This window comes from Lampetra planeri, unplaced genomic scaffold (genome assembly GCF_965212315.1).
Source record: "Lampetra planeri unplaced genomic scaffold, kcLamPlan1.2.h2 scaffold_249, whole genome shotgun sequence".
Classification (NCBI taxonomy): domain Eukaryota; kingdom Metazoa; phylum Chordata; class Hyperoartia; order Petromyzontiformes; family Petromyzontidae; genus Lampetra; species Lampetra planeri.
In genome coordinates, this window is record NW_027615078.1 from 1 (window position 1) to 103,818 (window position 103,818).

The window sequence follows — 103,818 nt, forward strand, 5'->3', positions numbered from 1 at the left end:
ACCCGGGCCGGCAACAACCCGGGCCGGCAACAACCCGGGCCGGCAACAACCCGGGCCGGCAACAACCCGGGCCGGCAACAACCCGGGCCGGCAACAACCCGGGCCGGCAACAACCCGGGCCGGCAACAACCCGGGCCGGCAACAACCCGGGCCGGCAACAACCCGGGCCGGCAACAACCCGGGCCGGCAACAACCCGGGCCGGCAACAACCCGGGCCGGCAACAACCCGGGCCGGCAACAACCCGGGCCGGCAACAACCCGGGCCGGCAACAACCCGGGCCGGCAACAACCCGGGCCGGCAACAACCCGGGCCGGCAACAACCCGGGCCGGCAACAACCCGGGCCGGCAACAACCCGGGCCGGCAACAACCCGGGCCGGCAACAACCCGGGCCGGCAACAACCCGGGCCGGCAACAACCCGGGCCGGCAACAACCCGGGCCGGCAACAACCCGGGCCGGCAACAACCCGGGCCGGCAACAACCCGGGCCGGCAACAACCCGGGCCGGCAACAACCCGGGCCGGCAACAACCCGGGCCGGCAACAACCCGGGCCGGCAACAACCCGGGCCGGCAACAACCCGGGCCGGCAACAACCCGGGCCGGCAACAACCCGGGCCGGCAACAACCCGGGCCGGCAACAACCCGGGCCGGCAACAACCCGGGCCGGCAACAACCCGGGCCGGCAACAACCCGGGCCGGCAACAACCCGGGCCGGCAACAACCCGGGCCGGCAACAACCCGGGCCGGCAACAACCCGGGCCGGCAACAACCCGGGCCGGCAACAACCCGGGCCGGCAACAACCCGGGCCGGCAACAACCCGGGCCGGCAACAACCCGGGCCGGCAACAACCCGGGCCGGCAACAACCCGGGCCGGCAACAACCCGGGCCGGCAACAACCCGGGCCGGCAACAACCCGGGCCGGCAACAACCCGGGCCGGCAACAACCCGGGCCGGCAACAACCCGGGCCGGCAACAACCCGGGCCGGCAACAACCCGGGCCGGCAACAACACCCGGGCCGGCAACAACCCGGGCCGGCAACAACCCGGGCCGGCAACAACCCGGGCCGGCAACAACCCGGGCCGGCAACAACCCGGGCCGGCAACAACCCGGGCCGGCAACAACCCGGGCCGGCAACAACCCGGGCCGGCAACAACCCGGGCCGGCAACAACCCGGGCCGGCAACAACCCGGGCCGGCAACAACCCGGGCCGGCAACAACCCGGGCCGGCAACAACCCGGGCCGGCAACAACCCGGGCCGGCAACAACCCGGGCCGGCAACAACCCGGGCCGGCAACAACCCGGGCCGGCAACAACCCGGGCCGGCAACAACCCGGGCCGGCAACAACCCGGGCCGGCAACAACCCGGGCCGGCAACAACCCGGGCCGGCAACAACCCGGGCCGGCAACAACCCGGGCCGGCAACAACCCGGGCCGGCAACAACCCGGGCCGGCAACAACCCGGGCCGGCAACAACCCGGGCCGGCAACAACCCGGGCCGGCAACAACCCGGGCCGGCAACAACCCGGGCCGGCAACAACCCGGGCCGGCAACAACCCGGGCCGGCAACAACCCGGGCCGGCAACAACCCGGGCCGGCAACAACCCGGGCCGGCAACAACCCGGGCCGGCAACAACCCGGGCCGGCAACAACCCGGGCCGGCAACAACCCGGGCCGGCAACAACCCGGGCCGGCAACAACCCGGGCCGGCAACAACCCGGGCCGGCAACAACCCGGGCCGGCAACAACCCGGGCCGGCAACAACCCGGGCCGGCAACAACCCGGGCCGGCAACAACCCGGGCCGGCAACAACCCGGGCCGGCAACAACCCGGGCCGGCAACAACCCGGGCCGGCAACAACCCGGGCCGGCAACAACCCGGGCCGGCAACAACCCGGGCCGGCAACAACCCGGGCCGGCAACAACCCGGGCCGGCAACAACCCGGGCCGGCAACAACCCGGGCCGGCAACAACCCGGGCCGGCAACAACCCGGGCCGGCAACAACCCGGGCCGGCAACAACCCGGGCCGGCAACAACCCGGGCCGGCAACAACCCGGGCCGGCAACAACCCGGGCCGGCAACAACCCGGGCCGGCAACAACCCGGGCCGGCAACAACCCGGGCCGGCAACAACCCGGGCCGGCAACAACCCGGGCCGGCAACAACCCGGGCCGGCAACAACCCGGGCCGGCAACAACCCGGGCCGGCAACAACCCGGGCCGGCAACAACCCGGGCCGGCAACAACCCGGGCCGGCAACAACCCGGGCCGGCAACAACCCGGGCCGGCAACAACCCGGGCCGGCAACAACCCGGGCCGGCAACAACCCGGGCCGGCAACAACCCGGGCCGGCAACAACCCGGGCCGGCAACAACCCGGGCCGGCAACAACCCGGGCCGGCAACAACCCGGGCCGGCAACAACCCGGGCCGGCAACAACCCGGGCCGGCAACAACCCGGGCCGGCAACAACCCGGGCCGGCAACAACCCGGGCCGGCAACAACCCGGGCCGGCAACAACCCGGGCCGGCAACAACCCGGGCCGGCAACAACCCGGGCCGGCAACAACCCGGGCCGGCAACAACCCGGGCCGGCAACAACCCGGGCCGGCAACAACCCGGGCCGGCAACAACCCGGGCCGGCAACAACCCGGGCCGGCAACAACCCGGGCCGGCAACAACCCGGGCCGGCAACAACCCGGGCCGGCAACAACCCGGGCCGGCAACAACCCGGGCCGGCAACAACCCGGGCCGGCAACAACCCGGGCCGGCAACAACCCGGGCCGGCAACAACCCGGGCCGGCAACAACCCGGGCCGGCAACAACCCGGGCCGGCAACAACCCGGGCCGGCAACAACCCGGGCCGGCAACAACCCGGGCCGGCAACAACCCGGGCCGGCAACAACCCGGGCCGGCAACAACCCGGGCCGGCAACAACCCGGGCCGGCAACAACCCGGGCCGGCAACAACCCGGGCCGGCAACAACCCGGGCCGGCAACAACCCGGGCCGGCAACAACCCGGGCCGGCAACAACCCGGGCCGGCAACAACCCGGGCCGGCAACAACCCGGGCCGGCAACAACCCGGGCCGGCAACAACCCGGGCCGGCAACAACCCGGGCCGGCAACAACCCGGGCCGGCAACAACCCGGGCCGGCAACAACCCGGGCCGGCAACAACCCGGGCCGACAACAACCCGGGCCGACAACAACCCGGGCCGGCAACAACCCGGGCCGGCAACAACCCGGGCCGACAACAACCCGGTCCCCCACCCACGTGACCAGCCCCTCCCCTCCCCCGCCCACGTGACCAGCCCCTCCCCCGCCCACGTGACCAGGCCCTCCCCCGCCCACGTGACCAGCCCCTCCCCTCCCCCGCCCACGTGACCAGCCCCCTCCCCCTCCCCGCCCACGTGACCAGCCCCTCCACCCACCGCCCACGTGACCAGCCCCTCCCCTCCCCCGCCCACGTGACCAGCCCCTCCCCTCCCCTGCCCACGTGACCAGCCCCTCCCCTCCCCTGCCCACGTGACCAGCCCCTCCCCTCCCTCGCCCACGTGACCAGCCCTCCCCCCCCCGCCCACGTGATCAGCCCCTCCCCCCGCCCACGTGACCAGCCCCTCCCCTCCCCCGCCCACGTGACCAGCCCCCCCCCCGCCCACGTGACCAGCCCCTCCCCTCCCCCGCTCACGTGACCAGCCCCCCCCGCCCGCCCACGTGACCAGCCCCTCCCCTCCCCCGCCCACGTGACCAGCCCCTCCCCTCCCCCGCCCACGTGACCAGCTCCTCCCCCCCCACCCACGTGACCAGCCCCTCCCCTCCCCCGCCCATGTGACCAGCCCCTCCCCTCCCCCGCCCACGTGACCAGGTCCTCCCCCCCCCGCCCACGTGACCCTCCCCCGCCCACGTGACCAGCCCCTCCCCTCCCCCGCCCACGTGACCAGCCCCTCCCCCGCCCACGTGACCAGCCCCTCCACCCCCGCCCACGTGACCAGCCCCTCCACCCCCGCCCACGTGACCAGCCCCTCCCCTCCCCCGCCCACGTGACCAGCCCCTCCCCTCCCCCGCCCACGTGACCAGCCCCTCCCCCGCCCACGTGACCAGGCCCTCCCCTCCCCCGCCCACGTGACCAGCCCCTCCCCTCCCCCGCCCACGTGACCAGCCCCTCCCCTCCCCCGCCCACGTGACCAGCCCCTCCACCCACCGCCCACGTGACCAGCCCCTCCCCTCCCCCGCCCACGTGACCAGCCCCTCCCCTCCCCTGCCCACGTGACCAGCCCCTCCCCTCCCCCGCCCACGTGACCAGCCCCTCCCCTCCCCCGCCCACGTGACCAGCCCCTCCCCTCCCCCGCCCACGTGACCAGCCCCTCCCCTCCCCCGCCCACGTGATCAGCCCCTCCCCCCGCCCACGTGACCAGCCCCTCCCCTCCCCCGCCCACGTGACCAGCCCCCCCCCCGCCCACGTGACCAGCCCCTCCCCCCCCCGCCCACGTGACCAGCCCCCCCCCCCACCCACCCACGTGACCAGCCCCTCCCCCCACCCACCCACGTGACCAGCCCCGCCCCTCCCCCGCCCACGTGACCAGCCCCTCTCCTCCCCCGCCCACGTGACCAGCCCCTCCCCTCCCCCGCCCACGTGACCAGCCCTCCCCCCCCCGCCCACGTGATCAGCCCCTCCCCCGCCCACGTGACCAGCTCCTCCCCCCCGCCCACGTGACCAGCCCCTCCCCTCCCCCGCCCACGTGACCAGCCCCTTCCCTCCCCCGCCCACGTGACCAGCCCCTCTCCTCCCCCGCCCACGTGACCAGCCCCTCCCCCCCCACCCACGTGACCAGCCCCTCCCCCCGCCCACGTGACCAGCCCCTCCCCTCCCCCGCCCACGTGACCAGCCCCCCCCCCGCCCACGTGACCAGCCCCTCCCCCCCCGCCCACGTGACCAGCCACTCCCCCCCCCCCGCCCACGTGACCAGCCCCTCCCCTCCCCCGCCCACGTGACCAGCCCCTCCCCTCCCCCGCCCACGTGACCAGCCCCTCCCCCCCCCCGCCCACGTGACCAGCCCCTCCCCTCCCCCGCCCACGTGACCAGCCCCTCCCCTCCCCCGCCCACGTGACCAGCCCCTCCCCTCCCCCGCCCACGTGACCAGCCCCTCCCCTCCCCCGCCCACGTGACCAGCCCCCCCCCCCGCCCACGTGACCAGCCCCTCCCCTCCCCAGCCCACGTGACCAGCCCCTCCCCCGCCCACGTGACCAGCCCCTCCCCCGCCCACGTGACCAGCCCCTCCCCCCCCCGCCCACGTGACCAGCCCCTCCCCTCCCCCGCCCACGTGACCAGCCCCTCCCCCCCCACCCACGTGACCAGCCCCTCCCCCCCCACCCACGTGACCAGCCCCTCCCCCCCCCGCCCACGTGACCAGCCCCTCCCCTCCCCCGCCCACGTGACCAGCCCCTCCCCCCTCCCACGTGACCAGCCCCTCCCCTCCCCCGCCCACGTGACCAGCCCCTCCCGCCCACCCACGTGACCAGCCCCTCCCCCCGCCCACATGACCAGCCAATCCCTCCCCCGCCCACTTGACCAGCCCCTCCCCCCCACCCACGTGACCAGCCCCTCCCCCCGCCCACGTGACCAGCCACTCCCCCCCCCGCCCATGTGACCAGCCCCTCCCCCGCCCACGTGACCAGCCCATGCCCACGTCACCAGCCCCTCCCCTCCCCCGCCCACGTGACCAGCCCCCCCCCCCACCCACCCACGTGACCAGCCCCTCCCCCCACCCACGTAACCAGCCACTCCCCCCCCGCCCACGTGACCAGCCCCCCCCCCCGCCCACGTGACCAGCCCATGCCCACGTCACCAGCCCCTCCCCTCCCCCGCCCACGTGACCAGCCTCTTCCCGCCCACGTGACCAGCCCCTCCCCTCCCCAGCCCACGTGACCAGCCCCTCCCCCCGCCCACGTGACCAGCCCCTCCCCTCCCCCGCCCACGTGACCAGCCCCCCCCCCGCCCACGTGACCAGCCCCTCCCCTCCCCCGCCCACGTGACCAGCCCCCCCCGCCCGCCCACGTGACCAGCCCCCCCGCCCGCCCACGTGACCAGCCCCTCCCCCCCCCGCCCACGTGACCAGCCCCCCCCCCACCCACCCACGTGACCAGCCCCTCCCCCCACCCACCCACGTGACCAGCCCCGCCCCTCCCCCAGCCCACGTGACCAGCCCCGCCCCTCCCCTCCCCCAGCCCACGTGACCAGCCCCGCCCCTCCCCCACCCACGTGACCAGCCCCGCCCCTCCCCCAGCCCACGTGACCAGCCCCTCCCCACCCACGTGACCAGCCCCGCCCCTCCCCCTCCCCCAGCCCACGTGACCAGCCCCGCCCCTCCCCCAGCCCACGTGACCAGCCCCGCCCCTCCCCCAGCCCACGTGACCAGCCCCACCCCTCCCCCAGCCCACGTGACCAGCCCCTCCCCCCCACGCTGCTGCGGGTTGGCTGCAATGAAGCCGTGAAGACACCGAACAGTTCCACTGCTACAATTAGCGCGCTGAGGCGCTGCAGTTGCACTATGTGGCCACACGGTGGCGCTGCAGCAACCATGTTAAATTTCGATTTAAAGCTTTCGTGACTGCAGCAGGGATTCATCTTCTTTCTTCTTTCGGTAAAGTCGTCGCGTAGAAGGGAAGTAATAAAATAATATAAATAAAACATAATAAACGTCGTGAGAATTATTTTATTATGTTTTATTTGTATTATTTTATTACTTCCCTTCTACGTGACTTTACCGAAAGAACCAAGAAGAAGCAACCATGTTGGTCAAGTTATTTCAGCGAATTTTCATTTTGCTTTTTGGTTCTTTCGGTAAAGTAACGTAGAAAGGAAATAAATTAAATAATAGAATAGGACGTTTCGATTGCAACACAAGCAATCGTCATCAGGTAGAAAACAAACAGTAAATCTTCTTGGTTCTTTCGGTAAAGTCACGTAGAAGGGAAATAATAAAATAATAAAAATTAAACATAATAAAATACAATTCTCACGACGTTTCCCTGTCCCCAGACGACCTGCTTGTCAGTTTTGATGTGGTTTCCTTATTCACCAAAGTTCCTGTACCTGACACCATCGCAATCATTGAAGACTTGGTTCATCAAAGCCTGAATGCTGGGGTACCCCCCCTGGTGAGACACTGCTTAACCAATACATACTTCACCTGGAATGGAACTTTCTACAAGAAAACTGAGGGCACCCCAATGGGCTCCCCCCTATCTCCGGTTGTAGCCAACGTCTTCATGGAGAAATTTGAGACTGACGCCATCCAGACTGCGACTCTACGCCCGACCTTGTGGAAGAGGTACGTAGATGCCACTTTTGTCATCTGGCCACATGGCCGGCCTGCTCTAGACCAATTCCTCAACCACATAAATTCCATACACCCAGCCATCACACAGTGTACACACACACAGTGTACACACACAATGTACACAGTGTACACACGCAGTGTACACACACACAGTGTACACACACACAGTGTACACATACACACACACAGTGTACATACACACACACAGTGTACATACAGACACACAGTGTACATACACACACACAGTGTACATACACACACACAGTGTACATACACACACACAGTGTACATACACACACAATGTACACGTGTGTACACACTGTCCATGTGTGTGTACACACACAATAATGTCCACATTGTTGAGCTGAGCACACACACCCAAGGGGTCTCTGTTCAAGGGAGGGAGCAATGGAAAATTAATCTTAATCAACTTAAACTCTAATCCGCTACGTGACGTCACCACTCAGCATGACCTCATCGGCGTGAAACGCCAGGGGGAGGTGTACCTTGCTAGTGACGTCATGTCACCAAAGATTTCACCCCAACCGGTCTCAAGGGAGCGTGACGTCACCTCTGCCTGGGTCACTTCCGTTATCTATTCAAGCACTATCCTTATTTGGGCAAAGCCACACCCACTGACTGGGGGCTCATTAACATAATTTATTCGTGAAAGACGTCACGAGTTCGTTGTGACCGGTTCGGCACCAACGGCCCATCCCTCCACGATTGGGCCAGGCTCATTAACATAATTTATGTAAGTTACAGAGCCGCTCATTGTGGGAAGGGAGTGTCTTGTACCCCACAAGTGACGTCATGTCACCTGCTGCTGCCGCGTGACGTCACGAGGTAACGGAAAGTTGACGCTCCGCGCGGGAACTGAAATCTGAGGTGAGAAATTCTCATCGCGGTTGTGGTTGTTGTTGTGGTGATTGTTGTTGTTGTGGTTGTTGTTGTTTACCGAGGTAGAGCCTCTCTCTCTCGTAGGGATGTCAATTGAGTAGCAGCGAGCATGGAAGCGATGTCCACTTTGGAACTTTACAACGCGGGGCCTTGCCTCCTGCCCTCGCCTGGTCGCGTTCGCTTCAATTCTCTCGCTTAGTTGAGCAATTTCGATTTAAAGCTTTCGTGACTGCAGTGATTCATATTCTTGGTTCTTTCGGTGAAGTCACGTAGAATAGAAATAAAAAAAGAAAACAATAAAACTATACAATTTAATTATGTTTTATATCACGTAGAATGGAAATAATGAAATAATATTCCCTTTTATTTTTTAGTATTTCCATTCTAAGTGACTTTACCGAAAGAACCAAGAAGATAGTTGAGCAACCTGTGGAAGAACGCGATCAGCCAGGCGACGCGTTAGTTCTAGGTGAAGTCACCGTGTAGGTAAGAAATGAATACAAATTCATAAAAGTAAAAATAGAATAAAATATAAACAAATCACGACGTTTCGGAGGCAACACAAGTCTCCGTCATCAGGTGGCACCGTCACAGCCACATTTGCTGTATCAAGTGAGGCGTTTTTATTAATTTAATCTATAATGTAGACTAGCCTGGTTATTAAGCTGGGTGAGTGTACTGGCAGTCTATAATGTAGACTGTAGCCTGGTTATTAAGCTGGGTGAGTGTACTGGCAGTCTAATGTAGACTGTAGCCTGGTTATTAAGCTGGGTGAGTGCACTGGCAGTCTATAATGTAGACTAGCCTGGTTATTAAGCTGGGTGAGTGTACTGGCAGTCTATAATGTAGACTAGCCTGGTTATTAAGTTGGGTGAGTGTACTGGCAGTCTATAATGTAGACTGTAGACTGGTTATTAAGCTGGGTGAGTGTACTGGCAGTCTATAATGTAGACTGTAGCCTGGTTATTAAGCTGGGTGAGTGTACTGGCAGTCTATAATGTAGACTGTAGCCTGGTTATTAAGCTGGGTGAGTGTACTGGCAGTCTATAATGTAGACTGTAGCCAGGTTATTAAGCTGGGTGAGTGTACTGGCAGTCTATAATGTAGACTGTAGCCTGGTTATTAAGCTGGGTGAGTGTACTGGCAGTCTATAATGTAGACTATAATTTTCTGCATCAAGTGAGGCGTGATTTATTATAATTTTATTATTTTATTTCTATTTTTACTTTTATTAATTTTAATTTCATTTTTTACCTACGTGGTGACTTTACCGAAAAAACCTAAGAGTACGTTAGTTGGTGTGTTGACCGACTCTGTGTTGCATTACATGAAGTGTCTCTCTCTCTCTGTGCAGTCACCAAACCTCGAAGTCTCTCATTGACACAAGGCCGTCATTATAACATGTTATAATAAGTATAATATTATGTTAAAATATATAATAATTATAATGTTATAATAAGTATAATATGTTATAATAATTATAATAATATATATGTATTATAATGTTGTAATAAGTATAATATGTCATAATTATAATGTTATAATGTGTTATAATAAGTATAATAATCAAATATGCCCCCCAATATGTTTCTGTAAAAATATTTGTAAATAAAAATTGCGATGCTCTGTTAATAAAGACAACAATTTGCTAAACCTTGGCCACGAAATCTGGACTTGTCTTTATATACCAATGCATAGATTCCTGTTTATAGGATTGCGTTGTACTTTATGAATCCCTAATCTCTGCCATTACATACTATGAAACAAGAAAGGTTAAAAAGAAACAGCAATGTATTACAATACCCTATTAGACATTATTGTATCAAATAAAACAAAGTCCATCCCATGTGCTAGTGAACTTTTAAAAATATTTTAGGGAGGAAATGGCAGGAAAATAGTTTTCAAATTTAGATATTTTTCTGGGGGGGGGACCCCAGACCCGTGGAATATTTGGTCTCCCCCAATGTTGACTTCATGGCTACGGCCTTGCATTGACGTGCTAATTTCTCTACCCCCCCCCTCTCTCTATTTAAGGCCTCAACACAGAGGCGTTGTTTCTCTGTGTGCCTATGTGTGTCTCTCTCTGTGTCATCTCTCTCTGTGTGTCTATATCTGTGTCTCTCTCTGTGTGTCTTTGTGTCATCTCTCTCTCTGCTTATGTGTCTGTCTATATGTCTCCGTGTCTCTCTCTCAAATTGAGCAATCTTTGGAAGAACGTTATCAACCAGGTAGGGTGTTGACTGTTATGTTAGCTGACTCTAAGTTTAATAGGTTTTTTTTCCATTTTTTTTACCAGGCCACACCCGCTTGAGCTGATATACCGCTCTTGTTTTCAGAAGCGACTTGCCCACAACAACAATAACAACAAGGTGAGGCTCGTCAACAGCGTGGCGGTGTTCACTCTAGACGCGTGGCAGTGTTCACTCTAGACGCGTGGCGGTGTTCACTCTAGATGCGTGGCGGAGTTCACTCTAGACACGTGGTGGTGTTCACTCTAGACACGTGATGGTGTTCACTCTAGACGTGTGGCGGAGTTCACTCTAGACACGTGGCGGAGTTCACTCTAGACACGTGGCGGAGTTCACTCTAGACACGTGGCGGAGTTCACTCTGGACGTGTGGCGGTGTTCACTCAAGACACGTGGCGGTGTTCACTCAAGACACGTGGCGATGTTCACTCTAGACACGTGACGGTGTTCACTCTAGACACGTGGCGGTGTTCACTCTAGACAAGTGACGGTGTTCACTCTAGACGTGGCGGTGTTCGCTCTAGACGCGTGGCAGTGTTCACTCTAGACACGTGGCGGTGTTCACTCTGAACGTGTGGCGGTGTTCACTCTGGACGTGTGGCCATGTTCGCTTTGGACTCGTGCTGGTGTTCACTCTAGACGCGTGGCGGAGTTCACTCTAGACGCGTGGCGGAGTTCACTCTAGACGCGTGGCGGAGTTCACTCTAGACATGTGGCGGTGTTCACTCTAGACGCGTGGCGGTGTTCACTCTAGACGCGTGGCGGTGTTCACTCTCTACATGTGGAGGGGAAACCCGGGGATCGGGAAGGAAATCCACGCGACAACGGGGAGAGAGAGAGACACGTAAACTACAAATATACAGCAGGCGTCAGGGTCGGGATCGAACCCACGACTTCCTGTATGCCAGGACAGGTTGTTAACATCTCACCACAGAGAGACACGCAGCCTCGGCTGTGTTGGTTGATCCTCAATGAATTACTTGGTGGAGTGAGGAAGCATTAATACTGAGCAGGTGAAGGTGGCCAGGCGTGGGTCTTGACACACCACCACCTGTGAACCATGCCAGTGTGTGACAGTGGTGGAGCCAGTGGGGGTGGGGTGGCACGTGCCCCCCCCCCCCAACGATCCGATAGAAATCCGTAATTTCGATAGGATCATTGGGGTTTATTAGTAACTAGCTTCACTACCCGGCTTTGCCCGGGACTTGGATTCTTGTCTTGGATTAATTTAATATTCCCTCATAATTCAATGAAAAACCCTGAAAAAATTGATGCTTGCAAGAAAGAAGCCGAAACACTTCAATTTACCTAAATACGTCAGGTCGATTTTTGCCACTCGGGAAGGGAATGACGCGGCGCTCGCTTAGACATTCCAGACAGCATAAGCTGTGAAAATTTCATGACGCCAGAGCTCAGCGTTGGAGAGTTTTTGCTGCTTCACACAAACAAACAGGTGTAAGTTCTGCTTTATATTTAAGATGGCAGTTGTACCCATTATTTACACAGATTTGTATTGAAACTCCGAGAAGCCATTGACTTAATCGGCCAGGAGCGAAGTGCCACCTAAAATCTCCCGGCACGCTGTGAACAGCTGTAGAAGTACGGTGCGCGAAGAGCCATGTGGTAGGGGGGTAAGCATTGCAGAGCGCTTAGCTCAGGTGTGATGCGGGTTGATGCCACATACGTCATGGTCATTCCCCCCCCCCCCCCCCCACAAAATACAAAAGTCTATTTTTCTTTCCTGAAGGCATCAACACGTTCAGCGAGCGCGATGACGATCACACGCGTCGAATGAAAAGCAAGGGACAAGTCCTTTCTTACCAACAACTCCTTTCTCACTAACAACTCCTTACTTACTAACAACTCCTGTAATTTTTCATTGCTGGAGGGGTTTCCCCCCCCTATCTGAAAATCCTGGCTCCACCTCTGAGTGTGTGACAGTGTCAAGTTTGTATTTGCAGTAAAGTCTATTAACTCTATTGAGCACAGAGGTTATATCAAAACGGTAGTTTATTTTAGTTTTCCTCTGGAACTCTTTGTAAGAATGGAGTCAGGAAGTGATCACAGCACACACGTGCAGCAGCTGAAGTCGGAACTGCTCATCCCAGCAATCAAGGACATCTGTGCCTGGCTTCACATCTCTAAGTTGCGATTGAACATTAATTTATGCATTTGTGCATGACACAAATAGTATTATTTTCAACACCCTTTGCTATGTCAGCTGAATTTAGCTTTCATAAACATTTATTTAGAAGCCAGACAGCTGAAATTGTGTGCTGAGTTTTGGGTTAACGTTCATTTTGAAGATACGAGGGCTTCCAGGCATGTTTATGACCATTTGCCCTCTCATTGTGTGCCATAACAGACCGTGTGATGAATTTGGGACACTTTTTTTTACTATATCATAAATATATGAATAAGTGTAGACGTGTAAGTCACGTGTGACTGTGTATATATGCATTCCTCTGTGCCTCGATACTGACGTGTAAATGGTGTAGATATTCTTTGTTTCTGTCTGCAGCTGTCGCTGCCTCTGCAGAAGTGGTCTGATGGAGCAAAGGCACTCGGCGCGGCTCGGTGCAAAAAGGCATCAATGCGACCGGTGTGCATACAGCACGGATTGTCCTGCACAGTTGACACGGCACCAGAGAACTCACACAGGAGAGAAACCCTTCAAGTGCAGTGTGTGTGGGAAGGCGTTTGCACAGTCATCTGCTCTTGTAAAACACCAGAGAACACACACAGGAGAGAAACCCTTTAAATGCAGTGTGTGTGGGAAGGCGTTTGCACAGTCATCTGCTCTTGTAAAACACCAGAGAACACACACAGGAGAGAAACCCTTTAAGTGCAGTGTGTGTGGGAAGGCGTTTGCACAGTCATATGCTCTTGTAACACACAAGAGAACACACACGGGAGAGAAACCCTTCAAGTGCGGTGTGTGTGGGAAGGCGTTTACACTTTCACCAAATCTTCAAAGACACCAGAGATCACGCAAGCATCAGAGGATCCACCAGGAGTGGAGTTTAAAATCAGCTTGTGAAAGTCAAAGTGCTGCAATGAGCCCATCCCTCATCAAACAAGAACCGGAAGAAAATCCCAGCTTGGACACTTTCAAAGAAATCAAGGTGAAATATGAAGAGGTGAAGGTGAAATGTGAAGAAGTGGTGGTGAAGAGCGAAGAAGTGAAGGTAAAATGTGAAGATGATTCAATTCCAAAATCGGACTTTGACATCAATGGAGACAACGTGAAGCAGGAGGAGAATTCTGACTGTGAGGCAGAGCGAGGCAACTCCCAGCAGTTTGTGGAAGTGGAGGTGTGGGTGGACTTCCTCCGAGACAATTCAAAGTCAAATGGAGACCCGGGAGATGCGTAAGCCTTAGACCAGTGGTTCTTAACCTGGGTTCGATCGAGCCCCAGGGGTTCGGTGAGTCAGTCTCAGGGGTTCGGCGGAGGTTAAGACACAAACCTGACTCATGATCGTGCACCAGTAAAACATGTACCTATGTTTTGAATTTGAAAAAATAATTTTATTTTTCCAATTAAGAAGGGTTCTGTGAATGCGCATATGAAACTGGTGGGGTTCAGTACCTCCAACAAGGTTAAGAACCACTGCCTTAGACGATGCCGCTCCAATAGATGCACCTTTGTCACAGGCCTCTAATGACAAGAATGTGAAGTTGAACACTCAGTTCCTAGGTTCAACCTGCAGGGTAAGAGCGGCCAGTCTTTATGGACCTGTGTGTTGGGTAGATCTCTAACCAGGAGCGAATGCCAATAAGCTCCCAAGCATTCACTGTTATCAATTGCATTTATATTGTGCTTGCTTAATTGCCTCGGCAATTCGGAGTTTTCATCGTATCTCGTCTCAAACACTCCAAGAGCATCCCCAAGTAGTAGCTGCCCCTGTGTAGCACAAGTTGGTGGCCCTGCACCGGCCTGCATGTGGACAAGAGCCTGTCAGTAGGGGGCGATGGTTGATGTGGCATCTCAGTTGTGGAGTTTGTAGGTAATGTTTAGAATTTGCTAAATTTTTACCCAGATGCCAGCATGCAATGGCCGACTCGTTTTGAATGGTGCATTAGTATGTTGTACATACACTGTTAAGCAGACGGTGCGGTTTTTTTTTAAATTAGCTTCTAGTTAATAGGATGTAACCTGATGCAGTATATTTCAGTGCAGTAATTCAATGTTGTTAATATGCCTGTCACGAATTTAGAATGAATACTTGTCTGATGGTGTGCGTACATGTAACCTTTTGTCTACAAGGGTCAAACATTGAATGAGTCATGTTAGGTGTTGTATCTATGCCCTGTTTTCCGTTATTAATATTAAGAATAATTTTTTTAAAAAAATGTTTTATTATATCTATATATATATTTTTTTTTAATTAAATAATGAAAACAACCCACTACAAGCACACCAGGAATCTGTGAAACGGCCAATAAACTGGTAAGAAGTCGGTCACAAGAGAGGTCAGAGACATCCAGATGGACAAAGATCGATGACCTGAACTCCCAAAACATCTTGAGATGCACGGATGGGGTGCAGAGCAGAGTTAAGGATAATAACGGTTGCCACTCGCATTTTCTTAACGTTTTCCTAACCGAAAAGTAGAAACTTAACAAAGAGAATTAACCAACAAACCATAAGTTTTTTTTTAGTAATTATCTTATATTACTCGTATTCACCGCATACATATTATTTAGAATTATATGTTTCCTATCTACATGACCTTCCGAAAAACTAAAGAGTACGAATTCCAGAAAGCTTAAGTGGAAACATAGTTACATTTAACCTCAGGACATTAAAATATAACTCAGAATAAAACACCAATCTCTGGAGAACTAAACTTGGCGAAACCCCAAAATAATAATGTGACGAGGATCATTACGAATATTCATTAAACATAGACGAATGATTACCACGATACTAAGACCGAAGGAACTCATAAAAAAAAATATCAAGAATAAATGTAACACACAGGACCACATAAGGATCGCATACATCTCCTCGACCACCTTTGTCTTCCAGCGGGGTCTGCCCTCAGAATGACCCACGCAGGGCAAGCAAGGAGGGAGCAAAAAGGTCACAAGGGGGGGGGTTTGTGCTGACATTGTTTTCTCTCGTAAGAGACGCGGAGAGAGGAGAGGGTGCTCACGTTTTGAGTTAAACACGGCCGTCTTTGTCTCCCCGCAGCACGGACAGCAAGATTTGCACACGCGAGCAAATAACATTCCCCACCCCTCCTTCCAGAATGGTTACACAGCTGTGTCTTTACTAATAAACACGCACACGACACATGAAACACATGGACGCAGATGTGTTCAACCCACAGAAAAATATATGACGGCCTTCAAACAACTCGGGAAGACTGGATTTTTTCAATATAAGCCGGGGAAAAATCCATTCAACTCAGATCGTCAAGGGCTTCGGCCCCCACCACATCTCGTCAGAGGCCCTGGGCCCCACCTCATCTCAACGCCGACAACGAAGAAGTTTTCGTCATCCAGAATGACGAGGTTCGCGGGGTAGTGACGTGCAGCTACAAGCCGAGGTCTGCACCACCTGAGAAGAATCGCTACCCTGAGTCGCTGAGCTGCGAGTGAAGCCAACAAAGACGCCAACGTCCACCCTGCCACGAACGAAGCATCGCTCCTCGTCAGAGTGACAACCAGCGAACAACCCGCAGGAAAGGCGGAGATCGCCAAGCGAGCAAAGCAGAGAGCGCGAAGCAGTGGAGAAAACCTAGTCAAACGGCTGTGAGGAGGACAGCGCTGTTGAATGCGCCGTGTGTCTAATACACACCCAGATCAACCAGCATCAACCAAAACCGACTCGTCATCCCGCAGTGGTGAAAGAGAGTCAAAGTCTTCCGAGCGCCACCGAGCGACACCGAGCGACCGAGCATCTTCAAGGACAGCATCGTGCCAACTCGTCGTCCAGCAGTGGAGAGAGAGCGAGGGAGCAGCAGGAGCAGAGCGGCGGCCACGCCCAACCCAGAGAAAACTTCTGGCCGCTGTTCGTATCATCCCACACCACACAAGCTAACGACACAACTCCCGGCTCTAAGAATTAATTAATATTAAAAGGGGACAACGCACACACAGCACGCACACGAATAAGACTTTAAAAAAAAATTGTCATTGCGTTTCAAAAAGGGTTGCCATTTCGAGGTGGTGCGTTCAATATCAACGGATCGTGCAAAGCAGTTGCTGTCGTCGAGTTACATGAATAAGAAATGTTTTAGTCATTCATTTTCGTTAATTGCATAACCACGCCAATGAAGAAGTATTTTTAGTCATTCATTTTCGTTACTGCATAATCTTGTCCATGAATTTATTGACGTATACTTGCTTTCGGATAAGAGAGTGTCATGTGCTTGTTTAGAATAAAATTGCTTAACACCAACTGTTCGAGTGCTTCTTTCCAAGTCCATGCAAAACTATCTTATTCTTGATAACTGTATCCTGCGATGAGATATGAAAATGGAGAACTAAAATATAACACACACTAGGATAATCGGTAAACGTTTAATCGATGATAATCGTGTTATCCTGATTGATATAACACTGGATAAACGAAGCTGAGCTTAATTATCACAACTGCTCACATTAACATAATCGCAAGCATCCGCATAAATTACTACGATTATCTCCGCGATTATCATAATTTATGCATATCATTACACGCATTATCATAATTTATGCACGTTAATACACATTAACATAATGCGATTTGCGCATTTTTCGGAAAATTATAAATTTTTATTATTTTCATCAAAATTTCATAATCCAACACATACAACATAGGACACAGTGTGTGTTTTGCAAGTCACCTGTACAGATCACTCAGGTGAGACTCATTGTTCTTGTGATACAGGTCAAAGGGTATTTTTGTGTTTTCAGGAAGCATCTCCCTCTGGAGCAACTCATTGTCTTTGAAATAGGGAGCACACTCGGATCATTCATCAATTACAAGGCAAACCACTCAAAAGTTACACGTAGAGGAGATACATTCTCTAAAACTTGAATTATAATTTGGTATTACGTGTTGACACAAATTTCGTCTAAATAGGGCTAGAAATGCTCCTTACTGATTAACGTCTGGATGTTTGAAGCTATCGGTTGAAGCAAGCCCGGCTGCTCTTGAGACGCTGTGCACCAATAAGGGTCCACAGGTGGCTTGCACTGAATCATTGACGCGCTCCCAGAAGTCTGCTAGTTATAGTTTGTGTAAAACATTCCTGTTTCGTGGAGAGATCGATAAATGAAAGATGTCGTGTCTGCTGATCTGCTTCATAGCAAGGAGGTAATTTTAAGAGCACATTTGGAATGCATTTTTGGTACAGATATGTATTCGGTTACAAGGCAGAGCACATCTAGTAGATACATTCTCCACAACAACACTCATTCGAATTTTGCTTGACGTCTTATATGTTGGCGAACTAAGGCAAGAAATGGTCCTTGCCGATTAACGTCTGGATGTTGACAACCATGGGATTGAAGCAAGCCGGACCGCCTGCGATGCCCCTCACAACCATTTACGGCCTTGGGCCAGGAAAGTCACGAAGAAAATTGTCCACGAACGACGCATCCACGCAAGCACCCGATGCTCCGTTTTGAAGTTTCAAAATGAAACAACTTTGAATTGTATTATGTTTTGCATTAGATCATTGTATTTCTTCTTTAAAAGCTTATATAATTTTACATCTGGAAGACTTAATTGAAAACTACATTTCGTGTGAATTTTCTCTCGTTAAGTAGATTGCCTTGCCGCGGATTCTGTTTGATGCGGACTTTCACCTGGTTGGGAGAAGACCGCCGTCTGCAGATCGATTCCAACGCGATCGAACGTCTGTCCCTGCGCCTCCGTCGTTCATGCAGGGGGCGCGTAAGTTTGCAGCGCCCCCTGCATGAAAGCAATGGAAAGTGCAGCGTTCGTCACAGATAAATGAAGTCGTGTGCTTATATATTTACGTATAAATTGTACACCAAAACCGGTCCACAGTTGACTTGCACTGAATGCTGCAGTAGTGTTTATATTTTGTGTAAAACATTCCTTTGTTTCGCGGAGAGACTGATAAATGAAAGACGTCTTGTCTGCTGATCTTGTTCATGTCCGTGTACATCGGTATCCCACATTGCTTACACTACACACCACACACAATGAAATAAATAGAAACTAGAACGACTTCTGGGGATGGGCAAAGATCGAGGAATCTCTTTCAATGGAGCGAGTTCAGTGAGTTCGATTCAACAGCTTTGTCCGTCTGTCTCACTGTTCGCCTCTGTGTGTCTCTCTGCCTGTCTGTCTATGTCGTCTCTGCGTATCTTTCTCTGTCTCTGTGTTCCTCTTGTCTGTCTGTCCGCCTGTCTTGTCTGTCTGTGTCTGTCTATCAGCGTCTGTCCCACCGCAGTCAACGACTGTCAGTAGCAGCAGGCGCCCGTTCAACTCCCACGGCTACACGCCACTCAAACTTGCTCCCAACACACAAAGACAAAGATCCCCCGTATAGCCTTAACAGACTGTAGGGGCAAGTGCTGCTAGTGAGCACCTAACACAAAGACCCCCGTGTAGCCTGCACAGAATGATGGGGCAAGTGCTGTTAGCGAGCACCTATTAAGGGTGGGACGGCACACGAGGGGGTGGGTGGCCAGCACCACGCCCGGCCGCCTTTGTCTCCCCAGTGGCGATGTTGACACCACACCGGGTACTCGTTTGAGGCTGAGTCGACGTAGGGGAGGCTCAGCACCGGCTCAGAAAGTCGTCACTGGCGGTGTTGGCCACGAGCGGGAATGGAACTCGGCTGGTCGGTGCGGAGCGCAGCGCTCACCACGTCACTGCCAACAACAACAAACTTGAACTCTGACCCCGCCCTCTGACGTCACCGCTCAGCGTGACGTCATCGGCGTCAAATGCCAGGGGGAGGTGTGCATCGCTAGTGACGTCATGTCCCCTATCCCGACCACCGCGCTCTTGAGCGTGACGTCACCTCCGCTAGGCCGCTGCCGATATCTGTTCCAGTGCCAATCCTTATTTGGGCAAAGCTACGCCCGGTGACTGACGTCTCATTAACATAATTTATTCGTGAAAGGCGTCGCGAGTTTATTGCGACGGGTTCAGCACCCGCGCCCCACCCCTCCGCCATATGGGCTGGGCTCATTAACATAATTTATTCAAGTTTAAACCGGCTCATTGTGAGAGGGGAGTGTCTTGTACCCCGGAAGTGACGTCACGTTAGGAGAGTTCTCGCGAGAGTTGGGGGGGCAGGAGCGATTTCTCGCGAGAGTTGAGGGTGAGTGGTGAGTGGTGAATGGTGAGCGTGAGTGGTGAGAGTGAGTGGTGAGGGTGTGTGGTGAGTGGTGAGAGTTGGGGGTGAGTGGTGAGGGTGAGTGGTGAAGGTGAGTGGTCAGGGTGAGTGGTGAGGGAAAGGGGTGAGTGGTGAGGGAGAGTGGTGAGGGTGATTAGTGAGTAGTGAGGGTGAGTGGTGAGGAGTGAGGAAGAGTGGTGAGGGTGAGTGGTGAGGGTGAGTGGTGAGTGGTGAGTGGTGAGGGTGAGTGGTGAGGGTGAGTGGTGAGGGTGAGTGGTCAGGGTGAGTGGTGAGGGAAAGTGGTGAGGGTGATTAGTGAGTAGTGAGGGTGAGTGGTGAGCGTGAGTGGTGAGGAGTGAGGAAGAGTGCTGAGGGTGAGTGGTGAATGTGAGTGGTCAGGGAGAGTGGTGGTGAGGGTGAGGATGATAGGTATGGGTGAGTGGTGAGGGGTGAGTGGTGGGAGAGAGTGGTGAGAAAGAGTGGTGGTGGTGGTGGTGAGGATGGTTGGTGAGGGTGAGCGTGAGTGATGAGGGAAAGGGGTGAGTGGTGAGGGAGAGTGGTGAGGGTGAGTGGTGAGAGAGAGTGGTGAGAAAGAGTGGTGGTGGTGGTGGTGAGGGTGAGCGTGAGTGGTGAGGGAAAGGGGTGAGGGAGAGTGGTGAGGGAGAGTAGTGGTGGTGAGGGTGAGTGGTGAGGGTGAGTAGTGAGTGGTGAGGGTGAGTGGTGAGGGTGATTAGTGAGTAGTGAGGGTGAGTGGTGAGGAGTGAGGAAGAGTGGTGAGGTGTGAGTGGTGAGTGTGAGTGGTGAGTGTGAGTGGTGAGGGAGAGTGGTGGTGAGGGTGAGGATGGTTGGTGAGGGTGAGTGGTGAGGGTGAGTGGTGAGTAGTGAGGGTGAGTGGTGAGGAGTGAGGAAGAGTGGTGAGGGTGAGTGGTGAGTGTGAGTGGTGAGGGAGAGTGGTGGTGAGGGTGAGTGGTGAGGGTGAGTGGTGAGGAGTGAGGAAGAGTGGCGAGGGTGAGGGGTGAGGAAGAGTGGTGAGTGGTGAGTGTGAGTAGTGAGGGTGAGTGGTGAGGGTGAGTGTGAGTAGTGAGGGTGAGTGGTGAGTGGTGAGGGTGAGTGGTGAGTGGTGAGGGTGAGTGGTGAGGGTGAGTGGTGAGGGTGAGTGGTGAGGAAGAGTGGTGAGTGGTGAGGGTGAGTGGTGAGTGGTGAGGGTGAGTGGTGAGGGTGAGTGGTGAGGGTGAGTGGTGATTAGTGAGTAGTGAGGGTGAGTGGTGAGGAGTGAGGAAGAGTGGTGAGGGTGAGTGGTGAGGGTGAGTAGTGAGGGTGAGTGGTGATTAGTGAGGGTGAGTGGTGAGGAGTGAGGAAGAGTGGTGAGGGTGAGTGGTGAGGAAGAGTGGTGAGGAAGAGTGGTGAGGAAGAGTGGTGAGTGGTGAGGGTGAGTGGTGAGGGTGAGTGGTGAGGGTGAGTGGTGAGTGGTGAGGGTGAGTGGTGAGGGTGAGTGGTGAGGGTGAGTGGTGAGTGGTGAGGGTGAAGGTGAGTGGTGAGGGTGAGTGGTGAGGAAGAGTGGTGAGGGTGAGTGGTGAGGAGTGAGGAAGAGTGGTGAGGGGTGAGTGGTGAGGAAGAGTAGTGAGTGGTGAGGGTGAGTGGTGAGGGTGAGTGGTGAGGAAGAGTGGTGAGTGGTGAGGGTGAGTGGTGAGGGTGAGTGGTGAGGAAGAGTGGTGAGGAAGAGGGGTGAGTGGTGAGGAAGAGTGGTGAGGGTGAGTGGTGAGGGTGAGTGGTGAGTGGTGAGGAAGAGTGGTGAGTGGTGAGGAAGAGTGGTGAGGGTGAGTGGTGATTAGTGAGTAGTGAGGGTGAGTGGTGAGGAGTGAGGAAGAGTGGTGAGGGTGAGTGGTGAGGAAGAGTGGTGAGTGGTGAGGGTGAGTGGTGAGGGTGAGTGGTGAGGGTGAGTGGTGAGGGTGAGTGGTGAGTGGTGAGGAAGAGTGGTGAGTGGTGAGGAAGAGTGGTGAGGGTGAGTGGTGAGGGTGAGTGGTGAGGAAGAGTGGTGAGGAAGAGTGGTGAGTGGTGAGGGTGAGTGGTGAGGAAGAGTGGTGGTGGTGAGTGGTGAGGGTGAGTGGTGAGGGTCAGTGGTGAGTGGTGAGGGTGAGTGGTGAGTGGTGAGGGTGAGTGGTGAGGGTGAGTGGTGAGGGTGAGTCGTGAGGGTGAGTGGTGAGTGGTGAGGGTGAGTGGTGAGGGTGAGTGGTGAGGGTGAGTGGTGAGGAAGAGTGGTGAGGGTGAGGGGTGAGTGGTGAGTGGTGAGGGTGAGTGGTGAGGGTGAGTGGTGAGGGTGAGTGGTGAGTGGTGAGGAAGAGTGGTGAGGGTGAGGGGTGAGGGTGAGTGGTGAGGGTGAGTGGTGAGGGTGAGTGGTGAGGGTGAGTGGTGAGGAAGAGTGGTGAGGAAGAGTGGTGAGTGGTGAGGGTGAGTGGTGAGTGGTGAGGGTGAGTGGTGAGTGGTGAGTGGTGAGAGTGAGTGGTGAGGGTGAGTGGTGAGGGTCAGTGGTGAGTGGTGAGGGTGAGTGGTGAGGAAGAGTGGTGAGGGTGAGTGGTGAGGAAGAGTGGTGAGGAAGAGTGGTGAGGGTGAGGGTGAGTGGTGAGGGTGAGTGGTGAGTGGTGAGGAAGAGTGGTGAGGAAGAGTGGTGAGGGTGAGTGGTGAGGAAGAGTGGTGAGGGTGAGTGGTGAGAGTGAGTGGTGAGGGTGAGTGGTGAGGGTCAGTGGTGAGTGGTGAGGGTGAGTGGTGAGGGTGAGTGGTGAGGAAGAGTGGTGAGGTTGAGTGGTGATGAGTGAGGAAGAGTGGTGAGGGGTGAGTGGTGAGGAATAGTGAGTGGTGAGGGTGAGTGGTGATTAGTGAGTAGTGAGGGTGAGTGGTGATTAGTGAGTAGTGAGGGTGAGTGGTGATTAGTGAGTAGTGAGGGTGAGTGGTGAGGAGTGAGGAAGAGTGGTGAGGGTGAGTGGTGAGGAAGAGTGGTGAGGGTGAGTGGTGAGGGTGAGGAGTGAGAAAGAGTGGTGAGGGTGAGGGTGAGTGGTGAGGGTGAGAATTAAGGGGTTCCAGCGAAAACCCGCAGCAATGAACCCCCCACCCCCCAGGGGTTAAACAGAGCTGCGGGTTGTCGAAATCTCGCCCTTCTGGAGCAGTTCCTCGTCGCTGGGCTCCCAGGTTGGACCAGAATGGATTTCCTGCGTAAATGGCCTCACGTTCTATCCATGTCCTATTAATAAGGTCCATTGCCCGAAACGTCGTATATTACACCTTCATTGGAAGTCTGTGAAAAACAGATTCATATTGCATAGCTCATCGGATTCCTCTAGTCGATCTCAAGATTCGGACCCAAAAAAAACCTAGATTATGCACACTTTGTACCACGTGGGTAATGATGCACACACACTGTTGCGTTATTTAGTATTGAAGTGCCGTTTATTGGTCTCATGCAGTCGCTCACAAAGATGCATATTTCGATGTAAAGCTGCTTTCGTGACTGCAGGGATTCATCTTCTTGGTTCTTTCGGTAAAGTCACCACGTAGAAGGGAAATAATAAAAATAAAACAATAAAATCATTCTCACGACGTTTCGGCCACAACGCAAGCAGGCTGAAACGTCGTGAGAATTATTTTATTATGTTTTATTTTTATTATTTTATTACTTCCCTTTTACGTGACTTTACCGAAAGAACCAAGAAGAAAAAAGATGAATATCTCCGTAGATAGAACTCAAATCCATAGTAAATATTCATAACCCAGTAGAGTAACTGGTCCGTATTAATATCATAGCATTCAAATACGACCGAATAATACTTTAACAAAATACAATTAAAAATGTTGTCGTGTATTGCACTGTGAACGGGGCGTTCCTCCATGAAGTAGCGCGTCTTGTTTACATGCAGTCGCTGCAATATTTGAATATCTCCGTAAACGAAACGCGAATTAACATTTACACTTCACATTGCGGTAGAGTAAGCTTCCGATATTATTTCCAAATCCTTAAACCGCGAGCGAAAAAGACTTTGAGCAAAATACAAATTAATAATATTTACTCATTTTTGACCACATCGGAATGCTGCCGCGCCTTTATCGCATACAGTCGCGCTAAGCGTTCACCATCTCCGAAGATGAAACTAAAATTAACCTTTAAACTCCACAGCCCCGTAGAGTAAGCACCCGACGTTAATTCTAACTCATTAAACCTCGAGCGAAAAACACTTTGAACAAAATGAAGTAAATAAAATATACGACTTTAGCACGCGAGCCTTTGCTGCTATACGCTACCAACTGGTTAAAATATCGCCCGCGGACAAAACAACAAAAACTCAAATTAACTTTGAAACCCCGCGGCCTTCGTAGAACGAGCAGCCGACGTCAATTCCAACGCCGAACGGCGCGAGATAAAAAAAATTAACCGAAAATAAAAATAAAATTATCGATGCGTTTTTCACGGAACCGAGTTTTGCGCCTTGTCCCGCGTGTAGTCGCCGGCGTCGCTGCGCTCTCGGCTTAGGGGCGGCTTAGCTAAGCCGGTGGGTGGGGGGGTCTAGGGGGAGGGGGTGGGGGGGGGGTCTAGGGGGGAGGGGGTGGGGGGGTCTAGGGGGAGGGGTTTAAGGGGAGGGGGGCACGAGACGATAGCTGCTGAGGCTGATGCTGCTGCTGCTGAGGCTGATGATGCTGCTGCTGATGCTGCTGATGATGATGTGAGGGGGTTTATCTCTCCACGCGGCGCCGAGCTCGGCAGTAAACCCGGCCACCGCCACCACCACGAGGGACGTCGCCTGTCCGCCAAGACGCCAGTCGGAGCCCCCCCCCAGAGTCTCATCGCCCCCCACAACAACACCAACAGGCAGCACTGCCTAGAGGCCTTGCGAGTTAACAGTAGGGGGGAGAGCCCCCCACTCACAACATCGTCGTCGTGACGGTGAGGAGTAAGGTGGTGGTGCTGGTGGTGCTGGTTTTGTTTGTGTGGCGGCGTTCTAATGCGGCTCTGGGAGTTTTAATCCGATTTGAAAGTCGCGGCCTACCGAGCGCCTCGCCTAAGCCCCCCCCTCCCCCCAGCAAGCCTAGGCCGCTGACTCCTCTTAACCCGCTCGCAACAACAGCGCTGACACTGCAGGTTTGTTATAGACTCCTCACTACTAACCACTCACTGCTGTTGTTATTGGTGAGCGGCGATGGTGCTTCTACAAGCCGAGTCAGTCGGCTGTTAACAACGTAATTCGCGTGGTTCTAGTGTTCGTACTTCGTACTCAATCGTCGCGTGTAAACGCAGCTACGTCGTTAATATCGCTGAATATAGTTATCGATTTGACGAGAGGTGGTGGTGGTATGTGTGGTGGTGTGGGTGGTGGTGTGTGGTGTGGTATGTGTGGTGTGCGTGTGGTCGTTGGGTGTGTGGTGGTGTGTGTGGTGGTGTGAGTGTGTGGTGGTGGTGTGTGTGGTGGTGGTGTGTGTGGTGGTGGTGTATGTGGGTGGTGGTGTGTGGTGGTGTGTGTGGTGTGGTGGTGTGTGTGTGGTGTGTGTGGGTGGTGGTGTGTGTGGTGTGGTGGTGTGTGTGTGTGGGTGGTGGTGTGTGGTGGTGTGTGTGGTGTGGTGGTGTGTGGTGGTGTGTGTGGTGGTGTGTGTGGTGTGGTGGTGTGTGTGTGGTGGTGGTGTATGTGGGTGGTGGTGTGTGGTGGTGGTGTGTTGTGTGTGGTGGTGGTGTGTGTGGTGGTGGGTGGTGGTGGGTGTTGTGTGGTGGGTGGTGGGTTGGTGGGTGGTGGTGTGGTGGCGTGTGGTGGTGGTGGTGTGTGTGGAGTGGTGGTGGTGGTGTGTGTGGTGTGGTGGTGTGTGTGGTGGTGGGTGGTGGTGTGTGGTGGTGTGTGTGGTGTGGTGGTGTGTGTGGTGGTGGGTGGTGTGTGTGGTGGTGGTGTGTTGTGTGTGGTGGTGGTGTGTGTGGTGGTGGGTGGTGGGTGGTGTTGTGTGGTGGGTGGTGGTGTGGTGGTGGTGGTGGTGTGTGTGGAGTGGTGGTGGTGTGTGTGGTGGTGGTGTGTGTGGTGGTGGGTGGTGGTGTGGTGGTGTGTGTGGTGTGGTGGTGTGTGTGTGGTGGTGTGTGTGGTGGTGGGTGGTGTGTGTGGTGGTGGTGTGTTGTGTGTGGTGGTGTGTTGTGTGTGGTGGTGGTGTGTGTGGTGGTGGGTGGTGGTGGGTGGTGTTGTGTGGTGGGTGGTGGTGTGTGTGGAGTGGTGGTGGTGTGTGTGGTGGTGTGGTGGTGGTGTGTGTGGTGGTGTGTGTGTGTTGTGTGTGGTGGTGGTGTGTGTGGTGGTGTGTGTGGTGGTGTGTGTGTGTGTGTGGTGGTGTGTGTGGTGGTGTGTGTGTGTAGTGGTGGTTGGTGTTGTGTGGTGGTGTGTGGTGGTGGTGTGTGTGGTGGTGGTATGTGTGGTGTGTGTGTGGTGTGTGTGCGTGTGGTCGTGGGGTGTGTGGTGGTGTGTGTGTGGTGTGAGTGTGTGGTGGTGGTGTGTGTGGTGTGGTGGTGTGAGTGTGTGGTGGTGGTGTGTGTGGTGTGGTGGTGGTGTGTGTGGTGTGGTGGTGTGTGTGGTGGTGTTGTGTGGTGTGTGTGGTGTTGTGTGTGGTGGTGGGTGGTGTGTGGTGTGGGTGGCTTCAGTTTCTACTTTTCGCTGTATTTTTTAGACTTTCACTGCCGGATGAGGTGCAGGTGGTGGCGACTGGGCCACTGACCATACTTCACCATTCTGGTTCACGCGTCAAGACCTCATCGCTGGTCTATCTACTGCTGGATGACAGCGGTGGTGGTGACTGGCTGGGCTCTGTTCAACTTTGACCATACTTCACCATTCTGGTTCACACGTGAGGACCTCTTCACCCTTGATCGATCCACTGCTGGATGAAGCCGCCTACAATGATGATGTGCTGCCAATGCGCACAGGGCCATTTGTGGTGACGTGACGGGGTCGCCATTCCTCCTGCGGGGATCCTCAACACTCCTTGACGATTCAGTGGCTCCATCCGATTCTGTCGGTGGCGGTGCTCACAATTGGGATGTTGGCAAAGGCAAACGATTAAATTCTTTGTTTTTACCGTCATCGCCGATGACGATCGTCATCCGATCGTAGCTGTCCGTGACAATCGGCAAGGCAGCATCACGACCTTCATAACGACTCATCGACAAGCGCTCCATCATCATCATCACTGTCGTCGTCGTCGTAGCTATAACCACAATCACAGGGCAACAGTCGCCACCGTCACCACGGTCGCCACCGTCACCACGGTCGCATACAAACAACCACAGTCACCAGTCGCCACTATCAGTCACCACCACCAGCCATCACCATTGACACCAACCACCACCAACCACCACCACCAGCCATCACCATTGACACCAACCACCACCACCAATCACCACCACCAGCCATCACCATTGACACCAACCACCACCAGTCACCACCACCACCAATCACCACCACCAGCCATCACCATTGACACCAACCACCACCAGTCACCACCACCAATCACCACCACCACCAGCCATCACCATTGACACCAACCACCACCACCACCAACCACCACCAGCCATCACCATTGACACCAACCACCACCACCACCAACCACCACCAGTCACCACCATTGCCACCAACCACCACCAACCACCACTACCACCACCAGTCGGCACGAGTCAGCAGCAGCAGCAGCGGCACATGGCGACCATGCTGAGACGAATCCGCACGGAGAACTACTCTGAGGAGGAGAAGCGCGTCTTCCTGCGACTCCTCGCCGGGGAGTCGGGTCTCCTGGACGAGACTTCAAGGGGAGGAGGAGGAGGTGGTGGTGGTGGTGGTGGTGGAGGAGTGGGGGATGGAGGGGGGTGGCGGGCCTGCCCACCCCACCGGGGTGGTGCTGGGGGGGGGTGGTGGGGGGGGGCTCTCCCCAGCGCCCCCCCGCGCCTCTCCGCTGTCGGACCGAGCGGCCGCGTGGCACCGCCTGTCGCGCCGCTACAACGCCATCCTGGCGGGCAGGGCGGCCAGCCGAGACCCCTGGCAGCTGCGGGCACTCTGGAAGAGACTCAAGCTCAAGGCCAGGAAGGTGAGGAAGGGCTTAGAGACGAGGGGCTTAGAGGCGAGGGGAGGGGCTTAGAGCCGAGGGGAGGGGCTTAGAGACGAGGGGAGGGGCTTAGAGACGAGGGGAGGGGCTTAGAGACGAGGGGAGGTGCTTAGAGGGGAGGGGTTTAGAGGCGAGGGGAGGGGCTGCGAGGGGAGGGGCTTAGAGGGGAGGGGCTGCGAGGGGAGGGGCTTAGAGACGAGGGGAGGGGCTTAGAGAGGAGGGGCTTAGAGGGGAGGGGCTTAGAGGGGAGGGGCTGCGAGGGGAGGGGCTTAGAGGCGAGGGGAGGGGCTTAGAGGCGAGGGGAGGGGCTTAGAGGGGAGGGGCTTAGAGGGGAGGGGCTTAGAGGGGAGGGGCTTAGAGGTGAGGGGAGGGGCTTAGAGGCGAGGGGAGGGGCTTAGAGACGAGGGGAGGGGCTTAGAGGCGAGGGGAGGGGCTTAGAGGGGAGGGGCTTAGAGACGAGGGGAGGGGCTTAGAGGCGAGGGGAGGGGCTTAGAGACGAGGGGAGGGGCTGCAAGGGGAGGGGCTTAGAGACGAGGGGAGGTGCTAAAAGAGATGTATGTTGAACTATTAAAATGGAGGTTTCTGGGTTAGATCGCGTAAATATGAATGTGTCTTTAAAGCCGCCACCACCCGACGGCCAATTGTTAAGGGGCTTGTCACGTAACACGAAACATGCCAATTCGTTACTCGTACAGCACTAACTAGTGTTGGAGAGTAAACTACACTATACACCACTATACACTACACCACTATACACTACACCACTATATACTGTTTAACACGTAGGCTTTCGCAACCAATATCATCCATAATTAAGGTTTTTTGGGGTTAGATCGCATACATATTTTAATGCATTTCTAAATCATCTCAACTCGCAAAACCCATCCATCCAGTTCACCATGGAAGTGGAAGCTGACAGAACTCAACCATTTCTGGATATTCTGCTCAGACGGGGTCAAAACGGTCAAATAACACATGCAGTGTTTACCGAAAGAAAACGCACACTGACGCCTATCTGAATGGAGAGTCACACCATCACCCCGCACAGAAATCTGCTCTTATCAAGACGCTCATTCACCGAGCTAAGAAAGTGTCAGATGGTGACAGTCTGAGAAGTGGAATGAAGCATGTTGAAGAAGCGTTGCGAATGAACGGTTACAATGATACACAAATCAACAGGGCATTGAATGCCACAAGCAAATCAAATAACACTGCGTTGAAACTGCACAAGTTATGAAAACGATCAAAATGCCGTACATTGCGGGAGTAACTGATAAATTAGCCAGATGTTTGGAAAAACAGAACATCCGAGTTAGATTTGGCACGGTACATAAAATACAGAAATTCATCATCTGGTACTAAAGATGTGTTACCGAAGCTATCAACAGGATTAACTGCACGTGTGGCAAATGTTGTGTTGGGCGAATGATCAGCACGGGACTAAAAGAACATCAGAGAAATATTAAATTCTCCAAAATACAACTGTCAGCAGTAGCATAACACATGTGCCAACTCAATTAATTTTAATAATGTTAACAAATTGGAGAATCTATAGAAATTGAAATAAAATAATTCCCGTTCGGATAGCTACCGCCTTAGTGCTGCGCGGAAGCAAATGATCAAATAATACATTGTTTAAAGGGACCACTATACACTACATCACTATACACTACACTACTATATGCTACACTATACACTACACCACTATACACGACACCACTATACATTGCACCACTATACACTATACACTACACCACTACACTATACACGACACCACTATACATTGCACCACTATACACTATACACTACACCACTACACTATACATGACACCACTATACATTCTTTGGTTCTTTTCGGTTAAGTCACGTGACTTAACCGAAAAGAACCAAAGAATAATTCCTGCAGTCACGAAAGCTCCTAAATTAAGATTCAACCACTATACACTATACCACTATACACTATACCACTATACACTACACTATACACTACACTATACACTACGCCACTAACCACTACACTACTATACATCACACCACTACACACCACACTATACACTACACACTACACCACTATACACTACACTATACACTACACCACTATACACTACACTATACACTACTATACACTACACCACTATACACTACACCACTACACACTACACTACACCACTACACTATACACTACACTATACACTACACTACTATACACTACACACTACACCACTATACACTACACTACACCACTATACACTACACTACTATACACTACACCACTATACACTACACTATACACCACTATACACTGCACCGCTATACCCACTCCCCACTCTCTGACCCACACCCACAGGACCTGGTGCTCTTCCACAAACACGGCTCGACGGGCGACACCTCCACCTCCTCGTCCCTCTCGTCCCCCGCGGACGCCACACACCTCGGCGGCGGCGTCGGCGGGGCGACCAACCCCCTCCCCCCCACCTCCTCGTCGTCGTCGGCGTCGCCGCCCTCGGCGTTCGAGCCGGACCCCACGTCGCTGCGCGTCTGGGAGATGGCGCCCCAGTGCTTCTCCGACCTCGCCGTCCTGGGGGGCGGAGCCTCTGGAGGGGCCGTGGCCCAGTGCATTGTGGGCGGTGGCCTGGCTGGGGGAGCCGGGTGGTACCAACAGGAGGTGGGGTCGGTGCTGCTCCGGCCCAAAGCGGAACCAGAGGACGACCTGGGGTACGAACGGTGAGTGGGCGAGTGGGCGAGTGGGCGAGTGGGCGAGTGGGCGAGTGGGGGAGTGGGGGAGTGGGCGAGAGGTGAGCAGAGTTCAAGTTCAATTTATTAGGTGTAGCCCTGTGAGCCATTCGGCTCTTGAATCGGGTGCAACTGCAACAAACAAAAAAACAAAAACATGAACAAGAAAACATCTTCAAGTGAATATGTGACTGAGTGCAAACAGAAAATCCAAGAAAAGACAGCAAAATGTTGCAGAAAAAGCACCGTACACCAACGCTGTGTGCAAAAATCCCAGTGGGATGCAAGTCAAACAACAACAACAACCACAAGACAACTTAGATTAAGGCCATCAGTCTAACTCTGTACTACAACAACACAAACATGGCTAAACCAACACACTTTTCGAAATCACCAAAATAAAGCCATGAAAGCAATGAAACAGTGATCATAGGAACTGTGACGGAATTTTCACAATAAATGGCATAAACAACATGTACTACCAAAACCCTGTGTGTCGGGGCGCCACGGTGGGGAGATCTCACCATCGCCTGGTCCGCAGGAGGTCGTGGATTCGATTCCGACCCTAACGATGCCTGTTGTCTATTTGGCGAAATGTTAGCACCATCGCCTGGTACGCAGGAGGTCGTGGATTGAAACCTGACCCTAACGGAGTCTGTTGTATAGATGGTGAAATGTTAGCACCATCGCCTGGTACGCAGGAGGTCGTGGATTGAAACCTGACCCTAACGGAGTCTGTTGTATAGATGGTGAAATGTTAGCACCATCGCCTGGTACGCAGGAGGTCGTGGATTGAAACCTGACCCTAACGGAGTCTGTTGTATAGATGGTGAAATGTTAGCACCATCGCCTGGTACGCAGGAGGTCGTGGATTGAAACCTGACCCTAACGGAGTCTGTTGTCTATTTGGCGAAATGTTAACTACCTCGCCTGGTATGCAGGAGGTCGTCGGTTCGATTCCGACCCTTAGAATGTCCGTTGTATATTTGGTAGCAAGCGTTGTGTACAGAGATTTATGTACACAGCTGGAATCGAACTCGGATCGCCGGGTTAGTAGCGCAGCGTGCGAACCGCTACACTTCCGCTCCCCACACTCGCACACACACATAACAAAGATAAAGATCCCCTGTATAGCCTTAACAGACTGTTGGGGCAAGTGCTGTTATCGAGCAGCGCCTATGAAGGCTACCGGCACTGTGGCACACGAGGGGGTGGGTGGCCAGCACCACACCCGGCCGCCTTTGTCTCCCCAGCAGCGATGTGTTTACACACCGCACCAGGTATCATTTGAGGCCGAGTCGACCTAGGGGAGGCCCAGGACCGGTTCAGATAATCGTCACTGATGTTGGCCGTGAGCGGGAATCGAATTCGGGTCGCCGGGTTCGTAGTGCAGCGTAGCGCTAACCACTGCACCACCGCTCCCCACAACAACAACCGCCATTCGCCACTAAGTGGCGGTGACGTCACCACGACGCTTGTGCCAGGCCATGTGCACCCTGAGGCCACGTGAAGTGTCGAACGCCCGCTGGCAGGAGGTCACGGGGCAGACCCAGGTGCCACGGGTCGACTGACCGAGATGACCGAGATGACTGGCTGATGCACCACCTGTGCCCCCTACTGTGCCAACTTGCTGTGATTTAGCCACCCGGCGCTCCGCTCGTTGTTGTGAGCGTCGCTCCTCCGCCCTCCGTTGTTGTTGGAGGGCGACTGCCTCCAACTGCCCAGTAGCGTCCATCACGAGCCTCCTCCACTGAGGCCGATCTTGACACCGCTGGTACCAGTCATCGGCAAGTCCACTCAGTACCACGTCCTCCTGTACCACATCACTCCATCTCTTCTCTAGCCCGTGCCGCGCCCGTTTAGCCCCCTCGATCCGGCCGAACAAAAGCTGTTTAGGCATGCGGTGGCTGGGCATGCGGGCTACATGACCCAGCCAACGCAGCCTTGCCTGCCGGAGGAGCTCACTGATGGGACTTTGCCCAGATCTTTCAAGGACTTGTGAGCTCCTCACACAATCCAGCCTGGTTAAACCCAGGATGGATCGTAGGCAGGCCAGCCTAAATGTTTCCAACCGGCGAAGATGCTCCACTAGTGGGGTCCACGTTTAGCAAGCGTAGAGAAGGGAGGGAATGACCGTGGCCGAGAAGACCTGAAGCTTCGTGCGGAGCGACAGACCAGGTAGCTTCCACACAGCGTTACGCAACCGATGAAAAGATATTGCCGCTCGACTGATTCGGAGTGAGACCTCTGCTGATAAACTGGAGCCGGTCATAAGCACACTGCCCAGGTATGGGAAACTCTCCACTCTCTCCACAACTGCCCCATCACCGATTGGGAGTTGTGGGGGTGGAGTGTCCGATGGTACAAAATACCCAGGCAGGTGCTTAGTTTTGGTGGGGCTGATGGTAAGGCCCCACCTCTTAGTGGCACGCTCCAGTCTCAGCAGCAGCGTCTCCAACTCCTCTTCTGAATGAGCAGCTATTACCAAATCATCGGCATACATAACGTGGTTGACCAATAGGGAGCCATCCCTTGATCGCACCCGGGCGTCGATCAGCCTCCCATTATATCTGTACCAAATGGAAATTCCCCCGGTACAGCTATTGAAGGCTTCACGAACTACGCAGTCGAAATAGATGTTAAATAATGTGGGAGCCAGAGGACATCCCTGTCGCACCCCAAGGTGTACAGGGAAAGGCTCCGACTCCCGGCCACGTAGTTTTACCCGGGCCCGCTCACCATCATGAAGGTCCTTAATGATCGTGAGCAGAGGGTCAGGGACTCCGAAAGCACGAAGAACAACCCAGAGCCCAGTCCTACTGATGGTATCATAGGCCTTGACCAGGTCAATAAAGCAGAGATGTAGGTCTTTTTGGAATTCCCTACACCTCTGCTGTAGCAGACGGACAGAAAATATGGCATCTGTGCAGGACCGCCCTTTCCTGAAACCGCATTGGGGCTCCGCAAGCCTCTCCTCAGCGTGCCTAGCAAGGCGATGTTGAATAATCCTTGCCAGGACCTTACCCGGCACACTGAGGAGTGAGATGCCCCTGTAGTTGTTACAGTCGGTACGGTCCCCCTTCTTAAAGAGGGGGACCACCAGGGCATCCTTCCAGTCCTGCGGAACCCGTCCAATGGTCCAGACTGTTGTTATGATGTCATCTACACACACACGTGTACACACACACACACATCTACATATACACACACACGTGTACACACACACACACCTCTACATATACACACACACGTGTACACACACACACCTCTACATATACACACGTGTACACACATCTACATACACACACACACGTGTACACATGCGTACCAGTTTGACCTCTGGCACGCTTTGAACTTTGACATTCTGGTTGTTGGCTGTGACCCCCCCCCCCCCCACTCTGCGTGGTGCAGGGCCATGTCCGGGGTGCTTGGCTCGGCCGAGGCGTCCTTGCTCCTCTCCGAGCTGCCCGTCATCAGCTCCGTGATGTCGGTGGGCGCAGGGAGAGCCGGCGAGTCGAACGTTGTTGGAGAAGCGTCCACTGGGGAGTCCGTGGATCTAAAAGGATCGCACGGGGGAGGTACGCACATGGTCAGGGAGGGGGCGAGAGGGGTGTGGGAGAGGGTGGGTAACCTGTGAGTGAGTGTGTGGGGTGAGTGTGTGGTGAATGTGAGTGTCTGTGTGGTGTGTGTGAGAGTGTGTGGTGTGTGTGCGTGTGGTGAGTGTGGTGTCTGTGTGTACGTGTGTACGTGTGAGTGTGTGTGGTGTCTGTGTGTACGTGTGTGGTGTCTGTGTGTGCGTGTGGGAGTGTGGTGTCTGTGTGTGCGTGTGGGAGTGTGGTGTCTGTGTGTGCGTGTGGTGAGTGTGGTGTCTGTGTGTACGTGTGAGTGTGTGTGGTGTCTGTGTGTGCGTGTGGGAGTGTGGTGTCTGTGTGTGCGTGTGGGAGTGTGGTGTCTGTGTGTGCGTGTGGTGAGTGTGGTGTCTGTGTGTACGTGTGAGTGTGTGTGGTGAGTGTGGTGTCGGTGTGTGCGTGTGGTGAGTGTGGTGTCTGTGTGGCATGTGTGAGTGTGTCTAGTCCGTGACCACCCCCTCGATGGTGCTGGACGGTAACGCTGCGGTGGATGTAAGAAATGCCATAAAGGAAAGGCCAATTTAATCAGCTGATCCCAGAGGTCGCAACCGGGTACCCGATACCCGTACCCTACCCGATACCCGGCTACCCGTACCCGGCCGGGTACGGGTACCCGTTAGCGACCCTGGTGCGGCCGGGTACGGGTAGGCCGTGAGTCACTGGTGAGTCACCGTTTCTCACTCATTTCCCAACGTCTTGTCTCTTCTCACAATTCAAGTTCCTAGAATCAACCCACCCGCGCCTGCAACATGGCTTCATCCCAGAGGTCGCAATCGGGTACCCGATACCCGTACCCTACCCGTACCCGGCCGGGTATGGTTACCCGTTTGCGAACCTGGTGCGGCCGGGTACGGGTACGGGTAAGGAATCAAAGCCCGTTTGCGACCTCTGGCGACAGAGCAGGTAGCGTCCACACAGCGTTACGCAGCCAATGAAAAGATATTGCCGCTCGACTGATTCAGAGACCTCTGCTGTCAAACCGGAGCTGGTCATAACCACACTGCCCACACCAACACAGACACTCACTGACACACACACACACACAGACACTCACACACGCTGACACACACATACACAGACACTCACACACACAGACACTCACACACGCTGACACACACGCTGACACACACAAACACACAGACACTCACACACGCTGACACACACACACACTGACACACACACAAAGACACTCACACTCACACACGCTGACACACACATGCTGACACACTCTGACACACACACAGACACACACACACGCTGACACACACACACGCTGACACACACACAGACACTCACACACGCTGATCTCCTCATGGTGCTTGTAGCCACCGCAACGGCCAACATGGGCTCTGGATGAGTGCGAGGGGCTGGTAACCCCTCTACCTTCAATTTAATGACCGTGTAATCACGCACAAAATAAATGGCTAAGCTTGTGGCGAGTGGCCACGTGGAATATCCGCACGTTCGCTGTGGAGGAGAGGCTGTCGCCTGACGAAGCAAGTTGTAGTGACACTCTTTTTATATTTACGTGATATAACCCACAACACCCGTATCAGGGATGAGATCGGGTCGCGAAAGTCTCTGTGTCGTAGTGAAAGTACCGACAGCGGGAGGGCACAAATCGTGGCGGGGTGGCGGTTTCTGTAATTCTATTTTTTCACCGTTTAATAATTGTTTAATAATTGTTTAATAATTGTTTAATAATTGTTTAATAATTGTTTAATAATTGTTTAATAATTGTTTAATAATTGTCTCCGCTCTGCAGCCGGGCTCTCAGCGGACGGCCTCTCCTCCCCTCTCCACCTCCTCCTCGACAACGACGACGACGACGACCACGACGACGACGAGACGACCTCCCGCGGCGTCGCCATGGAGACGTCGCCGTCGTCGGACCCCCCACGCATCGGCAAGCGCGAGCAGGAGGAGGAGGAGGTGGAGGGGCAGCAGCAGCAGGAGGAGGAGGTGGAGGAGGGCCGGCGAGAGAGATTCTCTCCCTACGAAGGGGACGGCAAAGTGGCGTCGGAGGGAGGGAGACCCGAAACGTCGGACACCGCCGCCAACGTCTCTCGTGGCAGGCCGGAGGCTTTGTGCTCGCCTAGCGGCAACAACGGCAACAACAACGGCAACAACGCCGGCAACAACGCCGGCGGTCGTGGTGACGGAGACGACGCCGGTGGCGACGTGATGGTGGTGGACTCGTCTCCGAGCGCGTCCGCCGCCTCCACCCTCCTCTCCCTGGCCGTGGCTCACCCCCACCCCCCCCTGCCCCCCCTCGCCACCACCACCACCACCACCACCACCGCTGCCACCGCCGCCACCCCCGCAAGGACCTCCGGGCAGAATGGCACGGGCGGCGTCGTCAGGGGCGTCAGGAACCCGACCCTGTCGCAGTCCGTGCCGCCTCTGACGCCAAGCAGCGCTCTGCCGCAGCGGCGGGGGGTGTCCGGATTCCGAGATGGGCACCTGCGGAACGTCGCTCCCTTCAACCACCACCAGCAGCAGCAGCAGCATCAGCACCAGCAGCAGCAGCAGCATCAGCACCGGCATCAGCATCAGCAGCAGCAGCCGCGCAACGATAAGATAATCGCGGCGATCATGTCGCGGGTCCGCGCCCAGAGACACCGCGACCACCCGGGCCTGGCGTTCTCTCGCGACGCCCGCCGGTTTGCGGCAAACTTTTCCGCTTCTCCCTCCTCCTCCTCCTCCTCGTCTGCCGCCGGTGGTGCCGGCGTCACCGCAGCCAGCGCCCAGCTGTCGGTGGCGCCGCTGGCTTCGGTGGGAACGGCGTCGGCGGGAGGGGGACCGTCCGGGGCTCCGGCGCCGGACGGAGACACGCCGGCGTTCTCCGCCGCTCCGCAGAGACACGCGGCGGCAGCGGCGGCGACGCTGGAGTTTGCGCGCCGGGAGCACGTGGCCAGGATGGAGAACCTGCGTCTGGAGCGCGAGATCCTGGAGATGAAGCGCGACGTGTGGAGGCTGCGGCGGCAGAGCCTGCAGGCGGGAGTCGAGGTCTACCCGCTCGAGGGGGACGACTGCGACGGGCTGTGACGCGGGTGGGAGGCGTGGCGGGGATGGTGGTGATGATGGTGATGGTGGTGATGGTGGTGATGGTGGTGACGACGGTCCGAGTCAGTCGGTCCGAGGCAGTCGGTCCGACTCGGTTCACACGAGACAGTCGGAGGCGGTCGGTCCGAGGCAGTCGGAGTCGGTCCGCCCAGAAGCTCAAACGGACGCAGTCGGGTCGGCGGTTCGCTTTCGTCGGTGGGCACGGTGGCGGTGGGTCATGGTGGCGGTGGGGCACGGTGGGGCACGGTGGGGCACGGTGAGTCCTGATTAGTCCCCACTACCCTCCCTACTACCTCCCCCCATTGTCAGGAAGGGCACCTCGACAAAGACCCTGGACGCCCGCCTGACACCCACCTTCTGAAGCGACACTCCGCCAGCGTTTGTGAGCCGCAGGAACTTTTCGCCGCCTCCTCCCGGCTCGTGTTTGAACGCCGGATTTTCAGGGGCCCGCGGCGTCCGCCGGCGTGCGCTTTTTATTCATTTCGTTTACGAGGAACGAAGCCCTGAGGCAAAAAAACAAAACCGGTGGCTCCTTAAACTACTCAACTCGATTTTATTGTGACCAAGTGGCCGTCACGGATGACAGCAGCTCAACCAAGTGGCTGACGCCATCAACACGGGGACACTGATAGCAGCAGCCAAATACTCTACACGTGTGTTTCTACAGACTCCTAGAAACCCATAGATATCCAGAGGCCCACACCCATAGAGACACACACCCATAGAGACACACACACACCAATAGAGCACACATACACCCACAGAGACCCACAGACACCCACAGAGACACACACACCCACAGACACACACACACCCACAGAGACCCACATACACCCACAGAGACCCACATACACCCATAGAGACACACCCACAGAGACACACACCCACAGAGACACACATACACCCACAGAAACACACATACACCCATAGAGACACACACACCCATAGAGACACACACCCACAGAGACACACACCCACAGAGACACACACCCACAGAGACACACACCCACAGAGACACACACCCACAGAGACACACACCCACAGAGACACACACCCATAGAGACTCACATACACCCACAGAGAGCCATAGAAATCCACCGTACTTATCGAGACCCACACTAAAACTAAACTATGTTTGTACTCTTTGGTTCTTTTGGTAAAGTCACGTAGGTAGAAATAAAATAAAACAAATCACGACGTTTCGATCGCAACACAAGCAATCTTCATCAGGTGGAACAACCACAGCAAGAAACAATGCTGCAGTAGGCGAGAATAGCTTCAACTCGAGATGGAAATCTGTTGATTGTTGCCAAGTGCAAGGCCCCACTGATCTGCTGCGAGCTGGGCCATCACTAATGACAGCGGCTTATCCAATTGGCTGATAACATCATCATCACCGCGTGGACATTGATAGCAGCAGGCACACGCTCTTGAGCGCGTGGTGACGAACGCAGGAACCCTTTGTACCAATGGGAAAGCAATGGGGGGTGGGGGGGGTTAGCGTACCTGGTACGAGTAAAGAACATCTGTGGGGTCGGGGCGGAACTGTTAAACGTTGAATAACAATTACGACAAGAAGTGATTCTTTGTAAATAATGCTTTTTTTTTGTATTAACCGTTGATGATTTCACGACGATGAAGGAGGAGGATGCAGGTGTTTGATTAAGAATGTCGCACGGTTAATGTGGGAAACTAACGTTAAGTGCGGTCCTCCTGTAACGGCGTTGCCCGTATTTGCGTTCCTGAAGCAACGCCGCGTTGCGGAACAATCGCGGTGATAACCAATGATACCACGTCGCATCGGGGTGTGAAGCGCAGTCCGCGACAACGCGTGGGATGCGCACGCAGGCCGAACAAAGACTCTGGTGCGTGGGTACCACCTTGAATGATCCAGCAGCATCCCGATGCCTTGTGCGGTGATGACGGTGATGACGACAATGATGATGATGACGATGATGATGACGATGATGATGATGACGATGATGATGATGATGACGACGATGATGATGACGATGATGATGACGATGATGACGACGATGATGACGACGATGACGACGATGATGACGACGATGATGACGACGATGATGACGATGATGATGATGACGACGATGATGATGATGCTACGCCGAGGCGGCCGTACAACCGCTAATTTCTACTCTTGCGACGTAGTTCCTTCCGCTCGATCGCGTTATGTATCCAGTTCTCATCCCTATCATCCATCATCGCGTTATGAATCCAATTCGCGTTGTGATAACGACACGAAGCGTTAAAGCGGGAAGGGACTGTATTTGGTCGGTAGGTGTCGGTGGGATGTGCTTGGATGTCGTCGGGTTACCATTACCGTTGTTTATATACTCGCGTAGGCAATTGTATAGTTTTCTAAATGCACTTGGGCATATCACTGTCGGGCGTTCAGACGCGTACCATGTGCTCCGTTGAGATACGCTTGGACGTATATGGAGCGTCCGGTTCCAACGATTTATGATGTTATTTATACTCGCCTGTCTATAGAGCTGCAATCACTTGTCCGTAGATTTCAGCAGGGTGCTTCGTGTACGTGCGTGCGTGTGTGCGTGCGTGCGTGTGTGCGTGCGTGTGTGCGTGTGTGTGTGCGTGTGTACGTGCGTGTGTGTGTACGTGCGTGCGTGTGTACGTGCGTGTGTGTGCGTACGTGTGTGCGTGTGTGCGTGTACGTGTGTACGCGTGTGTGTGTACGTGTGTGTGTGCGTGTGAACCGCTTTGAGCACCCCAGGTAGCCAACGGTGCTAATCGGGAGGTGCGGGGGGGGGGACGATGTAGCGTCGGGAAGTTTAGATCAACTCGAGTTCGTCTCAAGAGCATCGATGACCACCCACAGCAGTCGAGATTCGCCAGTTCTAGGTGAATCCGTCTGATAGAAATCCAATTGTTGTCGTCCGAGATTCATCTCGGATATCACTGAGCGGTCCAGATGCAGCGATAATCGCGTTCGTTTTACATTCTTCACTGTCGGCGGGTTGCGTCCAGGATGCGCCATTCCGTTGTGCAAGTTCACTTATTTTCGATGTAAAGCTTTCGTGACTGCAGCGATTCATCTTCTTGGTTCTTTCGGTAAAGTCGTCACGTAGAATGGAAATAATCAACTAATAAAAATAAAACATAATAAAATACAATTCTCACGACGTTTCGGCCACAACACAAGCAGCCGTCCTCAGGTGAAGAACAGGTCTGTTGGAAAGACAGCGTCTGAATGAAACACCACCAGGCTTGGAGCGTATATTTAAGCTGGGTTGGAGGGGGAAGAGCGCCTTGACAAAAGCATTTGCATATCAAGAAGAATTTAGCATATTTATGGGAAATGCAGATATGCGATTAGTACTACTTGTGAAAAGCGTAGGAGGTGGGCGGGGGGTTTAAAGTCATGACTTTAAATCCCCCTGTCCACCTACGCATTTGCGTTGTGGCCGAAACGTCGTGAGAATAATTTTATAATGTTTAATTTTTATTATTTTATTATTTCCCTTCTACGTGACTTTACCGAAAGAACCAAGAAGATGAAGCGGACCCTTAAGGGCTGCTACGTGACCTCGTTGATTGTGAACTACCTTGAACTTTGACTTAAAACGTTCGTCACCGCAGGAATTCACATTCTCGGTTCTCTCGGTAAATATTATTAGGTTTTTTCGGTAAAGTCACGTAGGTAAAAAATTTAAATGAAAGTAAAATAAAAAATAAAATACAAATCACGACGTTATTTTTATTTTACTTTTATAAATTTTAATTTTCTACCTACGTGACTTTACCGAAAAAACCTAAGAAGATGAATCCTTGCAGTCACGAAAGCTTCAAATCTAGAATCTTTCGGTAACGTCGCGTTGATACAAAATAAAATAACATAATTAAATTAAATAATGAGTTGCTTTCATTTTCAATTTCTTTGTATTTTTCTTTTGTTAAATTTCATTTTATTTTCTATCTACGTGGTGACTTTACCGAAGAAACCAAGAAGATAATTCCCTGCAGTCATGAAAGCTTTAAATCGAAATTTGTATTTTTAAATTTTTATTAAATTTCATTTCATTTTCCGTTTACGTGACTTTACCGAAAGAACCAAGAAGATGTTAACTACCTTGCCTGGTGTACAGGAGGTCGTGGGTTCGATCCCGACCGATGCCCGTTTGTATATTTGGAGTCCGCGTGTCTCGCTCCCCGGTGAGCGTGTGGATTTCCCCTCCACGTTTCGAATCGGCGTTCAGAGGGTATGTGGCCGCCGCTGCTGCTGCTCTGGATGTCCACGTGTTGATGGTGGTGATCTCAGCCACTCGGTTGAGCTGCTGTCACTTGTGACTGGCAGGTCGCTTCTGATGAAAGTTCTCCGTAGCAGCTTCGTTGGCGGGGGGGGGGGGTGCTCTCGTATCTGGTAAGAATAATAAAATAGTTTCATTTTTCGATGTAAAGCTGCTTTCGTGACTGCAGGGATTCATCTTCTTGGTTCTTTCGCTAAAGTCGTCACGTAGAATGGAAATAATAAAATAAAACAATATAATTCTCACGACGTTTCGGCCACAACGCAAGCAGCCGTCCTCAGGTGGAGAACAGGTCTGTCGAGAAGACAGCGTCTGAATGAAAATAGTTTCAGTTTGTCACGGATTCACGCTCCATTGCGCCTCTCGAAGGACTGAGTTTGTAAACGGATTTCCCCCCCAAAAAACGTCCTATCGGGTCTCCGACGTCCCCACTGGTGGAGACGCGCCGATTCTCCTCCATCGTCTGCCGGAGTTCGCTCGGGGGTGGAAGGGCGCCGAGATGCGTGGCCGGTCACCTGTGAATGGACCCAGCGCCTCGCCCACGTGGGCGCGTTGTTGTGTTTTTAGTTTGTAGAGCGCCGTCATCCTGAGAGTCGAGTAATGTCCACCTCGCCGTGCGGTTACTCTGTGACACCAGCAGGTCACCAACGGTGGGGTACATTGTGGCTATGCGCATCCTCTGTTAGGACGTACCGGCCAGCGCAGAGGAAGAGTAGGCCAAATACCGCCCCCTACAGAGGGGCTCCGTATGGGGCAGCGCCTTTTATTAACCATCCTGTCTACAGGACGTCTAGATGCAGTGAGACAGTGTCTACACGACTTGTAGATCTACAGGACGTCTAGATGCAGTGAGACTGTCTACACGACTTGTAGATCTACAGGGCGTCTAGATGCAGTGAGCCAGTGTCTACACGACTTGTAGATCTACAGGGCGTCTAGATGCAGTGAGACAGTGTCTACACGACTTGTAGATCTACAGGGCTCTAGATGCAGTGAGACAGTGTCTACACGACTTGTAGATCTACAGGGCGTCTAGATGCAGTGAGACAGTGTCTACACGACTTGCAGATCTACAGGGCGTCTAGATGCAGTGAGCCAGTGTCTACACGACTTGTAGATCTACAGGGCGTCTAGATGCAGTGAGACAATGTCTACACGACTTGTAGATCTACAGGGCGTCTAGATGTAGTGAGACAGTGTCTACACGACTTGCAGATCTACAGGGCGTCTAGATGCAGTGAGACAGTGTCTACACGACTTGCAGATCTACAGGGCGTCTAGATGCAGTGAGCCAGTGTCTACACGACTTGTAGATCTACAGGGCGTCTAGATGCAGTGAGACAGTGTCTACACGACTTGTAGATCTACAGGGCTCTAGATGCAGTGAGACAGTGTCTACACGACTTGTAGATCTACAGGGCGTCTAGATGTAGTGAGACAGTGTCTACACGACTTGCAGATCTACAGGGCGTCTAGATGCAGTGAGACAGTGTCTACACGACTTGTAGATCTACAGGGCGTCTAGATGCAGTGAGACAGTGTCTACACGACTTGTAGATCTACAGGACGTCTAGATGCAGTGAGACAGTGTCTACACGACTTGTAGATCTACAGGACGTCTAGATGCAGTGAGACAGTGTCTACACGACTTGTAGATCTACAGGACGTCTAGATGCAGTGAGACAGTGTCTACACGACTTGTAGATCTACAGGACGTCTAGATGCAGTGAGACAGTGTCTACACGACTTGTACATCTACAGGACTCTAGATGCAGTGAGACAGTGTCTACACGATTTGTAGATCTACAGGGCGTCTACATGCAGTGAGACAGTGTCTACACGACTTGCAGATCTACAGGGCGTCTAGATGCAGTGAGACAGTGTCTACCCGACTTGTAGATCTACAGGACTCTAGATGCAGTGAGACAGTGTCTACACGACTTGTACATCTACAGGACGTCTAGATGCAGTGAGACAGTGTCTACACGACTTGTAGATCTACAGGACGTCTAGATGCAGTGAGACAGTGTCTACACGACTTGTAGATCTACAGGGCGTCTAGATGCAGTGAGACAGTGTCTACACGACTTGTAGATCTACAGGACGTCTAGATGCAGTGAGACAGTGTCTACGCGACTTGTACATCTACAGGACGTCTAGATGCAGTGAGGCAGTGTCTACACGACTTGTAGATCGACAGGGCGTCTAGATGCAGTGAGACAGTGTCTACACGATTTGTAGATCTACAGGGCGTCTAGATGCAGTGAGACAGTGTCTACACGACTTGTAGATCTACAGGGCGTCTAGATGCAGTGAGCCAGTGTCTACACGACTTGTAGATCTACAGGGCGTCTAGATGCAGTGAGCCAGTGTCTACACGACTTGTAGATCTACAGGGCGTCTAGATGCAGTGAGACAGTGTATACACGACTTGTACATCTACAGGACGTCTAGATGCAGTGAGACAGTGTCTACGCGACTTGTACATCTACAGGACGTCTAGATGCAGTGAGGCAGTGTCTACACGACTTGTAGATCGACAGGGCGTCTAGATGCAGTGAGACAGTGTCTACACGATTTGTAGATCTACAGGGCGTCTAGATGCAGTGAGACAGTGTCTACACGACTTGTAGATCTACAGGGCGTCTAGATGCAGTGAGCCAGTGTCTACACGACTTGTAGATCTACAGGGCGTCTAGATGCAGTGAGACAGTGTATACACGACTTGTACATCTACAGGGCGTCTAGATGCAGTGAGACAGTGTCTACACGACTTGTAGATATACAGGGCGTCTAGATGCAGTGAGACAGTGTCTACACGACTTGTAGATCTACAGGGCGTCTAGATGCAGTGAGACAGTGTCTACACGACTTGTAGATCTACAGGACGTCTAGATGCAGTGAGACAGTGTCTACACGACTTGTAGATCTACAGGACGTCTAGATGTAGTGAGACAGTGTCTACACGACTTGCAGATCTACAGGGCGTCTAGATGCAGTGAGACAGTGTCTACACGACTTGTAGATCTACAGGGCGTCTAGATGCAGTGAGACAGTGTCTACACGACTTGTAGATCTACAGGACGTCTAGATGCAGTGAGACAGTGTCTACACGACTTGTAGATCTACAGGACGTCTAGATGCAGTGAGACAGTGTCTACACGACGTGTAGATCTACAGGACGTCTAGATGCAGTGAGACAGTGTCTACACGACTTGTAGATCTACAGGACGTCTAGATGTAGTGAGACAGTGTCTACACGACTTGTAGATCTACAGGACGTCTAGATGCAGTGAGACAGTGTCTACACGACTTGTAGATCTACAGGACGTCTAGATGCAGTGAGACAGTGTCTACACGACTTGTAGATCTACAGGACGTCTAGATGCAGTGAGACAGTGTCTACACGACTTGTAGATCTACAAGACTCTAGATGCAGTGAGACAGTGTCTACACGACTTGTAGATCTACAGGGCGTCTAGATGCATTCTGGGTACCACCTGCGACCCTTTGCGACGAATTTTGTCGACAATAAAATGAAGAGAATTCTACAAAATGTCGTCCTTAACGTCGCCCGCTGACCCCAGGAGGTCGTCCGTGGGTTCGACCCCCGATATCAGCGGAGTGAGTGAGTCCTCGTCAAGTTCAAGTTCATTTATTAGGTGTAGCCCTGTGAGCCATTCGGCTCTTGAATCGAGTGCAACCGCAACAAACAAAAACATGAACAAAAAACATCTTAAAGCGGAGTGAGCGAGTCCTCGTCGTCAGTGGAGTGAGTGAGTCCTCGTCATGGCTCGCTCTCCGCCGTGGTGGTCTCGTGGATCAGTGCCCGGCTCCTGCGGGTTTGGCCTCCACGTTTCGTAAACGAAGCGGGTTCAGATCGCTCGAGGTCGGATCAAACGTTGGGCCGGGAGGGGGGGGGGGTCGTTGAGCCTCCACAACGATCAGTCTGTAGTCATGAAGCTCCAACACCACCACCATCACCACCACCACAATAACCACCACAATAAACCACCACCACCTCCATCAACACCATCGCCACCACCACAATAACCACCTCCATCACCAACACCACCACCCTCACCACCATCACCACCATAACCACCTCCATCACCACCACTTCCTTCACCACCATCACCACCACTTCCACCACCACTACTTACACCACCATCACCACCACTTCCTACACCACCATCACCACCACTTCCTACACCACCACCACCACCACTTCCTACACCACCACCACCACTTCCACCATCACCATCACCACCACTTCCTACACCACCATCACCACCATCACCACCATCACCACCACCACCATCACCACCAACACCACCAACACCTCCACCACCATCACCACCACTTCCATCACCACCATCACCACCACTTCCTCCACCACCATCACCACCACTTCCATCACCACCATCACCACCACTTCCTACACCACCATCACCACCACTTCCTACACCACCATCACCACCATCACCACCATCACCACCACTTCCTACACCACCACCATCACCACCATCACCACCACCACCATCACCACCATCACCACCATCACCACCAACACCACCAACACCTCCACCACCACTTCCACCACCACCATCACCACCACCATCACCACCACTTCCTACACCACCATCACCACCATCACCACCATCACCACCAACACCACCATCACCACCACTTCCTCCACCACCACCACCACCACCACTTCCATCACCACCATCACCACCATCACCACCAACACCTCCACCACCATCACCACCACTTCCTCCACCACCATCACCACCACTTCCTACACCACCATCACCACCACCATCACCACCACCATAACCACTATCACCACCACTTCCTACACCACCATCACCACCACCATCACCACCACCATCACCACCATCACCACCACTTCCTCCACCACCACCACCACTTCCTACACCACCATCACCACCACTTCCTACACCACCATCACCACCACTTCCTACACCACCATCACCACCACTTCCTCCACTACCATCACCACCACTTACTACACCACCATCACCACCACTTCCTACACCACCATCACCACCACTTCCTCCACCACCATCACCACCACTTCCTACACCACCATCACCACCACTTCCTACACCACCACCACCACTTCCTACACCACCATCACCACCACTTCCTACACCACCATCACCACCACTTCCTCCACCACCATCACCACCACTTCCTACACCACCATCACCACCACTTCCTACACCACCATCACCACTTCCTACACCACCATCACCACCACTTCCTACACCACCATCACCACCACTTCCTACACCACCACCACCACTTCCTCCACCACCATCACCACCACTTCCTACACCACCACCACCACTTCCTCCACCACCATCACCACCACTTCCTCCACCACCACCACCACCACTTCCTACACCACCACCACCACTTCCTCCACCACCATCACCACCACTTCCTACACCACCACCACCACCACTTCCTACACCACCATCACCACCACTTTCTACACCACCATCACCACCACTTCCTACACCACCATCACCACCACTTTTTACACCACCATCACCACTTCCTACACCACCATCACCACCACCATCACCACCTCCATCACCACCACTTACTCCACCACCATCACCAAATGCTGATCACCCCTGGCTGCCACTAACCGCACTTGCCCCTGCAGCCTGTTAGAGGCTATACGGGGGAGCTTTGTCCGTGTAAAGGTGTTGCTACTGACAGCACTTGCCCCTGCAGCCTGCTAGAGGCTACCTGGGGGAGCTTTGTGTATAGGTGCTGCTGACAGCACTTGCCCCTACAGTCTGCTAGAGGCTACCTGGGGGAGCTTCGTGTAATGGTGCTACTGACAGCACTTGCCCCTGCAGCCTGCTAGAGGCTACCTGGGGGAGCTTTGTCTGTGTATAGGTGCTGCTGACAGCACTTGCCCCTGCAGCCTGCTAGAGGCTACCTGGGGGAGCTTTGTGTAAAGGTGCTACCGACAGCACTTGCCCCTACAGTCTGCTAGAGGCTACCTGGGGGAGTTTTGTATAAAGGTGCTGCTGACAGCACTTGCCCCTGCAGCCTGCTAGAGGCTACCTGGGGGAGCTTTGTCTGCGTATAGGTGCTGCTGACAGCACTTGCCCCTACAGTCTGCTAGAGGCTACCTGGGGGAGCTTTGTATAAAGGTGCTGCTGACAGCACTTGCCCCTGCAGCCAGCTAGAGGCTTCCTGGGAGAGCTTTGTCTGTGTAAAGGTGCTGCTGACAGCACTTGCCCCTACTGCCTGATAGAGGCTACCTGGGGGAGCTTCGTGTATAGGTGCTGCTGACAGCACTTGCCCCTGCAGCCTGCTAGAGGCTACCTGGGGGAGCTTTGCCTTTGGGGGAAAGTTGTCCCGCTCCCAAAGACTGTCCGGGCACGGCGTGGAAGAGTAGGCCAAGTGCCGCTCCCGAGAACACGCTCCAGCCCCCCTCTCGGCTCGCCGAACCGGTAACCGATTCGTGAATGGTAACCGGTTCGCGGTCCTTCGGTTCTCTTTTTTTTTAAAGCGCGGGAAGATTTCCCGCCGGTGGCAGTCGCCTTGGCAACCTTCAGCGATCTTCCGGAAGACTCTACCGAGTCTTCCGGAAGATCTCTACCGCATCTTCCGGAAGATCTCTACCGCATCTTCCGGAAGACTCTACCGGATCTTCCGGAAGATCCCTACCGCATCTTCCGTGAACCAATAAAACGATCGCGGTGGGATCTTCCGGAAGACCGGCAGACGCAGATCCGTCTGGAAGGAACGCTCTTCCGGAAGAGGTAGTTGCGTTTTTTTTGTTCCAACTTCCTCTTCCGGCAGAGCGTATCTTCCGGAAGATGGTAACAAAACGGCTTCCACGTCTTCCGGAAGATCGGTAGAATCTTCCAAAGCCTAAAAAAAACACACAAAAAATATTTTGACTTAAAACTTTAGTGACTTTACCGAAAGAACCAAAGAGTATGCAAGAATTCAGACTCTTTTTGTTTATTATTATTTTATTATTATTTTTTAGCTTTCGTGACTGCAGGGATTCATCTTCTTGGTTCTTTCGATAAAGTCACATAGAAGGGAAATAAAAAAATAAAACAATTAAAATAATCACGTTTTATATTTTTATTATTTTATTATTTTCTAGCTACGTGACTTTACCGAAGGGTGCTCCAGATGTCTTGTGACCCCACATTTGGAATTAACTAAAACTTGATATTTTAATTTTACATTGTTGTATTTGAGATATTTCGGATTTAACATTTGACACATTCTATGTTGACATCTGAATAATTCGAAAAACTATCAAAGATAGCAGTTTTCCCTCATAGGAAGAGTTCATATTCTTGGTTATTTCGGTAAAGTCACGTAGAAGGGAATTAATAAAATAATAAAAATATAAAACGTGATAATTTGTATTGTTTTATATTTTTATTATTTTATTATCTCCCTTCTACGTGACTTTACCGAAAGAACCAAGAAGATGAATCCCTGCAGTCACGAAAGCTTTAAATCAAAATTTAAGAAGAGTTAAGTTCATTCATTAAAAGTCCTCAAACAGCGATGACCCCCCCCCATCTTCCGGAAGATCGTTCAGGCGTCTCCCAGAGTTCTACCGAACAACACAAAAAAACGCGGCGCGATCTTCTGGAAGACCGCCAAGGCGTAGATCCTTCTGGAAGATAGATCTACCGGAAGATATGGCTGCGTTTTTTTCCTACAACGCCCCCGCCCATCTTCCTCTTCCGGCAGACTCCCCTCTCTCTCCTCCTCCAAGACGCAGCAACAGCAGCAATGGCGCTCCACGTTCCTAAGGCTCCCGGCTTCGCGCAGATGCTGAAGGATGGAGCCAGGGTGAGTCTTCGTGGAGCTCCCTCGCCGCCTCCGCGTTGGACTTAGACGGGCTCCCTGTTAGCGAGGGGAGCAGGGGGGGGGGGTGAGGACGAGATTTTCATTGTGAAGTACAAACACCCTCAAGCACCACCACGCGGTCTGGGTTTTTCACTCGCGCGCGTGTGATTCTTACCCATAAAAGCAACTTTAATGATGGGGAGTTGTGCTTAACTTCGTTGGGAATCGAACTAAACACACGCGGTTGCGATTGAAGGGATCTCTGTTGGTTGGTGATGCTTTTAAAAGCTGACGCGTCACGGAGCCGTGATCCGTTAACCACGCGAAGCCTTCACCGACCAGGCCGCAAGTCGGTTTCCGAATTGGAGATTAAACAAAGATTTAGCGCATAAAGGTTGAGGTTTAGTGGTCGTGTAGCGGTAGTACCGCTCGCCTCGACGGCGCGGTTGCCGTAATTGTTGAATGATTCAATTCATTCTGGAGAAATCCGCGGATTTGAATGGAATCTGTCACTGACGCTGCACCCACAGACTCAGCACTGCCACCCACAGACTCAACACTGTCACCCACAGACTCAACACTGTCACCCACAGACTCAACACTGCCACCCACAGACTCAGCACTGCCACCCATAGACTCAACACTGTCACCCACAGACTCAACACTGTCACCCACAGACTCAACACTGTCACCCACAGACTCAACACTGCCACCCACAGACTCAGCACTGTCACCCATAGACTCAGCACTGCCACCCATAGACTCAGCACTGCCACCCATAGACTCAGCACTGCCACCCATAGACTCAGCACTGTCACCCATAGACTCAGCACTGCCATAGACTCAGCACTGCCATAGACTCAGCACTGTCACCCATAGACTCAGCACTGCCACCCATAGACTCAGCACTGCCACCCATAGACTCAGCACTGTCACCCATAGACTCAGCACTGTCACCCATAGACTCAGCACTGCCATAGACTCAGCACTGCCACCCATAGACTCAGCACTGTCACCCATAGACTCAGCACTGCCACACATAGACTCAGCACTGTCACCCATAGACTCAGCACTGCCATCCATAGACTCAGCACTGCCACCCATAGACTCAGCACTGTCACCTATAGACTCAGCACTGTCACCCATAGACTCAGCACTGTCACCCATAGACTCAGCACTGCCACACATAGACTCAGCACTGTCACCCATAGACTCAGCACTGCCATCCATAGACTCAGCACTGCCACCCATAGACTCAGCACTGTCACCTATAGACTCAGCACTGTCACCCATAGACTCAGCACTGTCACCCATAGACTCATTACTGCCACCCATAGACTCAGCACTGTCACTCATAGACTCAGCACTGCCATAGACTCAGCACTGCCATAGACTCAGCACTGCCATAGACTCAGCACTGCCATAGACTCAGCACTGTCACCCACAGACTCAGCACTGCTACCCATAGACTCAGCACTGCCATAGACTCAGCACTGCCACCCATAGACTCAGCATTGTCACCCATAGACTCAGCACTCCCACCCATAGACTCAGCACTGCCACCCATAGACTCAGCACTGCCACCCATAGACTCAGCACTGCCATAGACTCAACACTGCCACCCATAGACTCAGCACTGTCACCCATAGACTCAGCACTGTCACCCATAGACTCAGCACTGCCACCCATAGTCTCAGCACTGCCACCCATAGACTCATCACTGCCACCCATAGACTCAGCACTGCCACCCATAGACTCAGCACTGCCACCCATAGACTCAGCACTGCCACCCATAGACTCAGCACTGCCACCCATAGACTCAGCACTGCCACCCATAGACTCATCACTGCCACCCATAGACTCATCACTGCCACCCATAGACTCAGCACTGTCACCCAAAGACTCAGCACTGTCAACCATAGACTCAGCACTGTCACCCATAGACTCAGCACTGCCACCCACAGACTCAGCACTGCCATAGACTCAGCACTGTCACTCATAGACTCAACACTGTCACCCACAGACTCAGCACTGTCACCCACAGACTCAGCACTGTCACCCATAGACTCAGCACTGTCACCCATAGACTCAGCATTGTCACCCAAAGACTCAGCACTGCCATAGACTCAGCACTGTCACCCATAGACTCAGCACTGCCATAGACTCAGCACTGTCACCCATAGACTCAGCACTGTCACCCAAAGACTCAGCACTGTCACCCATAGACTCAGCACTGTCACCCATAGACTCAGCACTGTCACCCATAGACCCAGCACTGTCACCCATAGACTCAGCACTGCCACCCACAGACTCAGCACTGTCACCCATAGACTCAACACTCACCCATAGACTCAGCACTGCTACCCATAGACTCAGCACTGTCACCCATAGACCCAGCACTGTCACCCATAGACTCAACACTCACCCATAGACTCAGCACTGCTACCCATAGACTCAGCACTGTCACCCATAGACCCAGCACTGTCACCCATAGACTCAGCACTTCCACCCATAGACTCAACACTGCTACCCATAGACTCAGCACTGCCACCCATAGACTCAGCACTGCTATAGACTCAGCACTGTTACCCACAGACTCAGCACTGTCACCCAAAGACTCAGCACTGCCATAGACTCAGCACTGCCATAGACTCAGCACTGTCACCCATAGACTCAGCACTGCCACCCATAGACTCAGCACTGCCATAGACTCAGCACTGCCATAGACTCAGCACTGTCACCCATAGACTCAGCACTGTCACCCAAAGACTCAGCACTGCCATAGATTCAGCACTGTCACCCATAGACTCAGCACTGCCATAGACTCAGCACTGTCACCCATAGACTCAGCACTGCCACCCATAGACTCAGCACTGCCATAGACTCAGCACTGCCATAGACTCAGCACTGTCACCCATAGACTCAGCACTGTCACCCATAGACTCAGCACTGTCACTCAAAGACTCAGCACTGCCATAGACTCAGCACTGTCACCCATAGACTCAGCACTGTCACCCATAGACTCAGCACTGCCACCCACAGACTCAGCACTGCCATAGACTCAGCACTGTCACTCATAGACTCAGCACAGACCATAGACTCAGCACTGTCACCCATAGACTCAGCACTGCTATAGACTCAGCACTGTCACTCATAGACTCAGCACAGACCATAGACTCAGCACTGCCACCCATAGACTCAGCACTGCCATAGACTCAGCACTGCCATAGACTCAGCACTGTCACCCATAGACTCAGCACTGTCACCCATAGACTCAGCACTGTCACCCAAAGACTCAGCACTGCCATAGACTCAGCACTGTCACCCATAGACTCAGCACTGCCGCCCACAGACTCAGCACTGCCATAGACTCAGCACTGTCACTCATAGACTCAGCACAGACCATAGACTCAGCACTGTCACCCATAGACTCAGCACTGTCACCCATAGACTCAGCACTGTCACCCATAGACTCAGCACTGTCACCCAAAGACTCAGCACTGCCATAGACTCAGCACTGTCACCCATAGACTCAGCACTGCCATAGACTCAGCACTGTCACCCATAGACTCAGCACTGTCACCCATAGACTCAACACTGCCACCCATAGACTCAGCACTGCCATAGACTCAACCTTTGCCAAGTTCGATTCCAGCTCACGGCCAAGCCCAGAGACGATTATCTAAACCTGTCCTGGGCCCCCCCTAGGTGGACTCAGCCTTAAATGAGTACCTGGTGTAGCGGTGTAGTGTAGTAAACATCGCTAGCACTGGGAAGATAAAGGCGGCCGGGCGAGGTGCTGGCCACCCACCCACCTCGTGTGCCATGCTCGCTAACAGCACTTGCCCCAGCTGTCTGTTAAGGCTACACGGGGGATCTTTGTGTGTGTGTGTGTGCGCTGCAGCATTACAGTGGTCTTGAGGAGGCCGTGTACAGGAACATCCAGGCGTGCAAGCAGCTGGCAGAGACCACGCGCACAGCCTACGGGCCATTCGGTGAGACCCGCTGATGATGATGATGATGTTCCAGCTGCTGATGATGATGATGCTGCTGCTGCTGCTACTACTGATGATGATGACGCTACTGATAACGACGCTGCTGCTACTGATGATGCTGCTGCTGCTACTGATGTTGATGATGATGACGCTGCTGATAACGACGCTGCTGCTACTGATGATGCTGCTGCTGCTACTGATGTTGATGATGATGACGCTGCTGATAATGATAACGACGCTGCTGCTGGTGCCGCCGCGTGCCGCCAGGGATGAACAAGATGGTGATCAACCACCTGGAGAAGCTGTTTGTTACGAGTGACGCAGCCACCATCGTGCGCGAGCTGGAGGTGACCCAACGCTCACCACTCACTCACCACTCACTCACCACTCACTCACCACTCACTCACTCACCACTCGCTCACCGCTCACTCACCACTCACTCACCACTCACTCACTCACCGCTCACCACTCGCTCACCACTCACTCACCACTCACTCACCACTCACTCACTCACCACTCACTCACCACTCGCTCACCGCTCACTCACCACTCACTCACCACTCGCTCACCACTCGCTCGCTCACCACTCGCTCACCGCTCACTCACCACTCACTCACCACTCACTCACCACTCGCTCACCACTCGCTCGCTCACCACTCGCTCACCGCTCACTCACCACTCACCACTCACTCACCACTCACTCACCACTCGCTCACCACTCGCTCGCTCACCACTCGCTCACCGCTCACTCACCACTCACCACTCACTCACCACTCGCTCACCACTCGCTCGCTCACCACTCGCTCACCGCTCACTCACCACTCACTCACCACTCACTCACCGCTCACTCAGCGCTCACTCACCACTCACTCACCACTCACTCACTCACTCACCACTCACTCACCACTCACTCACCCACCACTCACTCACCACTCACTCACCACTCACTCATTCACTCACCACTCACTCACCACTCACTCACCGCTCACTCACCACTCACTCACCACTCACTCACCGCTCACTCATCGCTCACTCACCACTCACTCACCACTCACGCACTCACCACTCACTCACTCACCGCTCACCACTCGCTCACCGCTCACTCACCACTCACTCACCACTCACTCACCACTCACTCACCACTCACTCACTCACCACTCACTCACTCACCGCTCACCACTCGCTCACCGCTCACTCACCACTCACTCACCACTCACTCACCACTCACTCACCACTCGCTCACCACTCACTCACCACTCACTGACTCACCACTCACTCACCACTCACTCACCACTCGCTCACCGCTCACTCACCACTCACTCACCACTCACTCACCACTCACTCACCACTCACTCACCGCTCACTCAGCGCTCACTCACCACTCACTCACCACTCACTCACCACTCACTCACTCACCACTCACTCACCCACCACTCACTCACCACTCACTCACCACTCACTCATTCACTCACCACTCACTCACCACTCACTCACCGCTCACTCACCACTCACTCACCACTCACTCACCACTCACTCACTCACCACTCACTCATCGCTCACTCACCGCTCACTCACCACTCACTCACCACTCACTCACCGCTCACTCACCGCTCACTCACCGCTCACTCCCCACTCACTCACCACTCACTCACCACTCACTCACTCATCGCTCACTCACCACTCACTCACCACTCACTCACCTCTCACTCACTCACCGCTCACTCACCGCGCACTCCCCACTCACTCACCACTCACTCACCACTCACTCACCGCTCACTCACCGCTCACTCACCTCTCACTCACTCACCGCTCACTCACCACTCACTCACCGCTCACTCACCGCTCACTCACCACTCACTCACCGCTCACTCACCGCTCACTCCCCACTCACTCACCACTCACTCACCTCTCACTCACCGCTCACTCATCGCTCACTCACCACTCACTCACCGCTCACTCACCGCTCACTCACCTCTCACTCACCTCTCACTCACTCACCGCTCACTCACCACTCACTCACCGCTCACTCACCACTCACTCACCGCTCACTCACCTCTCACTCACTCACAACTCACTCACCACTCACTCACCACTCACTCACCGCTCACTCACCGCTCACTCCCCACTCACTCACCACTCACTCACCTCTCACTCACCGCTCACTCACCTCTCACTCACCGCTCACTCACCACTCACTCACCGCTCACTCACCACTCACTCACTGCTCACTCACCTCTCACTCACTCACCACTCACTCACCACTCACTCACCACTCACTCACCACTCACCTCTCACTCGCACTTGTGTGGTGTATACAATGTGTGTGTGTGTGTACAACGTGTGTGTGTGTGTACAACGTGTGTGTGTGTGTACAACGTGTGTGTGTGTACAACGTGTGTGTGTGTGTACACCGTGTGTGTGTGTGTGTACAATGTACGTGTGTGTGTGTACGTGTGTGTGTGTACAACGTGTGTGTGTACGTGTGTGTGTGTACAATGTGTGTGTGTGTGTACAACGTGTATGTGTGTGTGTGTACAACGTGTACGTGTGTGTGTGTACACTGTGTGTGTGTGTGCAGGTGCAGCACCCCGCTGCGCGCATGGTGCTCATGGCGAGCGAGATGCAGGAGCAGGAGGTTGGCGACGGCACCAACTTGGTGCTGCTGCTGAGCGGAGCCCTCCTGGAGCAGGCCGACTCCTTGCTGCGGTCGGGACTCTCTGTGCCAGAGGTACTCACACACACACACTCACACACACACACACAGACACAGACACACACTCACACACACATTCACACACACACACAGACACACACACACTCACACACACACTCACACAGACACTCACACAGACACACACACATAGACACACACACAGACACACACACACAGACACACACAGACACACACACACTCACACACACACTCACACACTCACACACACACTCACACAGACACACACACAGACACACACACAGTCACACACACAGACACACACACACACAGACACACACAGACACACACACACAGACACACACACACAGACACACACATACATACAGACAAACAGACACACACACACAGACACACACACACAGACACACACACACAGACACACACAGACACAGACTCACTGCTGCGATCAGGACTCGCTGTGCCACAGGTACTCGCACAGACACAGCACAGACACAGGTCCCCCGTGCAGCCTCGACAGGCTGTAGGGGCAAGTGCTGTTAGTAGTAGCGAGTAGCTACCTACACAGACACAGATCCCCCACGTGTGGTTGTGGTTGCAGGTGATTGTGGACTATGAGAAGGCTTAGTGTGGATGGTAGAGTGGGGGTAGTCGTGACTGGCTGTGTGCGGTTGTAGGTGATTGCGGGCTACGAGAAGGCTTAGTGCGGTGGTGGTGGTGGTTGTGGTGGTGGTGGTGATTGCTGGCTACGAGAAGGCTTAGTGTGGTGGTGATGGTGGTTGTGGTGGTGGTGGTTGTGGTGGTGGTGGTGGGTGTAGGTGATTGCTGGCTACGAGAAGGCTTAGTGTGGTGGTGATGATGGTTGTGGTGGTGATGGTTGTGGTGGTGGTGGGTGTAGGTGATTGTTGGCTACGAGAAGGCTTAGTGTGGTGGTTGTGGTGATGGTGGTGGTGGTGGATGTGGGTGTAGGTGATTGCTGGCTACGAGAAGGCTTAGTGTGGTGATGGTGGTGGTTGTGGTGGTTGTAGGTGATTGCTGGCTATGAGAAGGCTTAGTGCGGTGGTGGTTGTGGTGGTGATGGTGGTGGTGGTTGTGGTTGCAGGTGATTGCGGGCTATGAGAAGGCTTAGTGTGGTGGTGGTGGTGGGTGTGGTGGTGGTGATGGTTGTGGTGGTGGTTGTGGTTGTAGGTGATTGCTGGCTAGGAGAAGGCTTAGTGTGGTGGTTGTGGTGGTGGTGGTGGTTGTGGTGGTGGTGGTGGTGATGGTGGTGGTGGTTGTGGTTGCAGGTGATTGCGGGCTATGAGAAGGCTTAGTGTGGTGGTTGTGGTGGTGGTGGTGGTTGTGGTGGTGGTGGTATGTGGTGGTGGTGGTTGTAGGTGATTTCGGGCTACGAGAAGGCTTAGTGTGGTGGTGGTGGTGGTTGTGATGGTTGTGGTGGTGGTGGTTGTGGTGGTGGTTGTGGTGGTGGTTGTAGGTGATTGCTGGCTACGGGAAGGCTTAGTGTGGTGGTTGTGGTGGTGGTGGTTGTGGTGGTGATGGTGGTGGTGGTGGTTGTAGGTGATTGCTGGCTCGAGAAGGCTTAGTGTGGTTGTGGTGGTGGTGGTTGTGGTGGTGATGGTGATGTTGGTTGTGGTTGTGGTGGTTGTAGGTGATTGCGGGCTACGAGAAGGCTTAGTGTGATGGTGGTGGTGGTTGTGGTGGTTGTGGTGGTGGTGGTGGTGGTGGTTGTAGGTGATTGCTGGCTACGAGAAGGCTTAGTGTGGTGGTGGTGGTGGTGGTGATGGTTGTGATGGTTGTGGTAGTGGTGGTGGTTGTAGGTGATTGCTGGCTACGAGAAGGCTTAGTGTGGTGGTGGTGGTTGTGATGGTTGTGGTGGTGGTTGTGGTGGTGGTTGTAGGTGATTGCTGGCTACGAGAAGGCTTAGTGTGGTGGTGGTGGTGGTGGTGGTGCTTGTGGTGGTGGTTGTGGTGGGTGTAGGTGATTGCGGGCTACGAGAAGGCTTAGTGTGATGGTGGTGGTGGTGGTTGTAGGTGATTGCGGGCTATGAGAAGGCTTAGTGTGGTGGTGATGGTGGTTGTGGTGGTGGTGGTTGTGGTGGTGGTGATGGTGGTGGATGTGGTGGTGGTTGTGGTGTATGTGGTTGTAGGTGATTGCGGGCTATGAGAAGGCTTAGTGTTGTGATGGTGATGGTTGTGGTGGTGGTGCCTGTAGGTGATTGCGGGCTACGAGAAGGCTTAGTGTGGTGGTGGTGGTTGTGGTGGTGGTGCTTGTGGTGGTGGTTGTGGTGGGTGTAGGTGATTGCGGGCTACGAGAAGGCTTAGTGTGATGGTGGTGGTGGTTCTAGGTGATTGCGGGCTATGAGAAGGCTTAGTGTGGTGATGGTGGTTGTGGTGGTGGTTGTGATGGTGGTTGTGGTGGTGATGGTGATGGTGGTGGTGGTTGTAGGTGATTGCGGGCTATGAGAAGGCTTAGTGTGGTGGTGATGGTGGTTGTGGTGGTGATGGTTGTGGTGATGGTGGTTGTGGTGGTGGTGGTTGTGGTGGTGGTGATGGTGATGGTGGTGGATGTGGTGGTGGTTGTGGTGTATGTGGTTGTAGGTGATTGCGGGCTACGAGAAGGCTTAGTGTTGTGATGGTGATGGTGGTGGTTGTGGTGGTGGTGGTTGTAGGTGATTGCGGGCTATGAGAAGGCTTAGTGTTGTGATGGTGATGGTGGTGGTTGTGGTGGTGGTGGTTGTAGGTGATTGCGGGCTACGAGAAGGCTTAGTGTTGTGATGGTGATGGTGGTGGTTGTGGTGGTGGTGGTTGTAGGTGATTGCGGGCTACGAGAAGGCTTAGTGTTGTGATGGTGATGGTGGTGGTTGTGGTGGTGGTGGTTGTAGGTGATTGCGGGCTACGAGAAGGCTTAGTGTTGTGATGGTGATGGTTGTGGTGGTGGTGGTTGTAGGTGATTGCGGGCTACGAGAAGGCTTAGTGTTGTGATGGTGATGGTTGTGGTGGTGGTGGTTGTAGGTGATTGCGGGCTACGAGAAGGCGTGTGACAAGGCGCTGGAGGTGCTCCCGTCGCTGAGCGAGCGCTCTCTGGGCGACGAGCGCAACGAGGCGGAGGTGGCGGCCGCCATCCGCACGGCCGTCTCCTCCAAGATGTACGGCACCGAGGACTTCCTCGCCAAGCTCATCGCCAACGCCTGTGGTGAGGGAACACTCACTCACAGTCAGACTCACACTCACAGGCACACTCACAGTCATACTCACAGTCACAGGCACCGAGGACTTCCTCGCCAAGCTCATCGCCAACGCCTGTGGTGAGGGAACACTCACTCACAGTCAGACTCACACTCACAGGCACACTCACAGTCACACTCACAGGCACCGAGGACTTCCTCGCCAAGCTCATCGCCAACGCCTGTGGTGAGGGAACACTCACAGTCAGACTCACTCACAGTCACACTCACAGTCAGACTCACACTCACAGTCACTCACACTCACAGGCACCGAGGACTTCCTCGCCAAGCTCATCGCCAACGCCTGTGGTGAGGGAACACAGTCACACTCACAGTCACACTCACTCATAGGCACACTCACAGTCACTCACAGTCACTCACTCACAGTCACAGTCGGACTCACACTCACAGGCACAGGCACCGAGGACTTCCTCGCCAAGCTCATCGCCAACGCCTGTGGTGAGGGAACACTCACACTCACAGTCAGACTCACACTCACTCACACAGTCACACTCACAGTCAGACTCACAGTCAGACTCACACTCACAGTCAGACTCACACTCAGTCAGACTCACAAGCACACTCACAGTCAGACTCACACTCACAGTCAGACTCACACTCACAGGCACACTCACAGTCAGACTCAGACTCACACTCACACAGGGACTCACACTCAGACTCACAGTCAGACTAACACTCGGACTAACACGAGACTTGCACGCTGTGTGTTTCTTGTCTCACAGTCTCGATTCTGCCCAGTAGTGGCAACTTTAATGTGGACAACGTACGAGTTTGCAAGATACTGGTAAGAGTCTGCGTGTGTGAGTGTCTGTGTGTGCGTGTCAGTGTGTGTCAGCGTGAGTGTGTCAGCGTGTGTGAGTGTGTGTGTGTGTCAGAGTGTGTCAGCGTGTGTGTGTCAGCGTGTGTGTGTGTCAGCGTCAGTGTGTCAGTGTGTGTGAGTGTCTGTGTGTGCGTGTGTGTGTATCAGAGTGTGTCAGCGTGTGTGAGTGTCTGTGTGCGTGTGTGTGTGTCAGCGTGAGTGTGTCAGCGTGTGTGAGTGTGTGTGTCAGAGTGTGTCAGTGTGTGTGAGTGTCTGTGTGTGTGTCTTTGTCAGAGTGTATCAGCGTGTGTGAGTGTCTGTGTGTGTGTGTGTGTGTGTCAGCGTGTGTGTCAGCGTGTGTGAGTGTCTGTGTGTGTGTGTGTCAGAGTGTGTCTGTGTGTGTGTGTCAGTGTGTGTGTCAGCGTGTGTGAGTGTCTGTGTGTGTGTGTGTCAGCGTGAGTGTGTCAGCGTGTGTGAGTGTCTGTCTGTGTGTGTGTCAGCGTGTGTGTCAGCGTGTGTGAGTGTGTGTGTGTCAGTGAGTGTCTGTGTGTGTGTGTGTGTCAGCGTGTGTCAGCGTGTGTGAGTGTGTGTGTGTCAGCGTGTGTGCGTGTGTGTGTGTCAGTGAGTGTCTGCGTTGGTGTGGGCAGTGTGGTTACGACCAGCTCCGGTTTGACAGCAGAGGTCTCTGAATCAGTCGAGCGGCAATATCCTTTCATCGGCTGCGTAACGCTGTGTGGACGCTACCTGCTCTGTCGCTCCGCACGAAGCTTCGGGTCTTCTCGGCCACGGTCATTCCCTCCCTTCTCTACGCTTGCGAATGGAACATCTTCGCCGGTTAGAAACATTGGGGCTGGCCTGCGTACGATCCATCCTGGGTTTAACCTGCAGGCTGGATTGTGTGAGGAGCTCACAAATCCTTGAAAGATCTGGGCAAAGTCCCATCGGTGAGCTCCTCCGGCAGGCAAGGCTGCGTTGGCTGGGTCATGTAGCCCGCATGCCCAGCCACCGCATGCCCAAGCAGTTTCTGTTTGTCTGCATAGAGGGGGCTAAACAGGCGCGGCACGGGCTAGAGACGAGATGGAGTGATGCGGTACAGGGGGATGTGGAGCTGAGTGGATTTGCCGATGACCGGTGTATGTCTCTGTGTGTATGTCTCTGTGTGTCTCTGTGCGTGTGTCTCTGTGTGTGTCTCTGTGTGTGTGTGTATCTCTGTGTGTATCTGTGTGTGTCTGTGTGTGTGTGTACCACAGGGCTCTGGTGTTCAGGCGTCCACGATGATGCGGGGCATGTCTCTGTGTGTGTCTCTGTGTGTGTAACTCTGTGTGTGTCTCTGTGTGTGTCTCTGTGTGTGTGTCTGTGTGTGTAACTGTGTGTGTAACTCTGTGTGTGTGTATCTCTGTGTGTGTGTAACTGTGTCTGTGTATAACTGTGTGTGTGTAACTGTGTGTGTGTCACAGGGCTGTGGTGTCCAGGCGTCGACGGTGATGCGGGGGATGGTGTTCAAGCGCGAGGTGGAGGGCGACGTGAAGGCGGCCAGGGCGGCGCGCATCGTCATCTACTCGTGCGCCTTCGACTCCACCAACACCGAGACCAAGGTGGGCGCCTGTGTGTCAGTGTGTGTGTCAGTGTGTGTGTGTGTGTCAGTGTGTGTGTGTGTGGGTGTGTGTGTGGGTGTGTGTGTGTGTGTCGCTGTGTGTGTGTGTCAGTGTGTGGGTGTCAGTGTGTGTGTCAGTGTGTGTGTGTCAGTGTGTCGCTGTGTTTCAGTGTGTGTGTGTCGCTGTGTGTGTGTGTGTGTCGCAGTGTGTCAGTGTGTGTGTGTCACTGTGTGTCAGTGTGTGGGTGTGTGTCAGTGTGTGTCAGTGTGTGTGTGTCACTGTGTGTGCCACTGTGTGTGTGTGTCAGTGTGTGTGTGTGTCAGTGTGTGTGTCAGTGTGTGTGTGTGTATATCTGTATCTATGTATATCTCTGTGTGTGTGTGTCTCTCTCTCTGTGTGTGTGTATATCTGTATCTATGTATATATCTGTGTGTGTCTCACTCTCGCTCTCTCTGTATGTGTGTGTCTCTCTCTCTGTGTGTGTGTTTCTCTCTGTGTGTGTGTGTGTGTCACTGTGTATGTGTGTGTCTCTCTCTCTGTGTGTGTGTTTCTCTCTCTGTGTGTGTGTGTTTCTCTCTCTGTGTGTGTGTGTGTCACTGTGTGTGTGTGTCTCTCGCTCTCTCTGTGTGTGCGTGTGCAGGGCACGGTGTTGATCCGGAGCGCCCAGGAGCTGGTGTCGCTCACCCAGGGCGACGAGTCGCTGCTCGAGTCCCAGGTGGTGGCCATCGCTGCCGCTGGCGCCACCGTCGTGGTGGCGGGCGGCAAGGTTGCCGACCTGGCGCTGCACTACGCCAACAAGCACCGGCTCATGCTGGTCAGGTGCGGCCCCGCACAGGCAAAGGTCCCCCGCGTAGCCTCGAGCAGCCCGCGGGGGCAAGTGCCGTCGGTAGCCGGCGGCGGCGGCGCCCGTGAAGGCTGCCGGAACCGCGGCACCGGGTGCTCGTTTGAGTCTGAGTCGACCTAGGGGAGGCCCAGGACCGGTTCGGATAATCGGCGGCGGCGTTGGTGGCCGTGAGAGAGATGCACAGAGAGATAAAGAGAGATACTCCAGCAACAACGGAGGGCGGAGGAGCGACGCTCACAACAACGAGCGGAGCGCCGGGTGGCTAAAGCACAGCAAGTTGGCACAGTAGGGGGCACAGGTGGTGCATCAGCCAGTCATCTCAATTGGTGAACCCACGGCACCTGCAGGGTCTGTCCCGTGACCTCCTCATGCACCTAGCCTGGCACAAGCGCCGTGGTGACGTCACCGCCACCCCCGCTGTGTGTAGCCACAGAGCCGGTAGCCGTTATAGACGCTGCTGCTGCTACTAACAGCACTTGCCCCTACAGTCTGTTAGAGGCTACACGGGGGACCTTTGTCTTTGTGTCTATATAACTTATCTTTGTCTGTGTGTGTGTGTGTCTTTTGTGTCTGTGTGTGTGTTTGTGTGTGTTTGTGTGTGTCTGTGTGTGTGTGTCTGTGTGTGTGTGTCTGTGTGTGTGTCTGTGTGTGTGTGTGTGTCTGTGTGTGTGTGTGTCTGTGTGTGTGTCTGTGTGTGTCTGTGTGTGTGTGTCTGTGTGTGTGTCTGTGTGTGTGTGTGTCTGTGTGTGTGTCTGTGTGTGTGTCTGTGTGTGTGTGTCCAGGCTGAATTCCAAATGGGATCTAAGACGACTGAGCAAGACGGTTGGGGCCACTGTCCTGCCTCGTCTGGTGAGAGACACACAGAGACGCACACAGACACACAGACATAGACACACAGACATAGACACACACACAGAGACACACACAGAGACACACAGAGACACACACAGAGACACAGACACACACAGAGACACAGACACACACAGAGACACAGACACACACAGAGACACACACAGACACACACACAGAGACATTGACACACAGAGACACAGACACATGCAGAGAGACACACACAGAGACACACAGATACACAGACACATAAACAGATCCCCCATGTAGCCCACGCGTGCTATTGGGGCACTCATTGCCACCCCTAGCTGTGGAGGGATGACAGCGGAGCCTCTGCCACATCCTCCTACATCCTTCTCCCTCCTCCACCACCTTCACCACATCCACCACATCCACCACCACCTCCACCACCACATCCACCACCATCTCCACCACCACCGCCACATCCACCACCATCTCCACCACCTCCACCACATCCACCACCATCTCCACCACCACCACTACATCCACCTCCACCACTACATCCACCACCATCTCCACCACATCCATCACCTCCACATCCATCACCTCCACATCCACCACCACCACCATCTCCACCTCCACCACCATCACCACCACCACATCCACCACCATTTCTCCACCACCACATCCACCACCACAACCTCCACCACCTCCATGTCCTCCTCCTACACCACCACCACCTCCTCCACCACCGCCACCTCCTCATCCTCCACCATCTCCTCCACCATCTCCACCACCTCCTCCTCGGTGATGCAGACTCCCCCCACGGCGGATGATCTGGGTCACTGTGACAGCGTCCACCTTGACGAGGTGGGGGACACACAGGTGGTCGTCTTCAAGCAAGGTGAGCGTGGTGAGCGTGGTGAGCGTGGTGAGGGGTGGTGGTGAGGGGTGAGCGTGGTGAGGGGTGGTGGTGAGGGGTGGTGAGCGTAGTGAGGGGTGGTGAGTGGGTGAGTGGTGAGCGTGGTGAGGGGTGAGGGGTGGTGAGCGTGGTGAGGGGTGAGTGAGTGAGTGGTGAGCGTGGTGAGGGGTGAGGGGTGGTGAGCGTGGTGAGGGGTGGTGAGGGGTGGTGAGGGGTGAGAGGTGGTGAGTGGTGAGCGTGGTGAGGGGTGGTGAGTGTGGTGAGGGGTGGTGAGGGGTGGTGAGCGTGGTGAGGGGTGAGGGGTGAGCGTGGTGAGGGGTGGTGAGCGGTGGTGAGCGTGGTGAGGGGTGGTGAGCGTGGTGAGTGAGCGGTGGTGAGCGTGGTGAGGGGTGGTGAGCGTGGTGAGTGAGCGTGGTGAGGGGTGGTGAGCGTGGTGAGGGGTGGTGGTGAGGGGTGGTGAGGGGTGAGCGTGGTGAGGGGTGGTGGTGAGGGGTGGTGAGGGGTGGTGAGCGTGGTGAGGGGTAGTGAGCGTGGTGAGGGGTGGTGAGTGAGTGAGTGGTGAGCGGTGGTGAGCGTGGTGAGCGTGGTGAGGGGTGGTGAGTGAGTGGTGAGTGAGTGGTGAGTGTGTGAGGTGAGTGTGGTGAGTGAGTGAGTGGTGAGTGAGTGTGGTAAGTGAGTGAGTGGTGAGTGTGGTGAGTGAGTGAGTGGTGAGTGTGGTGAGTGAGTGAGTGGTGAGTGAGTGAGTGGTGAGTGTGGTAAGTGAGTGAGTGGTGAGTGTGTGAGGTGAGTGTGGTGAGTGAGTGAGTGAGTGGTGAGTGTGGTAAGTGAGTGAGTGGTGAGGTGAGTGTGGTGAGTGAGCGGTGAGTGAGTGGTGAGTGAGTGAGTGGTGAGCGTGGTGAGTGAGTGGTGAGTGAGTGGTGAGTGTGTGGTGAGTGTGTGGTGAGTGAGTGGTGAGTGAGTGTGTGGTGAGTGAGTGGTGAGCGTGGTGAGTGAGTGGTGAGTGAGTGGTGAGTGAGTGAGTGTTGAGTGTGTGTGTGTAGTGAGTGGTGGTGAGTGAGTGAGTGGTGAGTGAGTGGTGAGCGTGGTGAGTGAGTGAGTGTGGGAGTGTGGTGAGTGAGTGGTGAGTGAGTGAGTGGTGAGTCTGGTGAGTGAGTGGTGAGTGAGTGAGTGAGTGGTGAGTGTGTGTGTGTGGTGAGTGGTGGTGAGTGAGTGGTGAGTGTGGTGAGTGAGTGGTGAGCGTATGTGGTGAGCGTGTGGTAAGTGAGTGAGTGGTGAGCGTGGTGAGTGAGTGGTGAGTGAGTGAGTGGTGAGTGAGTGGTGAGCGTGTGTGGTGAGTGAGTATGTGGTGAGTGAGTGGTGAGCGTGTGTGGTGAGTGTGGTAAGTGGTGAGTGAGTGGTGAGCGTGTGTGGTGAGTGTGGTAAGTGAGTGTGTGTAGTGAGTGAGTGAGTGGTGAGTGTGGGAGTGTGGTGAGTGAGTGGTGAGTGTGGTGAGCGTGGTGAGTGAGTGGTGAGCGTGGTGAGTGAGTGAGTGAGTGGTGAGCGTGGTGAGTGAGTGGTGAGTGTGGTGAGTGAGTGGTGAGTGAGTGGTGAGTGTGGGAGTGTGGTGAGTGAGTGGTGAGTGTGGTGAGTGAGTGGTGAGCGTGGTGAGTGAGTGGTGAGTGAGTGGTGAGTGTGGGAGTGTGGTGAGTGAGTGGTGAGTGAGTGGTGAGCGTGTGTGGTGAGCAGACAAGGAGGAGAGTGCCATCTCCACGGTGTTGCTGCGTGGAGCCACGGAGAACGTGATGGACGACGCGGAGAGAGCCGTGGACGACGGAGTGAACTCCTACAAAGTCCTCCTGCGGGTGAGGAACGCTCACTCACCACTCACTCACCACTCACTCACCACTCACTCACTCACCACACTCACCACTCACTCACTCACTACACACTCACTCACTCACCACTCACTCACCACTCACTCACTCACCACTCACTCACCACTCACTCACCACTCACTCACCACTCACTCACCACTCACTCATCACCACTCACTCACCTCTTACTCACCACTCACTCACTACACTCACTCACCACTCACTCACCACTCACTCACTCATCACCACTCACTCATCACCACTCACCACTCGCTCACCACCGCCACCAGCACCATCACGACCATCACCGTCACCACCACCATCACCGCCACCATCATCACCACCACCATCACCGCCGCCATCACGACCACCGCCACCAGCACCATCACCACCACCATCGTCACCACCACCATCACCGCCACCATCACCGCCACCATCACCGCCACCATCACCACCACCATCACCGCCACCATCACCGCCACCATCACCGCCACCATCACCACCACCATCACCGCCGCCATCACCGCCACCATCACCGCCACCATCACCGCCACCATCACCGCCACCATCACCGCCACCATCACCGCCACCATCACCGCCACCATCACCGCCGCCATCACGACCACCGCCACCAGCACCATCACCACCACCATCGTCACCACCACCATCACCGCCACTGCCACCATTACCGCCACCATCACCGCCACCATCACCGCCGCCGTCACCATCACCGCCACCACGACCATCATCACCACCACCATCATCATCATCATCATCACCACCATCATCATCATCACCACCACCGCCACCATCACCGCCGCCGTCACCATCACCGCCACCACGACTACCATCAATCATGACCACCACCATCACCACGGTGCTATGCTGATGTTGTGACATTGTGAAGCGGATGGTGATAATGATGATGGTGATGATGATGATGTGTTGTGATGCTGCTGTTGATGATGATGTTGTGATGATGTGATGATGATGATGATGTTGTGATGATGATGTTGTGATGTTGTAATGTGATGATGATGATGTTGTGATGATGATGTGATGATGATGATGTTGTGATGATGATGATGTTGTGGTGATGATGATGTGGTGATGATGTTGTGATGTGATGTGATGTTTTAATGTGATGATGATGTGATGTGATGATGATTATGTTGTGTTGATGATGTTGATGTTGTGATGATGATGATGTGGTGATGATGATGATGTGGTGATGATGATGTTGTGATAATGATGATGTGGTGATGATGATGATGATGTTGTGATGTTGATGATGTTGTTGATGATGATGTGATGATGATGATGATGTGGTGATGATGATGTGATAATGATGATGTGGTGATGATGATGATGATGTTGTGATGTTGATGATGTTGTTGATGATGATGATGTTGTGATGATGTTGATGATGTGATGATGATGATGTTGTGATGATGATGTTGTGATGTTGTAATGTGATGATGATGATGTTGTGATGATGATGTGATGATGATGATGTTGTGATGATGATGATGTTGTGGTGATGATGATGTGGTGATGATGTTGTGATGTGATGTTTTAATGTGATGATGATGTGATGTGATGATGATGATGTTGTGTTGATGATGTTGATGTTGTGATGATGATGATGTGGTGATGATGATGATGTGGTGATGATGATGTTGTGATAATGATGATGTGGTGATGATGATGATGATGTTGTGTTGATGATGATGTTGTGATGATGATGATGTGGTGATGATGATGATGTGGTGATAATGATGATGTGGTGATGATGATGATGTTGTGATGTTGTTGATGATGATGTGATGATGATGATGATGATGTTGTGATAATGATGATGTGGTGATGATGTTGATGTTGTTGATGATGTTGTAATGTTGATGTTGATGATGTTGATGTTGTTGATGATGTTGTAATGTTGATGTTGATGATGTTGATGTTGTTGATGATGTTGTAATGTTGTTGATGTTGATGATGTTGTTGCTGCAGGATCGCCGTCTGGTGCCCGGTGCTGGCGCTACGGAGATAGAGCTAGCGCAGCAGATAGCAGCATACGGGGAGGTGAGGATCACTCACCACTCACTCACCACTCACTCACCACTCACTCATCACCACTCACTCATCACCACTCACTCACCACTCACTCACCACTCACTCACTCACCACTCACTCACCACTCACTCACCACTCACTCACCACTCACTCACCACTCACTCACTCACCACTCACTCACCACTCACTCACCACTCACTCATCACCACTCACTCACCACTCACTCACCACTCACTCACTCACCACTCACTCACTTACCACTCACTCACCACTCACTCACTCACCACTCACTCATCACCACTCACTCACCACTCACTCACTCACCACTCACTCACCACTCACTCATCACCACTCACTCACCACTCACTCACCACTCACTCACCACTCACTCACTCACCACTCACTCACTCACCACTCACTCACCACTCACTCACCACTCACTCATCACCACTCACTCACCACTCACTCACCACTCACTCACCACTCACTCACCACTCATCACCACTCACTCACCACTCACTCACCACTCACTCACCACTCACTCACTTACCACTCACTCACCACTCACTCACTCACCACTCACTCATCACCACTCACTCACCACTCACTCACTCACCACTCACTCACCACTCACTCATCACCACTCACTCACCACTCACTCATCACCACTCACTCACCACTCACTCACCACTCACTCACCACTCACTCACCACTCACTCACTCACCACTCACTCACTCACCACTCACTCACCACTCACTCATCACCACTCACTCACCACTCACTCACCACTCACTCACCACTCACTCATCACCACTCACTCACCACTCACTCACCACTCACTCACTCACCACTCACTCACTTACCACTCACTCACCACTCACTCACTCACCACTCACTCATCACCACTCACTCACCACTCACTCACCACTCACTCACCACTCACTCATCACCACTCACTCACCACTCACTCACTCACCACTCACTCACCACTCACTCACCACTCACTCATCACCACTCACTCACCACTCACCCACTACGCACTCACTCACCACTCACTCACCACTCACTCACTCACTCACCACTCACTCACCACTCACTCACCACTCACTCATCACCACTCACTCACCACTCACTCACCACTCACTCATCACCACTCACTCACCACTCACTCACCACTCACTCATCACCACTCACTCATCCACCACTCACCACCACTCACTCACCACTCACTCACCACCACTCACTCACCACTCACTCATCACCACTCAATCATCACTCACCACTCACTCATCACTCACCACTCACTCATCACCACTCACTCACCACTCACTCACTCACCACTCACTCACCACTCACTCACCACTCACTCATCACCACTCACTCACCACTCACCCACTACGCACTCATCACCACTCACTCACCACTCACTCACTCACCACTCACTCATCACCACTCACTCACCACTCACTCATCACCACTCACTCACCACTCACTCATCACCACTCACTCACCACTCACTCACTCACCACTCACTCATCACCACTCACTCATCCACCACTCACTCACTCACTCACCACTCACTCATCACCACTCACTCACCACTCACTCATCACCACTCACTCACCACTCACTCATCACCACTCACTCACCACTCACTCATCCACCACTCACTCACCACTCACTCATCACCACTCACTCACCACTCACTCACTCACCACTCACTCACCACTCACTCATCACCACTCACTCACCACTCACTCACCACTCACTCACCACTCACTCACCACTCACTCACTCACCACTCACTCACCACTCACTCACCACTCACTCACCACTCACTCACCACTCACTCACTCACCACTCACTCACTCACCACTCACTCACCACTCACTCATCACCACTCAATCACCACGCACTCATCACCACTCAATCATCACTCACCACTCACTCATCACTCACCACTCACTCACTCATCCACCACTCACCACCACTCACCATTCACCAACACTCACTCACCACCACTCACTCATCACCACTCACTCACCACTCACTCATCCACCATGACCGCTCACCACGACCAATCACCACTCACTCGCCACTCATCACCACTCACTCACCTGTGTGTCTGTGTGTGTGTCTATATGTGTGTGTCTGTGTGTGTGTGTGTCTGTGTGTGTGTGTGGTGTGTCTGTGTGTGTGTCTGTGTGTGTGTGTGGTGTGTGTCTGTGTGTGTGTGTGGTGTGTGTGCGTGTGTCTGTGTGTGTCTGTGTGTGTGTCTGTGTGTGTCTGTGTGTGTCTGTGTGTGGTGTGGTGTGTCTGTGTGTGTCTGTGTGTGTGTGTGTGTGGTGGGGTGTGTGTCTGTGGGTGTGTGTGTGGTGTGTGTGTGTGTGTCTGTGTGTGTGCACTGTGTGTCTGTGTGTGTGTGTGTCTGTGTGTGACTATGTGTGTGTGCGTCTGTGTGTGTGTGTGTGTGTCTGTGTGTGTGTCTGTGTGCGCGTGTGTGTGTCTGTGTGTGTGTGTCTGTGTGTGCGTGTGTGTGTCTGTGTGTGTGTGTCTGTGTGTGTGTGTGGTGTGTGCAGGCGAGTCCCGGCCTGGACCAGTACGCCATCAGGAAGTTTGCGGTGGCGCTGGAGTCTGTGCCGCGGGCGCTGGCGGAAAACGCCGGCGTCAAGGCCAACGAGGTGCTGTCGCTGCTCTACGCCGCTCACCAGCACAACGCGCCCGCCGGCACCGGCGACACCGGCGTCACCGGCTCCGGCGTGGGCATCGACATCGAGGTGAGAATCCCTGGCACTGTCACCACCGTCGTTGTCGGCACCGTTATCACCACCGCTAGCTAGCTAGCTAGCGGTGTCACCGCTAGCGCTGTCACCACCACTATCACCACCACCACTATCACCATTATCATCACCACCACTATCATCACCACCACTATCATCACCACCACTATCATCACCACCACTATCACCACCACTATCATCACCACCACTATCACCACCACTATCACCACCACTATCATCACCACCACTATCACCACCACTATCATCACCACCACTATCACCACCACTATCATCACCACCACTATCACCACCACCACCGATTATCTGAACCGGTCCTGGGCCTCCCCAAGGTCGAGTCAGCCTCAAATGAGTAGCTGGTGTAGCGTAGTAAACATCGCTAGCACTGGGGAGACAAAGGCGGCCGGGCGTGGTGCTGGCCACCCACCCACCCCCTCGTGTGCCACAGTGCCGGCCTTCATAGGTGCTCGCTAACAGCACTTGCCCCTACAGGCTGCTGAGGCTACACGGGGGATCTTTGTCTGTGTGTGTGTGGGTAGCTACTTGCTACTACTAACAGCACTTGCCCCTACAGTCTGCTGAGGCTACACGGGGGACCTTTGCCTGTGTAGGTAGCTACTACTAACAGCACTTGCCCCTACACTCTGTTAGAGGCTACACGGGGGACCTGTGTCTGTGTATGTAGCTACTACTAACAGCACTTACCCCTACAGTCTGCTGAGGCTACACGGGGGATCTTTGTCTGTGTAGGTAGCTACTACTAACAGCACTTGCCCCTACACTCTGCTGAGGCTACACGGGGGATCTTTGTCTGTGTAGGTAGCTACTACTAACAGCACTTGCCCCTACACTCTGCTGAGGCTACACGGGGGACCTTTGCCTGTGTAGGTAGCTACCACTAACAGCACTTGCCCCTACACTCTGCTGAGGCTACACGGGGGACCTTTGCCTGTGCCTGTGTGTGTGTAGGGAGATGGCCCCACGGTGTTGGACGCGAACGTGGCCGGCATCTTGGAGCCGCTGCTGCTCAAGCACTGGGCCCTGAGACTCGCCACCAACGCAGCCACCACCGTGCTGAGCGTAGACCAGGTCACCACCACCACAACCACCACAACCACAACCACCACCACAACCACCACCACAATCACCACCACTACCACCACCACAACCACCACAACCACCACCACAACCACCACCACCACCACAACCACCACCACAACCACCACTATCACTGCTCAAGCACTGGGCCCTGAAGCTCGCCACCAACGCAGCCACCACCGTGCTGAGCGTAGACCAGGTCACCACCACCACCACCACAACCACCACCACAACCACCACAACCACCACAACCACCACTACCACCACCACCACAACCACTATCACAACCACTACCACCACCACAACCACCACAGCCACCACCGTGCTGAACGTAGACCAGGTCACCACCACCAACTACCACTATCACAACCACCACAACCACTATCACCACCAACTATCACCACTACCACCACAACCACTATCACCACCACCAACTACCGCAACCACTACCACCAACTACCACAACCACTATCACCACCACCAACTACCACTACCACCAACTACCACAACCACTATCACCACCACCACCACCTATATCAACATGACCTCTCTGAGTGTGTTCAGTTACTAACTTAATTGTACTGCTGTTGTCTCCCTGCACACACGTACACACACACACACGCGTACACACACACACACGCGTACACACACACCCGTACACACACACACGTACACACACGTACACACACGTACACACGTACACACACACACGTACACACACGTACACACACGTACACACGTACACACACACACACGTACACACACGTACACACACACACGCGTACACACACACACGCGTACACACACACACGCGTACACACACACGCGTACACTCACACGCGTACACACACACGCGCGTACACACACACACGCGTACACACACACACGCGTACACACACACGCGTACACTCACACGCGTACACACACACGCGTACACACATACGCGTACACTCACACACGCGTACACACATACGCGCGTACACACATACGCGCGTACACACACATACACACACGCGTACACACACACACGCGTACACACTACACACGCGTACACACACACGTACACACACGCGTACACTCACACACGTACACACACGCGTACACACTACACACGCGTACACACATACCTACTCACACACGTGTACACACACGTACACACACACGTGTACACACACACACGCGTACACACACACGTACACACACGTGTACACACACACACACACTCTCACTCCCGCGTACTCGCTCCCGCGTGTACTCACACACACGCGTACACACGCGTGTACACACTACACACGTGTACACACACATACCTACTCACACATACACACGTGTACACACACACACTCTCACTCCCACGTACTCGCTCCCGCGCGTACTCACAGATCATCATGGCCAAGCGCGCAGGAGGTCCCAAGGCTCCGGAGAAGAAGGCCGACTGGGACGAGGACAGAGACACGGCAGAGTGAAGAGGAGACACGGCAAGACAGAGGCACGGGACGACAGAGACACGACAGAGAGACACGGGGACAACAGAGAGACACGGGGACAGAGACACGGCAGAGTGAAGAGGAGACACGGGACGACAGAGACACGGGGGGGACAGAGAGACACGACAGAGAGACACGGGGACAGAGACACGGCAGAGTGAAGAGGAGACACGGGACGACAGAGACACGGGGACTACAGAGAGACACGGGGACAACAGAGAGACACGGGGACAGAGACACGGGGACTACAGAGAGACACGGGGACTACAGAGAGACACGGGGACAGAGACACAGGGACAACAGAGAGACACGGGGACGACAGAGAGACACGGGGACGGCAGAGACACGACAGAGAGACACGGGGTTAGGGGGACACGGGGTTAGGGGGGGGACACGGGGGCCGATGTGTGGACAGTGCTGAGACACTTGGGGTGAGTCCGGGGACCGAGTCTCTCTCCTCATCGGCACGCTGTCTTGGTCGTGTCTCACTGCGCACTGTTAAGTTATCACTGCAGTTAATAAACTCGGAGATGTGAACACCGGCATGTGTGTACGTGCGTGTGTGTGTGTGCGTGTGTGTGCGTGCGTGTGTGTACGTGCGTGTGTACGTGTGTGTACGTGTGTGTGTACGTGTGTGTACGTGTGTGTGTGTACGTGTGTGTGCGTGCGTGTGTACGTGTGTGTGCACGATCTTTGTGTACGTGCGTGTGTGTGTGTACGTGTGTGTGCACGTGTGTGTACGTGTGTGTGCACGATCTTTGTGTACGTGCGTGTGTGTGTGCACGTGTGTGTGTGTGCACGTACGTGTGTGTGTGCACGTGTGTGTGTGTACTTGTGTGTGTGCACTTGTGTGTGTGTACGTGTGTGTGCGCGTGTGTACGCGTGTGCGTGTGTGTACTTGTGTACGTGTGTGTGTATTCATGCCCTCCCCTACGCTTGCGAAACGTGGACCCCCCTAATGGCATGTCTGCACCGGTTAGAAATATTGAGGCTGGCCTGCCTACGATCCATCCTGGGTTTAACTTGCAGGCTGGATTGTGTGAGGAGCTCACACAATCCTCGAAAGATCTGAGCAAAGTCCCATCGGTGAGCTCCAGCAGGCAAGGCTGCGTTGGCTGGGTCATGTAGCCCGCATGCCCAGCCACCGCATGCCTAAACAGCTTTTGTTCGGCCGGATCGAGGGGGCTAAACGGGCGCGGCACGGGCTAGAGAAGAGATGGAGTGATGCGGTACAGGAGGATGTGGAGCTGAGTGGACTTGCCGATGACTGGTACCAGCGGTGTCAAGATCGGTCTCTGTGGAGGAGGCTCGTGAAGGACGCTACTGGGCAGTTGGAGGCAGTCGTCCTCCAACAACAACGGAGGGCAGAGGAGCGACGCTCACAACAACGAGCGGAACGCCGGGTGGCTAAAGCACAGCAAGTTGGTACAGTAGGGGGCACAGGTGGTGCATCAGCCAGTCATCTCAGTCGACCCGTGGCACCTGCTGGGCCTGCCCCGTGACCTGCCAGCGGGCGTTCGACACTTCACGTGGCCTCAAGGTGCACTTGGCCTGGCACAGGCGCCGTGGTGACGTCACCATCACTTAGTTGCGAATGGCGGTTGTTGGTATTGGTGTAGGTCGACTCAGCCTCAAATGAGTGGGTGAACTCAAAACTCAACGTGATTATTGAGTTGCTGTGTAAATCTATAATTACCACAAGTGCCCCATCACGAATTGTAGCAGCTCTACCAGGTGGTCGATACCGTCACGTGGACACTGACATCAGCAGACAAATACTCGCGTGCCGTACACACACACGGGTGAACATGACACACACGGGTATACAAAGACAAAGATCCCCCGTATAGCCGTAACAGACTGTTGGAGCAAGTGCTGTTAGCGAGCACCTATGAAGGCTACCGGCACACGAGGGGGTGGGTGGCCAGCACCACGCCCGGCCGCCTTTGTCTCCCCAGTGCTAGCGATGTTCACACACCGCTACACCAGGTACTCATGTGAGGCTGAGTCGACCTAGGGGAGGCCCAGGACCGGTTCAGATCATTGTTTTTGGTGTTGGCCGTGAGCGGGAATCGAACCGCAGGTAGACAAAGGTCCACACACACACGCACACACGCACGCACACACGCACACACGCACGTACTCACACGTACACGCACACACACACGTACACACACACGTACACACACACACGTACACACACGCACACACACACGTACTCACACACGTACACACACGTACACACACGCACACACACACGTACACACACACGTACGCACACACATACACACACGTACACACACACGTACTCACGTACACACACGTACACACACGCACGTGTGAGCACGGGTGAGGATACGCACATTCCCATCTCGTCCACGGCGCCATTGGATCATTCATTCCCGCACCTCACAGCAGCCTCCACACGCTCTCCGATGACTTCCTGCAGGACCAGCCGTTGCTAGGGACACCGTCGCTGGTGACGCCGTCGCTAGGGATACCGTTACTAGGGACGCCGTCGCCAGGGATGCCGTTGCTAGGGATACTGTTGCTATGGACGCTGTCGCTAGTGACGCCGTCGCTAGGGATGCCATTGCTAGGGATGCCGTTGCTAGGGATGCCATTGCTAGGGATGCCGTTGCTAGGGATACTGTTACTAGGGACGCCGTCGCTAGGGACGCCGTCGCTAGGGATACCGTTGCTAGGGACGCCGTCACTAGGGACGCTGTTTCCAGAGACGCCGTCGCTAAGGCTGAACCAAAGGTCACCGACGGGTCAGCCTCAGCGACCGCGTCTCAGGCGACGGCGTCCATAGCGACGGAGTCCCTAGCGACGGCGTCCCTAGCGACGGCGTCCCTAGCAACGGTGCCGTTGGAACCAACAGTCAGCCTTAGCGACGGCGTCCCTAGCGACGGAGTCCCTAGCGACGGAGTCCCTAGCGACGGAGTCCCTAGCGACGGAGTCCCTAGCGACGGCGTCCCTAGCGACGGCGTCCCTAGCGACGGCGTCCCTAGCGACGGTGCCGTTGGAACCAACAGTCAGCCTTAGCGACGGAGTCCCTAGCGACGGTGTCCCTAGCGACGGAGTCCCTAGCGACTGAGTCCCTAGCGACTGAGTCCCTAGCGATGGCGTCCCTAGCGACGGCGTCCCTAGCGACGGCTGGGAATTGCAAATGGGGTGGTTCAGGCGTGTGGTGAGTGGTGAATGTGTGCGTGAGCGTGGTGGTGAGCGTGGCGGTGAGCGTGGTGGTGAGCGTGGTGGTGAGTATGATGAGTGAGCGTGGCGGTGAGTGTGGCGGTGAGTGTGGCGGTGAGTGTAGTGGCGGTGAGTGTAGTGGTGGTGAGCATGGCGGTGAGCGTGGTGGTGGTGAGCGTGGTGGTGAGTGTGGTGAGCGTGGTGAGCGTGGTGGTGAGTGAGTGTGGTGGTGAGCGTGGCGGTGAGCGTGGTGGTGAGCGTGGTGAGCGTGGTGGTGAGTGAGTGTGGTGGTGAGCGTGGCGGTGAGCGTGGTGGTGAGCGTGGTGAGCGTGGTGAGCGTGGTGGTGGTGAGCGTGGTGAGCGTGGTGGTGAGCGTGGTGAGCGTGGTGGTGAGTGTGGTGGTGAGCGTGGTGGTGAGTGTGGTGAGCGTGGTGGTGAGTGTGGTGGTGAGCGTGGTGGTGAGTGTGGTGAGCGTGGTGGTGAGCGTGGTGAGCGTGGTGGTGAGTGTGGTGGTGAGCGTGGTGGTGAGTGTGGTGAGCGTGGTGGTGAGTGTGGTGGTGAGCGTGGTGGTGAGTGTGGTGAGCGTGGTGGTGAGCGTGGTGAGCGTGGTGGTGAGTGTGGTGTTGTAGTCGTGGTATTCATGTCGTGGTGCGGTGTGGTGGTTGTTGTAATTGAGGCTGAGTCGACCTAGGGGGGAGGCCCAGGACCGGTTCAGAGAATCGTCAGCGCAGCGCTAAGCGCTGCTCCACCGCTCCTCCACATCGACACACACTCAGTGATGGTGACGTCACCACGGCGCCTGTGCCAGGCTAGGTGCATGAGTAGGTCATGGGACAGACCCTGCAGGTGCCGTGGGTTGACTGCTGTGCCAGGCTAGGTGCAGGAGGTCACGGGACAGACCCTGCAGGTGCCGTGGGTTGACTGCTGTGCCAGGCTAGGTGCAGGAGGAGGTCACGGGACAGACCCTGCAGGTGCCGTGGGTTGACTGACTGAGATGACTGGCTGATGCACCACCTGTGCCCCCTACTGTGCCAACTTGCTGTGCTTTAGCCACCCGGCGCTCCGCTCGTTGTTGTGAGCGTCGCTCCTCCGCCCTCCGTTGTTGTTGGAGGGCGACTGCCTCCAACTGCCCAGTAGCGTCCTTCACGAGCCTCCTCCACTGAGGCCGATCTTGACACCGCTGGTACCAGTCTCCGGCATAGACACACACACAGAGACACACACAGACACACACACAGACACACACAGAGAGACACACAGAGACACACAGACACACACAGAGACACACACAGAGAGACACACAGAGACACACACAGACAGACAGAGACACACACAGACATACTTACAGAGACACACACACAGAAACACACAGAGACACACAAAGACACACAGAGACACACACAGACACACACAAAGACTCACACAGACACACACAAAGACTCACACAGACACACACAGAGGCACACAGACACACACAGTGACACACAGAGACACACACAGAGACACACACACAGACACACACACAGAGACACACACAGACACACACACAGACACACACACAGACACACACACAGAGAAACACATCACTAGAGTGTCACTCTGCACGTATATTTAAGAGTGAGGCGATCAACATTCGCCTGGAGGAATTTTAATTTGCAACTAAACATTACTTTGGCGATTCAAGATGACAAGGAGACGTTAACCACCTCGCCTGGTGTACAGGAGGCCGTGGGTTCGATGTTGAGATGTTGACTACCTCGCCTGGTGTACAGGAGGCCGTGGATTCGATGTTGAGATGTTGACTACCTCGCCTGGTGTACAGGAGGCCGTGGATTCGATGTTGAGATGTTGACTACCTCGCCTGGTGTACAGGAGGCCGTGGATTCGATGTTGAGATGTTGACTACCTCGCCTGGTATACAGGAGGCCGTGGATTCGATGTTGAGATGTTGACTACCTCGCCTGGTATACAGGAGGCCGTGGATTCGATGTTGAGATGTTGACTACCTCGCCTGGTATACAGGAGGCCGTGGATTCGATGTTGAGATGTTGACTACCTCGCCTGGTGTACAGGAGGCCGTGGATTCGATGTTGAGATGTTGACTACCTCGCCTGGTATACAGGAGGCCGTGGATTCGATGTTGAGATGTTGACTACCTCGCCTGGTGTACAGGAGGCCGTGGATTCGATGTTGAGATGTTGACTACCTCGCCTGGTGTACAGGAGGCCGTGGATTCGATGTTGAGATGTTGACTACCTCGCCTGGTATACAGGAGGCCGTGGATTCGATGTTGAGATGTTGACTACCTCGCCTGGTATACAGGAGGCCGTGGATTCGATGTTGAGATGTTGACTACCTCGCCTGGTATACAGGAGGCCGTGGATTCGATGTTGAGATGTTGACTACCTCGCCTGGTATACAGGAGGCCGTGGATTCGATGCTGAGATGTTGACTACCTCGCCTGGTGTACAGGAGGCCGTGGATTCGATGCTGAGATGTTGACTACCTCGCCTGGTATACAGGAGGCCGTGGGTTCGATGCTGAGATGTTGACTACCTCGCCGGGTCTACAGGAGGTCGTGGGTTCGATGTTGAGATGTTGACTACCTCTCCTGGTCTACAGGAGGTCGTGGGTTCGATGCTGAGATGTTGACTACCTCGCCGGGTCTACAGGAGGTCGTGGGTTCGATGCTGAGATGTTGACTACCTCGCCTGGGGTGCAGGAGGTCGTGGGTTCGATGCTGAGATGTTGACTACCTCGCCGGGTCTACAGGAGGTCGTGGGTTCGATGCTGAGATGTTGACTACCTCTCCTGGTCTACAGGAGGTCGTGGGTTCGATGCTGAGATGTTGACTACCTCGCCGGGTCTACAGGAGGTCGTGGGTTCGATGTTGAGATGTTGACTACCTCGCCTGGTGTACAGGAGGTCGTGGGTTCGATGCTGAGATGTTAACTACCTCGCCTGGTGTACAGGAGGTCGTGGGTTCGATGTCGAGATGTTGACTACCTCGCCTGGTATACAGGAGGCCGTGAGTACGATGTTGGGATGTTGACTACCTCGCCTGGTGTACAGGAGGTCGTGAGTACGATGTTGGGATGTTGACTACCTCGCCTGGTGTACAGGAGGCCGTGAGTACGATGTTGGGATGTTGACTACCTCGCCTGGTGTACAGGAGGTCGTGAGTACGATGTTGGGATGTTGACTACCTCGCCTGGTCTACAGGAGGTCGTGGGTTCGATGCTGAGATGTTGACTACCTCGCCTGGTGTACAGGAGGTTGTGGGTTCAATCCCGACCCTGAAGATGCTGCTGCTGCTGTGTATGTGGAGTCTGCGTCTCTCTCTTCCTGCGTGGATGTTTCTCTCCGGGTCCTCCTGTTTTCCCCTCCACATTTAGAATCAACGTCACCACGAGCTCAGAGTCAATGTCCACGTGATGATGATGATGATATCAGTCACGTGGTGATGATGATGATATCAGACACGTGTCTGAGCTGCTGTCACTAGTGATGTCCCAGCTCGCTTCTGATACAATATCTACACAGCAGCTGATCAGTGGAGTCTCACATTTGATGACAATAAGCTTGGTATAGATATCTCCATGAATATAAAAGTTAACCCGTAAAAACAAAGTTTTTCACTATAAATCCTTTATATGCGTGGCATCGGTTTTATTTTATTATTCATTTCTGTTTTTCTTGAGTAAGAGTTTCATTTTTATCACATTGGTATTTTAAATTAAATATGAAAAAAATCCTAAAAAGTGGAAAATTTTGAACACACATTTTTCACGAAAATCAATTGTCACGCACAACGAGTCTGTGTGCAAAATGTCAGCTCGATTGGATCACGGGAAGTGGGTTATAAAACGACCGAAAGATTTGCACGGTCGTAAGCGCGCAAGCAAGCGCACTTAATATAAAGGATTTAATAAAGGATTTAAAAAGACAAAGTTGTGACTCTGTGTGTCTGTTCAAAATGTTTAGCGTACTTCCCGACATGCAACAAACTGCAAATTTGCCATGTGGGTACTTTACAGACTGTACACCGTGCAAACATTATACAAATACACTTTTACTGGTAGGAACGAAGTGAACCAGCCTACAAATAGGTGATATCGTCCGTCCATCCGTGTAGCAATATGCCCCCTACTGCAAACACTTGGCAGGACCCTACAAAAACCTTTAGACTCAGTGACGCTTTCCTGGCTAAACAAGTGTAACATTCCCTTGTAATTCCCTGAGATAGTTTTTTTAATTCCCTGAGATGGTTTTTAATTAAAACATTTAAATTAAAAATGAACTCACAGCGGCCTAAAGCCTACAGCTAGGCCTCAAGCCTAGAACTAGGCCTCAAACTCCCCCTTCGTATCGTACCCCCGCGTGTGTGAAAGGGAGTTAATGTTTAACAATGTTACATTCCCTCATGTATTTTTTTAATAGAAACATTTACATTTAAAGCTTTTACATTAATAATTAAAACATTTAAATTAAAAATTAACTCACAGCGGCCTAAAGCCTACAGCTAGGCCTCAAGCCTAGAACTAGGCCTCAAACTCCCCCTTCGTATCGTACCCCCGCGTGTGTGAAAGGGAGTTAATGTTTAACAATGTTACATTCCCTCATGTATTTTTTTAATAGAAACATTTACATTTAAAGCTTTTACATTAATAATTAAAACATTTAAATTAAAAATTAACTCACAGCGGCCTAAAGCCTACAGCTAGGCCTAAAGCCTAGAACTAGGCCTCAAACTCTCCCTTCGTATCGTCCGATTCGGTGTAGCAGCATCGCCCCCTACTGCAAACACTTGGCAGGACCCTACAGAAACCTTTACACTCAGTGGGGCTTTCCTGGCTAAACAAGTGTCATAATACATGATGTTTATATTGTTTGGTTATTCGTTCCGACCAGCCCACCCCGCAGGGTTCTGTTATTTTTTGTTATATTTTGTTGCACGGCAAGTCAGCTGTGACGTCACATCTGTCACGTGACCCGCGCACGTGACGAGATGTGACGCGTTGTAGTGTAGCGGGTAGCGACACGCTCACGGCCACCACCGGTGACGATTATTTGAACCGGTCCTGGGCCTCCCCTAGGTCGACTCAGCCTCAAAACGAGTACCCGGTGCGGTGTGTGAACATCGCCACTGGGGAGACAAAGGCGGCCGTGCGTGGTGGTAGTTACAGCGAGTAAAGCCATCTAACAGATGAGTTTACAGGAGGGCGACATATTTTAAGATGTAGTTGACCGTCTGATCACAACTCCGCAAAGACAAATATCCCCCACGTAGCCTTAACAGACTGTAGGGGCAAGTGCTGTTAGCGAGACACCCACAGACACATACACACACACATACCCACACACACGGGCACACGCAGACACACACACACAGACACACACAGACATTCCCACACACACACAGACACACATTCCCACACACACACAGACACACACACACATACAGACACACACACACATACACACACACAGACAGACACATTCCCACACACACACACAGACATTCCCACACACATACACACAGGCACACACACACACAGACACATTCCCACACACACACAGACACACACACAGACACACACACACAGACGCACATTCACACACACACATTCACACACACACATTCACAGACACGCGCAGTGCGCTCACCACTACGCCCACCGCTCTACCTCCACCACCTCCACACGGGGAGTACGTGAACTCCGAGCGCGGCGCCATCGCTCCCGTCTCTCCTCGGGCCGCGGGGAGTGCGAGGAGATGGCGACTCTCACCTCACCGTCGTCCACCTCGTCCACCCTCCACCGCCGCCGCCTCCACCTCGCGTCCATGGCCACCACCATCATCATCATCGCCTTGCCCACGATCGTGATCGCGGCCTACGCCTCCCCGGCGTCCGCGCAGACGCCTCGGCCTCGCCTAGAATCGCCGCCGCAACCGGCGGCTGCCGAGGGCGGCCACGCGACGCAGGCGAGCCCCGGTCACGGCGCTGAGGCGGGTCACGGCGCTGAGGCGGGTCACGGCGACTCGGGTCACGGTGGGATCCACGTGGTGACCCTCGACTACGCCCACGTGCAGGTCCCGTTCGAGATCACGCTGTGGATCTTACTCGCCTCGCTCGCCAAGATGGGTGAGGGTGGACACGACGCGTTGAGGCCTGGGTCAGGTCACTCACTCAGTCAGTCACTCACTCAGCCACTCAGTCACTCAGTCACTCAGTCAGGCAGGCAGTCAGTCACTCAGTTACTCAGTCATTCAGTCACTCAGTCACTCAGTCAGGCAGTCACTCAGCCACTCAGTTACTGAGTCAGTCATTCAGTCACTCAGTCACTCACTCAGTCACCCAGTCATTCAATCACTCACTCAGCCACTCATTCAGTCACTCACTCACCTACTCACTCAGCCACTCACTCACTCAGCCACTCATTCAGTCACTCACTCAGCCACTCACTCAGTCACTCACCCACTCACTCAGTCACTCACTCAGCCACTCACTCAGCCACTCAGTCACTCAGCCACTCAGTCACTTACTCACCCACTCACTCAGCCACTCACTCAGCCACTCAGTCACTCATTCAGTCACTCACTCAGTCACTCACTCAGTCAGCCACTCAGTCACTCACTCAGTCACTCACTCAGTCACTCACTCAGTCAGCCACTCAGTCACTCACTCAGTCAGCCACTCAGTCAGCCACTCAGTCACTCACTCAGTCACTCACTCAGCCACTCACTCAGCCACTCACTCAGTCACTCACTCAGTCACTCACTCAGTCAGCCACTCAGTCACTCACTCAGTCACTCACTCAGTCACTCACTCAGTCACTCACTCAGTCACCCAGTCACCCACCCACTCACCTAGCCACTCGCTCAGTCACTCATTCACTCAGTCACTCACTCAGCCACTCACTCAGTCACTCAGCCACTCACTCAGTCACTCACTCAGTCACTCAGCCACTCACTCACTCACCCGCTCATTCAGTCACCTACTCACCCACTCACTCAGTCACTCACTCACTCAGTCACTCACTCACTCACTCAGTCACTCACCTAGCCACTCAGCCACTCACTCAGTCACTCAGTCACTCACTCAGTCACTCACTCACTCACTCAGTCACTCAGCCACTCACTCAGCCACTCACTCAGTCACTCACTCACCCACCCACTCACCCACCCCCTCACCCACCCACTCACCCCCTCACCCACCCACTCACCCACGCTCACTCTCGCCCCGTGCCCAGGCTTCCACCTGGCTCCCAAGGTGTCGTCGCTGGTGCCCGAGAGCTGCCTGCTGATCGTGGTGGGCCTGCTGGTGGGCATGATCATCCTGGTGGCGCGCGAGCAGTCCCCGCCCGTCATGAGCACCGACGTCTTCTTCTTCTACCTGCTGCCACCCATCGTGCTCGACGCCGGCTACTTCATGCCCATCCGGCCCTTCTTCGAGAACGTGGGCACCATCCTGTGGTACGCGCTCGTGGGCACCCTGTGGAACGCATTCGGGATCGGGTTCTCGCTCTACGCCATCTGTCAGGTGAGGGTGGGGAGGGTGGGGTGAGGGTGGTGAGGGTGGTGAGGGTGGGGAGGGTGGTGAGGGTGGTGAGGGTGGTGAGGGTAGGGTGAGGGTGGTGAGGGTTGTGAGGGTGTGTGTGAGTGGTGAGGGTGGTGAGGGTGGTGTGAGGGTGGTGAGTGTGGTGAGGGTGGTGAGGGTGGTGAGTGTGGTGTGAGTGGTGAGGGTGGGGAGGGTGGGGTGAGGATGGTGAGTGTGGTGAGAGTGGTGAGGCTGGTGAGTGTGGTGTGAGTGGTGAGGGTGGTGAGGGTAGGGTGAGGGTGGTGAGGGTGGTGAGTGTGGTGAGGGTGGTGAGGGTGGTGAGTGTGGTGTGAGTGGTGTGAGTGGTGAGGGTGGGGAGGGTGGGGTGAGGGTGGTGAGTGTGGTGAGGGTGGTGAGGGTGGTGAGTGTGGTGAGGGTGTGGTGGGTAGGGTAGAGTGGTGAGTGTGTGTGTGGTGGGTAGGGTGGTGAGGGTAGAGTGGTGAGTGTGTGTGGGTAGGGTGGTGAGGATGGTGAGGGTGGTGAGTGTGTGGTGGGTAGGGTGGTGAGTGTGGTGAGGGTGGTGAGGGTGGTGAGGGTGTGGTGGGTAGGGTAGAGTGGTGAGTGTGTGTGTGGTGGGTAGGGTGGTGAGGGTAGAGTGGTGAGTGTGTGTATGTGTGGTGAGTGTGTGGTGGGTAGGGTAGAGTGGTGAGTGTGTGGTGGATAGAGTGGTGAGTGTGTGGTGGGTTGGGTAGAGTGGTGAGTGTGTGGTGAGTGTGTGTGGTGGGTAGAATGGTGGGTAGAGTGGTGAGTGTGTGGTGGGTAGAGTGGTGGGTAGGGTGGTGAGTGTGGGGAGGGTGGGGAGGGTGGTGAGGGTGGTGAGTGTGTGGTGGGTAGGGTGGTGAGTGTGTGGTGGGTAGGGTAGAGTGATGAGTGAGTGTGTGGTGGGTAGGGTGGTGAGTGTGGTGAGGGTGGTGAGTGTGGTGTGAGGGTGGTGAGTGTGGTGTGAGGGTGGTGAGGGTAGGGTGGTGAGGGTGGTGAGGGTGGGGAGGGTGGGGAGGGTAGGGTGAGGGTAGGGTGAGGGTAGGGTGAGGGTGGTGAGGGTGGTGAGGGTGTGGTGGGTAGGGTGGTGAGTGTGGTGAGGGTGGTGAGGGTAGGGTGGTGAGGGTGGTGAGGGTGGTGAGGGTGGGGAGGGTAGGGTGAGGGTAGGGTGAGGGTGGTGAGGGTGGTGAGGGTGTGGTGGGTAGGGTGGTGAGTGTGGTGAGGGTGGTGAGTGTGTGGTGGGTAGAGTAGTGTGGTGAGGGTGGTGAGGGTGGGGAGGGTAGGGTGGGGTGGGTGGTGAGTTTGGTGAGGGTGGTGAGGGTGGTGAGTGTGATGTGTGTGTGGTGGGTAGGGTGGTGAGTGTGGTGGGTAGGGTGGTGAGTGTGTGATGGGTAGGGTAGTGTGGTGAGGGTGGGGTGGTGGTGGGTAGGGTGGGTGGTGAGGGTGGTGAGTGTGGTGAGGGTGGTGTGTGATGAGTGTGTGGTGTGTGTGTGGTGGGTAGGGTAGAGTGGTGAGGGTGGTGAGTGTGGTGAGGGTGGTGTGTGGTGAGTGTGTGGTGTGTGTGTGGTGGGTAGGGTAGAGTGGTGAGGGTGGTGAGGGTGGTGAGTGTGGTGAGTGTGTGGTGTGTGTGGTGAGTGTGGTGTGGTGAGGGTGGTGAGTGTGTGGTGGGTGTGGTGGGTAGGGTGGTGAGTGTGTGATGGTGAGGGTGCTGTGTGGTGAGTGTGTGTGTGGTGGGTAGGGTAGAGTGGTGAGGGTGGTGAGGGTGGTGAGTGTGGTGAGTGTGTGGTGTGTGTGGTGAGGGTGGTGAGTGTGTGGTGGGTAGAGTGGGTGGTGAGGGTGGTGAGTGTGGTGAGGGTGGGGTGGTGGTGGGTAGGGTGGGTGGTGAGGATAGGGTGGTGAGGGTGGTGAGTGTGGTGAGGGTGGTGAGTGTGTGGTGGGTAGAGTAGTGTGGTGAGGGTGGTGAGGGTGGGGAGGGTAGGGTGGGGTGGGTGGTGAGTTTGGTGAGGGTGGTGAGGGTGGTGAGTGTGATGTGTGTGTGGTGGGTAGGGTGGTGAGTGTGGTGGGTAGGGTGGTGAGTGTGTGATGGGTAGGGTAGTGTGGTGAGGGTGGGGTGGTGGTGGGTAGGGTGGGTGGTGAGGGTGGTGAGTGTGGTGAGGGTGGTGTGTGGTGAGTGTGTGGTGTGTGTGTGGTGGGTAGGGTAGAGTGGTGAGGGTGGTGAGTGTGGTGAGGGTGGTGTGTGGTGAGTGTGTGGTGTGTGTGTGGTGGGTAGGGTGGAGTGGTGAGGGTGGTGAGGGTGGTGAGTGTGGTGAGTGTGTGGTGTGTGTGGTGAGTGTGGTGTGGTGAGGGTGGTGAGTGTGTGGTGGGTGTGGTGGGTAGGGTGGTGAGTGTGTGATGGTGAGGGTGCTGTGTGGTGAGTGTGTGTGTGGTGGGTAGGGTAGAGTGGTGAGGGTGGTGAGGGTGGTGAGTGTGGTGAGTGTGTGGTGTGTGTGGTGAGGGTGGTGAGTGTGTGGTGGGTAGAGTGGGTGGTCAGGGTGGTGAGTGTGGTGAGGGTGGGGTGGTGGTGGGTAGGGTGGGTGGTGAGGATAGGGTGGTGAGGGTGGTGAGTGTGTGGTGGGTAGGGTGGTGAGGGTGGTGAGTGTGTGGTGGGTAGGGTGGTGAGGGTGGTGAGTGTGGTGAGGGTGGTGAGGGTGGTGAGTGTGTGGTGGGTAGGGTGGTGAGGGTGGTGAGTGTGGTGAGGGTGGTGAGGGTGGTGAGGGTGGTGAGTGGTGGGTAGGGTGGAGAGTGTGGGTAGGGTGGTGATTGTGTGGTGGGTAGGGTAAAGTGGTGATTGTGGTCAGGGTAGTGTGTAGGGTAGAGTGGTGAGTGAGTGGTGGGTAGAGTGGTGAGTGTGTGGTGAGTGTGTGTGGTGGGTAGAGTGGTGAGTGTGTGGTGGGTAGAGTGGTGGGTAGAGTGGTGATTGTGGTCAGGGTAGAGTGGTTTGTCGTGGTGAGTGTGTGGAAACCATCTGTCAGCCATCTCAGTCAACCCATGACACCTGCTGGGTCTGTCCCGTGACCTCCTCCTGCACCTAGCCTGGCACAGCAGTCAACCCATGGCACCTACAGGGTCTGTCCCGTGACCTCTTCCTGCACCTAGCCTGGCACAGCAGTCAACCCATGGCACCTGCTGGGTCTGTCCCGTGACCTCCTCCTGCACCTAGCCTGGCACAGCAGTCAACCCATGGCACCTGCTGGGTCTGTCCCGTGACCTCCTCCTGCACCTAGCCTGGCACAGCAGTCAACCCATGGCACCTGCTGGGTCTGTCCCGTGACCTCCTCCTGTACCTAGCCTGGCACAGCAGTCAACCCATGGCACCTGCTGGGTCTGTCCCGTGACCTCCTCCTGCACCTAGCCTGGCACAGCAGTCAACCCATGGCACCTGCTGGGTCTGTCCCGTGACCTCCTCCTGCACCTAGCCTGGCACAGCAGTCAGCCCATGGCACCTTCTGGGTCTGTCCCGTGACATCCTGCACCTAGCCTGGCACAGCAGTCAACCCATGGCACCTGCAGGGTCTGTCCCGTGACCTCCTCCTTGTGCACCTAGCCTGGCACAGCAGTCAACCCACGGCACCTGCAGGGTCTGTCCCGTGACCTCCTCCTCCTGCACCTAGCCTGGCACAGCAGTCAACCCACGGCACCTGCAGGGTCTGTCCCGTGACCTCCTCCTCATGCACCTAGCCTGGCACAGCAGTCAACCCATGGCACCTGCTGGGTCTGTCCCGTGACCTTCTCCTCATGCACCTAGCCTGGCACAGCAGTCAACCCATGGCACCTGCAGGGTCTGTCCCGTGACCTCCTCATGCACCTAGCCTGGCACAGCAGTCAACCCATGACACCTGCAGGGTCTGTCCTGTGACCTCCTCCTGCACCTAGCCTGGCACAGCAGTCAACCCATGGCACCTGCAGGGTCTGTCCCATGACCTCCTCCTGCACCTAGCCTGGCACAGCAGTCAACCCATGACACCTGCAGGGTCTGTCCCGTGACCTCCTCATGCACCTAGCCTGGCACAGCAGTCAACCCATGACACCTGCAGGGTCTGTCCCGTGACCTCCTCCTGCACCTAGCCTGGCACAGCAGTCAACCCATGGCACCTGCTGGGTCTGTCCCGTGACCTCCTCCTCCTGCACCTAGCCTGGCACAGCAGTCAACCCATGGCACCTGCAGGGTCTGTCCCGTGACCTCCTCCTCCTGCACCTAGCCTGGCACAGCAGTCAACCCATGGCACCTGCTGGGTCTGTCACGTGACCTTCTGCACGAGCGAGACAAAGGTGGCGGGCGTGGTGCTGGCCACCCACCCCCTTGATGGGTGCTGCTACTACTCCAACAACACACTGTGAAAGGGTACACGGGGGATCTTGTGTGTCTGTGTGTGTGTGTGTGTCTGTGTGTGTCTGTGTGTGTGTCTGTGTGTGTCTGTGTGTGTGTGTGTCTGTGTGTGTGTGTGTGTCTGTGTGTGTGTCTGTGTGTGTCTCTGTGTGTGTCTCTGTGTGTGTCTGTGTGTGTGTCTGTGTGTGTGTCTCTGTGTGTGTCTGTGTGTGTGTCTCTGTGTGTGTCTGTGTGTGTCTGTGTGTGTGTCTGTGTGTGTGTGTGTGTGTCTGTGTGCGTGTCTGTGTAGCGGTTAGCGCGCTGCGCTATGAACCCGCAGCCCGAGTTCGATTCCCGCTCACGGCCACCACCAGTGATAGCGATTATCTGTAGCGGTCTCTAGGTCGACTCAGCCTCAAATGAGTTCCTCAGTTCGGTGTGTCAACGTCACCACTGGGGAGACAAAGGCGGCCGGGCGTGGTGCTGGCCACCCACCCCCTCGTGTGCCACAAAGGTGCTGCTACTCGCTAACAGCACTTGCCCCAACAGTCCGTTGCAGGCTATACGGGGGATCTTTGTCCTGCTGTTGTAGTGTGGATGCTGTTGCAGTGGGCGTTGTTAAGCTTCCGCACCCAACTCTCAAGCACAGAGGCGGGGTTCACAGTCGCTCATTAACACCGCCGCACAGCGCTGGTTTATGGGTGCGTTCACACGTGTGTGTGCGTGTGTGCGTGCGTGTGTCTGTGTGCGTCTGTGTGTGTCTGTGTACGTGTGTGCGTGTGTCTGTGTACGTGTGTGTGCGTGCGTGTGTGTACGTGTGTCTGTGCGTCTGTGTGCGTCTGTGTGTGTCTGTGTACGTGTGTGCGTGTGTCTGTGTACGTGTTTGTGCTTGAGTTTGTCTGTGTGTGTGTGTGCGTCTGTGTGTGTCTGTGTACGTGTGTGCGTGTGTCTGTGTACGTGTGTGTGTGTGCGTGCGTGTGTGTGCGTCTGTGTGTGTCTGTGTACGTGTGTGCGTGTGTCTGTGTACGTGTGTGTGTGTGCGTGCGTGTGTGTACGTGTGTCTGTGCGTCTGTGTGCGTCTGTGTGTGTCTGTGTACGTGTGTGCGTGTGTCTGTGTACGTGTGTGTGTGTGCGTGCGTGTGTGTGTGTGTGCGTCTGTGTGTGTCTGTGTACGTGTGTGCGTGTGTCTGTGTACGTGTGTGTGTGTGCGTGCGTGTGTGTACGTGTGTCTGTGCGTCTGTGTGCGTCTGTGTGTGTCTGTGTACGTGTGTGCGTGTGTCTGTGTACGTGTTTGTGCTTGAGTTTGTCTGTGTGTGTGTGTGCGTGCGTCTGTGTGTGGCTGTGTACGTGCGTGCGTGTGTCTGTGTGTGTATACGTCTGTGTGTGTCTGTGTACGTGCGTGCGTCTGCGTGTGTCTGTGTACGTGTGTGTGCGTGCGTGTGTCTGTGTGTGTCTGTGTACGTGTGTGTGTGTGTCTGTGTGTGCGTGTGTGCGTCTGTGTGTGTCTGTGTACGTGCGTGCGTGTGCGTGTGTCTGTGTACGTACGTGTGTGTGCGTGCATGTGTCTGTGTGTGTATACGTGTATGTGTGTGTGTATACGTGTATGTCTCTGTGTAAAACTAGGACCACGTAGTTCGTGAAGCCTTCAATGGCTGTACCTGAGGAATTTCCATCTGACAAAGATTCAATGGAATGCTGATCGATGCCCGGGTGCGGTCAAGGGATGGCTCCTTATAGGTCAACCACGTTATGTATGCTGATGATCTGCTGATTGCGACTCACTCAGAGGAGTTGGAGGTGCTGCTGCTAAACCTGGAGTTGGCCACTAAGAGGTGGGGCCTTACCATCAGTCCCACCAAAACTAAGCACCTGTCTGGGTATTTTGTACCATCGGACACTCCACCCCCACAACTCCCAATTGGTAATAGGGCAGTTGTGGAGAGAGTGGAGAGTTTCCCATACCTGGGCAATGTGCTCATGACCGGCTCCGGTTTAACAGCAGAGGTCTCACTCCGAATCAGTCGAGCGGCAATATCTTTTCATCGGTTGCGTAACGCTGTGTGGAAGCTACCTGGTCTGTCGCTCCGCACGAAGCTTCAGGTCTTCTCGGCCACGGCCATTCCCTCCCTTCTCTACGCTTGCGAAACATGGACCCCCCTAATGGAGCATTTTCACCGGTTAGAAACATTTAGGCTGGCCTGCCTACGATCCATTCTGGGTTTAAACTGCAGTCTGGATTGTGTGAGGAGCTCACAAATCCTTGAAAGATCTGGGCAAAGTCCTATCGGTGAGCTCCTCCGGCAGGCAAGGCTGCGTTGGCTGGGTCATGTAGCCCGCATGCCCAGCCACCGCATGCCTAAACAGCTTTTGTTCGGCCGGATCGAGGGGGCTAAACGTGTCTCTCCCCGTGTCTCTCCTCGTGTCTCTCCCCGTGTCTCCCCCCGTGTCTCCCCCGTGTCTCCCCCGTGTGTCTCCGTGTGTGTCTCTCCGTGTGTCTCCCCGTGTGTCTCCCCCCGTGTGTCTCCCCGTGTGTCTCCCCGTGTGTCTCCCCGTGTGTCTCCCCGTGTGTCTCCCCGTGTGTCTCCCCGTGTCTCCCCGTGTGTCTCCCTGTGTGTCTCCCTGTGTGTCTCCCTGTGTGTCTCCCCGTGTGTCTCCCCGTGTGTCTCCCCGTGTCTCCCCGTGTGTCTCTCCCCGTCTCTCCCCGTCTCTCCCCGTGTCTCCCCCTGTCTCCCCGTGTCTCCCCGTGTCTCCCCGTGTCTCCGTGTGTCTTCCCGTGTCTCCCCGTGTCTCCCCGTGTCCCCGTGTCTCCCCGTGTCTCCCCGTGTCTCCCCGTGTCTCCGTGTCTCTCCGTGTCTCCCCGTGTCTCCCCGTGTCTCCCCGTGTCTCCCCGTGTCTCCCCGTGTCTCTCCGTGTCTCCCCGTGTCTCCCCGTGTCTCCCCGTGTCCCCGTGTCTCCCCGTGTCTCCCCGTGTCTCCCCGTGTCCCCGTGTCTCCCCGTGTCTCCCCGTGTCTCCCCGTGTCTCCGTGTCTCTCCGTGTCTCCCCGTGTCTCCCCGTGTCTCCCTGTGTCTCCCCGTGTCTCCCCGTGTCTCCCCGTGTCTCCGTGTCTCTCCGTGTCTCCCCGTGTCTCCCCGTGTCCCCGTGTCTCCCCGTGTCTCCCTGTGTCTCCCCGTGTCCCCGTGTCTCCCCGTGTCTCCCCGTGTCTCCCCGTGTCTCCGTGTCTCTCCGTGTCTCCCCGTGTCTCCCCGTGTCTCCGTGTCTCTCCGTGTCTCCCCGTGTCTCCCCGTGTCCCCGTGTCTCCCCGTGTCTCCCCGTGTCTCCCCGTGTCTCCCCGTGTCTCCCCGTGTCTCTCCGTGTCTCCCCGTGTCTCCCCGTGTCTCCCCGTGTCCCCGTGTCTCCCCGTGTCTCCCCGTGTCTCCCTGTGTCTCCGTGTCTCACCCCGCGTGTCTCCCCCCCCCCCCAGGTCCCTGCGTTTGGCCTGTCCGACGTGTCGCTGCTGCAGAACCTGCTGTTTGGGGCCCTCATCTCGGCGGTGGACCCCGTGGCTGTGCTCGCCGTCTTCGAAGAGATCCACGTGAACGAGCAGCTCTACATCCTCGTGTTCGGGGAGTCACTCCTCAACGACGCCGTCACCGTGGTGAGGGCTCACTCACCACTCACTCACTCACCACTCACTCACTCACCACTCACTCACCACTCACTCACCACTCACTCACCACTCGCTCACCACTCACTCACCACTCACTCACTCACTCACCACTCACTCACCACTCACTCACCACTCGCTCACCACTCGCTCACCACTCACTCACCACTCGCTCACCACTCACTCACCACTCACTCACCACTCACTCACTCACCACTCACTCACCACTCGCTCACCACTCACTCACCACTCACTCACTCACTCACCACTCACTCACCACTCACTCACCACTCGCTCACCACTCACTCACCACTCGCTCACCACTCACTCACCACTCACTCACCACTCACTCACCACTCACTCACTCACCACTCGCTCACCACTCACTCACCACTCGCTCACCACTCACTCACCACTCACTCACCACTCACTCACTCACCACTCACTCACCACTCGCTCACCACTCACTCACCACTCACTCACCACTCACTCACCATTCACTCACTCACTCACCACTCACTCACCACTCGCTCACCACTCGCTCACCACTCACTCACCACTCGCTCACCACTCACTCACCACTCGCTCACCACTCACTCACCACTCACTCACCACTCACTCACCACTCACTCACCACTCACTCACCACTCACTCACTCACTCACTCACCACTCACTCACTCACCACTCAGTCACCACTCACTCACCACTCACTCACCACTCACTCACCACTCACTCACCACTCACTCACTCACCACTCACTCACCACTCACTCACTCACCACTCACTCACCACTCACTCACTCACTCACCACTCACCACTCACTCACCACTCACTCACCACTCACTCACTCACCGCTCACTCACTCACTCACCACTCACTCACCACTCACTCACTCACCACTCACTCACTCACTCACCACTCACTCACCGCTCACTCACTCACTCACCACTCACTCACCACTCACTCACCACTCACTCACCACTCACTCACTCACCACTCACTCACTCACTCACCACTCACTCACTCACTCACCACTCACTCGCTCACCACTCACTCACCACTCACTCACCACTCACTCACCAGCTCTACATCCTTCACTCCTCAACGACGCAGTCACCGTGGTGAGGGCTCGCTCACCACTCACTCACCACTCACTCACTCACTCACCACTCACTCACTCACTCACCACTCACTCACCACTCACTCGCTCACCACTCACTCACCACTCACTCACCACTCACTCACCAGCTCTACATCCTTCACTCCTCAACGACGCAGTCACCGTGGTGAGGGCTCGCTCACCACTCACTCACCACTCACTCACTCACCACTCACTCACTCACTCACCACTCACTCACTCACCACTCACTCGCTCACCACTCACTCACCACTCACTCACCACTCACTCACCACTCACCACTCACTCACCCCCCACTCTCTCCCCTCTCCCCCCACTCTCCCCACTCTCCCCCCACTCCCCCCACTCTCTCCCCTCCCCACCACCACCACCACCACTCTCCCCCCACTCTCCCCACTCCCCCCACTTTTCCCACCACCCCCACCACCACCACTCTCTCCCCACTCTCCCCCCTCCCCACCACCACCACCACTCTCCCCCCACTCTCCCCACTCTCCCCACCCCCACCCCCACCACCACCGCCGCCACCGCCCCCAGGTGCTGTACCAGCTGTACGCCGCGCTGTGTGCGATGCCCGTCATCTCTGCGAGCGACTTCCCACTGGGCGTGGCCAAGTTCTTCGTGGTGGGGCTGGGCGGCATTGCCGTGGGCGTGGTGTACGGCCTGCTCGCAGCCCTCACCACGCGCTTCACCGCGCACATCCGCGTCATCGAGCCCCTCTTCGTCTTCCTCTACAGCTACGCCTCCTACATCACCGCCGAGATGTTCCACCTGTCGGGCATCATGGCGTGAGTGCCGTGGGGGTGGGTGGGGTGGTGGGGGTGGTGGGGGTGGTGGGGGGAGGGTGGTGGTGGGGGTGGTGGGTGGTGGGGGTGGTGGGTGGGGGGGGGGAGGGTGGTGGGGGGAGGGTGGTGGGTGGTAGGGTGGTGGGGGTAGGGTGGTGGTTGTGGGGTGGTGGGGTGGTGGGTGGTTGTGGGGTGGTGGGGTGGTGGGTGGTGGGGTGGTGGGGTGGTGGGGGTGGGTGGTGGTGGGAGGGTGGTGGGTGATAGAGGGTGGTGGGTGGTAGGGTGGTGGGTGGTGGGTGGTGGGGTGGTAGGGGTGGTGTGAGTGGTAGGGGTGGTGTGAGTGGTAGGGGTGGTGTGAGTGGTAGGGGTGGTGTGAGTGGTAGGGGTGGTGTGAGTGGTAGGGGTGGTGTGAGTGGTAGGGGTGGTGTGAGTGGTAGGGGTGGTGTGAGTGGTAGGGGTGGTGTGAGTGGTAGGGGTGGTGTGAGTGGTAGGGGTGGTGTGAGTGGTAGGGGTGGTGTGAGTGGTAGGGGTGGTGTGAGTGGTAGGGGTGGTGTGAGTGGTAGGGGTGGTGTGAGTGGTAGGGGTGGTGTGAGTGGTAGGGGTAGAGGAGGTGTGAGTGACACACACCATGCACACACACACATCTCTCTCTGCGCACACACACACACACATTTCTCTCTCTGCGCGCACACACACACACCTCTCTCTCTGCGCACACACACACCTGTCTCTCTCTGCGCACACACACACACACACACCTCTCTCTCTCTGCGCACACACACACACACATCTCTCTCTGTGCACACACACACCTGTCTCTCTCTGCGCACACACACACACACACACCTGTCTCTCTCTGTGCGTGTGCCCCGCAGGCTGATAGCGTGCGCCATGTGCATGAAGCGCTACGTGGAGGCGAACGTGTCGGAGAAGTCGGCGGTGACCATCAAGTACTTCATGAAGATGCTGAGCAGCGTCAGCGAGACGCTCATCTTCATCTTCCTGGGCGTGTCCACCGTGGACGACCAGCACGAGTGGAACTGGGCCTTCGTGTGCGCAACCCTCCTCTTCTGTCTCGCCTGGAGAGCCACAGGTGAGTGGGTGGGTGGGTGGTGGGTGGGGGTGGGGGGGGTGGTGGGTGGGTGGGGTGGGTGGGTGGGTAGGGGTAATGGTGGGTGGGGGTTGGTGGGTGGGTGGGGTGGGTGGGGTGATTGGGGGTGGGTGGGGGGGGTGGGTAAAGTGGGTGGGGGTGGGTGGGGTGGGTGGGGGGGTGGGTGGGTAGGAGTAATGGTGGGTGGGGGTGGGTGGGGTGGGGTGGGTGGGGGTGGGTGGGGGGGTGGTGGGGTGGGGTGATGGGTGGGGTGGGTGGGTGGGGTGATGGTGGGTGGGTTGGTGAGGTGGTAGTGGGTGGGGATAGTGGGGGGAGGACGTGGAGCTGAGTGGACTTGCCGATGACTGCTACCAGCGGTGTCAAGATCGCCCTCTGTGGAGGAGGAGGCTCGTGAAGGACGCTGCTGCTACTGGGCAGTGCCAGGCTAGGTGCACCGTGAGGCTACTGGGCAGTTGGAGGCAGTCGCCCTCCAGCAACAACGGAGGGCGGAGGAGCGACGCTCACAACAACGAGCGGAGCGCCGGGCGGCTAAAGCGGTGGTGAGTGAGGGACACGGTGGATGTCTCTCTCATTCTCTCTCACCGTGGTGGCTGTGCACACACCACACACACACACCACACACATACCACACACATACCACACACACCACACACACCACACACACCACACACACACACCACACACACCACACACACACCACACACACCACACACACCACACACACACATACCACACACACACCACACACACCACACACATACCACACACACCACACACACCACACACACACACCACACACACCACACACACACCACACACATACCACACACACCACACACACACACACCACACACACCACACACACCACCACACACACCACACACACACCACGCACACCACACACACACACACCACGCACACCACCACACACACACCACACACACACCACACACCACACACACCACACACACACCACACACACCACCACACACACACCACACACACACCACACACACACCACACACACACCACACCACACACACCACAAACACACCGTACACACACCACGCACACCACACACCACACCACACACACACCACACACCACACCACACACACCACACACACACCACACACACACCACACACCACACACACACACACACACACACACACCACACACACACCACACCACACACACCACACACACCACACACACCGTACACACACCACACACACACACACCACACACACCACAAACACACCGTACACACCACACAGGCGTGTTCCTGCTGACGTTCGTCATCAACAAGTTCCGCATGGTGACTCTGACCAAGAAGGACCAGTTCATCATCGCCTACGGGGGTCTCCGTGGCGCCATCTGCTTCTCGCTCGTCTTCCTGCTGGACAGCGCCAGCTTCCCGCGCAAGAAGCTCTTCATCACGGCAACCATCGTCGTCATCCTGTTCACCGTCTTCGTGCAGGTGGGGAGGGCTGGGGGGGGGTGAGGTGGGGGGTGAGGGAGTGGTGAGGGGTGGGGGGTGAGGGAGTGGTGAGGGGTGGGGGGTGAGTGACGTGGTGGTGAGGGATGAAGGGTGGTGAGGGACGTGGTGGTGAGGGACGTGGTGGTGAGTGACGTGGTGGTGAGTGACGTGGTGGTGAGTGACGTGGTGGTGAGTGACGTGGTGGTGAGGTGAGGGAGTGGTGGTGAGCGACGTGGGGGGGGGGTGAGGGTGGTGAGGGACGTGGTGGTGAGGTGAGGTGGGGGGGTGAGGGACGTGGTGGTGAGGTGAGGGAGTGGTGGTGAGCGACGTGGGGGGGGGGGTGAGGGTGGTGAGGGACGTGGTGGTGAGGTGAGGTGGGGAGGTGAGGAAGTGGTGGTGAGCGACGTGGGGGGGGGGGGGTGAGGGTGGTGAGGTGAGGTGGGGGGGTGAGGGACGTGGTGGTGAGGTGAGGTGGGGAGGTGAGGAAGTGGTGGTGAGCGACGTGGGGGGGGGGGTGAGGGACGTGGTGGTGAGGTGAGGTGGGGAGGTGAGGGAGTGGTGGTGAGCGACGTGGGGGGGGGGGTGGGGGGGGTGAGGGTGGTGAGGGACGTGGTGGTGAGGTGAGGGAGTGTGTGGGTGTGTGGGTGGGTGGGTGTGTGTGACTGTGTGTGTGAATGTCTGTGTGTGTGGTGTGTGACTGTGTGTGTGTGGTGTGTGTGTGTGACTGTGTGTGTGTGACTGTGGGTGACTGTGTGTGACTGTGTGTGGATGACTGTGCGTGTGTGACTGTGTGTGACTGTGTGTGGATGACTGTGTGTGTGACTGTGTGTGACTGTGGGTGACTGTGGGTGACTGTGTGTGACTGTGTGTGTGTGTGTGTGACTGGGTGACTGTGTGTGACTGTGGGTGACTGTGGGTGACTGTGTGACTGTGTGTGTGACTGGGTGACTGTGTGTGACTGTGTGGTGTGTGTGACTGTGTGTGTGTGACTGTGTGTGTGTGTGTGACTGTGTGTGTGTGTGTGTGTGACTGTGTGTGTGTGTGACTGTGTGGGTGACTGTGTGTGACTGTGTGTGACTGTGTGTGGGTGACTGTGTGGGTGACTGTGTGGGTGACTGTGTGTGACTGTGTGTGTATGACTGTGCGTGTGTGACTGTGTGTGACTGTGTGTGGATGACTGTGTGTGTGTGACTGTGTGTGACTGTGGGTGACTGGGTGACTGTGTGTGACTGTGTGTGTGTGTGTGACTGGGTGACTGTGTGTGACTGTGTGTGACTGTGTGTGGGTGACTGTGTGGGTGACTGTGTGTGACTGTGTGTGTATGACTGTGCGTGTGTGACTGTGTGTGACTGTGTGTGGATGACTGTGTGTGTGTGACTGTGTGTGACTGTGGGTGACTGGGTGACTGTGTGTGACTGTGTGTGTGTGTGTGACTGGGTGACTGTGTGTGACTGTGGGTGACTGTGTGTGACTGTGTGTGACTGTGTGTGTGACTGGGTGACTGTGTGTGACTGTGTGGTGTGTGTGTGACTGTGTGTGTGTGTGTGACTGTGTGTGTGTGACTGTGTGACTGTGTGTGTGTGTGACTGTGTGTGTGTGTGTGTGACTGTGTGTGTGACTGTGTGTGTGTGTGACTGTGTGTGTGTGACTGTGTGGGTGACTGTGTGTGACTGTGTGTGACTGTGTGTGTGTGACTGTGTGTGACTGTGTGTGACTGTGGGTGACTGTGTGTGACTGTGTGTGGGTGACTGTGTGGGTGACTGTGGGTGACTGTGTGGGTGACTGTGTGTGACTGTGGGTGACTGTGGGTGACTGTGGGTGACTGTGGGTGACTGTGTGTGTGGGTGACTGTGTGTGTGGGTGACTGTGTGTGTGACTGTGTGTGTGACTGTGTGTGTGACTGTGTGTGTGACTGTGTGGGTGACTGGGTGACTCTGTGGGTGACTGTGGGTGACTGTGGGTGACTGTGGGTGACTACAGGGGATGACTGTGTGGGTGACTGTGTGGGTGACTGTGGGTGACTGTGTGTGACTGTGTGTCACTGTGTGTGTGTGTCACTGTGTGTGTGTGGGTGACTGTGTGTGTGTGGGTGACTGTGTGTGGGTGACTGTGACTGTGTGTGTGTGGGTGACTGTGGGTGACTGTGTGTGTGTGACTGTGACTGTGTGTGTGTGGGTGACTGTGGGTGACTGTGTGTGTGTGGGTGACTGTGTGTGGGTGACTGTGACTGTGTGTGTGTGGGTGACTGTGGGTGACTGTGTGGGTGACTGTGACTGTGTGTGTGTGGGTGACTGTGGGTGACTGTGTGTGTGTGGGTGACTGTGTGTGACTGTGTGTGTGTGTGGGTGACTGTGTGTGGGTGACTGTGACTGTGTGTGTGTGGGTGACTGTGTGTGACTGTGTGTGTGTGTGGGTGACTGTGTGTGGGTGACTGTGACTGTGTGTGTGTGTGTGTGACTGTGTGTGGGTGACTGTGACTGTGTGTGTGTGTGTGTGACTGTGTGGGTGACTGTGTGTGACTGTGTGTGACTGTGTGTGGGTGACTGTGTGTGGGTGACTGTGTGGGTGACTGTGTGGGTGACTGTGTGTGACTGTGTGTGACTGTGTGTGGATGACTGTGCGTGTGTGACTGTGTGTGACTGTGTGTGGATGACTGTGTGTGTGTGACTGTGGGTGACTGTGGGTGACTGTGTGTGACTGTGTGTGTGTGTGTGACTGGGTGACTGTGTGTGACTGTGGGTGACTGTGTGTGACTGTGTGTGGATGACTGTGCGTGTGTGACTGTGTGTGACTGTGTGTGGATGACTGTGTGTGTGTGACTGTGTGTGACTGTGGGTGACTGTGGGTGACTGTGTGTGACTGTGTGTGTGTGTGACTGGGTGACTGTGTGTGACTGTGGGTGACTGTGTGTGACTGTGTGTGACTGTGTGTGTGACTGGGTGACTGTATGTGACTGTGTGGTGTGTGTGTGTGACTGTGTGTGTGTGACTGTGTGACTGTGTGTGTGTGTGACTGTGTGTGTGTGTGTGTGACTGTGTGTGTGTGACTGTGTGGGTGACTGTGTGTGACTGTGTGTGACTGTGTGTGTGTGACTGTGTGTGACTGTGTGTGACTGTGTGTGACTGTGGGTGACTGTGTGTGACTGTGTGTGGGTGACTGTGTGGGTGACTGTGTGGGTGACTGTGGGTGACTGTGTGGGTGACTGTGTGTGACTGTGGGTGACTGTGTGTGTGGGTGACTGTGTGTGTGGGTGACTGTGTGTGTGACTGTGTGTGTGACTGTGTGTGTGACTGTGTGTGTGACTGGGTGACTGGGTGACTCTGTGGGTGACTGTGGGTGACTGTGGGTGACTACAGGGGATGACTGTGTGGGTGACTGTGTGGGTGACTGTGGGTGACTGTGTGTGACTGTGTGTGACTGTGTGTGTGGGTGACTGTGGGTGACTGTGTGTCACTGTGTGTGTGTGTCACTGTGTGTGTGTGGGTGACTGTGTGTGTGTGTGGGTGACTGTGGGTGACTGTGACTGTGTGTGGGTGACTGTGACTGTGTGTGTGTGGGTGACTGTGGGTGACTGTGTGTGTGTGGGTGACTGTGTGTGGGTGACTGTGACTGTGTGTGTGTGGGTGACTGTGGGTGACTGTGTGGGTGACTGTGACTGTGTGTGTGTGGGTGACTGTGGGTGACTGTGTGTGTGTGGGTGACTGTGTGTGACTGTGTGTGTGTGTGGGTGACTGTGTGTGGGTGACTGTGACTGTGTGTGTGTGGGTGACTGTGTGTGACTGTGTGTGTGTGGGTGACTGTGTGTGGGTGACTGTGACTGTGTGTGTGTGGGTGACTGTGTGTGACTGTGTGTGTGTGGGTGACTGTGTGTGGGTGACTGTGACTGTGTGTGTGTGGGTGACTGTGGGTGACTGTGACTGTGTGTGTGTGGGTGACTGTGAGTGACTGTGACTGTGTGTGTGTGGGTGACTGTGTGTGGGTGACTGTGACTGTGTGTGTGTGGGTGACTGTGGACTGTGACTGTGTGTGTGTGGGTGACTGTGGGTGACTGTGTGTGTGTGGGTGACTGTGTGTGTGGGTGACTGTGTGTGTGTGTGGGTGACTGTGTGTGGGTGACTGTGACTGTGTCACTGTGGGTGACTGTGTGGGTGACTACAGGGGATGACTATCCGCCCGCTGGTGGAGCTGCTGGAGATCAAGAAGAAGAAGGAGCACGACCCGAGCATCACGGAGGAGACCAACATCCGGGTGACGACATTGTCCACCACATCCCCCCACCACCCACCACATCCACCACCACCACCACATCCACCACCACCACCACATCCACCACCACATCCACCACCACCACATCCACCACCACCACCACCACATCCACCACCACCACATCCACCACCACCACCACCACATCCCACCCACCACCACATCCACCACATTCCACCACATCCACCATCCATCATCGTCAGCAACGCTACCATCACCACCAGCAGTGTGTGATGATGGTGATGTTGTACATTTATGATGGTGATGATATTGTCTATGATGATGATGATGTTGTGTTATGGATGATGATGTTGTATATGATGATGATGTTGTTGGTTTATGATGATGATGTTGTTGATGATGTATATGATGATGATGTTTGTCCTCGACAGTTTATGGATCAACATCCTGGCTGGAGTTGAGGACATCTGTGGGCACTACGGCCATCACCATTGGGGAGAGACAAGTACTCACCCACTCACCTACTCACTCACCTACTCACCTACTCACCCACTCACTACCTCTCCCACACTCACCCACTCACTCACCTACTCACGTCACCTACTCACTCACCTACTCACTCACCCACTCACCTACTCACTCACCTACTCACCTACTCACTCACCCACTCACCTACTCACTCGATCACTACTCACCTACTCACTCACCCACTCACCTTACTCACCTACTCACTCACCTACTCACCTACTCACCTACTCACTCACCTACTCACTCACCTACTCACTCACCTACTCACTCACCTACTCACTCACCTACTCACCCTACTCACTCACCTACTCACTCACCCACTCACCTACTCACTCACCTACTCACCTACTCACTCACCCACTCACCTACTCACTCACCTACTCACCTACTCACTCACCCACTCAACCTACTCACGCACCTACTCACCTACTCACTCACCCACTCACCTACTCACCTACTCACTCACCTACTCACCTACTCACCTACTCACTCACCTACTCACTCACCTACTCACTCACCTACTCACTCACCTACTCACTCACCCACTCACCTACTCACTCACCGACTCACCTACTCACTCACCCCACTCACCTACTCACCTACTCACTCACCTACTCACCTACTCACCTACTCACCTACTCACTCACCTACTCACTCACCTACTCACTCACCTCTACTCACTCACCTACTCACTCACCTACTCACCTACTCACTCACCTACTCACCTACTCACTCACCCACTCACCTACTCACTCACCTACTCACCTACTCACTCACACCACTCACCTACTCTCTCATCTACCACTCACCTACTCACCCACTCACCTACTCACTCACCTACTCACCTACTCACTCACCCACTCACCTACTCACTCACCTACTCACTCACCTACTCACCCACTCACCTACTCGACTCACCTACTCACCTCACCACACTCACCTACTCACTCACCACATTCACCTACTCACCTACTCACTCACCCACTCACCTACTCACCTACTCACTCACCCCACTCACCTACTCACTTACTCACCTCACCTACTCTCCTACTCACTCACCCACTCACCTACTCACCTACTCACTCACCCACTCACCTACTCACCTACTCACTCACCCACTCTCACCACTCTCTCACCTACTCACCTACTCACCTACTCACGTCACCTACTCACTCACCTACTCACCTACTCACCTACTCACTCACCCACTCACCTACTCACCTACTCACTCAGCCCACTCACCTACTCACTCACCTACTCACTCACCTACTCACCTACTCACCTACTCACCTACAGCCACTCACCTACTCCACTCATCACTACTCAGCTCACCTACTCACTCACCTACTCACTCACCTACTCACCCTACTCACTCACCTATCTCCGCCTACTCACTCACCCACTCACCTACTCACTCACCTACTCACCCACCTACTCACCCACTCACCTACTCACTCACCTACTCACTCACCCACTCACCTACTCACTCACCCACTCACCTACTCACCTACTCACTCACCCCACTCACCTACTCACCTACTCACTCACCCACTCACCTACTCACTTACCTCACTCACCTACTCACCTACTCACTCACCCACTCACCTACTCTACCTACTCACTCACCCACTCACCTACTCACCTACTCACTCACCCCACTCACCTACTCTCTCACCTACTCACCTACCTCACCTACTCACTCACCCTACTCACTCACCTACTCACCTACTCACTCAGCCACTCACCTACTCACTCACCTACTCACTCACCTACTCACCTACTCACCTACTCACTCAGCCACTCACCTACTCACTCACCTACTCACTCACCTACTCACTCACCTACTCACTCACGACTCACCTACTCACTCAGCCACTCACCTACTCACTCACCTACTCACTCCACCTACTCACCTACTCACCTACTCACTCAGCCACTCACCTACTCACTCACCTACTCACTCACCCCTACTCACTCACCTACTCACTCACCTACTCACCTACTCACCTACTCACTCACCTACTCACCTACTCACCTACTCACTCACCTACTTCACCTACTCACTCAGCCACTCACCTACTCACTCACCT

The 103,818-nt window shown here is 55.0% G+C and overlaps 3 protein-coding genes and 2 long non-coding RNA genes across 7 annotated transcripts; 4 read left to right on the plus strand and 1 right to left on the minus strand.

The window, feature by feature from the left end:
• Positions 1-7,780: 7,780 nt before the first annotated feature.
• LOC144740632 (uncharacterized) lies at positions 7,781-16,891 on the plus strand. 2 transcript variants are annotated; one of them, XR_013589706.1, is made up of 3 exons: positions 7,781-8,222; positions 10,531-10,603; positions 13,004-16,891. It is a non-coding gene; the product is annotated as an uncharacterized LOC144740632 (long non-coding RNA). The 2 variants fall into 2 exon arrangements; XR_013589705.1 differs by lacking the exon at positions 7,781-8,222 and having other exon boundaries at positions 9,766-10,603.
• A 7,532-nt stretch (positions 16,892-24,423) lies between these two features.
• Positions 24,424-41,764, plus strand: LOC144740629 (uncharacterized). Of its 2 annotated transcripts, none has more exons than XM_078623425.1 (5): positions 24,424-24,723; positions 26,469-27,878; positions 30,244-30,620; positions 34,041-34,207; positions 36,024-41,764. In XM_078623425.1, the coding sequence occupies exons 2-5, from the start codon at positions 27,651-27,653 to the stop codon at positions 37,304-37,306; spliced, it is 2,055 nt and encodes a 684-aa protein (XP_078479551.1). In that variant the 5' UTR covers positions 24,424-24,723; positions 26,469-27,650; the 3' UTR covers positions 37,307-41,764. The 2 variants fall into 2 exon arrangements, with proteins under 2 accessions (XP_078479551.1, XP_078479549.1); XM_078623423.1 differs by having other exon boundaries at positions 24,430-24,918.
• On the minus strand, positions 36,555-42,446 carry LOC144740630 (uncharacterized). Its single transcript, XR_013589704.1, has 3 exons — positions 41,433-42,446; positions 37,679-37,827; positions 36,555-36,738 (listed from the first exon to the last, which is right to left on the minus strand). It is a non-coding gene; the product is annotated as an uncharacterized LOC144740630 (long non-coding RNA).
• Positions 42,447-49,348: 6,902 nt separating this feature from the next.
• CCT8 (chaperonin containing TCP1 subunit 8) lies at positions 49,349-74,239 on the plus strand. The gene is made up of 15 exons (XM_078623427.1): positions 49,349-49,488; positions 53,390-53,480; positions 53,748-53,827; positions 56,059-56,208; positions 59,184-59,364; positions 60,139-60,200; positions 61,673-61,810; positions 62,451-62,629; positions 63,437-63,503; positions 64,281-64,368; positions 66,112-66,227; positions 68,250-68,321; positions 70,893-71,090; positions 72,081-72,200; positions 73,592-74,239. The coding sequence occupies exons 1-15, from the start codon at positions 49,429-49,431 to the stop codon at positions 73,673-73,675; spliced, it is 1,686 nt and encodes a 561-aa protein (XP_078479553.1). The 5' UTR covers positions 49,349-49,428; the 3' UTR covers positions 73,676-74,239.
• Positions 74,240-81,925: 7,686 nt separating this feature from the next.
• Positions 81,926-101,733, plus strand: LOC144740631 (sodium/hydrogen exchanger 2-like). The gene is made up of 8 exons (XM_078623426.1): positions 81,926-83,036; positions 84,145-84,434; positions 92,277-92,450; positions 94,136-94,386; positions 95,259-95,476; positions 96,774-96,976; positions 101,135-101,224; positions 101,632-101,733. The coding sequence occupies exons 1-8, from the start codon at positions 82,667-82,669 to the stop codon at positions 101,659-101,661; spliced, it is 1,626 nt and encodes a 541-aa protein (XP_078479552.1). The 5' UTR covers positions 81,926-82,666; the 3' UTR covers positions 101,662-101,733.
• Positions 101,734-103,818: the final 2,085 nt, after the last annotated feature.

What these genes read in the sequence shown, in the direction of transcription:
- LOC144740629 (XM_078623425.1), top strand. Translation starts at nt 27,651, where the DNA reads ATGGAGGGGGGTGGCGGGCCTGCCCACCCCACCGGGGTGGTGCTGGGG. An exon ending in TCAAGCTCAAGGCCAGGAAG is followed by an intron (nt 27,879 to 30,243) that starts GTGAGGAAGGGC and finishes CCACACCCACAG; the next exon opens with GACCTGGTGCTCTTCCACAA. An exon ending in GACGACCTGGGGTACGAACG is followed by an intron (nt 30,621 to 34,040) that starts GTGAGTGGGCGA and finishes TGCGTGGTGCAG; the next exon opens with GGCCATGTCCGGGGTGCTTG.
- CCT8 (XM_078623427.1), top strand. Translation starts at nt 49,429, where the DNA reads ATGGCGCTCCACGTTCCTAAGGCTCCCGGCTTCGCGCAGATGCTGAAG. An exon ending in CACAGCCTACGGGCCATTCG is followed by an intron (nt 53,481 to 53,747) that starts GTGAGACCCGCT and finishes GCGTGCCGCCAG; the next exon opens with GGATGAACAAGATGGTGATC. An exon ending in CCTACAAAGTCCTCCTGCGG is followed by an intron (nt 66,228 to 68,249) that starts GTGAGGAACGCT and finishes TTGTTGCTGCAG; the next exon opens with GATCGCCGTCTGGTGCCCGG.
- LOC144740631 (XM_078623426.1), top strand. Translation starts at nt 82,667, where the DNA reads ATGGCGACTCTCACCTCACCGTCGTCCACCTCGTCCACCCTCCACCGC. An exon ending in TCAACGACGCCGTCACCGTG is followed by an intron (nt 92,451 to 94,135) that starts GTGAGGGCTCAC and finishes CACCGCCCCCAG; the next exon opens with GTGCTGTACCAGCTGTACGC. An exon ending in CGGAGGAGACCAACATCCGG is followed by an intron (nt 101,225 to 101,631) that starts GTGACGACATTG and finishes TGTCCTCGACAG; the next exon opens with TTTATGGATCAACATCCTGG.